The 130,962-nt window shown below is 42.4% G+C and overlaps 6 protein-coding genes and 2 long non-coding RNA genes across 9 annotated transcripts; 7 read left to right on the forward strand and 1 right to left on the reverse strand.

Moving 5' to 3' along the window:
- Positions 1–3,345: 3,345 nt before the first annotated feature.
- LOC142374493 (microfibril-associated glycoprotein 4-like) lies at positions 3,346–14,682 on the forward strand. Its single transcript, XM_075458216.1, has 6 exons — positions 3,346–3,351; positions 3,466–3,630; positions 6,775–6,813; positions 13,440–13,536; positions 13,641–13,808; positions 14,429–14,682. The coding sequence occupies exons 1-6, from the start codon at positions 3,346–3,348 to the stop codon at positions 14,680–14,682; spliced, it is 729 nt and encodes a 242-aa protein (XP_075314331.1).
- An 8,650-nt stretch (positions 14,683–23,332) lies between these two features.
- Positions 23,333–27,978, forward strand: LOC142374495 (microfibril-associated glycoprotein 4-like). The gene is made up of 6 exons (XM_075458217.1): positions 23,333–23,338; positions 23,453–23,617; positions 25,362–25,400; positions 26,791–26,887; positions 26,992–27,159; positions 27,725–27,978. Exons 1-6 carry the CDS (start codon positions 23,333–23,335, stop codon positions 27,976–27,978), a joined length of 729 nt encoding a protein of 242 aa, XP_075314332.1.
- A 4,919-nt stretch (positions 27,979–32,897) lies between these two features.
- On the forward strand, positions 32,898–38,844 carry LOC142374496 (microfibril-associated glycoprotein 4-like). Its single transcript, XM_075458218.1, has 7 exons — positions 32,898–32,903; positions 33,018–33,182; positions 33,368–33,406; positions 33,493–33,589; positions 34,157–34,324; positions 36,021–36,023; positions 38,591–38,844. The coding sequence occupies exons 1-7, from the start codon at positions 32,898–32,900 to the stop codon at positions 38,842–38,844; spliced, it is 732 nt and encodes a 243-aa protein (XP_075314333.1).
- Positions 38,845–41,560: 2,716 nt separating this feature from the next.
- LOC142373749 (multiple inositol polyphosphate phosphatase 1-like) lies at positions 41,561–50,698 on the forward strand. Of its 2 annotated transcripts, none has more exons than XM_075457123.1 (7): positions 41,561–42,080; positions 43,102–43,293; positions 44,446–44,634; positions 45,501–45,598; positions 48,857–48,987; positions 49,066–49,199; positions 50,365–50,698. In XM_075457123.1, exons 1-7 carry the CDS (start codon positions 41,675–41,677, stop codon positions 50,616–50,618), a joined length of 1,404 nt encoding a protein of 467 aa, XP_075313238.1. In that variant the 5' UTR covers positions 41,561–41,674; the 3' UTR covers positions 50,619–50,698. The 2 variants fall into 2 exon arrangements, with proteins under 2 accessions (XP_075313238.1, XP_075313237.1); XM_075457122.1 differs by having other exon boundaries at positions 41,564–42,080; positions 44,434–44,634.
- A 5,400-nt stretch (positions 50,699–56,098) lies between these two features.
- LOC142374497 (uncharacterized) lies at positions 56,099–97,077 on the forward strand. Its single transcript, XM_075458219.1, has 4 exons — positions 56,099–56,195; positions 56,613–56,660; positions 56,928–57,002; positions 92,802–97,077. Exons 1-4 carry the CDS (start codon positions 56,099–56,101, stop codon positions 94,709–94,711), a joined length of 2,130 nt encoding a protein of 709 aa, XP_075314334.1. The 3' UTR covers positions 94,712–97,077.
- Positions 62,386–81,182, reverse strand: LOC142373589 (uncharacterized). Its single transcript, XM_075456910.1, has 3 exons — positions 80,755–81,182; positions 77,731–77,953; positions 62,386–64,592 (listed from the first exon to the last, which is right to left on the reverse strand). The coding sequence occupies exons 2-3, from the start codon at positions 77,843–77,845 to the stop codon at positions 63,043–63,045; spliced, it is 1,665 nt and encodes a 554-aa protein (XP_075313025.1). The 5' UTR covers positions 77,846–77,953; positions 80,755–81,182; the 3' UTR covers positions 62,386–63,042.
- A 6,817-nt stretch (positions 97,078–103,894) lies between the features above and the next one.
- Positions 103,895–105,243, forward strand: LOC142373605 (uncharacterized). Its single transcript, XR_012768532.1, has 4 exons — positions 103,895–104,077; positions 104,327–104,586; positions 104,894–105,010; positions 105,106–105,243. It is a non-coding gene; the product is annotated as an uncharacterized LOC142373605 (long non-coding RNA).
- A 1,541-nt stretch (positions 105,244–106,784) lies between these two features.
- On the forward strand, positions 106,785–111,364 carry LOC142373604 (uncharacterized). The gene is made up of 2 exons (XR_012768531.1): positions 106,785–106,845; positions 108,912–111,364. It is a non-coding gene; the product is annotated as an uncharacterized LOC142373604 (long non-coding RNA).
- Positions 111,365–130,962: the final 19,598 nt, after the last annotated feature.

Consider the following 130,962-nt stretch of genomic DNA (forward strand, 5'->3'; position numbering starts at 1 on the left):
TTCTGAGCAGCTTTAAAGTGAATATCTGCAGATGTTTCCATGGTAACAGCTGCAGAGATTCACTGAAACATGTTCCAACATGAACATAAACCCAGAATCTGAGGCAGAACCAGAGTTAGTTCAGCTCTGAGCAGCTTTAAAGTGAATATCTGCAGATGTTTCCATGGTAACAGCTGCAGAGATTCACTGAAACATGTTCCAACATGAACATAAACCCAGAATCTGAGGCAGAACCAGAGTTAGTTCAGTTCTGAGCAGCTTTAAAGTGAATATCTGCAGATGTTTCCATGGTAACAGCTGCAGAGATTCACTGAAACATGTTCCAACATGAACATAAACCCAGAATCTGAGGCAGAACCAGAGTTAGTTCAGTTCTGAGCAGCTTTAAAGTGAATATCTGCAGATGTTTCCATGGTAACAGCTGCAGAGATTCACTGAAACATGTTCCAACATGAACATAAACCCATAATCTGAGGCAGAACCAGAGTCAGTTCAGTTCTGAGCAGCTTTAAAGTGAATATCTGCTCTGAGCTCCTTTCTCCTCCAGCACAGCCTGAACCCTCTCAGACGAGCTTTCTGTCCTTTCTTTAAGGAGTCTTCAGGAATAGTTCTCCAGGCTTCTTGAAGGACATCCCAAAGCTCTTCTTTGGACGTCGGCTGCAGTATTCACGATTTAACAAAGGGGGCCGTTATATCCTCACATAGCGTCGGGTTGGTTTGGATAGCGAATGCTTTTTCACAGAACTGTGTGTGAGCTACAGGGAAACTTTGCTGTGAGAAGACAATTCAACTTGGCAGTGTTTACAGATGACTTTGGTTCTGTCGACTCCGCCGTCTGGAAGAACTTTAAAATGAAAATGGCCGAGTAAAAGTTCCGTACCCTTCTCCATGTTTGGTGGATCCGCCGACACCGATAAAATATTTATCGGTGCTAAATAATTAACGAGTTAACTCGCTCAGCCCTACACAAAACACAAAGAGAAAGCATCTGCTAAACTTCACACAGGTGAGGTCAGATGAGACCAAAGCTGAAACTAATGACCATCCAAAAAGGAGTGAATCCACAGAGAAGCATGGCGGTGGCAGCATGATGCTGTGGGGATGTTTCAGGATGAAGCCGATTGTTTCCTTCTTCAGAGTGGCAGCCATGTCGTGTTTCTGATGGAAAACCCTCGGAACAATCTATTCTAATTCCAGCTGATTCCTAGTTGCCAGAGACATTCAGAACATTTGGAAATGTTATCGTTTGGATTCTCTGAAGGTTCCCTGAAGGCCACAAAGCTTAAAGGTTGTTGTTGCCGGGCAGGTTCACTGGATCAGAGGCAATCAGTAATAAAGTTGTAATCAGTTTGGTTCCTGATGGTTCACTGATGGTATCTCTCATCTAGTTTCTGGTTCATCAGTTAATTATTTACCGTTATTATAATCCTTGAATGGGAGTTCTGAGGAAATCTGGTTCAAAGAGTGAATTTTATGATCTGAAAATCCAGACAACATCTGTTTGTCTGGTGAGCCAACACGACACCGCCGGTCCATGTTTTCATTAAAGAAAACCAGAGAGAGGGCTCTTATCACACCCAGTTTATGATCTCTGTACTGACGGCCTGAGTTTAAGATCCTTTTATAACATAAGAAAAAGTGTCCGTTGTCCTACTCATGAGTCCAGGACCCTCAGGACCCCTGGAGATGTGTCTTTAATTGTTCCTTTTTAATAATCTCTTCATCGTTTCAGCTCCACTGTTCCACTCTGTAGCTTAGCTTGTTGGCTCCCCTCTTTGTTCATCCTTTCTTTCGTTTGTCAGGTGTCCTGCTCGGCTCATGTCCACATCTGTCCACATCTGTCCACATCCAGGTGTGTGTTGCTATTACGTTCACCCTGTAAAGCTCTGTGTGCTGCACATAATGTTAGGAAGTTTAGCCCTAATAAAGCTTGAATATGAATCACAGCGTTAAGGATCAGGCAGATCATCAGTAAAAATAAATACGTGTACCTTATTGTTAAGTTTTACCACAAAATGAATTGATTCCACTTTAAAGTGTGTCTGGATCATGAATTGAAACGTTGGTGTCGGGTGGTCACGTCTGACCTGTTTGCAGTGGTTTATTACTGCTGAACCTTGGTCGCACTGTGGGGTTGTTTTCTTTATTTATCAGTTTATAACACACTGTAAGGAATAATTAATTTGGTTATCTTTACAGAAACCTAAAGGACACATCGATAAGAGTTCTCTCTTTTTATTTGTACATCGATGCTGTGAAAACATAATGAAATGAACTTTGAATTATTTGCATCTCTGTTATCGTCACTAATCCCTGAATAAGAATAACTTCACCGCCAGGACTCACTGTTTACAGCTACAGTTGGGTTCTGCTCCTTATTCAAGGGTAATTCTCCTTGGATATCTGGCGGTGAATGAATGGGATCAGAGGCGTGTCATACCCCGGTATGATAGGTGGCGCTGTACCCATTCCAGCTGTTGCTAATAGAGCCACTTCCTGTTGACCTCTTCACCACCAACAACAACAACAAACTCAGGCATTGGAGAAAGATGGAGAACGCAGAGCCAGATGAAGCTACGTCCCTCTACATTTGCTCTGTGATGAGCTGCTTGTTGCACAAACTCGATGCCCAACGGAGCATTCTCCATCGCGTTGTTTGTTTCTTTCTGACGGCGACAACAACAGGAATATCGTCTCCTTTGACTTCCGGGTCACGACCCCGGGAAAACATCTGGAGCATGCGCAGAACGCAAAGTCTGATTCACCACGAGCTTCAGCGTCTACAAGCAGGTTTAGAGTGACTTTCAGCCCAGTTATCTCGGGGTCTGAATCCCATCCGATCCAGTTCTTGATTTGATTTGATTTGATACAGAGGCTACAGTCCTCGCTGCAGGTGGCCCCGGTCGAGTCCCGCATCGGACGACCCTGTGCTGCGTGTTGTTCCCCCTCTCTCTGCCCCCTGCTTCCTGTCTCTCTCCAACTGTCCTATCCATTGAAGGCACAAAAAGCCCCCCCCCCCCCCAAAAAAAAATAAGCTTAATAATAAGTTTCTTCCCTTTTCAACTTTTCATGTTTAGGCAACTAAAATATTATTTGAAATCATTCTTAAAACAATCTTTTCAACTTTCTTTTGTTTGAGGAAATAATGATTTCCTTAAATTCTTTAATAATTGATTTATTAAAATACTGAAACTAAAGACATAAAAACTAAAGACAAAGTTAATTTACTTGCTGTGCAACAGATCCGCCCTCACTGGAGGCTCAGGGAATCATTAACCTTTGGGATATAAGTACAGCTCAGAGACGTCAGACTGCATATCAGATCACTTCAGCACAGCTCTGACCATGAAGGTGAGTTGATGACTTTAAACATGTGACTGTGAATATTCATCAGTAGTTTTGTATGGTAACAGGTTGAGTCAGCTTCTTCCAGGTGAATTTCTCTGCTTTCCTTCACATTTCCAGCTTAAAGTGCTCAAAGTGCTGTCGGTCCTCCTCCTGGTTCCACTGCTGACCAGCTGTGCGCCTCTCGTCCTCCCTCTGGACTGCAACGACATCTATAACAGCGATACCAGCCGACCCAGCGGAGTGTACACCATCTATCCCATCGGAGCCACGTCTGCTGTCCAGGTACCCTGACCCTTACTTCCTGTGATACCAGTCCACTGCTCAGTGTCTAACCCTAACCCTAACCCTCTAACCCTTTAACCCTAACCCACCCTAACCCTAACCCTCTAACCCTTTAACCCTAACCCACCCTAACCCTAACCCTCTAACCCTTTAACCCTAACCCACCCTAACCCTAACCCTCTAACCCTAATAGTGGGAATACTGGTTATTGTTGCCTGAAGTCCAGGTTTGTCACGGCTGGATAAAGGAAATAAGTTAGAACAATAAAACTAACGCTAACTCAGACCAGCAATAATGTGAATAAAACATAACTCTGTTTAATCATGGGGGGAAATCACATTGTTTAAAGGGGATAGAGAATCAAAATCGTCTTTTTCACGTTTTTGGTGTTAGTTCTGAGTCTCCCCGCTGTGGGGAGTACACACGAAGTGCCAGCAAGTGTCAGAACCTCTGTTTCAAGTACTCCCCTTTTTTGTGAAAAAGTGATGTCACTTTTTCAGTAATTACCCCCCCCCCCCCACACACACACACCCAAATCCACAGCCACCCCGTTTCAGACACGCCCCTTCGGCCAGAAACAGGAACAGGTGAGCCTTCCAAGGGTGTGAAAGCGGACTACGATTGTTACATATTCTTCCCCTGGAAAGCAATGTTCGCGATCAATGGCTTTCATTCATTTTTAACAGCATCCCCAGTACATACAACCACCGACTTTTCCTTTGCTCTGCGCATTTCACGGAGTACAGTTTCACAAAGCTTGCATGATTCCGAGCAGGCTTCAGTCGGAATTTAACGCTCAGTGAGGGTCAGTGCCGACAGGGACAGACAGACTGCAGCGAGTTGTGCGCTCCGCAGAGAAGGTGATGGGCTGCAGCCTCCCATCTATCCATGACCTGCACGTCTCCAGGACTATGGGGCGAGCAGGTCGGATCACAGCTGACCCTTCTCACCCTGCACATGGACTATTTGCACCACTCCCCTCGGGCAGGAGGCTTCGGTCCATTCGGACCAGAACCTCCCGTCAAAAAAACAGTTTTTTCCCCTTGCAGTTGGAGTTATGAACACTTCATAATCACCTCATAACCTGCCCCAGTCACTTTACCATCATTAAAATTGCACTAATGAAGCTGCACTGTTGTTGCTCTGTACATTGGATACTGTGTATTGTTGTACACACCTTGTACATTTTATATTCATATATTTTTATTCTTTATTTTTAGGGACCGAGCAGTGAAACTGCAAGGACCCTGTTGTATCTGTAAGGTTTATTATTATTATTATTATTATTATTATTCTTTGCAAAAGGTGCTCGAAAACTCTTTTTAATAACTTTATATTTTTGGGAGTCGCTCATTGACTCTGTAGCGCCCTCTACGATGCTTAAAAATGGTCCCCTTAATAGGATTAGTTTCGCGTGGGACGACGAAATTCGGTACACTCATTCATCATGCCAGACGCACAAAAAAGTCTAGGGTCGCCATGGTCCCACGTCCACAGGAAGGCGGCCATTTTGGATGGAAGTTGACCGATTCCACGCCTTGCATATGATCGAACTTGTTCCTACAGATTTAATGCTACAGACTTCAAACTTGGCCAGGTTACTCTTAAGACATGGGGGGGGGGGGGGGGGGTCATGGAGAAACTTTTTCAAAACTTAAAGGGCGTGGCCGTGGTGACGCCTCAAAGTTTGATGATTCGCCATCACTCGCCACAAAAAATTAAGTCGCTTATAACTCCCACATACACAATCCAATCTGTCCCATACTTCATACGTTGATTGCTGGACCCAGCCTGAACGCGCACATATAACATAGTGACATCCACCTACAGCGCCACCTGCTGGTGGTTGGAAATGTCTTTTTTTTTCCACAACTCGCATTTTATCGAACTCCTCTTACAGATTTAATGTTAACAGCTCCAAACTTGAACATATTACTCTTAGGCTAGGGGGGAAGAAAACTCTTGAGAAACTTTTCCAAACTCTGAACAATGTGGGCGTGGCCAGGCGGTGAAAATCGTGTGATGGCGTTTGTGATTTGAAAGCCTTATCATCATTGCAAGATCATGAAACTTGGCACACACGTCTACCCTAACAACCTCGTACGTATGTAAAGGGTATCGTGTGTGGGCGGATAAAATGGCTCAGTGGCGCCCCCTAGAAACTTTCAAAAGCCCCTACGCATTGGGGTTATTATGTGCTCGTACGTACGCAGAGGGTATCGTGCGTGTGGGTAGAGCTGCAGCTCCAGCGTCCAGCGCATGCCCCAACGTACGCACATCCCAACTTACGCACACCTCGGTCCCGCTCACAGCTGCTTGCAGCTTTCTAGTTTATTATTATATCCTATGTTACATGTTTGCACCTTACGCCGCAGCAAATTCCTAGTTAGTGAACACTGTTCACTAACAATGGCAATAAAACTCATTCTGATTCTGATGAGCTTTCTTTCCAGTCAGTGTATTACGCCATAGCTCTGTTTTCAGTGAGAGCAAGGGCAGCCAATCAAGCAACGGCAACCGAATAGCGCCAACACCTCCCTGCATTTCATAATGAGGTTGCCAGATAAGCTCTGAAACGACGCCAATAAGGGCAAACGACGCATTCTAAACCCAGCATAGTAACAGCTGTTTCAGAGAGCCTTTTAGGGGGGTTCTGATTTTTTTTGGGGCTACATATCACATCACAGAACAAGGATTAATGCCCCATTCAACCATTCTCTATCACCTTTAACTACTAAACACATGAATCAAAGGTTTTTATTTCATGTTCTCACAATTCTAATCGTATAACAAAGATAAAAGATGAAAAGAATGAACTGAAACTCTGCCTCCGTCTGTTTGTGTTTGACTCTCTGAGCCCAACTCTGATCTCTAATGTTGTTTTCTACTGATGACACTTTGTAAAGCTGTAAAAACTGCTCTTTTCTTATAAAGTCTCTGTCAACCTATCTTTGCTATAATCAGAGACATTTCACACACATGATGGAACTGGCTCATGGATGATGGGGTCGGTAGGGGCCCAACAGGAGGTTAATCAGGCTCGAGATGCATCTGTTCGCTGCGTCTGATAAAACAGAAACAAGCAGTAGAGTTACAGGTTTAACTAACTTTTACTAACGTGTGTGTGTGTGTGTGTTTGTACAGGTTTACTGTGACATGGACTCACTGGAAGGAGGGTGGACGGTGAGTGTTTAAATGTGTCAGTTTTAAGTTTGTTTTCAGTGACTGTTTATGTTTCTGCATTTAGCAGACGCTTTTATCCAAAGCGACTTACAGATGAGGACATAATATCACAGCTCACATCACAGCTAACATCAAAGCTAACATCACAGCTAACATCACATATAACATCACAGCTAACATCACAGCTAACATCAAAGCTAACATCACAACTAACATCAAAGCTAACATCACAGCTAACATCACAGCGCATATAAAACCAAACATCACACCTAACATCAAAGCTAACATCACAGCTAATATCACAGCTAACATCAAAGCTAACATCACAGCGAAAATCAAAGCTAACATCACACTTAATATCACAGCTAACATCACAGCTAACATCAAAGATAACATCACAGATAACATCACACCTAACATCACAGCTAACATAACAGCTAACATCAAAGCTAACATAAAAGCTAACATCAAAGCTAACATCACAGCTAACATCACAACTAACATCAAAGCTAACGTCACAGCTAACATAAAAGCTAACATCACAGCTAACATCAAAGCTAACATCAAAGCTAACATCACAGCTAACATCACACCTAACATCAAAGCTAACATCACAGCTAACATCAAAGCCAACATCACAGCTAACATCAAAGCTAACATCACAGCTAACATCACAGCTAACATCAAAGCTAACATCACAGCTAACATCCCAGCTAATATCACAGCTAACATCAAAGCTAACATCACAGCTAACATCAAAGCTAACATCACAGCTAACATCCCAGCTAATATCACAGCTAACATCAAAGCTGACATCACAGCTAACATCACAGCTAAAATCCCAGCTAACATCACAGCTAACATCAAAGCTAACATCATAGCTAACATCACAACTAACATCAAAGCTAACGTCACAGCTAACATAAAAGCTAACATCACAGCTAACATCAAAGCTAACATCACAGCTAACATCACAGCTAACATCAAAGCTAACATCCCAGCTAACATCACAACTAACATCAAAGCTAACATCCCAGCTAACATCACAACTAACATCAAAGCTAACATCCCAGCTAACATCACAACTAACATCCCAGCTAACATCACACCTAACATCAAAGCTAACATCACAGCTAACATCAAAGCCAACATCACAGCTAACATCAAAGCCAACATCACAGCTAAGCAACAGCCTACTTAGCAGTCAAAGTATAGCAAAAAGCAGCCTGGTACACAAAAAAAATGTTACTTACTTATTCTGGATGAATCAAGGAGTTCACAGTCCCTCCAAAAGTTAAAACACACACTGTTTTAAACACACACTGCACCAAGGCTGGATTTATCATGTTATGGTGCTGACGTTCACATTTTCCTCTTAAGGTCATGCTAAATAAATGCAGTGTTTAGTGTTGCAGCCAGTTGGTTCTATTGCAGAGAAACTACTCCAAATGTCTACAGGTAATCACTTTACCTGATGTTTGGTTTAAAGTTCTAACTTTAAACCAGTTCGGGCCCGTTATTACCACCATGTGTTTATCAGACTGTTATTTACATGGTATTTCCTCATTATTACCTCTTAATTTCCATGTGGTTAATGTTTTGTGAATGTTTTGTGATAGCTTGAATTCTTTGAGGACTTCATTAATGAAAAACAAAGTCATTCATCAGAGCACAGCTCCATCAGCTTTGCATGGTGGAGCTGTGTCATGGGCAATTAGTTTTCAGTTTCCACCTGAAACATTCAGTCAGGTTGAGATCTGAACTGTTTGCTGGCCATGCCAATGAGTTGATATGTCTTCCCTTAAGAAAGGTTTAAATGCTCTGAGGCAAGATTCATCCTCCTGAAAAATGAGCTCAGCATCACCAAACCTCCTTCTGACTGATGGAAGGAGAACAGAGCCCAGCTGAGAACCTCCTGCAGAGGTAATGGCTGCCATCTCCCCTGGTCCTTTACCTGCCATCTCCCCATGTCCTTTACCTGTCATCTCCTCTGGTCCTTTACCTGCCATCTCCCCTGGTCCTTTACCTGCCATCTCCCCAGGTCCTTTACCTGCTATCTCCCCATGTCCTTTACCTGCCATCTCCCCTGGTCCTTTAGCTGTCATCTCCTCTGGTCCTTTACCTGCCATCTCCCCTGGTCCTTTACCTGCCATCTGCCCTGGTCCTTTACCTGCCATCTCCCCAGGTCCTTTACCTGCCATCTCCCCTGGTCCTTTACCTGTCATCTCCTCTGGTCCTTTACCTGCCATCTCCCCAGGTCCTTTACCTGCTATCTCCCCATGTCCTTTACCTGCCATCTCCCCTGGTCCTTTACCTGTCATCTCCTCTGGTCCTTTACCTGCCATCTCCCCTGGTCCTTTACCTGCCATCTCCCCAGGTCCTTTACCTGCTATCTCCCCATGTCCTTTACCTGCCATCTCCCCTGGTCCTTTACCTGTCATCTCCTCTGGTCCTTTACCTGCCATCTCCCCTGGTCCTTTACCTGCCATCTGCCCTGGTCCTTTACCTGCCATCTCCCCTGGTCCTTTACCTGCCATCTCCCCAGGTCCTTTACCTGCTATCTCCCCATGTCCTTTACCTGCCATCTCCCCTGGTCCTTTACCTGTCATCTCCTCTGGTCCTTTACCTGCCATCTCCCCTGGTCCTTTACCTGCCATCTGCCCTGGTCCTTTACCTGCCATCTCCCCATGTCCTTTACCTGTCATCTCCTCTGGTCCTTTACCTGCCATCTCCTCTGGTCCTATACCTGCCATCTCCCCTGGTCCTTTACCTGCCATCTCCCTGGTCCTTTACCTGCTATCTCCCCATGTCCTTTACCTGCCATCTCCTCTGGTCCTTTACCTGCCATCTCCCCTGGTCCTTTACCTGCCATCTGCCCTGGTCCTTTACCTGCCACCTCCTCTGGTCCTTTACCTGCCATCTCCTCTGGTCCTTTACCTGCCATCTCCTCTGGCCCTTTACCTGCCATCTCCCCTGGTCCTTTACCTGCCATCTGCCCAGGTCCTTTACCTGCCATCTCCTCTGGTCCTTTACCTGTCATCTCCTCTGGTCCTTTACCTGCCATCTCCTCTGGTCCTTTACCTGCCATCTCCCCTGGTCCTTTACCTGCCATCTGCTCTGGTCCTTTGCCTGCCATCTCCCCTGGTCCTTAACCAGCCATCTCCTCTGGTCCTTTACCTGCCATCTGCCCTGGTCATTTACATGCCATCTCCCCATGTCCTTTACCTGCCATCTCCTCTGGTCCTTTACCTGTCATCTCCTCTGGTCCTTTACCTGCCATCTCCCCTGGTCCTTTACCTGCCATCTCCCTGGTCCTTTACCTGCTATCTCCCCATGTCCTTTACCTGCCATCTCCCCTGGTCCTTTACCTGCCATCTGCCCTGGTCCTTTACCTGCCATCTCCTCTGGTCCTTTACCTGCCATCTCCCCAAGTCCTTTACCTGTCATCTCCCTTGGTCCTTTACCTGCCATCTCCTCTGGTCCTTTACCTGCCATCTCCTCTGGTCCTTTACCTGCCATCTCCCCATGTCCTTTACCTGTCATCGCCTCTGGTCCTTTACCTGCCATCTGCCCTGGTCCTTTACCTGCCATCTCCTCTGGTCCTTTACCTACCATCTCCCCTGGTCCTTTATCTGCCATCTGCCCTGGTCCTTTACCTGCCATCTCCTCTGGTCCTTTACCTGCCATCTGCCCTGGTCCTTTACCTGCCATCTCCTCTGGTCCTTTACCTGCCATCAGCCCCACATCATCACTGATTGTGGACATGTGCTGGTTTCCTTCAGCCTTCACCCTATTGCCCCTTTTCCACCGAACATTTTTGTACCAACACAGCTCTACACGGTCCCACTCTACCCTGATTGGGAGCTTTTCCACCGCGGGTTGAAGGTGGGACGCGTTACAATTTTTAGCCCCGACTAGTACCTGCTTCAGAGGTGGGTCTAGTAGGTACTTGTCGGTGCTAAAACGTCACGTGATCAGTGCTGTCCACTGATTGGTCAGGTGAAATTACGTCATACACGCAACGAAGCTCGGGGAGCTTTAAATAATCACCCGCCGTATGAAAACACACCTGCGAGAGCAACAGAGAGTAAACAGAATTGCGAAGATTGAAGACCAGAGAAGGAAAGCCAACCCATGAGCGAGGTGCAGACCTTTCTGTGTGTGGTGGCTGAGGACGTTATACAGAAGGAACTGGACGGAGCAACACGAAATGAGAAGGTGTTCCAGGATATAACCAAGCTGATGGCTAGCCATGCTATCACCGGAATTCTCAGCAGTGCCGAGACAAGCTGAAGAGTGATTACCGGCAGGTAAAGGACCACAACAGCCGGAGTGGGTCAAACCGAAAGACATGGAAGTGGTTTGACCAAATGGACGGCACCGCCCGGCGAACAGCGTGGATTCGGCAACGTCTTTGTTGGAGGCGATGGAAAATGGTAAGTGTTGTTCTTATCCCCTTGGTTCAACGCTTATATCTTAACAAATGCATGTTCAGTCTTTAACTTGTGTAAAACGTTACACAGGTGTCTCATGTAAGTTGTTCTGAGTGAGCTAGCAAACAACGCTTTTTTTGTAGGCTAGCACAGTGTCTCACCTATGCGGTTACGTGTATGCGTTTTGTGTGTTCACACTTTATTTTTTTTCCCTCAAGACTCGGTTTGTTCAACCGATGAGTGTTCGGTTGCTGAGGTCAGCGAAGATCCTCCAATCCCGCAGGCTTCAGAACCGACACTGGCATCACAATCTGCAGCTGAGGCAACAGCTGCTATCTGCATTCCACCGGCACCAACACAGACGCCTGTATCTGAGACAACTCCTGCTGTTTACTTTTGTACTGTCTTTTTTAATAAAGAGCTTGGTTTAACTAAACAATATGAACTGTCAACTGCATTACACATTACACTCCATCGTTGTGTTAACTTTTGACTAACCGCGGCGTGACACTTTGTAGTCACCTGAAACCGACGTCACGTTAGAGGTGAACGGGCCGACTCTTCCAGGTCACAGTTTGGGTGGAAAAGGAAATGTTACTGGTGCCGTGTCGTGTGGTGTAGTGTTGGGCTATATCGAACCGAGTAGAGTAGGGCTAGCTTGGCGGTGGAAAAGGGGCATATGTTTCATTGGACCAAACTACAGTTCCAGCATCGTCTCCTTGGTGATTCATCTCTGAGTCTCACTTCCATCCAACCATCCACGGTCCATGGCTGCTTCTCTTCAGCTGCTGTGAGCTGCTCTTCTTCTCTTCAGGTGTTTCTGATGCTTTACTGTGGATGGAAATCTCATCTCCTTCAGCTGGTTCCTTACAGTTCTCTCACAAACATCGCACCTGGATCATTTTATCACCACTAAAACTCTTTCAGTGTTTACAGCATATGTGTCAAACTCAAGGCCCGTGGGCCAAATGTAGCCCGCCACGTCATTTTATGTGGCCCATGAGAGCTTAAAAGGTCTGATTGAAGTCAAATATGTGCAGTGACCAAAAACTACATTTCCCACAATGCATGCCGATTATGTTACGCGCAAAGTGACAGCATCCCGCCACTGGACTGCAATGTTTCCGAATCGATGCGATTTTCCCGACAAGTGGAATTGAGAAATACAAATGATGATCCCAAAATGTCCAGGAAGAGAATAATTTTTCTTTTTCAAGAAAGATCGGAAGGCGAATACATGTTTGTGCTTCAAGGAGAAAAAACGATATGTCTTTTGTGTTATGAGGCGGTGGCGGTTGTCAAAGAGTACGATCTACGTCCGCATTCTGAGACCAAACACGGAGCTGAGTTTGCCAACATTAGAACTCAAGAAAAACGACAAACTGCCCCAAGAATTAAAAAGGCAAACTGCGATCGAATGTGTTTGCGAAAGCCACAACCAAAAACAATGCGGCAGTAAAAGCTAGCTTTGTTTGATATTTCAAGTTTGGAACAAAGTAAATGTCATAACTTGTGTTTGATGTTATTTTTCTTTATTCACTTGGATAGTTTGATCGTTGATTGATGGAGTGATGTGGATTTCATAACCTGACAAATGAAACATATTTATGATAAAATAACAGAGCAACCAGCAAACGTATTTTTTTTTACATCTATGCAAATATATATGTAATATTTGTAACTTGAATAAGTCATAAATTAAGAGTTATTTAACATTAAGGAGTAGTTACATTTATAAGTTACATCTGGCCCTTTGAGGGCAACGATTATGATGATGTGGCCCTCGGTGAAAATGAGTTTGACACCTGGATCATTTTATCACCACTAAAATTCTTTCAGAGTTTACAGTAAACGGTTGAATATTCCTCAACTTTTAAGAGATTCTGTGCAACATCCTGATGTGAGTCTCTCAGCTGAGTAGAGATTGAAACATAAATGTCACAATTAAGGAAAAAATATTATATCTTCATAATCAATGTAATTCATTCATATAAGTATTTAATGGATCTGGGCCCAGATTCCTGCACAACTGAGACCTGCAGCGGTTCAGAGTTGTAACACAACCAGCTGATTCCTGAATGCGACAACCCTCGTTGTGGAAACATGAGCTGTCAGATATCTGCCGTGTTCAGCTGGTTAACCACCTTCAACCCCCACCCCCCCACCCCACCCCCCCCCCCCCCACCCCCCCAGGTGTTGCAGAGGAGGATGGACGGCTCGGTGAACTTCTACAGGCCCTGGGATCAGTACAAGACGGGCTTTGGGAACGCTGTTGGGGAGTACTGGCTCGGTGAGACACGACTCCAGTTCATAAAGAACCAACATCAAACTCTGACGTGACTTCAGGATGAGGAAGCAGAGAGCTCTGAGACATCAGTTTCTGTATGTTTTCAGGTCTGGAGAGTCTCTTCCACCTCACTCTGAGGAAAAAGTACGAGCTGCTGGTGGACATGGAGGACTTCGAGGGAAACAAGGTGTTTGCTCGTTACTCCTCGTTTTCCATCGGCCCAGAGTCCTATGGATACAGACTGCATGTGTCTGGATTCACTGATGGAGGAGCAGGTGGGTAAAAGATCAGAAACATGCAGGACCTGAGCCAGACAACCCCCAGAAAGGTAAAGGAAGAGAAAAAGGGCAGAAAAAAAACTATGCGGTGACACAAAGTTGGTAATCTGCAGTTTAAAATGAAGAAAAATGAGAGAGGAGATGGTAGAGGGGAGGAGCTGTCTTTCTTTAGTTCATTCGTTGCTTTTCAACTTGAAACTGAAAATAAAAGAAGCACCACATTCTCAAATCGATATCTACTGCATCAGTTTAGCAATGGAACTTTATGCCATGCTGTCTGATAATGTTACCTCATGGAAGCATGTATAAAGTGAAGAGAATGGGTCTAAGCACAGAACCCTGAGGAACTCCATGACTTACTCTGGTGTGTGAGGAAGATTCTTCATTTACAAGAACAAACTGAAATCTATCAGATAAATAGGACTTAAACCAGCCTAATGCAGCTCCTTTAATCCCAATAACATGTTCAAGTCTCTGTAACAGAATGCTGAACAGGATTAAGAATTAAGAACAGTGTGCTGGGTTTTCCTCAGTCTGTGCTTCAGAGAATGTGAGGGGATAGTTTCACTAGTTTGTCCAACTCAAACATTCCCTTCTTATATTTCCTGTTTCTGCAGGAGATGGTCTGCTTCGTCACAACGGAATGAAATTCTCCACCTTCGACAAAGACCAGGACATCTGGTCTGGAAACTGTGCCAAGTCATACCTGGGGGGATGGTGGTATGACCACTGTCACTCTGCAAACCCCAACGGAGTTTACCGCTGGGGGGCTGATGGTACCCTCTATGCTGTTGGAGTGGAGTGGAAACTCTGGAAGGAGCATGACTATTCCCTGAAGGCCATCAGCATGAAGATCCGTCCTGTTCAGTAAAACAAACTCACAGAGGAAGCTCACAGGTTGTCTTCTCGTGTATCAAACATATTGGAGGGATTAAAATATGAATCAGTGTCAGATTATGACTGTGAGTGTGAACAGCTGCTGGCTGTATTTATGCCTCACCTCTGGGTTGAGTTATCGGTCCTCCAGCAGTCCTGAAAGTGATCATGAGGGCAGAAACACACACTTTCCTTTCTCTATAACTCTGTTATTTCAGTGAAGGAAGAAAAGTCCTATTTATCTTGTCTGAAAACAAAAAGGCTTCTAGATAACATCCAAATGAAATGGATAATGTGGGTAAACTGCACCTCAACGTGATACCAACTTTTTTATGATAATGATAAATGTATGTTCCAAACACTCAACATTGTGTTTAATTCTTAACAATAAACTTTGAATTTTCTCTTGTCTGAAGTGCATTTCTTTCATCTTTGAGCTGGTTTCCACAGAGCGTGGCGGTGGTTCACGGTCAGCAGCAGGCTCTGACCTCAGTGTGGACGTTCTCTCTGTATCTGAGTGGCTTCCATCTTTAAACGTGACAAACAGACACTTTTAAAAGTCAAACCTGAGCTTTTAGACAGCAGCCAATAAATGAAAGGTATTCTTCTCCCACTTTCCTCATATCAGAGGCGTCTTCGGTCCACACAGTCCACCTTCGTCTGCAGACAGCAAACAAACTGTGTGTTTACCCTGATGCTTGCCTGACAGGATGATCTGGGATCTGGATCGAGTAGATCAGACCGGCAGCAGCAACACGGAGAAACGATGTCAGAGGAAGTTTCCAACATCTGACCCAGAACTGAGAGCAAACAGAGGCCGACCCAGTGGTGGTACAGATCAGAAGTGTTATGGAGATTCTTCTGAACACTGTGAACTTCAGGAGGGACGCTGGGCCCAGAACAAATATACTTAAGCATGGACAGAATTTATCTGAAACATCTGGACACACAGCTGACGTTCAGATGTTCAGAAACATGAAAGTTAAAAGTTCATGTCAGTCATTCAGATCAAAGTTTGAAGTCTGAAAATCACGGTTCGAATGTTTATTCAAATCTAGCCTAGCTAGTGACTGCTGTGAATAGGGCAGCTGACAACAAGGGAAAGACCATGTGACAGATTGGAAAGACAGCTGACAGGGTAGCGGTAGCGAGGCCTAGCAGCTTTGTTACAACCAGCATAAGCTACAAGTAGATTAAAGACAATACCCCTAGAGCAGTGACGGACTGGGGTAAAAAAAACGGCCCTGGTATTTTGCACCCACAAGCGGCCCCGTAGACCAGTATTTGCCAACACCAATCGTCCACTTGTTTTTGATGTCCACTTCGCTCCTGCACCCTGTGTTTATATGCAAAAGTGAAGTCCCTTCTTTAGATCGCTGTCCACTCGAGAGAGACCCAGCTAATACTTCATAACAAGACAGTTATGGTAGTCCAACTTCTATGCTAACCAGTCCAGAGCTAAATACAAAGCAACATGGAAATACTGTAAAATTGTCAGCAAGACAAGCCGTCAAATCGAGAACCCATTACCAAGTCATGAAGTTAGGAATAGGAATAAGAACAACTACAACAGCCCTGCCATAGATTACCAGGCAGTTACCACAAGCTAACCAGGTTTACACATCGTGAAAAGTGTGCCTTGTATTACTCTTAAGGTTAGCCAGACTAGCCACAGACTAGCCACAGACTAGCCACAGACTAGCCACAGACTAGCCACAGACTAGCCACAGACTAGCTTATGACAGTAGGCTACACACTGATTTAGAAAAGTGAGTGACAATACAGACAGACCCTACGTGAAGGAGATGAGATGAAATATAAAAAAAATAGTGCCACGGCGGACACAATGATTAGTGGAAATCCTTCGGGCCCTACCTTGTCTTGTTCGTAGCGTCTGTGCAACACATCTTGTTAATATCCATATTTGTGTAGTTGCTATCCCATTGTGAACGTATTTCTTGGCGATTGCAGAGACAAAACTTCGTCATATTCTTTTTTCAAGTAAGCCAAGAAGGCATACTCCATCCGCGACATCTACCGTCCCCGTTTATCTCTTACTTTGACCAACAAGCTACAGAATGTTGAATCTTCTACGTTCTATTTTTTTTTGGCGGGAGCCGGGTAAATGAAATTCCCACAAGGCAGTGCTTTACTCAAGTTGTCTCACACACATACAAAATATAGATAGATATACATTTCTTTAATTTTAAACATTTTTACATCGTACGAAGATATATTCAGATAAAATAAAATAATGTAATGTAAATGAACCATAATAAAACACATCATCAAGGTCCCACCGTCAGTGTGTAATGTACAGCGATTTCAGTGGTATGAAAAGCGAAAAGGTGCCATTGAAAGGTCAGTAAGAAGGAACTTTTTAGGATGACGAGGGAGCGTGATGACCGACCGTGACTGCGGGGCCGCGATGAGCATTGTCAGGGCCGTGGCCCCTCGGGCATGTGCCCGAATGCCGGACTGCTCAGTCCGTGCCTGCCCTAGAGTCAGCGAGAGCAGGGGCGGAAGATGACTCCCAGGCAGACTACATGGCAACTGACACTGGAACGAACATGACTATGAGGTGGATACGTGACTCAGTGAAGGATAGGGGCACGGACCTATTCTCTAGGGCTAGAACTGACCAGAATAGACCAGAAAGAGTCTAAATAAAAGTGGTAGGCTAGAGGGAAGTAAGCTCCAGGTTTGTCCTTGTGGCTGGCAGAAAGTAACATCAGTTAGAGGCCTTAAAATGCATCAGGGAGGAAAGAGATGTGTGGTAAAGGAAGGGCAGTGTGGCCGAATCGATCACTACTTTTTAAGAAGTCAATCGAGTAAGTCGGATGAAGTCCAGCGGCAGGTAGAAAACCACAGTCCGAAGGATATCAATAACACAGCTACAGAAGTGGATGCAGCTGATACTGAGGTGAATAGGCCAGTTATAGAGAGAAATATGGAGCAGAAAGCGAGAGTTAAGTGGCCTAGGGCAAATGGTAACAAAGAATGGGAGGCAGTCAATAAAGATTTGTCGATAATATTGGGTAGGTTAGGAGGAAATGCAAGTGATAGGCTAGAAAAGATGGGAGATATAATTTACTCCTGTGGTGTAGAAAGATTTGGGGTGCAAGATAGAAAGAGGGTTGAAAGAGTACATTTAGGTAAGTCTAGACAGCAAAAAGAGATGGAGAAATTGGTTAAGGAAAGAAGAAATTTAAGAAAGCAGTGGAAAAGAGCTACAGAAGAAGAGAGAGAGGGAATTAATGTTTTGCAGGAATAATTGAGAAGCAATTCTCAGAAGGGCTGAAAATCTTAGGAAAAAGAGAAAGTAGAAAGAATATGTAAGGACTGCATTTTACAGAGACCCGTTCAAGTTTGTTAAAGGATTGTTTAACCAGGAAAAGGCAGGGCAGCTTAGGGTGTGGCCCATGTGAGCATTTCGAAAACAGGCGGCCATTTTGGGTGTGTTGGCCTGTATGGCCTTGTCTTTGCTGGCATTTTTAGTGATTGTAGGACTGTTTACGTGAGTTTGTCTGCTGAATCTGCTAGTGTGTCTTGTCCTGCCTCCACCTCTGGCACCCTCTATACTTTCATTACCCCCTACCCAAACCAGGGTTTGAATCCCATTCCTATTTATCTTTACCTCTTCTATTTCTACCCCTACCCGAACCAGGGTCTGAATCCCATTCCTACTTATCTTTACCTCTTCTATTTCCACCCCTTCCCGAACCAAAAAGATGGTTGTTGTGGTGTGAGGAGCAGTGTTGGCTGGCATTAGGGGGGACTCGCCAGTGATCACTCTCTAGCCTCCTGGAGGTGTCGTGGGCCCAACTAGACGAAACACTGACGAAAGGAGGTTCCCACCTGATGACCCCAATGATATGTTGGTCAGCACTGCTCACTGATCTATATTATAGGGAATTATTCACTGAGTCTGGTCCATTTTTTTCTTTCGCACAAGTTTCTTGTGTTTACCTTGAACGAAACAGCTTTGTTCATCATCTTCTACAAATGTCTGCATAGAAAAACCTGGTGTCATTTTCTCATCTCTTTCCTGCTGAATCCGTCTGCCGCCTTCAGTTTTCCTTAAAGCGCGACCTCGTTGTTTTTCAGTTGCAAGTATTTATATATTCACAGAATCAGCAGAAACACGTGTCACCAAAGCAGCAAAGGATCCCCGAACAGTAGATTCCTGGACTTTGCATCCCAGCTGAGTGTATGTGGCCAAAAACACGCTTCATCTGGTTCTTCCACGTGACAAACATCCTGTTATTTACCCGACCAGAGAGTAGCGCTCCTTAGGGGGCAGCAGGAAGTCAGCATTACATTTACTATGTTATTTTATTAGTTTTAGAACTTTGAAGCCTTGGTGAAAATTTTTCCTTTTGAGACGTTTTGTCATGAAAGTCCCACTTTGCCACATCATGGAGTCAAATACCAAATCTTTAGCCAATCTTTTGTCTCAGTTAGGCCTCTAAGCTATTGAGAATGAGGAGTCACGTGACTCCGGTCGGCCGGTCGGCCATGTTGGCAGAAGAATCTATTGGTTGCCAGGGGCAACGCCATTAACTTAACGGATATCCTCCCGCATTTGTCATTTCGGCAGGGCAGAGGCGAATACAAAAGAAAGAAAGAAAGCAAAGCAATGGAGAGAGATAAGGCGAAAGAAAAGGGACCTTGCAGGGACAAACTTATTACAAGCGCAAAGCAGCGGTATTTGGAGAAACTGTCCAGCATCCAAAATATTGATCCTTACGAGCTCCCTGCAGCAGAATGGCACAGAGACCTGGACCAGTTACCTCCGTGCACATATATGGACATAGTCAATTATCTTGTCTTTGGTGTAAGTTACTACACTATGCAGGAGTTTAAAAGTCACAAATCTTTGGAATCGCACGAGACTTTCTGCTCTGGCTGGGTGCAGGACTTGGCCATCTACAAGCCTCCAGGTGGCTCTGCCTGGTGATGATAACAGCGCTGTACTGGCAAAGGTAAGGTTCTTGTCATGCGTTTTAGTGTGTTGTAATTACATTGCATTGAGACACTTCTTGACCAAAATGACAACGTAATTAACTGCGACTTGTTTTGTAAACACTAGATTAACGAGATGTTCAATGTACACAAACGTTTCCAATGTTTTGATGTATGCTAAAGCTTATGTTTAGGTATTTAGTTGTCATTTGATTTTAGCCCAACGACACATACTGTAGCAGGTTATTGTGTTGGGGGCTGCAAAGTGAACAAACCAGTTCTGGGTTGGCTAGGGTACTTATGTGTGATTGCAAGGCTTACATTCCTGGTTAGATTTAAGCCATTAACATTTTGAATGCAAGGTGTACATGTCCTGGTTAGATTACAGCCATTATCAATGTGTCTAAAGTGTAGACTGTAACTTGAAATAAATGCTTTTTACTGTTTAGTTTATTTCACTTTATTTATTTTACAGGTCCTGCATTCACGGAGACTCTGAGCCTCCACTTACCAGTCCAGTGGTATCACTTCAGTTGTGTGGGGCTTGTGGACAGACCCTCCGCTGACACGCCATGGTTTTGCTCTTCTTGTGCTGAATAGTGTTTCTTTGTTCTTTTGCACTAGTAACAGTATTATTTTATTATTGTTTGTTGTCAATGTTTACATGCTGGAAATGTTTATACTTTTTAATTCTGAATGCACACATGTTCTTTTGCACTGTTAACTTTTCCTAGAGGTATATTGCATTCTGCACCTTGCGCCCTTATTCTTTTTTCCTCTTCTGTTAATAAACATTGTTAAGCCATATCAAGTTGTTTCAAGCATTTATTTCAAACAAATTAAAAGGTAAATGAACAAGGCACTCAAACGTTTATTTCAAACAAATTAAAAAGTAATGAACAATGAGGAATGAACTCAAACAACACTTTTGCACATGTTCGTTAAGGCACAGCAAACAGTGACGATCTTATCTAAAGGCATTAGGTTTTCACCCTCACATTTGGGCAGCATGTGCACAGGTACAGTTGAATGTAAAAAGCTGAATTTGTCCAGTCAGCGTGGTTCTCCAACATCTCATATGATGGCTTACCTACAACAGAATAAATAGTTTATGAAAAAAATCTATGCAATCAATGGCAAACCCATCACAGAACACATGCAAAATAAAGATACAGACTGAGAGGGTCACGCTGCTCATGGTATGACAAAAGGGCTGAAGGGGTACACATTAACACATTAGCCACATTAGGGGGTAGTTAACATTAATTTTCGAAGAGGCAACAGTTTGCAAATTGAGCATTTTCGAAGAGGCAACAGTTCGCTAGTTAGCTCGCTAGGCAGCAACGTGAGGTGCACTTCAGGGTTTGCAACAACATAAAGTAACTTCGTAGCTTTAAGAGACAACAACATAAAGAGATTTTTAGATAACGTACCCGAGTGAAAATGTAGAGAACACACTCTCATCGACGGAGGGGTGCAATCGAAAGTAAGGTCCAGCCAGCCAGGCAACCCGGCGTCTTCTCGTCAGGTCAGACGCCTGCTCTCCCTGATGCTGCATCCATTTAGGAAACCGAAAAAAATGTATTTTGTTGTTCCTATGTTTCCCAAACGTATTATGTGAGGTACTGGAACAGTTCTTCACACAGCAGTGATTTCCAGGCATGTTCTTGCAATTCCGCACTGTTTAAACTTACTGATTTAAAAACACACGCGTACAATGTAAACAAACAGAGAGAATGGCGTTTTCTCGCTAGCATTCTGCCAACATGGCGGATAGGGGCGGGGCTCTGTACTATGACCACAACTCCTCATTCTCAATAGGACTAAAACCTCATTTAGCTGGTTTTGGGTTTAAGCCTTTTCACAGATTCTTACTGCAACCTGCTGCCTCCTTTTACATCTTCACTTCCTCCCTTGTTGAAATATCAGTTCTGATTTTCTGTGATTCTGCCATCATATTGCTGCGGAAGCCTTGGTATGTATTATGAAATGTTGATAAATGTGCATGTCACAGCCTCTGAACATGTATGAAAGGCCAATAAGTGGAAACTAATACATGTTATTTTGAGCAGGAAGCCAGCGAGTCATCAGCCTTTGGGAAAATAAGTTCACTCAGTGTTGTTCAGGGAGAAAGTCAGACTGGTCAGGAATAACCCTCAATCATATATGAAACCCATTTATAACCCATTTATAACTGTTCGGTTGATGTTTGATCTCATCTCCAAACATTTCTGTAATTCTGTACATCAGTAAAGTTTGAACTGTCAGTAGTTTTAATGTTTTGGCTGATTTTTTAAATGTTTGTTGGCAGTCTGCGTTGTTTTTCTACTGTCACACGGTGAGGTCAAGTTTTGTCATTTCCGGTTTTATTTAGAAGAGTAACTCTCCTCTTGTTTCAGGTCTCTTGCCCTTCCTCATGTGTCACCCGTTGGAGCGTCTGCCCTGATTCCTGATTGTGTCCACCTGTGTCCCGTTGCCCTCATGTGTCTTATAGTCTGCGTCTCCCTTTGTCTTGTGCCGGAGTGTTTCGTTGTGTCGATCACCCGAGCCTGCCACAGTCAAAGTAAACCTTGCCTTGCTCGTACGTTTACAAAGCCACGATTCTTTGCCTCCTTGTAAGTGATTTTTTTGTTTGGAAATTTTGTAATCTAGTCTTCAGTTTTCACTGCCATTTTTGATAGCCTCCTTTAGGAGTGACTTTTCATTATAGATAACATTTCAAAGATTTTATTGTTTTTAGGAGTGAATTTAGTTGTTTTTGTTTCTGGTACGAAGTTGTCTTTCCTCCTTAGGGAGTGATTTTTGGTTTATAGTTCTTAGTTAATTGCCCTCCTCTTAGCAGAGTGAGTTTCTGTTGTTTTCTCCTCTTTTATTTATTAAGTTTTATAGAATTTCATTTTCATAGCTGATTATTTCGTCACGTCGTATTGGTGGTTGGAATTATCTAATAAAATCTGCCTAATTGGATTCTCTGCATCTGAGTCCTCTTTCAAGCCCGGGTCTGACATCTACGGAAAGTTAACTAATTGGATTTTTTATTCATGGGCTCGATCTTTATACGATCTTTATTTGACCTCCTCTGCAGGTTTGTTCTGGTTTGTTGAAGATTTATTTTGGATTCCCATGATGCTTTGCACGGGGGTGGGACACTTTCCAAACTTAGAAGTGGGTAAAATGTGATAACCAGGACATTTTTCTGCAGCCTTGGTGGATGTACTCTGTCATTGGTTCAGGCTGATGTGCAGTTCTGAGACCTTCAACATCTGCATTCACAATGAGGAAATAACTTAGCATCTAATCCTGAAATGGCTGACGACCCGTCTATGGAAAACCCCCCCATACTCTGACCGACTGATCCGTGAGTGTTTGAACGCACACAGTCTGTGCTGCTGTCTGGTTGTGATGCAATGTGGGTTTACCCAGCACGGTGACACCAGCTGTAACCAATAACATCAGCCCACAGTGATACTTTCACCCACTGATCTCTGAAGTACTGGTATCTTATTGCTCAATCTGAGATTTTACACCATTTCCGGAGACAAAGATGTTATTTCCAGCTGGAGGTCAGTTTGTCATGATCCACCCTCACTGGAGGCTCAGGGAATCATTAACCTTTGGGATATAAGTACAGCTCAGAGACGTCAGACTGTATATCAGATCACTTCAGCACAGCTCTGACCATGAAGGTGAGTTGATGACTTTAAACATGTGACTGTGAATATTCATCAGTAGTTTTGTATGGTAACAGGTTGAGTCAGCTTCTTCCAGGTGAATTTCTCTGCTTTCCTTCACATTTCCAGCTTAAAGTGCTCAAAGTGCTGTCGGTCCTCCTCCTGGTTCCACTGCTGACCAGCTGCACAGATGTCGTCCTCCCTCTGGACTGCAGCGACATCTATAACAGCGATACCAGCCGACCCAGCGGAGTGTACACCATCTATCCCATCGGAGCCACGTCTGCTGTCCAGGTACCCTGACCCTTACTTCCTGTGATACCAGTCCACTGCTCAGTGTCTAACCCTAACCCTAACAGTGGGAATACTGGTTATTGGTGCCTGAAGTCCAGGTTTGTCACGGCTGGATAAAGGAAATAAGTTAGAACAATAAAACTAACGCTAACTCAGACCAGCAATAATGAGAATAAAACATAACCCTGTTTACTCGTGGGGGGAAATCACATTGTTTAACTACTAAACACATGAATCAAAGTTTTTTATTTCATGTTCTCACAATTCTAATCGTATAACAAAGATGAAAGATGAAAAGAATGAACTGAAACTCTGCCTCCGTCTGTTTGTCTTTGACTCTCTGAGCCCAGCTCTGATCTCTAATGTTGTTTTCTACTGATGACACTTTGTAAAGCTGTAAAAACTGCTCTTTTCTTATAAAGTCTCTGTCAACCTATCTTTGATATAATCAGAGACATTTCCAGGGCTCTCAAGTCTCACGCAATGAGCGTGAAACACACGCATTTCAACAAGTTCACACGCCACACATGCCATTTCTCACGCTAAGAAATGATCAACTTCGTCGCACAGAAATTCTAATGGCCGATACTATAAACGAGTCAATGGCAGGTTACTGTGCGCTGTACAGCTCAGAACTATAGCTCTGGTACAGCTGTCTTGATTTAGCAACCCATCGGCAAATCACAAAATAGAATTTCTCAGCCAATCAGAAAACAGAATTTCTTGTTGCCGGGTGAGGTCTGAAATAGCTTTCAGCTGCAAGCACGCCTGCAGAAGTTGTAGACGAGCTGGAGGTGGAAGAGAACCGTCAGGATCATCAGCAGGTCATATCTTCATTTATTTGAATCTTTTATTAGTTATTACTATAGTTTTCCTACTCTTTGTAAAAGACCAATACCTGCCGATTAAAGTGTTCGTTGGAGTAGTAGGCCTAAATATTCAGCACACACCCTTTGACATGAGCAACTTAATGAAAAATGAAAAATATGTAGGAGTGTAATTAGGCTTTCGTGGTTAATTCTTTTCAAAGGTGACTGGTATGAGCAGATTCCCAATAAGGCTATCTACAATTGCCAAACTGGTATTAGTTCTGCCGCACTGAAATGCTGATGCAGAGAGGGTTTTTTCCATGGTGGGGCTCAATAAAACCAAGACCAGGAACACTTTGTTTCTGAATGGAACTCTGTCATCCATCATGACTGTGAAAATGGCTGACATTGAGCCTCAGTGCTTTAAATGGGAGCCCCCAATATCAGTCATCAAGCATCAAAATCTGCCACAAACACTTACAACAACACTCATAAAAAAAATTTGTTTGTTAAGACTTTGCATACCTAAAACAATTTATTTTAAAATATAGCAGAATTTAGTGTAAAAGTGAAGATTTGTGATTTTGGTATAAATAAAACAATTTCTTTGTTCTTTAGGTAGCTAGTTTATGGCGACGGGATACTGCAAGGGACCCCCCCCCCCAAAAAAAAATGAAAGAAACCCCCCCCCCCCCGCACACACGGCCCGGCCCCTGCCCCGCCCGAATCTCACTCCAAGCAAACTTGAAAACTTGAGAGCCCTGCATTTCACACACATGATGGAACTGGCTCATGGATGATGGGGTCGGTATGGGCCCAACAGGAGGTTAATCAGGCTCCAGATGCATCTGTTCGCTGCGTCTGATAAAACAGAAACAAACAGTAGAGTTACAGGTTTAACTAACTTTTACTAACGTGTGTGTGTGTTTGTACAGGTTTACTGTGACATGGACTCACTGGAAGGAAGGTGGACGGTGAGTGTTTAAATGTGTCAGTTTTAGGTTCTGTAACTTCAGTTCGGGCCCGTTATTACCACTATGTGTTTATCAGGCTGTTATTTACATGGTATTTCCTCGTTATTACCTCTTAATTTCCATGTGGTTAATGTTTTGTGATGGCTTGAATTCTTTGAGGGCTTCATTAATGAAATTTACCTGCCATCTCCCCTGGTCCTTTACCTGCCATCTCCCCTGGTCCTTTACCTGCCATCTCCCCTGGTCCTTTACCTGCCATCTCCCCTGGTCCTTTACCTGCCATCTCCCCTGGTCCTTTACCTGCCATCTCCTCTGGTCATTTACCTGCCATCTCCTCTGGTCCTTTACCTGCCATCTCCCCCTGTCCTTTACCTGCCATCTCCTTGGTCCTTTACCTGCCACCTCCCTTGGTCCTTTACCTGCCACCTCCCCTGGTCCGTTACCTGCCATCTCCTTGGTCCTTTACCTGCCATCTCCCCTGGTCCTTTACCTGCCACCTCCCCTGGTCCGTTACCTGCCATCTCCTTGGTCCTTTACCTGCCATCTCCCCTGGTCCTTTACCTGCCACCTCCCCTGGTCCGTTACCTGCCACCTCCCCTGGTCCGTTACCTGCCATCTCCTTGGTCCTTTACCTGCCATCTCCCCTGGTCCTTTACCTGCCACCTCCCCTGGTCCGTTACCTGCCATCTCCCCATGTCCTTTACCTGCCATCTCCCCATGTCCTTTACCTGCCATCTCCTCTGGTCCTCTACCTGCCATCTCCCCCGGTTCTCTACCTGCCATCAGCCCCACATCGTCACTGATGGTGGACATGTGCTGGTTTCCTTCAGCCGGTCATCTTTCTATGTTTCATTGCACCAAACTACAGTTCCAGCATCGTCTCCTTGGCGATTCATCTCTGAGTCTCACTTCCATCCAACCATCCACGGTCCATGGCTGCTTCTCTTCAGCTGCTGTGAGCTGCTCTTCTTCTCTTCAGGTGTTTCTGATGCTTTACTGTGGCTTCTCTGGATGGAAATCCCATCTCCTTCAGCTGGTTCCTTACAGTTCTCTCACAAACATCGCACCTGGATCATTTCATCACTACTAAAACTCTTTCAGTGTTTACAGTAAACGGTTGAATATTCCTCAACTTTTAAGAGATTCTGTGCAACATCCTGATGTGAGTCTCTCAGCTGAGTAGAGATTGAAACGTAAATGTCACAATTAAGGAAAAAATATGATATCATAATCAATGTAATTAATTCATATTAGTATTTAATGAATCTGGGCCCAGATTCCTGCACAACTGAGACCTGCAGCGGTTCAGAGTCGTAACACAACCAGCTGATTTCTGAATGCGACAAACCTCGTTGTGGAAACGTGAGCTGTCAGATATCTGCCCCCTCAGGTGTTCCAGAGGAGGATGGATGCCTCGGTGAACTTCTACAGGCCCTGGGATCAGTACAAGACGGGCTTTGGGAACGCTGTTGGGGAGTACTGGCTCGGTGAGACACGACTCCAGTTCATAAAGAACCAACATCACACTCTGACGTGACTTCAGGATGAGGAAGCAGAGAGCTCTGAGACATCAGTTTCTGTATGTTTTCAGGTCTGGAGAGTCTCTTCCACCTCACTCAGAGGAAAAAGTACGAGCTGCTGGTGGACATGGAGGACTTCGAGGGAAACAAGGTGTTTGCTCGTTACTCCTCGTTTTCCATCGACTCAGAATCTGACGGATACAGACTGCAGGTGTCTGGATTCACTGATGGAGGAGCAGGTGGGTAACAGATCAGAAACATGCAGGACCTGAGCCAGACAACCCCCAGAAAGGTAAAGGAAGAGAAAAGGGGCAGAAAAAAAACTATGCGGTGACACAAAGTTGGTAATCTGCAGTTTAAAATGAAGAAAAATGAGAGAGGAGATGTTAGAGGGGAGGAGCTGTCTTACTTAAGTTACTTTAATCAATATCTACTGCATCAGCATAGCAATGGAACTTTATGCCATGCTGTCTGATAATGTTACCTAATAAAAGCATGTATAAAGTGAAGAGAATGGGTCTAAGCACAGAACCCTGAGGAACTCCATGACTTACTCTGGTGTGTGAGGAAGATTCTTCATTTACAAGAACAAACTGAAATCTATCAGATAAATAGGACTTAAACCAAACTAATGCAGCTCCTTTAATCCCAATAACATGTTCAAGTCTCTGTAACAGAATGCTGAACAGAATTAAGAACAGTGTGCTGGGTTTTCCTCAGTCTGTGCTTCAGAGAATGTGAGGGGATAGTTTCACTAGTTTGTCCAACTCAAACATTCCCTTCTTATATTTCCTGTTTCTACAGGAGATGGTCTGCTTCGTCACAACGGAATGAAATTCTCCACCTTCGACAAAGACCAGGACATCTGGTCTGGAAACTGTGCCAAGTCATTCCTGGGGGGATGGTGGTATGACCAGTGTCACTCTGCAAACCCCAACGGAGTTTACCGCTGGGGGGCTGATGGTACCCTCTATGCTGTTGGAGTGGAGTGGAAACTCTGGAAGGAGCATGACTATTCCCTGAAGGCCATCAGCATGAAGATCCGTGCTGTTCAGTAAAACAAACTCACAGAGGAAGCTCACAGGTTGTCTTCTCGTGTATCAAACATATTGGAGGGATTAAAATATGAATCAGTGTCAGATTATGACTGTGAGTGTGAACAGCTGCTGGCTGTATTCACCTCTGGGTTGAGTTATCGATCCTCCAGCAGTCCTGAAAGTGATCATGAGGGCAGAAACACACACTTTCCTCTCTCTATAACTCTGTTATGTCAGTGAAGGAAGAAAAGTCCTATTTATCTTGTCTGAAAACAAAAAGGCTTCCAGATAACATCCAAATGAAATGGATAATGTGGGTAAACTGCACCTCAACGTGATACCAACCATACTTTTTTATGGTAATGATAAATGTATGTTCCAAACACTCAACATTGTGTTTAATTAACAATAAACTAAGTTGCAATACACACAATAATTTATTACAAACAATAAATTAAGTTAACAATAAACTTTGAATTTTCTCTTGTCTGAAGTGCATTTCTTTCATCTTTGAGCTGGTTTCCACAGAGCATGGCGGTGGTTCACGGTCAGCAGCAGGCTCTGACCTCAGTGTGGACGTTCTCTCTGTATCTGAGTGGCTTCAGTTCACTCTGTATCTGAGTGGCTTCAGTTCGCTCTGTATCTGAGTGGTTTCAGTCTTTAAACGTGACAAACAGACACTTTTAAAAGTCAAACCTGAGCTTTTAGACAGCAGCCAATAAATGAAAGGTATTCTTCTCCCACTTTCCTCATATCAGAGGCGTCTTCGGTCCACACAGTCCACCTTCGTCTGCAGACAGCAAACAAACTGTGTGTTTACCCTGATGCTTGCCTGACAGGATGATCTGTGATCTGGAGCCAGTAGATCAGACCGGCAGCAGCAACACGGAGAAACGATGTCAGAGGAAGTTCCCAGAACTGAGAGCAAACAGAGGCCAACCCAGTGGTGGTACAGATCAGAAGTGTTGTGGAGATTCTTCTGAACACTGTGAACTTCTGGAGGGACGCTGGGCCCACGACCTCGTTGTTTTTCAGTTGCAAGTATTTATATTTTCACAGAATCAGCAGAAACACGTGTCACCAAAGCAGCAAAGAATCCCGAACAGTAGATTCCTGGGCCCTCATTTATCATTAGTGCGTAGAATCCCTTCTAAATCCTGTCGTATGAGTGAAATTTAGAATGTGCCCAAGTACAAAAAAATCGGCATTCATCAAACGTTCTTAGACAGGTCGTACGCACACTGGTAGGTAATCTGCAATGATAAATACCACACTCCCAGTTCACCTTGCGCGGGCACGAGCAGACTAATTTGCATCATGGAACGCCCCCAAGTAACCATATATGGCACCAACATTCCCTTTAAAAGCCACCGGAACTTGCTTGCTTGCGCTTGACTCAGAGCACGGATCTCGAAAACACATGAGAAGCAATACAGAATCATACGCGGCGGACAGCACAGCTTTATGCCAATTACGCACACAGGCTCCACACCTCCACACACGCATCGCGTCTGCAATCATAACTCATTAGGGAAAATCACATTTTGCCAATATTTTAGAGACCCCCCAACATTTCCCAAATCATGTTTTCGGGGGTCTCGTGTCAGTTTCAGGGGGTCTCGGATCCCCCGAGTCCCCCCGTAGTTCGAACACTGAATATAACCAATGTTGCAAACATGCTGCGCGACACTCACCAATAAGCCATCTTCAACAGCTCCTTCTTGTAAACGAAGGCCGACGGAGCTGTTCTGCAAAATAAAGGAATCGTGCGTCCCCCCTGGCCATCGGGCAACGACATTGAGAAGCAGCATATCACTGTCGCATATAAGCTGTACATTAATGGAGTGCTTCCCCTTCCTATTCACGAGGTTGTATTCGTGCTGTGATGGTGCTTTTAGTGCGACGTGAGTGCAGTCTATTGCTCCTATGACGTTGGGGAACTGCGCGATACCATAAAACCCTCGCTTAATGCTGCCTGGCGTCCCCATAAGGGAATCGAATGCAAGTCGGGGCCAAAGAAATAATCGCATCCAACACTGTGGGCAGAATTCGGCTCATGGACGGCTGAGAAATGCCGCATCGATCTCCTACCTCGCGCTGAAACGTACCTGTAGCCAAAAAGCCCAGAGTGGACAGCACCTGTATATGCACAGGTATGGCTTGCGTGCGCTTAGTTTCTCGCTCGAGAAATGGCCCCAATTCACGGCAGAGGTCGAGCAATATATGTTTTGGAAATCTGAACCTGCTTAGAAGCCACTCACTACTTTCTGCCAATAAATCTGCACGCTCCCTAAACACCCGCTCCCTCCGTAGCGCACGGTTTTCCAGATCCTCAAGCAATGCAAGATGGGCCATGTTGCGTTCTGAATGGCATGTCCTACGTGTGCCTTTTATACCCATATCAATTAAACTAGGCTGATTATTGTCAGGTCTTCTGGTGAAACAATTATTGTTACACTCTGAATGAAATGCAATGAATGCCAGGTAGGTCTAATGCACCGTGCTTTGGAATTGCATAGGCTATGCGGACCCAAATTCCGTCAGACATACTGTAATGCAACAATTGAATGAACATTGTAATATTCCCCTGTGCAGCGATCAACACCATTTGCAGTTTCGTAATTCTACCACTAGGCAATGTGCGTAAGCATGGTCAAAGCTGTGCGTAGATTTAGGCACATTTCTAAGTTCAAGTACATGTTCATAGATCCCACACTTTGCTCAGGAATCATCGCACGCACGCTTTACGCACAGATCTGTTCCTAAGAACGCTTGATAAATGAGGGCCCTGGACTTTGCATCCCAGCTGAGTGTATGTGGCCAAAAACACGCTTCATCTGGTTCTTCCACGTGACAAACATCCTGTTATTTACCCGACCAGAGAGCAGCGCTCCTTAGGGGGCAGCAGGAAGTCAGCATTACATTTACTATGTTATTTTATTAGTTTTAGAACTTTGAAGCTTTGGTGAAAATTTTTCATTTTGAGACGTTTTGTCATGAAAGTCCCACTTTGCCACAACATGGAGTCAAATACCAAATCTTTAGCCAATCTTTTGTCTCAGTTAGGCCTCTAAGCTATGGGACTAAAACCTCATGTAGCTGGTTTTGGGTTTAAGCCTTTTCACAGATTCTTACTGCAACTTGCTGCCTCCTTTTACATCTTCACTTCCTCCCTTGTTGAAATATCAGTTCTGATTTTCTGTGATTCTGCCATCATATTGCTGCGGAAGCCTTGGTATGTATTATGAAATGTTGATAAATGTGCATGTCACAGCCTCTGAACATGTATGAAAGGCCAATAAGTGGAAACTAATACATGTTATTTTGAGCAGGAAGCCAGCGAGTCATCAACCTTTGGGAAAATAAGTTCACTCAGTGTTGTTCAGGGAGAAAGTCAGACTGGTCAGGAATAACCCTCAATCATATATGAAACCCATTTATAACCCATTTATAACCGTTCGGTTGATGTTTGATCTCATCTCCAAACATTTCTGTAATTCTGTACATCAGTAAAGTTTGAACTGTCAGTAGTTTTAATGTTTTGGCTGATTTTTTAAATGTTTGTTGGCAGTCTGCGTTGTTTTTCTACTGTCACACGGTGAGGTCAAGTTTTGTCATTTCCGGTTTTATTTAGAAGAGTAACTCTCCTCTTGTTTCAGGTCTCTTGCCCTTCCTCATGTGTCACCCGTTGGAGCGTCTGCCCTGATTCCTGATTGTGTCCACCTGTGTCCCGTTGCCCTCATGTGTCTTATAGTCTGCGTCTCCCTTTGTCTTGTGCCGGAGTGTTTCGTTCTGTCGTTCACCCGAGCCTGCCACAGTCAAAGTAAACCTTGCCTTGCTCGTACGTTTACAAAGCCACGATTCTTTGCCTCCTTGTGAGTGATTTTTTTGTTTGGAAATTTTGTAATCTAGTCTTCAGTTTTCACAGCCATTTTTGATAGCCTCCTTTAGGAGTGACTTTTCATTATAGATAACATTTCAAAGATTTTATTGTTTTTAGGAGTGAATTTAGTTGTTTTTGTTTCTGGTACGAAGTTGTCTTTCCTCCTTAGGGAGTGATTTTTGGTTTATAGTTCTTAGTTAATTGCCCTCCTCTTAGCAGAGTGAGCTTCTGTTGTTTTCTCCTCTTTTATTTATTAAGTTTTATAGAATTTCATTTTCATAGCTGATTATTTCGTCACGTCGTATTGGTGGTTGGAATTATCTAATAAAATCTGCCTAATTGGATTCTCTGCATCTGAGTCCTCTTTCAAGCCCGGGTCTGACATCTACGGAAAGTTAACTAATTGGATTTTTTATTCATGGGCTCGATCTTTATACGATCTTTATTTGACCTCCTCTGCAGGTTTGTTCTGGTTTGTTGAAGATTTATTTTGGATTCCCATGATGCTTTGCACGGGGGTGGGACACTTTCCAAACTTAGAAGTGGGTAAAATGTGATAACCAGGACATTTTTCTGCAGCCTTGGTGGATGTACTCTGTCATTGGTTCAGGCTGATCTGCAGTTCTGAGACCTTCAACATCTGCATTCACAATGAGGAAATAACTTAGCATCTAATCCTGAAATGGCTGACGACCCGTCTATGGAAAACCCCCCCATACTCTGACCGACTGATCCGTGAGTGTTTGAACGCACACAGTCTGTGCTGCTGTCTGGTTGTGATGCAATGTGGGTTTACCCAGCACGGTGACACCAGCTGTAACCAATAACATCAGCCCACAGTGATACTTTCACCCACTGATCTCTGAAGTACTGGTATCTTATTGCTCAATCTGAGATTTTACACCATTTCCGGAGACAAAGATGTTATTTCCAGCTGGAGGTCAGTTTGTCATGATCCGCCCTCACTGGAGGCTCAGGGAATCATTAACCTTTGGGATATAAGTACAGCTCAGAGACGTCAGACTGTATATCAGATCACTTCAGCACAGCTCTGACCATGAAGGTGAGTTGATGACTTTAAACATGTGACTGTGAATATTCATCAGTAGTTTTGTATGATAACAGGTTTAGTCAGCTTCTTCCAGGTGAATTTCTCTGCTTTCCTTCACATTTCCAGCTTAAAGTGCTCAAAGTGCTGTCGGTCCTCCTCCTGGTTCCACTGCTGACCAGCTGTGCGCCTCTCGTCCTCCCTCTGGACTGCAGCGACATCTATGACAGCGATACCAGCCGACCCAGCGGAGTGTACACCATCTATCCCATCGGAGCCACGTCTGCTGTCCAGGTACCCTGACCCTTACTTCCTGTGATACCAGTCCACTGCTCAGTGTCTAACACTAACCCTGACCCTTATTTCCTGTGATACCAGTCCACTGCTCAGTGTCTAACACTAACCCTGACCCTTACTTCCTGTGATACCAGTCCACTGCTCAGTGTCTAACCCTAACAGTGGAAATTCTGTGTGTGCAGGTGTTCTGTGATGTTGACACATTAGAAGGACAGTGGACGGTGAGCATTTGAACTTGTTAACAAAACATGAGCTGTCAGATTTCTGCCGTGTTCAGCTGGTTAACCACCTTCACGCCCCCCCTCAGGTGTTCCAGAGGAGGATGGACGGCTCGGTGAACTTCTACAGGCCCTGGGATCAGTACAAGACGGGCTTTGGGAACGCTGCTGGGGAGTACTGGCTCGGTGAGACATGACTCCAGTTCATAAAGAACCAACATCACACTCTTATGGATCATGGACATTGATCTACCCAAAGCTTTCCATACAGAGGATCGTGATCGGATCACTGAAGCTTCTCAGTGTTGGGCTCTCAGGCCGTACTGCTTTAAAAACTACCTGCCAGGCAGATCTGAAAAGGAAAAGTTTCCATTTCTGAGCTTCTTTATGTGACTGAAGGTGTTCCACAAGGTTTGGTCCTGGGACCACTGCTAATCATTTCTAACACCAATACTCAAGATCAAAATGTTTGAATGCAGATTTACATATTTTCATTGATTCTTTCTGACTTCTCATTTCATCACTTGAGATATTTACCTTTTGATTTCATGACGGATTCATATTTAATCTGATGCTAACTTTGTACAATCATTTTGTATTTGTCAAATCTCTGAAATGTGTTGGAGCTGTGCTGACCAGGAGACCAGCAGGAGACTCCTTTCAGTTCATCTTTTCACATAAAGATAATAATGATGATGCTGGCAGGATGAGGAAGCAGAGAGCTCTGAGACATCAGTTTCTGTATGTTTTCAGGTCTGGAGATTCTCTTCCACCTCACTCAGAGGAAAAAGTACGAGCTGCTGGTGGACATGGAGGACTTCGAGGGAAACAAGGTGTTTGCTCGTTACTCCTCGTTTTCCATCGACTCAGAATCTGACGGATACAGACTGCAGGTGTCTGGATTCACTGATGGAGGAGCAGGTGGGTAACAGATCAACAAGAAGGCCCACAGCCAGAGATGCCTCCATATGGTGGAGAGAGAGAAAAAAAAATAGAAATGAATTAAGGGAGACAGAGTAGAAGCTCAGACACATCGACAGGACAGAAAAAGACTAAACACAAATCAGGTTCTACAGATACTCCTAAAGCTGCTGTACTTGATAATACATCCCTGATAATAGTGGGAAGGATTCCATGAATTTTCTCTCTGATAGAAACAATTTAATTGGATAAAAAGGGCGTTTTATACCTGTGTGTCAGCCCCTTAATGCAGCAACGTTTCACCAGCTGCCACCGTTTATTAGCATACCGGGTCAGTTACCCTGCCTTCAGTCTGCAGTTACCCTGCCTTCAGTTTGCAGTTACCCTGCCTTCAGTCTGCAGTTACCCTGCCTTCAGTCCGCAGTTACCCTGCCTTCAGTCTGCAGTTACCCTGCCTTCAGTCTGCAGTTACCCTGCCTTCAGTCCGCAGTTACCCTGCCTTCAGTTTGCAGTTACCCGGCCTTCAGTCTGCAGTTACCCTGCCTTCAGTTTGCAGTTACCCGGCCTTCAGTCTGCAGTTACCCTGCCTTCAGTTTGCAGTTACCTTTGCAGTTACCCTGCCTTCAGTCCGCAGTTACCCTGCCTTCAGTCCGCAGTTACCCTGCCTTCAGTCTGCAGTTACCCTGCCTTCAGTCTGCAGTTACCTTTGCAGTTACCCTGCCTTCAGTCTGCAGTTACCCTGCCTTCAGTCTGCAGTTACCTTTGCAGTTACCCTGCCTTCAGTCCGCAGTTACCCTGCCTTCAGTCTGCAGTTACCCTGCCTTCAGTCTGCAGTTACCTTTGCAGTTACCCTGCCTTCAGTCTGCAGTTACCCTGCCTTCAGTCTGCAGTTACCTTTGCAGTTACCCTGCCTTCAGTCCGCAGTTACCCTGCCTTCAGTCCGCAGTTACCCTGCCTTCAGTCCGCAGTTACCCTGCCTTCAGTCTGCAGTTACCCTGCCTTCAGTTTGCAGTTACCCTGCCTTCAGTTTGCAGTTACCCTGCCTTCAGTTTGCAGTTACCCTGCCTTCAGTCTGCAGTTACCCTGCCTTCAGTCTGCAGTTACCCTGCCTTCAGTCTGCAGTTACCTTTGCAGTTACCCTGCCTTCAGTCCGCAGTTACCCTGCCTTCAGTCCGCAGTTACCCTGCCTTCAGTCCGCAGTTACCCTGCCTTCAGTCCGCAGTTACCCTGCCTTCAGTTTGCAGTTACCCTGCCTTCAGTCCGCAGTTACCCTGCCTTCAGTCTGCAGTTACCCTGCCTTCAGTCCGCAGTTACCCTGCCTTCAGTTTGCAGTTACCCTGCCTTCAGTTTGCAGTTACCCTGCCTTCAGTTTGCAGTTACCCTGCCTTCACTCCACAGTTACCCTGCCTTCAGTTTGCAGTTACCCTGCCTTCAGTTTGCAGTTACCCTGCCTTCACTCCACAGTTACCCTGATACCCTGACTCATACGTCTCATTGAAGGCTCTAAAAAGAATGAATGGGAAAATGTTTCTGTTGCCATATCTGAAACACTGAAATCAAAGGCGCCAGGGAGAGCTGGAGTGTTTGACCTGTGAACTGCAGAAGTGATCAGGCAGTAAATGAGACGTATGTCAGGAAATACTTCACTCTCCAAGCTGTGGAGCACTCTAACACACCGTGTACTTAAAACTTTGAGGAGGTGAACATCAGTTCCAGCGTAGGTGTGGGGGGTGTTGTATTAATGTTCTGCCACAGATTCACCTCATCCGGAAAACATGGCTCAGCAGAGCTGGGACTCTTAGGCCATAAATATGCTTACTTTTCACGACAGATACATGTGGTTACCACGGTTACCTCTCATATGTTTGGGACATCAGTGCATGTCCTCAGAAATGACTGCTACGCCTTCACACGGTGACCAGTAGGGGGCGGTGCAGAGATGGGACTCGAGTCGCTGTTTTGATGACTTGTGACTTGACTTGACAAAAAATAAAAGACTTGAGACTCGACTCTGACTTGGAAGTTAAAGACTCGGCACTTGACTTGAGACACGATGACTTGAGTGTTAAGCATTGAGCATAACTTCTAACTTTGTTCGTCATTTGAAGATCCATTCTGACCAGTAAGTGCTTGTCAAATTAGCTAATATTATCCTGTTAGCCTAGTCGGTAGTTAGCTAACGTTAGCTTAATATGATACGGGGTGGACAGGTTGGACACATTGGCCAATGATGTTTACTGACAGTTACTTATATCTTGTCTTTTCACTTTATTAAGATCAGATTCTGCAGGTAAAATTGCAATAAGGTGACTTGACTTGACTTGCCCAAGAAAAAATGACTTGAGACTTGAAAGCTAAGACTTGAGACTTACTTACATGTGTGACTTGGTCCCATCTCTGGGGCAGTGTAAGGCCAACTTTGACTGGATGGAAGATCAAAGGATCGGCAACGGTAAAAATGTTGGGAAGTTTTGAAGACAAGCTTGGAGAAAAGTGTGCAATTACCCTTTGCCACCGCAGCGACTAACGCCCTGGTCAACATAGCTAGTGGGTGATAAGACTGATTTTGAAAACATCCGTGCATGAAGGAAAACGGAGTGAGGATGACGATGATGTCTGAGTCATCTGATGTGCCCCCCGATGGCGTAGTTGGTAACAATAGTAGGTAACAATTACCCCCACAACGTAGCAAGTAGTTCAGGTGCAAAATAATGCATTTATTTTTATTTTTTTTAATTGTATTTTTATTTAGAATGGACATGAGAATACATCTGCATGACTTCACTAGTCAAGTTAAACACATATGTCATTCCAGTTCTTCTTGTTTTAAATCCAGAACACCATTCATCAGGGCACATGAGTCCATGGAGCGTACAGTCTCAAATCGCGGGTCAGACTTTCATTTTCCCTGCAGAACCCATTCTCCTATGAAACCATAGAGACCTGCACAGGAGTAGCATCGGTGGAAACACAGTTAACCGTTTAAAGCCCGTGTCGATAAATTGCCCAAGATAAGTAGAGCCAGAGGAGGCTCACAAGTTCACTTATAGAGAATTCTGATATAACTTAATGGAAGGAAGAACAGTTACAAAACTATGTACAAAAAACATGGGGGAGGGGTTCCCTGCTGCTGCTGTCTTAGAGATAAACATCGATAATCAGTCACAGTAAAACGAGTAAATTACAAAGCAGTATTACCAGTGATATCAAATGAAGTCTGCTCTCGTGGGGGCTATGAATGAAATCCAGTTGTTCCAGATTTGATCAAATTTGTGCTTTTGAGTCTTATTTGGTAGGTCAATTTTTCCATCCTAAATATCTCCAGAGTAATTCCAAACCAGTCATCTAAGGTAGGCTGAGTCGGGCTTAACCATCTTCTTGTGATTGTTTTGCTTACTTGCCACCAAGAGTATTCGTAGCAGCTTTATCTCTCTCCTACATTTCAAAAAAGGAACGTGACCCAGGTATAGGGCATCAAAACTCAGGGGTATTTGAATGTTAAAGACTGTGCTTAAAGAAGACTTTTACCTTGGGACAATCCCAGAATATGTGGTAGTGGTTGGCAGCAGTCGAGCCACACGGCCTCCAACATGGCATAGATACACCTTTTATATCTCTCCTGATACGGTGTCTTGAAATATCTAATAATATTCTTCCAGCAATGCTCTCTCCAATCCATGGAGCTGGATGTTGTCCACTGGAAGGAGCATTTATTAAAGTTGTGAAAGTTACTGGAAAAAATGCCCCTCCAAAAATAAGTAAAAAAACAACAAATACAAGACGTTTTTGCTTGAAATAAGCAAAAAAATCTGCCAATGGAACTAGTGAAAATCGGCTTGTCAAGATTTCTTGAAATAAAATGTGATATTTAGGGGTTTTGAGTTAAAAGTGATGTTGAAATTAGCTTAAAAACCTCTTCAAATGAAAAAAAAAGCTGTGAAATATGACTCAAAACCAGATGTTTTCAAGACTTTTTCACTTAAGAAGATATTCCAGATGTATTATATTAAAACAAGTCCCTATATCTGGCTGAAATGGTACTTGTTAGGCAGTTGTGTCTTATATCAAGTGTAATGAGATACTCAATGAGACAAATATACTTGGTAAGATTTAGATTTTTTCCAGTGTAGTTACTGATACTGAAAACCTTGGACAGGACTCAGTTTCAGAGGATCAGAATGTGGCAGTAAGGTGTCGTTAAATAAATGTTTAGATAACTATGAATAGTTTTATCAATGTCCTGATCATTCTGTTCACTTTCTGCAGGAGACTCTCTGAGTGGTCACAGTGGACAGAAATTCTCCACTTTGGACAAAGACCAGGACATCTGGGAGACAAACTGTGCCCGGTCATTTCTGGGGGCATTCTGGTATGGGAAGTGTCACTCTGCAAACCCCAACGGGATTTATCGTTGGGGCGCTGATGGTACCCTCTATGCTGTCGGAGTGAGTTGGTCCAGCTGGAAGGGCTATGGCTACTCCCTGAAGACCATCAGCATGAAGATCCGTCCGGTGCAGTAAATCTGCAGAACAAACCAACAGAAGAACATCACATCTCTATCTTTTTAAGATATTCAGATTGAACATTTACATTTTGAATGACCAATGCTGTTTTTTTTATCAGTTATTCCAACTAGAAATGTGGTTATTTACCCAAATAACACACCCCGGGTAACCAAGGAACTAAGGCTACGTGCCCACGACAACGGTAACGACAGATAAACGCAGAACATTTCGACAGATGTGCCTATCTTGCACACGGCGACGGCGTTTTCAAAACGGAGAAAACGCAAACGCCCTCCAGAGTGGAGATCTTGAAAACGATCCAACCTCTCGTCGCCGTAGGAACAGTTCAAAAGGCAGAAGTGCGTTTTTTGCACACGTTAAGTGGGTAGTTCTCCATGAACGACTCCCATATCTCACTATATTTATTTTGGACACTCTCCCAATCCACATTATCCACTGCCTGCCTGGCTTTGTAGTTCAGTGTCGTGTTCAGGAGCAACTGGACCTCATCTGTCCAAACAAAGTTTGAAGGCGTACTGTTGTTGCCGCCGCGCTTAGCCATTTTATTCCAACTGACGCGGAGGAAGTAGCCACAAAACAAGCATTTCTCATATTTATTAATATATAACTCATATACCAAAGGTATTGTTGCTACTGCCACCTACGTCCGGGGCGTGCATACTACATAGGCAAACTGCGAGTTTTATGAGTTTTATACGTTTTCCCTGTTCCCATGGATAGACAGATATCCACCCCAAGACGCTCGTGAGAACGCAGATAAATTGTGGAGGAAAAAAACAGACTTCTGCGTTTATGCTTCAGAGCGTTGTCGTGGGCACGTAGCCTAAGACCAAAAGAAGCTGTTATCTTCTTCTTCCACAGGCCTCTGTGAACGACAAAGCGTTTTAAATAGCAATGTCAGGGTTTGTCCCGCTAAAGTTTGTTCATTTAGCTGAACTGTGATCCAAAGGGCAGAAGAAGCACATGTCAAACTGAGCATGTTCTTTCTAAGAACCGTGTGGTTATGACCTCTGACTGGTGTGACGTGCGCCAACATGGAGAACAAATCCCTGTGCAAGCTTATTTATTCCTGCTGTCAGACATCTGAATTTTCTATCTATATTATCCTGTTTAAGTTAGTGGAGCGTTATTGTTGTCAATGTTGGGTTTTTAATGTTTGTTCTATTTTTCTTTATTTCTATATGGATGGATTAGATTGTACACATTAAAGGCCTTTTGGAGTCTGAATCTGAACAGAATTCACATGTTGAATGTGGGTTCCATCAGCTGCTGTTTTTTAAGTCGAACCAATTGGTTTCAACGGGTTTGTTGGAGTTCTGATTCTCTGTTGTATGCTGACAATAAATGGGAAGCAAACATGAGACTTTATCACATTTACACCATCAGGACTCCCTGTATTCACACTTCTTTGTGTTTTCCTTAAACACACAGCAGACAGTTTACAGTCTGATCTCTAAAGGTGTTTAAACCTCTTTAGTCTTCAATCCCCCGTGCTGAGGAGAGAGTGGAAAGAAAAAAACTTCCTCTTTCCTCTCCCATTTGCCCCATAAGTCCTGAACTGTGCTGACTCAGCAGAATCCCATCCACTGAAGGTATCACTCCCAACCTAAAACAACATCATCGGCCACATCGATGTTAAAGGGATAGTTCGCCTCTTATGACATCCCATATCAGCAGCATCATTTATGAACATCTTCTTACCCCCTGCTGCGTCCTGTGAGCAGAGTTCCAGCCTCGTTTTGGTGTTGATGAAGGTAGTCCGGCTAGTTGGCTGGGGTTTAAAAAATTTGTGGATAAATCAGCTGAACAAGCCTCTCAGATGCAAGCAGTACATGTTAACATTTGATTATCTCAACTCAACTCAACTTTATTTATATAGCCTGTGGCTGAAACAAAGTGCTGTACAACACAAAATACAAGGCATAAAACACGAGAACAATGCAAAAACAACAATAAACAACAACAATATTAAAATAATAAAAACAATAACAGAAACAGAGTCTCATGCTGAGTTAAAAGCCAGGGAATAAAAATGGGTTTTAAGACGAGTTTTAAAAATGGGCAGTGAAGGGGCTTGTCTGATATAAAATGGGAGGTCGTTCCACAATTTTGGACCGGCAGCGGAAAAGGCTCCGTCTCCTCTGAGGGTCAGAGGGGAAGACATTTGGATGAAATACGGTACTGTGAAACACAAGGTAGTTACACTTAGTGAGGATGTAATAAGTAGGGCAAGATACAGAGACGAGGTGGTGATAACCTGGCTAAGATTAAGTCCCGATCATTTAAATAAGACAAAGTATGTGACAGAGAGCATCAGTCTGGACTTTGTGAATATTGTTGTCAACAGCTGAACATCATGAGCTGCGGATGATTGGAGGAAAGATACGATTAGATTAACGGGGTGAGGGGAGCTGGCAGAGACGTACAGGACATTTAAAAATCATTTTAATAAAGTTATCAAGAGATAGCAATAATGTCTCCAGGGTGCCAACTTCCGTAAATGTTTAAAGAAGAAGAAGAAGTTTGGCTCGCAGCTCAGGGCTTTTATTTTGACATGAATCCATTAAACAATATGAAGTTAAACGTTTCTACAAACCACTTTTATTCTCACTGACTGCTTGCGTGATCAATATTTATCGATCCACTTATTTTGTTGTGATTTCTGCAAAAAAAAAAAAAAAAAAAAAAAGGATTTTAAAACTCCGGGAGCGGTTTTGTTCGGCCACCGAAAGAGGTCAGCGGTCACGTGATTAACCCGGAAGATCAACAAAGCCGCAAAGAGCGGCTGTTGTGAGGCTCGGTTCGGTGCGATCCTCCCGCAGACATGTTCCCGTTCCTCTGGCCCGCTCACGGGCTGCTGCTGGCGGCTCTCAGCCTGGCTCCCACCCGCCTCTCCTGCTCCTCTCTGGCGGTCCCGGACATCCCGCACATCGCCGCGTACTTCGGGACCAAGACCCGGTACGAGGAGGTGAACCCGCACCTGCTGCGGGACTTCTTATCCGTGAACATGTCCGTGCTCAGACCTCCGTCCACCGAGCGCTGCTCCCCGGTCCACCTGACCGCTGTCATCAGGCACGGCAGCCGATACCCGACCGTCAAAAACATCCGCAGGATCCAGAGGCTGAGCGAGCTGGTCCGGACAGAAAGCTCCGGGAGCTCCGGGGGCTCTGCCGCCTGGCTGCGGGACGTCCGGAGCCGCTGGGAGCCGTGGTACACCGAGGACATGGACGGTGAGAGTCCCGGCGAGGTCCCCGGTCACCTGCCGAGATTCAAATTCTCCTGAAAGCTGAATTGAATCTGTTTAGAAATGTCTAAAGATGTATTAATTTAATCTGGCGGAATGTTCTTTGAAATATTCATTTTAGCCTTTTTAATGCTGCTGAAAACATTTAAACATTCCAAATGGATTTTATTAAATCCGCTGAAACGTTTTATTATGTTTAAACTTCTCAAATATAAGTTAAAGGGATAGTTCGCCTCTTCTGACATGAGGCTGTATGACATCCCATATCAGCAACATCATTTCTGAACATCTTCTTACCCCCTGCTGCGTCCTGTGAGCAGAGTTCCAGCCTCGTTTTGGTGTTGATGAAGGTAGTCCGGCTAGTTGGCTGGGGTTTAAAAAATAAAGCGTTTTGCTTCTCAGAACAATATGTGTTCAGAAGAGTAATACATTTGCATCACAAAATCGTTCTCCAGGAAAAAGTCAGACCTCACATCGCTTGGCCCTATTTTCTCTCCCTTCGTATCACTGCCTGCTGCGTAGACCGAAGTGCAGACCGAGCAGCAAACACCGTAACAGGCGCGTCTGTTGACTTTTTCCTGGAGAACGATTTTGTGATGCAAATGTATTACTCAGTTGAACGCATGTTGTTTTGAGAAGCAAAACGCTTTATTTTTTAAACCCCAGCCAACTAGCAGGACTACCTTCATCAACACCAAAACGAGGCTGGAACTCTGCTCACAGGACGCAGCAGGGGGTAAGAAGATGTTCATAACTGATGTTACTGATATGGGATGTCACACAGCTTCATGTCAGAAGAGGCGAACTGTCCCTTTAACATCATTTCTGGAGAAACGTTCTCCTCAGAAGTTTTTCTGATAAACGAAGGGCCTGCTGCCTCAGGAAGCTCTTCTTCTCATCTCCGGTGCTTTTTCTGGCTCCATAAAAACGTGAGATAAAGTTTCCTGCTGAGTATTCCGGTGAAGATGCTGTGAGCTCACACCTGTCCTCCTCCTCCTCCTCCTCAGGTCGGCTGGTGATGAAGGGCAGGGATGACCTCCGTCAGCTGGCTCGCCGTCTGGCCGCCTTGTTCCCGTCTCTGCTGTCGGAGGAGAACGTGAGCGAGAGGAGGGTCAGCTTCCGGACCAGCTCCAAGCATCGCTGTGTGAGCAGCGTGGAGGCCTTCCAGGAGGGTCTGCAGCAGCACTGGGGTCACCACGGTGAGTGTGAAAGGCATCCTGGGAAATGTAGTGGATATGAGGTGTATTTGGGGCCATTAAAGGCTTGAAGGTGAGCAGTAGGGAATTAAAATCAATCGAACAGGGAGGCAGGCACATGGGTTCAGCAGTTTGTTCCAGAAGCTGCAGAACTTTGTCAGCAGCTGGAAGAAGAATCATTACGGGGTTCGTCTTCAGTCGGAAAAACAAGACTGAACGAGATGTTTGCCCTGAGCACCAAAACTGAAATATTACTGCCCCATTCCTGCAGCCTGATATGATCCCATAGAGATCAGAACCAACAGGACTGATGGATCCAGATGTTAGGGAACATTACGGCAAAGGGGCAGCATGTCGCCGGAGAACAGAAGGAGGCCGAAGACGGAGCCCTGAGCGACGCCGGGAGTCGGCTGAGCTGTTGAGAGATGAGGGTAATAAACTCAGCCTGGAGTCCAAATGATGCAGGAGGACGAAAGAAGTAAATCTGAGCATCCTGCACCCAGCAGGAGGTCAAAGGTCACCTCAACAAGAGAGTCTGTTCATAATGGAGTGCTCTGCAGCCAGACTGGAAGCTGTTAAAGAGACTGTAAACACCAGCTGTGCACAGGTGATGTTAAGTTCTGTTACACGCAGTCTGGAGATCGGTCTTAGAGATAAACGGTCCAGATGAGAGTTTCTTAGCAGCGGATGAACAACGGCACATTTAAAACTGTGGAAAAGATCAGATTCAAAGGATGACGGTGAGCAGCCAGTTGGGAGCAATACGATAGAATTACCACGAGGAATGGGTAGTAATCAATAATCGAGTTAATTAGGAACTTTTCAGGCAGTTCAGCATCATAATGTTGATGAGATGATCTGTTAATAACAGTTTTATTGACCTTAAACAGTATTTTAGGAATATGGGAAGCTGCTCCTTACCTGCTTTCTGTTGAATGAACGTGTGGTTGTCCATGGCAGCGTGTTACTTTGCTCTCAGCTGACGTTCATATTTACTACAGAGAGAGCTGTGGTCCAAGGGAAGCTGATTGTCTTTAGTGTTGGAATAAAACTGGACAGTTTGAGTGTTGAATGTAGAAGCATCTCTGGTCTAAGCGGAGGTTTAGTCTGATTTAAGGATTCTACATGAACCTCTGTCTGCAGAGGGCCCTCCAGAGTACAGCCATGTGGAGGACGACCAGCTGATGCGCTTCTTTGAGCATTGCCGTGGTTACGTGGAGGGCGTGGAAAACAATCGCACGGCGCTGCTGGAGGTGGAGAAGTTCAAACACGGGGAGGAGATGGAAGCAGTGAGGAGGAGGATGGCTGAGAGCCTCGGCCTTCCTCTTCAGCGCCTCACACCAGGTCAGAAGCACAAACGCTGCAAAATGTCCGCCAACGCTCCCCTGAATCTGAAACGCTCCCCTGAATCTGAAACCTTCCCCTGAATCTGAAACCTTCCCCTGAATCTGAAACCTTCCCCTGAATATGAAACGTTCCCCTGAATATGAAACGTTCCCCTGAATCTGAAACGTTCCCCTGAATCTGAAACGTTCCCCCTGAATAACAAACGTTCCCCTGAATATGAAACGTTCCCCTGAATCTGAAACGTTCCCCTGAATATGAAACGTTCCCCCTGAATCTGAAACGTTCCCCTGAATATTAAACGCTCCCCTGAATCTGAAACGTTCCCCTGAATCTGAAATGTTCCCCTGAATCTGAAACGTTCCCCTGAATATGAAACGTTCCCCTGAATCTGAAACGTTCCCCTGAATATGAAACGTTCCCCTGAATATGAAACGTTCCCCTGAATATGAAACGTTCCCCCGAATCTGAAACGTTCCCCTGAATCTGAAACGTTCCCCTGAATCTGAAACGTTCCCCTGAATCTGAAACGTTCCCCCCGAATATGAAACGTTCCCCCCGAATATTAAACGTTCCCCTGAATCTGAAACGTTCCCCCCGAATATGAAACGTTCCCCTGAATATTAAACGTTCCCCTGAATCTGAAACGTTCCCCTGAATCTGAAACGTTCCCCCTGAATATTAAACGTTCCCCTGAATCTGAAACGTTCCTCCGAATCTGAAACGTTCCGGTGAATATGAAACGTTCCCCTGAATCTGAAACGTTCCCCTGAATCTGAAACGTAATATCCGTGTCCTGTATGTCGTTGTTGAAGCTGAATAAGTCGGTCTGTTGCTGAACTTTTGTCCCTCTTTGGCTCCCTTAGAGTTGGTGGAAGCTGCCTTCTTTCTGTGTTCCTACGAGCTGTCCATCAAATCCATCCACTCCCCGTGGTGCTTCCTGTTTGACGAGAGCGATGCCAAGGTTAAAGGAGACTTATTCTGATCTTTTTTAACAATTCTGCACAGTTTTCTGAGGTCTTATTGAAATATGAGACAGGCTGGTTCATTTATTAGTTATATAAGAATTACATCAGTTTAAGGGTTAGTTTCTGTCCGTTGGCTGAGGACACGCCATCATACTGCTGTGCAGAGTTATGCTGCGTTTACCTGCGTTAGCTACGTTTACCTGCTTTAGCTGCGTTTACCTACATCTACGTTTACCTGCTTTAGCTGCGTTTACCTACGTTAGCTGCGTTTACCTGCGTTAGCTGCGTTAGCTGCTGCGTTTAGCTGTGTTTACCTGCGTTAGCTGCGTTTACCTGCTTTAGCTGCGTTTACCTGCATTAGCTGTGTTTACCTGCGTTAGCTGCGTTTACCTGCGTTAGCTGCTGCGTTTACCTGTGTTAGCTGCGTTAGCTGCTGCGTTTAGCTGTGTTTACCTGCTTTAGCTGCGTTTACCTGCGTTTTCTGCGTTACCTGCGTTAGCTGCGTTAGCTGCATTTACCTGCGTTAGCTACGTTTACCTGCGTTAGCTGCGTTTACCTGGGTTACCTGCGTTAGCTGCTGCGTTTACCTGCGTTAGCTGTGTTTACCAACGTTAGCTGCGTTTACCTGTGTTAGCTGCGTTTACCTACGTTAGCTGTGTTTACCTGCGTTAGCTGTGTTTACCTGCGTTAGCTGCGTTTACCTACATTAGCTATGTTTCCCTGCGTTTACCTGCGTTAGCTGCGTTTACCTACGTTAGCTGTGTTTACCTGTGTTAGCTGTGTTTACCTGCGTTAGCTGCGTTTACCTACGTTAGCTGTGTTTACTTGCGTTTACCTGCGTTAGCTGCGTTACCTGCGTTAGCTGCGTTACCTGCGTTAGCTACGTTTACCTGCGTTAGCCGTGTTTACCTGCGTTAGCCGTGTTTACCTGCGTTAGCTGTGTTTACCTGCGTTAGCTGCGTTTACCTACGTTAGCTGTGTTTACCTGTGTTAGCCGTGTTTACCTACGTTAGCTGTGTTTACCTGCGTTAGCTGTGTTTACCTGTGTTAGCCGTGTTTACCTACGTTAGCTGTGTTTACCTGCGTTAGCTGTGTTTACCTACGTTAACTGTGTTTACCTGCGTTAGCCGTGTTTACCTACGTTAGCTACGTTTACATGCGTTAGCCGTGTTTACCTACGTTAGCTGTGTTTACCTGCGTTTGCTGTGTTTACCTGCGTTAGCTGTGTTTACCTGTGTTAGCCGTGTTTACCTACGTTAGCTGTGTTTACCTGCGTTTACCTACGTTAGCTGTGTTTACCTGCGTTAGCCGTGTTTACCTACGTTAGCCGTGTTTACCTGCGTTAGCCGTGTTTACCTGCGTTAGCTGTGTTTACCTACGTTAGCTGTGTTTACCTACGTTAGCTGCTATCAACAGCTGGACACCTGCTGTTTGATTTAATGCAGAAACTCAGACATGAAAAAGCTATTCCTGCAGTCAGACCAACAACCCTCCAGCTCTACATACAGATACAGATAGTTCCTCTATTGATCCCAGAGAGAAACAGTTTAGCATGTATCTGTAAGCTAGCAGCAGATGCTAGTAAACAATGCTTTCTCATCAACAGTGATGTTCACAGCGTAACTCGTAGTAATGCATGTGTACCGTTAATTACTGCGTTTAAACATTTTGGATATATTAACCTCATGAAACACCTACATCTTTATCAGAAACATGCTGATAATGTAACGTTAGCACACCGAGAGTGAGGAGAGGACCGGTGTTGTGTTGGAAACCATCTTATCCACACAGCTGCAGGTTGATGAGTTACAGAACGGAATCGTTCAGCTAGAAAGCTTCAGCTAACAATTCAATTCCATTCAAAAATACTTTATTTATAGCGGTCCGTTTTGCATCCAAACTGAAGAAGCCTTTGACTGAAGAGACTCTGTTTTCTGATAACAGTCTCATGGAGAGGATGTTCAGGGTTGTCCATAATTCTCTTGATTTTATGCAAAATCCTTCTTTGCATTATTGTCTCCAGAGGTTCCACAGTCGTCCTCAGAACAGAACCAGCCTTCTTTATCAGGTTGTTGAGTCTTTTTAGGTCCCTGGTTCTGATGCTGCTGCCCCAACAGATGACGCAAGAGGAAATGACGCTCTCAACAACAGACTTGTAGAATATCTGCAACATCTTCTTGCAAACCTTGAAGGACCTTAGCTTCCTCAAGAAGTACAGTCTGCTCTGTCCTTTCTTGTAGATGGCTTCACTGTTGTGTCTCCAGTCCAGTCTGTTGTCCACATGAACACCAAGGTATTTATATTCCTCGACCACCTCCACTTCTTCTCCCATGATGGAAACAGGGTTTGATCTGACCCTGTTTCTCCTGAAAGTGATGTGGGAACAATAATGTTCACCTTTCAGAAAGGAACAGCAATAACTCCTCAGAAGCTGGTGTATGTCACCTTCATTAGCCAAGCTGTTAGCGTTAGCTGCTGCTAAAGGAGAAAATAAATCAATAAATAAAACATGAGGAGTTATTTCTCAGATGCTTCCATTTCCCTGCTCTGAAGTTCAGGCTCTGAGAGTTGGAACTGATCCCTCTTTGTGGCTCAGCTTCTTCAGGCCAGCGTTGAACTGGACCGAGTTGTTAAAACAGTGGGATGAAAAGTGGCTGCTGCACATCCACAGTCTTTAGCTAGCTCTGCTGGAACATTAGCCTCAGATGGAGTTTATCCACTGGGCTCTGATATCCTCTGAGGCTGCTGCTGGATGGAAGATGCATGCTCCTCAGTGCAGCTGACAGCAGAACATTTCCATCAGAAGCTGGCTTCATCCGGCCAGCAGGGTGGATGTGAGTGGGCGGGGCTTAGCAGAGGAGGCGGGGCCAACTTAAGGACGGACATACTTTAGAAATGAAAAGCAGAACAGCTCGTTATATGAGGAACTTTCAGCCAAAGGAGAGCTAAATAAATACCAGAGTTGTGTTGTCCTGATATACGCTCCCAGGAACAGGAAAGAGGGGTTTTACTGAATATGTCAGTACATTTCCAGCCTCTCGCCCAATGACAGCTGGGATAGGCTCCAGCGGTATTTCACATTATTTCCTGCTTTCTTTCGTTTGAGAAGCTGAAAATGAACCAAAGCAAAGGTATCAGATGTGCTCCTTTCAGACTCACCTGCAGAGACGTGGCTTTTTTCCACCGTTTCAAGTGAAACTCGTTGAATGAAATCGGAGCAGAAACGATGAGCCGGCTGCTTCTTCTGTCTGCAGGTGTTGGAGTACAAATCGGACCTGAAGCAGTTCTGGAAGCGCTCTCACGGTCATGTGATCAGCAGCCTGTCCAGCTGTCCCCTCTTCCATCACATCTTCAGGACGCTGGACAAAGCCGGGCGTCCTCGCAGGTCGGTGACGTCACGTGAGACTTCTGACCAATCAGCAGCAGGTACTGATTGATTGATCATTGATGGTGTTGCTCTCAGGTCCACTGAGGCGTCTCCTGAACCGGCCTCCGTCCTGGTGGGACATGCTGAGACGCTCCTTCCCCTCCTCTCCCTGCTGGGACTCTACAAGGACCAGACTCCGCCCACTGCCAGCAACTACCATTCACAGCACGGTATGAAGCCCCGCCCCCACCCAACAGTCAGGGATGAGCGTTTGACCACGAATGATAAATCGAGATCTAATTTTAAGTACAGTGCCTTGCTCAAGGGCACCTCGGCCGTGACTTCAATTATCCCTGAATTCAGAGATCTTCATATTCCAAATGTTCCAGTAAACTGAGAAATTAAATTAAACGCCGTATAAGAGATACGTTAGCTCACGCAGCTAACTGGAAGCGTTTGGCCGTTAGCTCACGTAGCTAACAGGAAGTGTTTGGCCGTTAGCTCATGCAGCTAACAGGAAGCGTTTGGACGTTAGCTCATGCAGCTAACAGGAAGCGTTTGGACGTTAGCTCACGCAGCTAACAGGAAGCGTTTGGCTGTTAGCTCACGCAGCTAACAGGAAGCATTTGGCCATCAGCTCACGCAGCTTACAGGAAGCGTTTGGACGTTAGCTCACGCAGCTAACAGGAAGCGTTTGGACGTTAGCTCACGCAGCTAACAGGAAGTGTTTGGCCGTTAGCTCACGCAGCTAACATGAAGCGTTTGGCCATTAGCTCAAGCGGCTACCAGGAAGTGTTCAGAGGGTGAGAATTTCCCAGTGACGGGTCGACCAGGAAGGGGAAAAGGTGATGTCATCAGTGATGTCACTACATGCAAATTAGGTGATTAAAGTCACTTCCTTACAACCATCTGGTTGTTAAAATGTTTCTTAAAGGGTTAATAAATATTTGCAGAAACAGAAAAACATTAATAAAATGAGGAACATTTCTGAAAATAACATTTTAATCTTAATTATAAAAAAATTAATTAATTAGATTCTGGAAAAAAAAAAATTTGGAAAATTATTATGAACCGTAAAATATTTAATTATGTTCATTTGAAAAATATTTCTGTACATATATTGATGAATTATAGAAAAAAAAGGTAAAAATGTTCATATTATAATAAAAAATGCTGGAAAACCATTTTTAAAACTTTTAGAAAACAATCCCAGTAAAAAACTGATTTATTAAATGTTTTTATTCATGTTTATTTAACACAAGTTTGTATTTATTTTCAGGCTAATTATTGTTTAAAAGATCTGAAGGTTTGGGGCTGGAAGGAAGCCGCCGCCGTTTCTGCCCTCGTCACAATGACCTCATAATGGTGATGTCACCACGCTCTCTCTCTCCACAGGTAGAAGTTTCCGGAGCGGTCGCATCGTGCCGTACGCCGCCAACCTGCTGTTCGTGCTGTACGACTGCCAGCGCGGCCCGCGGCTCCAGATGCTCCTCAACGAGGCGCCGCTGCGCTTCCCGGGTCTGCCCACGGAGGACACGCCGCTGTACCGGGACGTCCGGGCGGCGTACCGCCACCTGCTGGACGGCTGCGACTTCCAAAGAGAGTGTGAAGGGCGGGCCGGGGGCCGGGGGCCCAACACCGAGCTCTGACCCGCTGATACCAGAATGTTCTCTACGGCCTTAAAGGGACAGTTCGCCTCTTTTGACATGAAGCTGTGTAACATCCCATATCAGCAACATCATTTATGAACATCTTCTTACCCCCTGCTGCGTCCTGTGAGCAGAGTTCCAGCCTCGTTTTGGTGTTGATGAAGGTAGTCCGGCTAGTTGGCTGGGGTTTAAAAAATAAAGCGTCTTGCTTCTCAAAACAATATGCGTTCAAAAGAGTAATACATTTGCATAACAAAATCGTTCTCCAGGACAAAGTCAGACCTCACAATCGCTTGGCCCTATTTTCTCTCCCTTCGTATCACTACGGGCTGTGTGAACTGTGCAGACCGAGCAGCAAACACCGTAACAGGTGCAGCTATCGCTAGGTGGCTGTACGCATTGATATCAAGGAAGGCAAAAATAGCGCCAAGCGATTGTGAGGTCTGACTTTTTCCTGGAGAACGATTTTGTGATGCAAATGTATTACTCTGTTGAACGCATATTGTTTTGAGAAGCAAAACGCTTTATTTTTTAAACCCCAGCCAACTAGCAGGACTACCTTCATCAACACCAAAACAAGGCTGGAACTCTGCTCACAGGACGCAGCAGGGGGTAAGAAGATGTTCAGAAATGATGTTGCTGATATGGGATGTCATACAGCTTCATGTCAGAAGAGGCGAACTGTCCCTTTAACCCACCTGCTGACCTGGAGCCAGCTGTCGTCTGACCAAGCCCCGCCCCCACACAGCGAGCACCAATCACAGTCAGCCTCCTCTTCTGCCATAAATCAGACGGAACCTTCCGGATCAACATTCAGAGCCGTTTTCAGAACCATGTGGCGTCAGCTTTGACACCCGGGCTTGTTCCTTTCCTGCTTCCCTCATCGAGCTGAATGAGCGCCGCCGCCGCCGCATCCTGTCATTGATCAAACAGCAGGGCTCTGATCGGGCTCTGATCGGATTTGTGGATCTTTGCTGCAACCTTAATCTCAGAAATCATGAATCAAACCTTCAAACTGTTTAAAAAAGTCAATAAAACCTTGGGAAGATCCCTCAGAAACAAAATGGCGGAAAATATTAAAATATTATTAAACCTTTGAAAATGATTAAAAAAACAAACTTTGATTTTTACTTCCTGAATTTTTTACGATAAATTTCTACGGTGGAAACGTGTTTTTGTAGCTGCCCACGCCAGTCAAGTCATGTGGACCTGAGTGCGAACAGGGAGGTTCTTTTTGGCGAACTGACCCTTTAAACCCGCTCTGAGCGAAGCTTTAAGTTTAATTTATTGACTGATTTTCTGCTGATCCGGTTCTTTTCTGTCGCGGTGTTGTAAAAACTTTGGGTGAAATATTTCCTTATGTTTGTAGAACCGAGCTGGTGCCAAATGTAAAGAGAAAGCTTTAATAAAATGTGTTTGCTGTTTATTCTGAGAACTTTTCTGTGGATCGGATCTGTGGAAATGAGCTGCGTGTCCTGAATGGACCCCCCAGGGCCAGTCGGGTCGGGCCCCAGCCTGACCGGGCCCCAGCCGGGCTCCAGCCGCCTGCGGCCTTGAGTTGGATCCAGCCTAATAAATGGATGCTGAACCCTGTTTACTCTGACAGACAGAAGGTTCCATATACAGAGCAGCTGATTCAATCTTCTGCTTTTTATTAGTTTGGTTTCGAATGTATGCATGTATGTGCATTTATCTGAAATGATTAATAAGAATGTCAACAATTCTCGAACTCTGTTTGCTATGGTTGAAAAACTCACAAATCCTCCTAAACAGTCAAACCAACACCTCCTCTCCACTGAGAAATGCAACGAATTTTACCAACTTTTTTAGCCAAAAAATCAAAACGATTAGACAAAACATTCACGCAACACAGACAAACAAGAAAACTAATCTGTGTCTAAAACCTAGAAATAACTCTGACGTTATGTCACAATTTAATATTGTTGATTTAAAAATCCTAGAGGAAACCGTTTGACAGCTGAAATCAACCACTTGCACTCTGAACATATCTCAGAGATTAGAATCATGTTGCTTTTGTTTCCAGAAGAGTAGAAGAAGAGAACCTCATCAGTTACTGAGGTTAAAAGCTTGTCTCGGAAACATGAAGGCCTGGATAATCTATAATTTTCTACTTTTGAATACAGGCTAAATAGGGGATATTCTCTTTGGTGCTAAAAAAAAATTAGGCTGGATGTCATCTTGGCTTCCAGTTGTACTGTGAGGAAACTTGGAGTAAATTTGATCAGGACTTGTCTTCCAGTTCTCATAAAGTATCAAACAGGTCTCTGGAGTGGCTTTTCTTTCATTTTCCTTGCTGAGATCTGCCAGAACAACTAACAGACTAACAGAACAACCTTTGGCTGTAACTTCCTCTAGGCTAATTAAAGAAAAATGATTATCAAATTCACAGACAATCACTTTTACTAAAACCAATCCATCCCAGGAGTGCAATTAGTTCAACTCAGTAAAGCTGTTCAGTAATGGAATGGAAAATTCATTCTTATTTGCATTGTATTGCTTGTTACTGTGTATAACATAACACATCCTGTTTTTCTCTTTCCTCCAGAGAACATCCTGTGCTTGTTATATGATAAAGCTGCACTTTAAGGATAGAAATGAAGCCGGTGCTTGCAGCTGTGTAACGTTGACTGTAGCCGTGGAGGAAACGTAGACTAGATAAGAACAACTACACCAAAGGAGCGATGACGCGACAATGTGCATTATAACTGAATTGTTTTTGTCTCAGTGGTCAGAGCTCTGTACCTTGTACTGTGTTAATATATTATATTATTAAAAGCTTCTCATCTTCTCAGAAAACAGCTGACTCTGTGCGTTACTAAAGTTTGCACCACAGTAACTACACAGATAAATCATCCCTTTTATTTTCCATTTCCTCTCCCAGCCTCTGTTTATGAACATGCGCCAGTGAGTGGTCGGTGGGAGGTTGCCCTCTTAAACACGTGAAGCGTACAGTCAGTAGTTGTGTTTAGTTAGATACTGAGGGAGCTGTGTGGGTGATGCAACCATCGAAACAAGCTGGGTTCATGGTGATTGAAAAGGTTATCCTGTTGCTGAGGTTTATTTCAGTGTTGGTGGACAGACTTTTCTTTTGCCAGTGGCTTCAGCAACCAAGTTGGGATGTTGAATTACATGAAGCTTGACAACAATTACACTGTAGGCTGTGTATTTGTATTCTGTATTCTGTAATTAATGAGCTATTGTTTCAGCTCATTAATTACAGAATACATTCAGTACTTGTCATAATTCTTAATCACAGTATTAATAATAGTTTACAAGAACTTACACACTGGTCCAGACTCAGCAGACAAGTTGTAGATAACTTTTCATGAAAAAATACATTTTAAGATTGTGTGAACTATTTCATGATATTTCCAATAACTGTGACCACTGGCCTGGCGTAACTGAGATCCAGTCTGTTGCTGTGGAGGGAGTGTTTCTCATCTGATACTTAACAGATGATCGAAAGAGCGTCAAGGACAGTGTTGCACACACACACAGGGATGCACACAGTCAGACATAAACACATTCCTAGTGGGGAGGCCCACCAGATACAGATAAACTATATTCTGGCTGTGTGCCTGTTGACGGGGAGTTCAGGGTTACCAAATATGGGAAGGTTTTACCCGACTTAACGGGAGGAGCACCCACAGCGAGGGAGGGATTGCACGGACTGGGGCTCTGAAGATCTCTCCAGAATTTGATACATCAATCTGTTATTCTGATACGGACCCGGCTGGATATAAAATATTCCTGTGTTCGACTAAGTCTGAGTCAGCGGAGTTCTCCCTGCGCCATCTGCACATCGGCTGTTTGAAGGCGACCATCCCTCACACACCACGAACGTCACGAACGAGAGGTTTCTGCTCTGCGATTCGGCTTTCGCCTCACCTTCCAGTGGGGGCTGTGGTCTCTGAGGCCGGGTAATAAACGCGGTGAGTTTTTCCCCCCTGCTCATGAGAACAGAGGCCGTGTGAGGCTGTGCTGGAGGGTTTGGTGGGTTCTGTTTTGCATGCTAAAATGTCCTGTTCGGACGGTTCCCTGCCATATGAGTCGGGGGCTCTGTCTAAATTTGTGTTGGATTAAAGGAGAAGTTCATTTTATTTTAAACCTGGACCTTATCTCTGGGATAATATGCGTTCATCTAATCACCGATAACAGTTTGGTGAAAGTCGGGTGGCTTTTAGGAAGCTTTCTACGCGTCTAGTGGGATGACGTCATCGACCCGCGCCGCTGCAGCTCATCTTATTTACTCCGTGTGTAACAGTCGGCTAACTTCACACGGAGTTTGCCTCTGCTAGTTTTGTGTAACGGCAGGATATTTATCAGATTTTGACAACGTGGACTACAACTTTGAGTACGATGGACGTCCTTACCGGAGTGAATGAGCTGTGCTGCAGCGGCGAGTGGCGATGACGTCATCCCACTAGACGCATGTGTAGAAAGCTTCTTATAATCGATGGCTGTGTTCGAAACCGCATACTACATACTCATCGATCAGACAGTATCCAGAGCGTTTACCCACAATGCATTTCGCTCCTGCCCGAGCCGAAATCATCCGGCCTGAAGCTGATTTCTCTTAAGCTCTAAACTCTGTAAACTTTAGCAACATTTGAAACATTTTCAGGTGAGAAAGTAGTCGTTTAGATCCCCAACGTGTTGAAAACCTGACAAAATACCGGCTGTTTACAATTTTGTTCCCACGAATTCGGCGCTACTAAAGCTAGCCGCAGTGAGCAACGCACTTCAGGTTATTTTCACAAAATAAAATACCCGTTGCCTTTTATCAAAGGGAAAGCCATTACCATACAATTGGTGCTTTTGTTTTGAAAACAGGAAGTGAACCTACCCTCGTTGTAGCTAGCTTGAAACTGCCGTTTTGACAGGAAATGACGATCGGCGACGTCACGTTACGTTGCATCTTGGGTAGTTTGAGTATGAGTAGTAACCTCATGATGCATACCCAACATTTCAGAGAATCTAGTATGCATCCGGGAACTTCTGCTTACTCAAACTCGCTTACTAACTCAAAAATTTAGTAGGAGTAGTAGGAGAAGTATGCGGTTTGGAACACCTGCTGTGGGTGTGTTGCCGCATTGCATTATGGGTGCTCTCTGTTCCCTGTTTATGTGCTGTATTTAGTGCTGTGGTAGAGTTTGTATGTGTTTACTTAAATGTTCTGTACGCAGTGATAGTGTAGTACAAGGTTTTTGTTTGTGTTGCATTTTAAGAAAATGTGCACCATAACTGAAAGTGGTGAGATGGAGCGTTAGGCCCACTTGTTCGAATGCATGTGAAGTATGGTTGTAATTCACTGTTGTTCCTGTGAGTGGCCTGATAAAATAAAAGTACTTGCTGCACAAGAAAGTCTGGTCTCAGACTTATCCTGTCTGCACCGATAACCTTTGTTACAATAGGTTATGTTCAGATTCTTTGGTGACGTCCTATTGAGCGATCCAACAATGGTCATTTGTGATGTCTGTGTCAAAGCGAGCAACAAAGAGAAGTTGGAGGGCAGAGCGACTGATTCAGCAGTGTTTCTGAGAGCTGCCCAGCATGGTAGCTGCCACTGCCGGCCAGTTGTGTGGTTTCAGATCTAAGAATCGAATCCCCTCCAGAGTGGAATGATTCGACATCAGGCACATTGGGAACAGTGGCCCTGACAGCTCAGGCTCAGCCCTCCACTTATTGTCACTGCCACTATTTTAGCCCCTCCTAAGAAAAGATTATCTTCCCCAAAAGCCTTGGTAACTGTGGAGATCAGCCACATTATGAAAAAACACTTTCAGCCTGCTTATTTTAAACAAATTAGAGTTGGAGCTCTGACTACTGACATTCGAGTAACCTGTGGACAGAGCGCTGAAGTGGCCACAACTGCTGCCTCCATCACTTGAAGACGTAACAGTATGTATAACAGAGGTATGTGACTGTGTCATGTAGCTCTGATTTTCTTTATGTTTCTGTTTGTTTCTCAAGCTGTCAGAGAGATCCCACAGCATCGACTGCTTCTAGTGGAACAAACAGGTGAGTCATCACAGTGAAATAATTATTCTACAGACACAGAAATTAACTTGAAAAGTTGTTTTAATGGATAATTGACTGAATGGTGGACATTTGTGTAATTTTGTACCGTTTCAGACAGCTCTGCTCGAAACAGCAGAAGATACAGCGTGTACGTCCTAAAAATCTGAAAAATTTATAATCTATTATAAAGAAGGATGGTGAAGAGGAGAATCTCAGGTGGAGCAGGGATGCCTCGACAGAGGAGCGTCCAACCAGAGGACCCCTGAGGACTCAGTTTGGTGCCCCCCGTACCTGCAGCATCCACATCAGAACTGGAGCAGACACAAGACAGCAAAGATCTCAGTAAGTGGGGAAATGAACCTGCAACTAAACATCACAGCGCATGTGCAAGGTTTTCACTGCAGAGAGGTCGTCAGTATTAAATTTGCTTACAAAAACAACACTTTTGCCACATTATTAGTGATACTTCAATAGATAAACACATTTGACGCAAAAGGCAACAGGTCCAGGAGGGTAACTCCGATATTCCTCTTCCCACTAATTAACTTAATATGCACATCATTGGAGTGTGAGAGGAATTTATTTGAAGTCTGAAAGAGTAAGCCAGGGCGGTCAGTGGCGTAGTGGTTTAAGCAGCCGCCCCATGCACAGAGGCTACAGTCCTCACTGCAGCTGGCCCCAGCTCGACTCCCACACCGAGCAGCCCTGTGCTGCATGTCTCTCTGCCTCCTGGTTCCTGTCACTCTCAAACTGTCCTAACATTAAAGGCATGAAAAGCCCAAAAAAAAAAAGAGTAAGCCCTTCACAGTCTTGGCTTTTCACTCAGAAGTTTGAGTCACTATTTTCCTACAGATGCACAGCTCTCTGTTGGTTTGGCAGAGGTTGTGTAGTAAAAGCTTAATGTCTATGAGGATTACTAAAACATAGCAATAATTTCAAATCACTGTTGCACGTTTTCACATAAACTCCACCAATTGAGAAACCTTCCATAGGATTGTCTGGGGGTGACGACTTGTTTATCTTTAAATGTACCCTATGGAATGATCAATAATTTACACATTTCTTAAATTAAATTGCTAATTTGTTCTATTACTGGCTGCAGTCTCAGTCTTACTGAGGGGGGTGTTTAAACCTAAACAGTGGCTTAGAGATGGTTACAAAAACCTACTGTGCTGTAATTTGAACTGTACATGTTGAAATAACTTTCACGTTCTTGTTACTTGAGCTACCTCGTATCGTAAGTGCAGCTACAAATACTACTACGCGTAGTATCCCCACAAGGTCCTTCTTAAAACCACATCCTGTAAATATGGCAGCATCTTTCGGACTGAGTGATCAGGTGCGTCCCCTTATGGAATCCTCCGGTAACAAGTGTACTACACAGGAAGTAGTTACTTTGACAACAGACACAGCTGCTTATGTGAATGCGAGGTGAAATAGAAACTGTATTTTCAGCCTAACAATTAGCAAGACAGTCAACATGGTTCAACCTCAGTATTCATGAACCCTTAGAGAAGTCTGTGCCCATTTAGGTGTTGCACATTTTATTGACTTTTTAGCAATTGAATCACACACAGAAATAATTGGTGATGTATCACTGTTATATATTCCTATCAGACTCCAAGTTACACGTTAGCCCGATTTTTTTTCATTGGAAGAACAAGGAAAAAAAGGATAAATCTTCAGTTCACATTTCATGTAAAGTAAGGACCCGCTGGACTCGAGTAAGAGCTCTCGCGGTATCTCCGTTCTCCGTTGTTTTTAGGCGTGTATGTAATGTAACAGACCTATCTGACAAGGCAGAGAAGCCTCATCTGTCCCTGTTATTCAGTCCAGTTCTAACCAGTAATGCTATTTCAAAGTCTTGGACCATTCAGGGACATACATTGTGTACTATGAGCAGAGTGGGCAAGTAAAAAATAGGAACATAGGTTTATTAGAAAAATATGATCAGAAAAGAAAAAGAAATACAAACCGTCCGTCTTCTTTTCACTGTGAACAACAGATTAATGAGATGATCAGTATCACTGCCACGTTATTAAAGCACCAGTCCATGTGATCTACTTGTGTATTTTATCAAATGAATGTGCTGCAGATGTAACTCTGTTGTTCTAAATGGTTTTCTTCTCGACTTTCGGCGTTGTAGAGTAGTAACCTTTACGGAGCAGCGACAACTCTGTGACGGAGAAAATTACTACTACTGGCGCATCGACTAGCGCCACTAGTGATGTTACTTCCAACACCGAAGCTTCGAAGCACGCTTCAAACTCGACAGGGTAGTTATAGTGAAGCAGTGGGCCGGAGCTTGCTTCATGTGACGTCACTGATGACGTTTGAACCACTTCACTGCTTCATTCAGACCGAGTCAGCTGACTGCTTTGAACATTTGGCGCGATTGAGTGTATTCAAGATGGCTGAAGCCCCGGTTCATGTCCCCGTTCTACACGTATTATATGTTACAAACAGCTCTCGTTTTTTGATATCCGTAGTTTCAGATTATTCTGTCAGGGAGCAACAGTCGAGGAAGCGTTTTAAAGTGTGGGAATATTTCGACTCAAACAGTTCCTTGCCACTCCAGCCTCCTCTGTTCCCTGTGACAGAGTATTTTCCAAAGCTGGAGAAATTGTCTAAAAAAAACAAAAAAAACGTTTGAGCCCTTCTACTGTGCAAAAACTACTTTTCTTGAATAAAAACACCTGAACTAACACAAGCACCCTCTTTATTACACCAAGCACACTCTCAAAGAAAATACCAAGCAATTCTTCTTCGTTCTTAATTGTTCAGTTATTTATTAATGATTTATTTATTAATTATCAAGGCCTAACGTGTTTCAGAGGGAACAGGTTTTAGTTTGTTTAGGCACTTTCACATAAAATGTTCATAGTTAATTAAATTGTGTTGTGCAATATTTGCTCATGCGGATACGCAAGGTACATCAACATACATTGTTCATAAAGAATCCTCAATAAATATGTTAAAAATAAATATATGTGACTTGGTCATTTTATAAGTAGCTCGCATGCTGAAAAAGTGTGAGCACCCCTGACTTAGAATATTGCTTTAGGACTTTTAAGTGTATTGTGTTGCCCTTTCTTTCTTTGTTTGTTATTAAATAGTGTGCTTCAATGGACACACTTGGGAATTATTGTTACCTTTCAGGATGCAATAATAATAATAATAATAATAATAATAGATCGGTTTTATATAGTGCTAATACTCAACGCCGCTGCCAGTGAATACCAGTGAATGAAACAACAGCAAATTCCTAACGACATAATTTATTTACAAATAATTGCACAAAGTATTTTACATGACACAACCGTCAGCTTGTTTTCGAGTTGGTCCATCCGGTCTCTCGTTGTCAGCACGCGCAGTTACAAAAATCAACACGTGCACGACAACGCGCTGGCTGTCTTTTCAAGGCAAGCGCCAGGCCTGAAACGTCATATTGATGTCATGGGCCGCCAGCGCCGTGAGCGACACTTCAACTATAAATTCAGCTTTATAAGTGGATACGGCGCCGCCTCTCAGCCAGCACGCCAATTTTCCCCAGTGGCTACTCGTGGTATTGTGACAGAAAAAATCCCCTGTGGCCCAAAAAGCATTTTTCCTATAGACCGCAATAGTAAAAGAGATGCCTGTAAAACTGTTCCCAGGACGCCTCCAGCTGTAACCGCTGATATTTACTAATCTTTGTATTCTATATTTTTAAGTCATGGACTTTTTATCCGTCCCAGAAAAGTCTCTTTTCCCAGCGTGACGTCACAGCTGTGTACGTGCACTGTGATGTGTATGTACGTGCACGTCCTCATCGCCCCGGGGCATGATGGGAGGCCCCAAAGCATCATGGGAGGTGACTCTACTACGCATTCTCTATGGGCAGCATAACGCAGAAGTAAACCCGGAAGTCAGGAACTATTTCGGCGTATACGCCAAGCGAGCAACTCCATTGAAATAAACGGCGGCCATTTTGCGGCCCGGTATCCAGATAATATAATACATCCATGGTGTACGTATATCGGGCCAGTGTTGGTCAAGTTACTTGGAAATAGTAGTTACTGATTACTTCTCCAAGAAAGTAATCCAGTTACTTTACTTATTTTCAAAAGTAATTAGTTACATTACTTACTTACTTTTCAAAAACATGATGCACGACCTAAGTACGCTATAAAGCAATAGACCTTTCAGCCTAATTCTATTCTTTCTGCATATTCCATCATATAGAATTGAATCAAATGAAAAAGTCTCTCTTTCAAAACACCTGTCGCTTTTAGGTCTATTTTGCGGGAGAGGGGCCATCAGCGGTTTGACCGGTGGAAATGGATGTGGTAGTTTTCTCAGACAATACAGTCGTTGCTGCCCCTTTGAATGGAAGTTGAAATTTAAATTATTATCCAGAATAGGCCCAAGATATTTGGAATTTCTGACGATGTCTACTATCTGACCTTTGATTACTGTTTTTTGATTGGTGTTATGTTTTTTTTTTTCTGAAATCAAAGCACTTGTCCTTAGTTTTCTGTACATTTAACTGGAGAAAAGCATTGTCGCACCAGACTTCAAATTCATTGACCACAGGACCATAGGCATATTTGTCATCATGTAAAAGACTGACTATTACCGAATCGTCAGCAAATTTGAAAATGAATCTATTCTCTTCCTGACTGCAGCAATCGTTGGTGTAGAAAATATAGAGAAGAGGGGAGAGGACGCAGCCTTGGGGAGACCCAGTGGATAATGTCATCTCTTCCGACATGCATCCATTCACCCTCCATCTCTGTGTTCTGGATGTTAAAAAGTTATAGAATCCAGCCCACGGTATTACAATCTAAATGAAAAATGTTAAGAAGCATATCAATCAGAATGTGGGGCTGGATTGTGTTAAAAGCAGATGAGAAATCCGCAAATATCAGCTTAGTATGGTTTTTGTTACCTTCAAGATGTTTAAAAACCCAGTTTAATAAGGTGGCAGTAGCATCCTCAACTCCACGACCGGCCCTGTAGGCAAACTGTAAAGGGTCAAGTAGGTGTCCAGTCTTAATAAATAGAACTTTCTTTATCCATTTTTCAGAAGATTTCATGACAAGGGAAGTCAGTGCCACAGGTCTAAAATCATTAAAAGCTTTAGGGTGGCTGGTCTTAGCCACAGGTATCACTATGGACTGCTTCCAGCACCTTGGCACCTTCTGTTGGTTAAATGACAGCTGAAAGATATGATAAAAAAAATGGGAGCCAACTGTTCCGCACAGGAGGAGAGCAGCTGACCACTTATATTATCAGGACCCGGGCTTTTTCCAACTTTAGAATATTAAAAATATTTGGCCACAGATACAACATCAAAAGGAGTATGACCAGAACAGAAAAGTTTGTTTTTCAGATTTAAAATGTCATTGCTAAGATCAAGGCAGTCAAACCTGGGGTAAAACTTATTGAACTCATGTGCCAATTGGTTATCAGAATTAAAACCAGGAAGAGCCACCTTTTTGTTGCACTTGATCTCTGAGCCAACAATTGTTTTTAAACCGTTCCAAACAGGGCCCAATCTGTTGTTGGCAAGTTCTATTTCCAGCTTCTCCTTGTAATATAATTTTGCCTTTTTTTATTTCATTCTTAATCTCCCTTTTAAGCAGGTTCACCTCTATAAAAAGGTCACCATCTCGGAATGCCTTCCTCTTTTTGTTTAACAGGTTTTTCAAAGATTTTGACAACAAGGGTTTGCTATTTTGGAAATATTTTTACTGACTTTTTTTGGAATCACACAGTCTTCACAAAAAGCCACATAGCTACTAACAACGTCAGTCAGCTCATCAATATCACTGCATGAATCCTTGAACATGTCCCAGTCAGTTTTATCAAACCGGCTCACCAAATCCATCAATGAACATTTCCACATTTGAGACCATCCGAAAGCCAAGTTTCAGTAAACGCCAGTAAACATGCATTTCTGAATTCATGTTGAAATCGAACTTGGGCTTGGAGTTCATCAAGTTTATTACGGAGAGACTGTGCGTCAGCAAGGATGATGGACAGTAGTGGAATGTGAGAGAGCGACTGTCTCCGCAGGCGTTGGAGTAACCCGCCACGTCTGCCCTGCTTCCTAGTTTTTCGTAGCGGAGCATTAAAGTCTTTCTGATCGCCTTCCCTATAATCAGTAAAGGAATCCAGGCTTGGAAAGATTAGATCCAGAGGAGGAACTGACGGGGTCGCTCCACTGCAGAAGAAACTCTCTGATACATTGAGTCCAAGTTGGAGACCAGAGGGAAGGCAGAGAAAAGCCACAGTAGGAGAAAACACGCTTTAGACTCCATTGCTCATTAAGATATACACCTTCCAGTCAGATTTTTTAGTCCAGGACCATATCCACCTTTCGGCTAAATTTTTTTCATCAAACATTACAGCTAAATGGCTTCTCTCCTGTGTGAACAGTCATGTGTTTTGAAAGAAATCCTCTGTCACGAAATCTTTTCCCACAAACATCACAGCTAAATGGCCTCTCTCCTGAGTGAACAGTCATGTGTCTTGAAAGATTCCCTCGGTCACAAAATCTTTTCCCACAAACATCACAGCTAAATGGCTTCTCTCCTGTGTGGACTCTCATGTGACTTGAAAGAGTTCCTCCGTCACGAAATTTTTTCCCACAAACATCACAACAAACTGCCTTCTCGCCTGTGTGAACAGTCATGTGTTTTGAAAGATGTCCTCGCTCACGAAATCCTTTCCCACAAACATCACAGCTAAATGGCTTCTCTCCTGTGTGGACTCTCATGTGTCTTGAAAGAGTTCCTCGCAGACTAAATCTTTTCCCACAAACATCACAGCTAAAGGGCTTCTCTCCTGTGTGAACAGTCATGTGTTGTGAAAGATTTCCTCGCTCACGAAATCTTATCCCACAAACATCACAGCTAAATGGCTTCTCTCCTGAGTGAACAGTCATGTGTTTTAAAAAATTTCCTCGTAAACGAAATTTTTTCCCACAAACATCACAACTAAATGGCTTCTCTCCAGTGTGAACAGTCATGTGCCTTGAAAGTTTTCCTCGCTCACGAAATCTTTTCCTACAAACATCACAGCTAAATCGCTTCTCTCCTGTGTGAACAGTCATGTGTTTTGAAAGATTTCCTCGCTGACGAAATATTTTCCCACAAACATCACAGCCAAAGGGTGTCTCCCCTGTGTGGACTCTCATGTGTTTTAAAAGAGTTCCTTGCCTACAAAAGGTTTTATCACAAACAGTGCAACAAAACTCTCCTGTGTGGACTCTTGTCTTATTAACAAACTTTTTACCACTGTCAGAGGAGCTGAAGGATATTTTGGCAGCGTCAGAAACGACATCATGTTTTACACTTGACTCAAGTACCATCATCTGTCCCGAATGTTTGTAACTGTCCTCTGTTTCAGGTCCAGATTTCTGCCAATAATCATCATCACTGACTTCAGTCTCAGAAGAGTCTGACGTCTTGTCATCAATATTTGGTTGTAAATGACCGTGTGGATCTGGGTTTCTGGCTGGTTTTGGTCCTTCATATTCCTCTTCATCAGTTTCTGTTTTCATCTGTTCAGCTGAGCTGGTTGGAGTCTTTATTTTATGAAACTGTGAGGGCTGAGGTTTCTCTTCATCTTCACTCTTTACAGTGACATCAGTGAGCGAGAGCCTGGTGATATCAGTCTCTTCCTGCCCATGAAGCTGCTCTTCCTCCTGATTGATCCAGGGGTCCTCCTTAATTTGGACGAGTGCTGGGTCCTGCTGGTCCACACCGGAGCTCCAGGGGTCCTCCTCTTCCTCCTTAATTTGGACAAGTGCTGGGTCCTGCTGGTCCACATTGGAGCTCCAGGGGTCCTCCTCTTCCTCCTTAATTTGGACGAGTGCTGGGTCCTGCTGGTCCACACTGGAGCTCCAGGGAGCCTCTTCTTTAATCACCAACAGCTGCTTAACATCTGCAGGAAACACAAATATACATTATATTACAACACACAACTTAGTTTAAAAGCATTTATCCTGCTCCTCAACAGCTTGAGTGTTATTCAAAATGTTGCTGGTCCGTTTCAACAAAAACAAGCAAAAAATGAGAAATTAAATATACAAAATTAATACAACTGAGACAACATGAGTGATTTATGCTGTATGTTGTCACAGCTGTATGTTGTGGAACAGCTGTGGTTCAGCAGGTAGAAAGTCTGTCCTCCAACTTGGAGACTGGCAGGATTGATCTTTCAGTGTCCTCGCGCAAGACCTCGAACAGACTGGACTGGAGACACAACAGTGAAGCCATCTACAAGAAAGGACAGAGCAGACTGTACTTCTTGAGGAAGCTAAGGTCCTTCAAGGTTTGCAACAAGATGTTGCAGATCTTCTACGTCTGTTGTTGAGAGCGTCATTTCCTCTTGCGTCATCTGTTGGGGCAGCAGCATCAGAACCAGGGACCTAAAAAGACTCAACAACCTGATAAGGAAGGCTGGTTCTGTTCTGGGGACGGCTGTGGAACCTCTGGAGACAATAATGCAAAGAAGGATTTTGCATAAAATCAAGAGAATTATGGACAACCCTGAACATCCTCTCCATGAGAAAACAGAGTCTCTTCAGTCAAAGGCTTCTTCAGTTTGGATGCAAAACGGACCGCTACAGGAAATCTTTCCTGCCCACAGCCATCAGCATCTATAATAACTCCTTGATTTAATTGAGTTACATCAACATTTAAATTCCCTCTGGGATAAATAAAGTATTTTTTAATTGAATTGAATTTGATCAGTTATTGATTGCAGAGAAAATGTGCTGTATGTAAAGAGTGCATGATTAAAGTTGTGAAAAATAAAGTGGAGCCTCTTCGAATTCTAAGGTTTAACATGTGATGAAAAGAAAAGGGGAACAAACAGCATTGCTGTCAGCTGAGGTGGTCCATCTGGTTAGGATGCCTCCTGGTCACCTCCTTTTGGAGGTTCTTAAGGCACGTCCAACTGGTAGGAGGCCCCGGGGCAGAACCAGAACTGGAAGGGTTATACATTTCATCTGGCCTGGTGACACCTCAGGATCCCCCAGGAGGAGCTGGAGAGTGTCGCTGCGCAGAGGAATATCCGAGTTTCCCTCTTGGACCTGTTGCCTTCTGCGTCAAATGTGTTTGTCTATTGAAGTATCACTAATCACCATGGATGACTCCGTGGTGACGTCAACTCGGACTGGCGAGGAATCTGGGTGTGACCCTGGACGACCAACTGTCATTCTTGCCAAACATCGCATCAGTGACTCGTTCCTGCCGATTCCTCCTCTACAACATCCGGAGGATTCGCCCCTTCCTCACCGACAAGGCAGCACAGGTGCTCATCCAGGCTCTGGGCATCTCCCGCCTGGACTACTGCTGGAGTAACTCGCTCCTTGCTGGCGCCCCGGCTTCTGCCATGGAGCTCATTCAGAAAGCTGCTGCTCGGGGGGGCGCTCGTGTGCTGCAATGGAGTAGACGTGTTTTTCCTTAACTCCGTGCCGCTACCTCCATTTTCTTAAACTACTGCACCTGAACATTATCTTTTTTGCTGCCCTGTCGCCGTCCTGCATCGTAATCGGTTGCACTTTGATTTTACGCTATGCCTAAGAAGGACGAGGGCAAAAAGATGACATCCCAGGCGAGCCCGTCTGCTGCTAACACCGATGCTATATTAGCCGCTATTGCTAGCCATGGCGTTGAGCTCGTCAAGATTTGCGCGCTTGTGGATGACCTGAAGAAGTCGATGGAGGGGCGCCTTGACTCAATCGAAGCATGCCTATCCACTCTTCAAAAAGAACACCGCGAAGCTGAGTACCACCTGGACGACATGGATGAGGCTCTCTTCGCCACCGATAGCCGCATCGCAGTGCTGGAGGCCACATGCAGGGATTTATCAACGGCTAACGGGCTCCTCAAAGCTAAAGTGAATGACTTGGAGGGCCACTCTCGTAGGCTTAACGTCAGGATAGTGGGCATTAAAGAGCGAGAAGAAAACGGTCGTCCAACTGAGTTTGTCTCGTGGCTGATACCTGAGCTTCTCCAAGCCCGTCAAAATCGATTGGGCCCACCGCAGAACTGAGGCCGAAGCATCTCGCTAACGAATGACCGTGGATCATCATTGCAAGAATCCATAATGACAGCGACCTGCTCAGTATCCTCCGACTCAGCCGCCAACAAGCCCCGCTACAGTACCAAGGTGAGAGGGTCTCCATATTCCCCGACTACACAGCTGAGGTATCATCCCTGCGCCAGGCCTTCGGCGCCATGAGGAAGAGGCTTATGGATGCAGGCGCTAAGTGCTCCCTTCGTTTTCCAGCCAAACTCCAAGTTGTCCACAACAACTCAGCTGACGCTGAACGGTTTGCCATCTCACTAGTTGATAAAACATGACTGATAAAGCTTCCCATATAGATGTATATACTCTGCATTTAATGCAGTTTCACAACTGATGCTGTGGTTAAGCATTTCGTCATTCTTAATGTCTAAGTGTATCGGCATTGAAAATATGAAATATGTCACTGGGTTCTTTTTTCCCCTATTTTACATGGTGTAGATACCCCACCGCGATTTTTATTTTTTTAATCCATTACTTAAAATGTTTAGCCCAACCTTGTTTACCCCAGTACGATTTTGATCCATTTTTCTTTTCTATGATTGATCTACCTATGTTTCACTCCCTCAAACATTTCAAGTATGGGCTTAAGCGACTGTTTGTTATAACTATGCTCCTATAGGTGCACCTTTCTGTTATTAATCTACATTTTGGAGGTGCTCACTGTGCTCTTAGTATAGGCAAGTTTATTTCTGTGCGGTTTAGTCGTCTCTGTTACCCGGCAGCCTTCGCAATGGACAGAGGGTTCTGCCACTTAGTTCTTGTTGTGGCTTTTGGCATGTTCTGGGGTTTTTTGTGTGTATCAAACTGCCAGTTTATTGTCATGTCAGCCTTTATTTTCTGTCCTTCTGTTTCCTAAATGCAGGATAGTCACCTCACCAGGCAGGGTCCTATTACTTTTACTTCCTGGAATTGTAGAAGTCTTGGCAAGGCACTTAAGAGGGGGAAAGTACTCTCGCATTTAAAATCCTTGTCATCTGACATAATTCTTTTGCAGGAGACCCATATTCAACCTACAGAGCAGAGACGTTTGAGATCTTTATGGGTGTCACAAGTATACCAATCCGCTTTCTCATCTAAGGCGAGAGGGGTTGCCATCCTTATCCGCAAAACTATCCCGTTTGTATTCAATTCCATAACAACGGACCCAGATGGGAGATATGTCCTTGTTACTGGTGCAATCAATTCTTTTCCGTTAGCTCTTTTAAACATTTATGCCCCTAATTTTGACTGCCCTGATTTTTTCAGTAAGATTTTCAATCTTTGTGCAAATACAATACTCATAATATAATCATTGGGGGCGACTTTAATTGCCATTTTGACCCTCATTTGGATAGGTCTTCCAAAAAAACTGCCCCAACGTTGAAATCTGTGCCAGTCCTCAATGATTTGGTGAAATCGCTCGATTTAGTTGATATTTGGAGGCTTCAGCACCCCCTTGAGAGACAATACTCTTTCTTTTCTCCTGTACATGGTACTTTTACCTGAATTGACTACTTCTTAGTAGACTCTAAACTAATCTCGCACACACTCAGTTCAACATACCATAGTATTTTAGTGTCGGATCATGCTCCTCTTTCAATTCCAATTAATTTTAACCTCCACACACCTTCATACAACTGGAAATTTAATCCCTCTCTAAACTCAGATAAAGCATTGAATGACTTTGACTAATGATAACGGGGCAGTCTCTGACTCAGTATTATGGGAGTCATTTAAGGTAGTTCTACGGGGTCATATCATCTCATATCAATCCTCCATTAAAAAGGTCCTAGCTGAGGCATCTTGCAGCTATTGAGGCTGACTTGGCAGCATTGGAGGACACTTACCGCAATACAAATGATGAAGACACCCTCAGGTTGGAAATTATATACGCAAACTTAAGCAAAAGCACTTTGAGCTAGGAGATAAGCCTGACAAATTACTTGCTAGGCAGTTAAAAGGCATACAGGCAGACAGGGCAATACACAAAATTTCCTCTGCCACTGGACAATTGATAACTGATCCCAAACTTATTAATGACAGATTTTTAGATTTTTTCAGTTAGCTGTATACCTCCAAATCTAACCCCACTGACTCTGACCTTGATAATTTTTTCAACTCTTTGAACATTCCAACTCTTAATGAAGCCGCTAAGCTTGAATTGGATTCTGACCTCACACTAGAGGAAATAAAAACGGCCATTCGCTCCTTTCCCAATGGTAAAGCTTGTGGCCCTGATGGCTTTGGAATAGAATTTTATAAAAAACACATTGATATAATTGCCCCTCTTCTTCTTCGAATGATAAATTGCTCTGTGAAAGATGGAATCCTTCCCAGTAGCGTGTATGATGCTCATATTTGCCTTCTCCTTAAAAAAGACAGGGACAGCACTAATGTCGGGTCTTACCGCCCTTTAAGTCTCCCAAACAGTGACCAATAGATTGTTGCAAAAGTTTTGACTAGCCGATTTAATGAACATGTTGGCACATTAATCCACCCCGATCAGACAGGCTTTATACCAGATAGGTTCGCCTTCTCCAATACCCGTCGGCTGCTAAATGTTATGTATTCCACCAATCTATCGAACTCTGCTGCTATTTCATTTCGGTGTCTCACCGTGACGTCAAAATGACGTTTCAGGCCTGGCGCTTCCCTTGAACAGACGGCGCAGCGCGTTGTCGTGCACCAGTCGATTTTTGTAACTTGGCGGCGCCACTAACGAAAAACCGGATGGACCGATGTGAGACCAGGCTCAGTGAGGAGGTGCGTTTGTACAGACAGCTGTACGAAACTGCAGTGAAACAGCACAGGGAGCACGTAAACTCCCGAAACTCGTGCACAGAGATGGGCAGAACTTTGGGGAAAGAGGGAGAGTTCTGTAAGAATGTGTGGTAGCAGCTACGGGACAGATACGTGAAGGCAAAGAAGAGGGCAGAGACTCTGTTGATGCCGGGGGCTTCAGACCTTCACCTCTATTAACTGAATTAAAAAACTTAAAATGATCCGAAAACTGCAGCAGTATCATTAATTACAGTATTCTTGCTCTTGACAGCGGCATTGTTTTCTTCTCCACTTTCGTGGTTGTAGAGTAGAGGTAACCGTCACGTAGCAGCGCCACCTCTGTGACGGAGAAAATTGCAACTACTGGCGCAACGACTTGCGCCACTATACATGGCGGGCACGAAATCGTGACGTCATCAACACCGCTCGCGCTAGCAGACGCGGCAACCATGCTAGAGCCTTAAGGCTCACCTACACAAACCCACAACCGAGGGAGGTCTCAGCCTCCCTGTCTTCCGCCATTACTATTGGGCCTGTAATGACAGAGCATTGGTTTGTTGGAGTCACCCCGGTGCTGCTGCCGAGCAGAGAGATTCCCTCTGCCCCAGTTGGCCTGTAACAGAGACTCGGGCAGCTTCAGTGCACGCAGGTGCCTCCCTAGCGGCCATCCTATTCTCAAAACTAAATCTCCCTTTTAGATGTTTCAAGGATGATTTTGTAATGCGTAATACATTGAAGATTCTGAAACAGATAAAGGGTGTGTTAAATCTCCCCGGACTGTCTACCTACGCCCCTATTTGTCAGAACCCTTGTTTTAAACCAGGCACAATGGATGCTGCTTTTTTACAGTGGTCCAACAAAGGCTTGACTGCCATCATTCATCTTTACATTAACGACCACTTTGCGTCTTTTGCACAGTTGCAGGCAAAATTCGGTCTCCCTTCCAGCCATTTTTTCTGATACTTGCAAGTCAGAAATTTTGTTAGGCAGTCGATCCCTCACTTTGAAACTTTGCCTGAGCAACACATCTTTTATGACCTAATGTCCAAACCTCCCACCTCCAAACGCTTTATCTCTCAATTTGTTTACCTTTTTAGTTTGGCAGCCCCTTCCCTCCATATTAAAGAAGCCTGGGTATGTTGAGATTTCTGATGCGCTCTGGGCCCAGGGATTGAATTGGGCCAACCAATTCACCTTTCTCATTTTTAACAGCTGGTATAGCATAACTGGCCTCCTTTTGATGTAATTGTCTGGCCAGTAGCTTCCCTAAATAGTGCATACTCAGCTTTTTTGTTGTATAGTTCATTTATTTGAAATTTCAAATCACATACCTTTTTCAACCATGGGTCAGAGTGTTTCTCAGACAGTGATTTCTCCAATTCTTTAAGCTGGGATTCAAGATCTTTTAACTGTTGTATTCGCTCTCTTTTTTCGTGCTTGAATAGGCAATAACTTTCCCTCTTATAAAGGCCTTAGAGGCCTCCCAAACAGTCACAAACTTCTCTGTTGACCCAGTGTTTACCAGAAAGAAATGATCAAGTTAATTTTCTAATAAACTATTAAATTCTGGATCTTGTAATAACGATACATTTAGCCTCCACCTATTTTTCCTTACACCATCTGACTTCATTACTATATCTAGCTGCACTGCAGCATGATCAGTCAGTGCTATGGGTCCTATTGTACAGTCTGAGATGCTCTCTACCAGATCCTTTCCAATCAGAAAATAATCTATCCAAGAGTGAGATCTGTGATTATGGGAATAAAATGTATATTGTCTCTGTCTCGGGTTGACCAGCCTCCATATATCAACAGGGTATCCCCAGGTTTGACCACATGAAATTTAAGACCTTTTTTAGACTTTTTAAGACCACAAAAAATGAAAATTAAGACTGGGGTCGCGACCCTGGGGGGTTCGATCCCCTCTAGGACACAAAACACCACGTACACAAATCAGTTTAAAATATGTTATTTCACAGGTCATGCAGAGCAGTCACTGTACATATTGTGGATAGGTCAAGTAATTGAAAACACAGGTAAAAAAACACATATGCTTAAAGTGTACTTTTGACTACTGTACTTAGTACAAAGTACAATATTTTCGGCGATTTAAAATGCGCTTCATTGCATTATTAGTGCGCTTGAGCACTACTAAAGCGGTACTTCAGCACACTTGCAGCACACTGAGTCTGCTAAATTGGCACCACTTTTGGACAGCTTTAAGTGCACTACTAGCCTATTTTAGAAATTATGATCCAGACACAATTTAATAAGACACAATTTAATAATGTAATCCAAGGTGTTCTACAGGTATTATGGGTGGAACACAATCACAGGGTATTTGGTTCAAGCTTAGTACCCATGCACAGTACACTCAACATACATAGACTAGTCAGAGAACTCAGTAGATTCAGACATTTCATTTACATCATGTAACAATCTCTTACCTTCAACTTGGTAGATTCAGACATTTCATTAAAAAATAGATAAGAATAGGAGAAGAGGGCATGTAAAAACAACTAATCAAATTACACCTTCAAGTTTCCGAGCTCCTCTTTTTTGGCAACAATTTCTTCATCTATAGTATTCAATTCAGTTTGTTTTTCTCTGTGACTCCTTCTGAAAGCATTTGACTTCACGATCAGTTCGGCCATTTTGCTTCCTTGTTTTCCTTCGGCCTGCTCTGCCAATTTATCGGCATCCTTGGCCAGGTTGTCTGAGATTACCTGGGTGGACAACCTCCTCTTCTTCAGGACCTGCAATTGCTCCTCAATAACCTTACGTTTCGCCCCTTGAGCTTCGGATGCCTTTTTCTGTTTTTCCGCGTCGAGATGAATTCGGTACCTGCTCCTTGCAGAAACGACCGAGGACAGAAGTCCCTGCGTCAAGGGGACCTGCAGGACACCTCCATGTCGTGCCACATAATCGCACACTATTCTATGTGCCACAACAGTGTCTTCCAGAATGTTGGAAGTTTCCACCTCTTTGTTCACCGAGAATCCTCGTTCCACGGTGGCCTGCCCATGAGAGAGGAGGAGAAGCTTCTGAATGAATGCCCACAGCTGAGGATAGGAACAGCTGAGGTGAGAATGTAGGAAAACATCCAGTCGCTTCTCTAAGTGGTTGTAGGTAAGGAACTCCTCCCTGTCCCTGATATCCAATGTCAGCTGGGAAAACTGCTGGATGATTAAGTCACCTGAGAAATGAAAAAATGCACAATACACAAGAAAGGGTTAAATATAACCGCCCTGCGTGGCAGCAAGGTACCTTAATTTCCCTTTGCGGATTAATAAAGTTTACTCTTCTCCCTATTCTAATTCATTTTAAGAAAGTATTTTTAAATGATGAAAGGAGATAATGTACCAGCAGCAATTCCTCCATCCACCTGCTTGTCCTGGATAAACTGCCTGACGAGGCCCTTCATCTGCCTTTGACACACTTCAGGAGAGGTGTACATTTTGGCTGGATCAAGGCAACTCATCTGCCTCACTGTCGGGTACTTCAATGGGCTTTTTTCCTGCAGCTTCTTCACTATCTTGATTAAGCCCTCCATGCACTCCTTTCTGAACTGAAGAATGGAAAGTTCTCCAGCGGCCTGTTTCTTAAGTCCCTAACAGAAAATGAGAAGTAACTAAGTAAAAGTAACTCTCATCTCCCCCAATTAACCCTGTGAACCAATTGAGAACACCAAAGAAAGGAATGTTTTTGGTTCTTGTGACTACAAAGTTACATTTCCATGACTATAGCGCTGCTCAGTTTTCATAGAATATAATAGAATGGTAGAATGTTTAGTTTTGTAGCCATTTTTGAAAGGGTATGTAAACATATGAGCAGCACTGTAACTGAAACACAGTATATCTGGATTGTGGATAAACATTGACCCATAAGTACCTTAATGGCATTCTCCGCTCCTATGCCGATATCAATGGCCCTCATAGGCAAACTAGCCTCCTTTGTGGTGACATCCAGATGGACTAGTTGTGCAGGAGTGGCATCTCTGAGGCTGTCCATTTTCAGGAATCTCCTCAGCAGGCTCTGCAAATAAGTAAAAGCATGACAAAAAAAGCTTAGTTGATGTACTACTATGTCTACAACAAAGACATTTAAACAGTTTCACATTTAAACATGCATAAAAAATTCTGAATCACCTTTAGAAGTTCTGCCAAGTCGTGTGCAATGAAAGGCAGGACCGGCGCATCTGTCTGGTACTTTATGAGGAATGGGGTGACATTGCGACAAATGGCAGTGAAGAACTCCAGCTTGGCTGTGATGAGGGGATCTTTTGTTGCAACCGCGATGGTGTCATATGATGACGTGGCTGGATTAGGCACTTCCTTTTTCTGAACAGCTGTAACATATCTCACAACGCTGGGCCATATTTGCAAGGCTCTTTCAGCGACTGGCAGGTTTTCAACCCATCTGTGCCCACAGAAGGGTAGGGCGAAAGTTGTTGTTCCCGTCACAGCCTCAAAATCCTCCCTTCGCGCCGGAACATTTAGGAAGAGGGTGCTTATGGCTCTCAATATCTTCTCCATTTGCCAGGAGGTGAAGCCTGCCCTGACCGCGTTGTGAAGGGTATGGAGGCCACAAGTCCCGACCACTGCCAGCTGTTTCCCATCATACAGATCACCATGCTCTTGCTGAAGCATTTCAAAGAATCGCCAGTTGACATTTGGCCCATCCATGGATATGGACACCATCCTTCGCATATTGAGAGTGGTGACACATTCCTGGAGATGATTGAGTTGAGATTATTAAATCATTATACAAATAACACAATGTACTTACACAACAGCAGGTTTAAACTACTTTCAAAGCAACTGATTTAGACAAGCAGCTGATTCAGACCCTAAGGTTTTCAAAAGGTTGACAAATGAACACCATGTTGTGTTGTAAGTAAGCAGAATGAAAAAGAATGAAATGTGCTCAATATTATTTCAGGACTAAAGACGTAATACCACAGAATACCACTAGATGTCAATAAATCGTCAGTAAATACATAGCTGCTCGAACAGCATTGCGTCAAATGACTGAACTGTGCTCCACTTAAAATACAGCTAAGGTAGTAGTAATACCACTCCCGGACTAAAATGCTAATTGTGTTATAGCTTTGAAGCCTGTGAATTAAACAAAGCGTTTTCACGGACTATAGAGTTTATACCGCCAAAACAACGCTTAAATATCCTCAACGTCAACATGCGTTTTGTCCTGAATAAATACCGCTAACGAGAGAAGTTGTCCTCCTGTGATTCACCGATTCATACGAGTTTTACAAAGCTGCCGTCAACATTCACTACTGACCTCTCATGTCACAGAAATAAGCCATTAAGCACGCTGTAGCATACCAAAACATACACGGTAGCACACCAAAATACATCGCCATTTTCTTTGTAACATAAAGCACTGTTGTCATCTTAGCCTAGTACTAGTTACATTACAACACCCACAAAATGAAACAAGATCAAAACTAATAACACGAACGTGTCAGTTAGTATAATAACTACGGCAACACACTTATAGTTTGCTAAAGCTCAATTAAAAAAAAAAACTTACTTTGAAATGTTTGAGGAGGTCCACAGCCTTGGCATGACCCATAAACTCAGATCCGAAGTATCTGGAAGCTACACGCTCGCCACTCCAATACCGAAGGTGGATGTCCATTTGCTTGCTTTTAGTCGTTTTGTTTCGTCGAACATCACGACGAATCCGCGGGGTGCAGCATTGACGTCCTCAACCAGCTCTTTGGTGATGAAGGAGGCAAGGCCGAACTTGGTGATATATGCGGTTTTGTTCTTGCCCGAGCTGAATGTAGCAGCAATTTCTGAATCGCTAAACATAGCTTTGAACAGTGTTCCAATGCCTTCGTTAGAGTTGTAAGAGTGGTGGTCTGTAATTGTCTTTAACACCCAGAGCACCTCTGCCCGAAGTGACTGGGCGCCACCAAACCCTACTGACGGTGCCCTTGGCTTTGCCGCCGGCCACGGTTGTTGCTGGCCATCTGTGGAAGAAGTTGCCGCGATAACTTGACGCTGTTCACCCCTGCAGAACATCGTGATGCTCGGTTGACGTTCTTGAGCTAGCTTGGCGTGTTTTGCGCTCCTCATGTGAGAGTCCAGGGCAAGGTGACCTAATGTTGTAAGTTTGATTTTTTTACGACAAAACTTACATCTCGCCTCCACGTCAGTCTCCGGGGCCGCGAGCAACCAGCTGCTGTATTTTGGATCACTGATCCATTGCGGGTTGAATTTACACTTTCCCATTTTAGAAACAACTGCCGGGCGGGTTGGCTCACGCGCACTGTCACTGTACTCACGAACTGTCAGGCTAGCCGAAACCTGTGTGCGCATGCTCCATATACACGTTCGCGCTCTGTTATTCATGTTTGACGTTCGTAGGGGCTGTGGTTCGTTCACGTTTTCTGCGTTGCTCGTAATTCGCTACAGATCGGTTGAGGGGGAAAAATAGACCAGAGAAATTTAAGACCTCTGTATGAAATTTTAGACCCGTGACACACATTTAAGACCTTTTTAAGGCCTAAAATCGGTGGAATTTTTTTAAAGACTTTTTTAAGACTTTTAAGACCCCGCGGCTACCCTGATCAATCAATCCCAGGTCGTTTATCAGGAGTTTAATTGCCATCCTGTCTTTCGGTATAATATTAGAAGAGGTGGTTTTATCCAGGGTCCCATCGAGAACTTAAATTAAAATCCCCAGATAAAATAGTGTGTCCATCAGGTATGCCCCCTATTAACTTATTTATTTCATGAAAAAAGGTTGGATCCTCGATATTCGGTGCATAAATGTTACATAAATTAACTTTTTCCCCATCAATTTTAGCTTTCACAAATACCATTCTTCCTTGTTCATCCTTTTGCTCTTTTATAATGAGAAAATGTAACTATTTGTGAACCAGAATAGCCACACCATGCTTTTTACTTGTATATGAACTGTGATATATTTGACCGACCCAGTCTCTCTTCAATTTGGCGGCCTCTGAATCAGTCAAGTGGGTCTCTTGTAAAAAGGCTATATGGGTTTGTTGGGACTTAAGGTATGATAAACATTTTTTCCTTTTCACTGGATTTTGTAACCCGTTCACATTCCAGGATATTATCCTTATGCAATTAGCCATAATTTAACAAATACCTTACGTGGACCATAGTCAAATGATAACTCGCATAGAGGGAGGTGAAAAATGAAAACAATAATGAAAGAGGAGGTGCCGCCCCGCTGCCTGTCAAAACCCCGGTTAACCACAACATACAAAAAACCTTGTATAAAACCCCTTCGGAACATAGAACACCAAACAACCCATCAACCGCCCCCTTTTCTCTCTCACTTTTGAGAGACCCACCGCAAACACGGTCCAGCCCCTTTCTTATCGAGTGTATGAAACAACATTTTTTCCCCTACAGCGACTGTAGGCTATTCATACCATAAAGCCTTTATCATTCTCAACTGGTTAGCTTATGAAAGGGCATGTTGTTCACGCTAGTAATGTTGACTTAAGCATAACTTGCAAACGCTATTTAATATTCTATCAGTTGTTGTAATGTCATGGCATATATGTCGTTTTGTTAATAATTATTTCTCGGTGGACATTTAAAAAAAGTGACCTATTGCACACGTTCAGAGGTTGTGAGAGACTTTATTTGGGATTTCATTGTTCACGAGGAAAGCAATAAATTTATTTTTGTTAAAGCATGTTCAGTAGCTATTTAATTTGGCAATTATATTTTGTTAATTATTAATTATTATTATTAATACTTCACTGCAGTTCTCTGACGTACGTTTGTCCACCATAGTGTAATGGCTTATACCATGTAGTGGCATGTTTTGTTTTGTTTAAAATAAAATCGTATTTTAAATGTGTAATTCAGTCATTAATGTGTTCCCTGTTGGACAGAAAAGTAGCTTGTTAAGCAAAAGCCAATATGCTAACAGAAGAGATGTGCTCATACTTGCTCTGTAGTAATTTGCTCAAACAGCAGGAAAGGAGCAAGCTGCTGAAAATTAAACCATAGAGAGACCGAGTTGGACCATTATTCATCTCTTTTCCAGATTCTTTTTTTAGATTTTTGCCGTGGTATCGGTTCAGTATCGAGGTATTTATGGCAGGTATTGTATCGAAGTCAAAATTTTGGTATGGGAACAACACTACTCTGCAGTGGAAACCTTGCACATGCACTGTGGTGTTTAGTTGCAGGTTCATTTCCCCACTTACTGAGATCTTTGCTGTCTTGTGTCTGCTCCAGTTCTGATGTGGATGCTGCAGGTACGGGGGGCACCAAACTGAGTCCTCTGGGGTCCTCTGGTTGGAGGCTCCTCCTTCGAGGCATCCCTGCTGCACCTGAGATTCTCCTCTTCACAATCCTTGATTATAACTGATGTTTTTTCAGATTTTAGGATGTACACGTTGGATCTTCTGCGGTTTCTAGCACAGCTGTCTGAAACGGTAAATACACAAAAGTCCACCATTCAGCCAATTATCCATTAAAACAACTATCTAAATTAATTTATGTGTCTTCTGCAGTGATATTCAGATGTTAATCTCTGTAAAGAATAACCACAGTTATACATATGATCACACACATGGAGACACAACAGTGAACATCAACTCTGAAAGAATAATACATCAATGAGAAACTTTATGTTTGTTAAACACTATCTGAACATAAACTAAGCCTAGTCTTTCTATCAATGGATTTTTCAAAAATATCTTTTCTTTCTTGATGAGTCTGGAAAATTTACAGGTGACAATGTCAGATTCTTCAGGCTCAAGAACACATTTCTTCATACAGGTTATGTTTGTGGGTAAGACATAAATACATGTAAAATAAAAATAAATAAATAAATCACCACTCTGCTCATACTACACAATGTCCCTGAATGGTCCAAGACTTTAAGATAGCATTACTGGTTAGAACTGGACTAAATAAAGGCTCTAGCATGGTTGCAGCGTCTGCTAGCGCGAGCGGTGTTGATGACGTCACGATTTCGTGTCGGCCATATATAGTGGCGCAAGTCGTTGCGCCAGTAGTTGCAATTTTCTCCGTCACAGAGGTGGCGCTGCTACCTGAAGGTTAGCGCTACTCTACAACCACGAAAGTCGAGAAGAAAACAATGAAGAGCAGGAACAATGATACTGCTGCAGTATCTGGATCATTTTTTTTTTATTTCAGTTAAAAGAGGTGATGGTCTGAAGCCCCCGGCATCAACAGAGTCTCTGCCCTCTTCTTTGCCTTCACGTATCTGTCCCGTAGCTTCTTCCACACATTCTTACAGAACTCTCCCTCTTTCCCCAAAGTTCTGCCCATCTCTGTGCACCAGTTTTGGGAGTTTACGTGCTCCCTGTGCTGTTTCACTGCAGTTTCGTACAGTTGCCTGTACAAACGCACCTCCTCACTGAGCCTGGTCTCACATTGGTCCATCCGGTTTGACGTTCTTGGCGCAGCCAAGTTACAAAAATCGACTGGTGCACGACAACGCGCTGCGCCGTCTTTTCAAGGCAAAGCGTCGTCATCGTCTTGCTGCCCCCTCCTCGTTCTGTGATTGCTTCCCTAATGTAACCGGTGGTGTTTATCTGCACCCTGCGTTGTGATTATTTTTGACCGATTACAACACGGCCACAAGGCCCGAAGTTTTCATCGGAGGCGATCTCCGTTTATTTTTTGTAAACTGGAAACATGTACGGCACACACATAAATTATAACGTTTTAAACATATTTTGGGTAATTATATAAAAAAGAAATATACTTCAACATGTCGACAGTGTTATACACACTGCATAACTGTCTCTGTTACACTAACTCAGGCAAAAATAAGGGCGGTGGTTTCCAGGCTGCCTTTGCAGTGTGAATGAAATCGCGCGCAAAGCAGCATGGGAATTCCCCGGCTAACTTTTCGGCATAACACCTGCAGCGAAGCAGCGGTAGTGATGTGGCGGCTGAAGCGAGGCCTCGGAGCATGTGTCGAGCAAAAAGGGGCGAGCCAGATGAAGCGTTGGTTCGAGGCTTGTATCGTTTCCATAAAAATCACGTGACTGATGACAAACGAGGCCTCGGATTCAGTGTACACGTCACTGATTCATTTTGAGCGTCACTATCGCATAAAAAGGGTTTGAACCTTGCGGCACTTGTATCAGAGTTAGTGGTTAAGTTCAGTTATTATATCAGTCATATCAGTCATATCATCTATTATTATTATTATACTGCATTAGAATATATCGTAATTAGGTTAGAATAGTGTTAGAATAGTTATATAGGATATGAACCCTCGTTTTTCGCGGGGGTTACGTTCCAAAAAGAACCCGTGATAGGCGAAATCCGTGAAGTAGTAACCTTTATTTTTTTTTACAAATAACTACTGTAGGCCTACTGTAAAATAATAATTTGAATCAATACGAACTGAAGGCTTCAAATTGCGGAGATCAGCACCGCGACCCGAGTCATTGGATTAGAACGGGAGAAAATGAAAAATGATTATGAAAAAAGAATAAAAAGTAGGCTACAGTAGGACAAATAGTGACTCGCGTGTATTTCATTGCTCTTCTGATTGAGCCGCTGCATCCTGACTCAGCGTTTTTTTTTCCTTCTAAAGCCCGCGGTGCAGGTGTGTTTTTTCGAGAGAAGAACATAGTTATCAGTAGTTGTTGTCGCTCTTTTTTCTTCTGGGCATATTAAACCGCAACGTTATTGACACACATTTTTTAAAATAAAAACCAATAACTTATATTTGTCTTGTTGCCCATACTGCTCTGTTGCAGTTTATTCCTGACTCCCGGTCCCATAAGCACTTTCATACTCCCAGTTCCATAAGCACTGTAGTCAGTGTACATCATTGATATATTTCATTTGAGTGATCAACACCATAGCACTCAATAATACTTCCATATATGCAGTTTTCACACATTTATTTTCATTGAGACACAGTGACAACAATTGTTTATTTTATATTGCAGGATGCTCTAACTCAGGGTTAATTTAGTCTGTCATCTATTCCTTTTGCACAGCAGGTGTCACTAGAGAGAACGTTGCGATGAGGCTTCGGGTAATGAACCTTTTGGCGAACCTTTGGGCTGGAAAGCCTCATTGGTTCACAAAGCCTCATTTTGCCATCACTAAGCAGCGGTAACAAAGCAGCCGTGGCTGAATAGCCGTGATCCCTCTGGGCTCTCCTTACTTAGCTTTAGAAAGGGGCTTAGCACCTGGCTACAAACAGTTAGCAACGAAGGCTCACCATGACTCACCTGTGCTCTGGTCGGCGGTGGTACACGGCCGATATATCACTGGGACCAAGACGAAAGCGCCGGATCTACAAATGAGTTATGTTTGAGTTAGATTAAACGCTGACGAATGAACACAAACAGCAAGCTGTACTCCGAGGTGAGAGGCGGGCACAACGAGCCGGAAGCGGAAGCGCCGAAGAGACAGGAAGCGAGAGATCAGGGGGAGGGACGCGGCCTACTTTTTCCTCTCTGCCTGAATGATGATGAGCTAACACCGAAGCGGAGGCTGATATCGTAGATATTATATAATAATATTATGTCTATGGTCTTCCCCGCTACGCCGACTCTCTTCACCCTTCTCCCTCTTTGGACAGGACGCACATTAACCGGACTTGGAACCGGAGTTCATGGACACTAAAGCTAAGTAAGGAGAGCCCAGAGTGATCACGGCTATTCAGCCACGGCTGTTACCGATGCTTCGCTGCAGGTGTTATGCCGAGAAATGCATCCCCTGATGGTCCCCTGCTTTAAAGAGAGAATGGAATGATATAACTACATTATCATTTGTTTACCTGATTGAATTAACAGATGCAAATTTCAATAAATTCAAAAATTGTCTTTAAAATTAAAATAATCAAATTTTCTAGTTTTAGGTTCATTTTTAGATTATTTCATCTGGGCTTTACTGAGTAAAGATTGATATTCATAGAAAATGTCTCCAGCCGTCTTACTATAAAAGTGTTAGTCACGGCCCTTACTTTGCAATATTTGCACAATAATATAATAATAGGTGAAAGAGATGCTATAAAATGTGCAATTGTCGGATTATCATAAGTGTACATGTATTATTAATCCAAATGAAAAAATGAGGAAAAAAAGATGAATGAAAAACCATTGTCAGCTCAATATTCTCACTGTAACTTTATTGGATAAATGTAATAATCCACCCCTGAATTACCCCGCGAATGAGGATGCTTTTCTCGGTATAACACCGGTCTGTTGCTGCTTTGGGGGCTTGATTCGGGGTCCTGTCGGCCGTCTCTGGTCGACTCGCTTTCTGCTGCTGACCCTGTTTCCTATTACTTCTGCGTGTGTGTGAGATCCCCGTTCAAGATTTTCTTTGTGTGCATGTCACGTTTTTCCTGTGTGAGTGGGGTGCTCATCTTCCTGTTTGGATACACTTTTCCTTGTCTACCCCTCCTCCAGCCGGTAAGCCTCATCCTGTACCCCCTTTTTCAGTTGGGCTCACTTATCTTTTTATTTTTTCTGCCAAACCTCGTGCTTATTTTAAACAATAACATTTTGTATGTGATCATTGAACTTTGTCTCCTGCCCTCCCTGAGTGTCCTTTTGTAAGAGCTGATAATCGACTTTTAGTACGGGTCCTTTGGCCCTAACCCAGGGTGGCGTTGTTGGCAGTGGTGTAGTCCAGGGTGTACGGCGTATACCTACTTATTTGTCAGTCAGCATTGCGTATACCCACTTCTAAATCCCCCCTGATGCGGCTAGTCGCTGCCAGTGCCTTCACTGATTACACCGGTTAATTTTAGGCACGAGGACTGGTGAGATAATCAGAGGCAGTGGGGCGGGAGATGCGCTGGCCACCTCTGGAACACGATTGGACAACTCAGGTGCCACTCCAGTTGATTGACAGGCATGTCTCTTAGAAAGATGCGCGATGAGAATGAGAAACACAACGTCTTTGAAATGAGTGGCAGGCGTAGAGAGTGTGGTGTTAAAGCTACTGTCGGAGTGAACCTACTTTCGTGGAATACATCATTTTGAGTTGAGTTTTAATGTAATTTCCAAATGAGTCATTGTATTTAAAGACTGCACATTTAGAGAAGATATTTTGCTGCCAATTGTTACACTGTGTGAGTTAGTGGTGCAACGGATCATCATTGATCCGTGATCCGTTCGGATCAATTATTTCGGTTCGGCACACACATGATCCGCGGATTGATTTATGGGAAAAAAAATAAATAAATTGTGTGCATGTTCAGTCCTCACACAGCCGTTACCATTCCTGCTAGTTCCAGGGACAGAGCTGCTTTCCACGCTCTGGGTAAAAGTCTGCAACAGTTCCCTCTTCAATAAGCAAACAGTCCTATGGCTCGTTTGTGATTTATTGTCCTCAGCGTACAACATGTAGAACAGTGGGCATGAGAACTAAAAGTAGGCTAGACTTCGGTGACTACTGTAACGATAACTTCTGCCTCTAGTGCTACGTCTGTTTCCATATACTCACGCTGCCACACAAACCTGTCGCCTAGGTTACCACACAGACATAACACGTAGCTGACATAGCGATAGCTAACATAAAGAAAACCCCTAACCTGCAACACAGCGTGGTCATGGCGAGCAGAGGAACAGAAGAGCCCCACGTCATTTAAATCCCCTGTTTGGGAACATTTTGGCTTCCCTCTCAAATTTAATGATGAAGGAAAGAGGTTGGTGGATAAAACCGTGACTGTGTGTAGGCACTGTGGCACAAGAAAGCCACACAACAGTGGAAACACATCAAGCATGGCAACGCATTTGCAGCGATATCACCCCGGTGTTTCACTGACAGGAGTGAAACCGAAAGCGGCTCAACCTGCTTCAACCGTTCATCACCGCGGTGTTTAAGCAGCCCCTTCCTTCACAATCCGACCGGGCTAAAGCGATCAAAAAAGTTGTTTTTCTTTGATTATGTTGAAAAGAAGATGCTAATTGTGCACTTTGAGTTGATTTTATATATTTCAATTTAACAATTTAAAAGTGTTAATAAACAAAAAGACAAAACATTTTTAGCCTATTTGTCTTGTCTAATTATTTATTTATTGTTTTTTTTTGCTGATCCGAAAAATGATCCGATCTGTTGCACCCCTAGTGTGAGTAGGCTAAAGTTATGAAAGGCTCACGTCATGTTAGCATGAAGCTATGTAGCACTATGAAGTGGTACCTTGAGTTACGAGTGTCCAGACATAAGAGTTTTTTTTTTTTTTTTTTGGTTTATGAGCCGTTATGCTGTCAATTTCTTTTCTTTTTGCTTTGATTTGCAAGCAGAAATTTAAGTAACTTGTTATGAAGCTTCAGGAACACCGCCGCTAGTTGGCTTGGTGAGTGAATCCGGCCAGCACCCCGCCTCCTACTCGTTCACATGGAAGCATCTTGTGTTTTGGGCTCGCATTTGTGCAGTTGTTTAGCCAAACTTTCAGAAACGCCCTGAAAAAATGCAACTGGTCGTGCGGCTGCGCTATATAATGACACAGAAACAAAAACATTCTGAAAGGCAGGATTAACCAAACCTCCTTGGACAGGTTTTTATTAAAACGCGCTGCAGATGAAAGTGAGGAAAGCGTGGCGAATAAGCCAAACGACAGTGGAGATGATTAAACCTCGGAGGAGATTTGCAACTTTTTGCCAGCATCCTCTGCAGAGTCCAAGCGTCTGATCTCCAAGATAAATACGCTTTATAAAACCAGTATATTTCTTTACATTTTCTTTTATCATATGCTGCTGTTAGTGTTATTAATGTTTGACCTCAGCCCGAACTGCGGGTTAGTGACAGACTTCCTGTGTTGTGGTCAGAGAGTTCCAGTGTTAGTTCAGCCCTGTGTTTTGATCGCTCGCCTGTAGACTGAAGTCTGTCTGCGCTGGAGTTAGAGCGTTCAGCTGTGAATGTAACTCGCCTGTTGCTGCCGTCCTCCAATAAAGTGAGTCAAAGCGAGATATAATAGTGTGAGTGGGTATGTGAGATAGAGAGATATGCATCGTTTTAGTTGTTTTTCTGTAGACATCAATAGTGACTGGCCAGACCTGTGGACTGCCAAATAAAAAGAAGAATTTAAATCCAAATTATGTTGAATGATTTAAAATAACATTCATCCAAAACAAAATGATATTCAATATTTTCAGTGATATTTATATTCTGTATATCTAACAAAGTATGCTGGAATAGTGTTCAGCTATTGAAAAGTAAATAGTTTGTTTCAATGTTACGACAGTGCACTTTTGAGTTTATCTGATTGGTATATAAGTTTGGAAAGGAATTATTTTTGGTGAAATATGAACAAGGATGCATTGTCAACTTCAGATTTTAAGTATTTTATTTTAATAAATGCTGAAAAATGACCTGAAACACCATGTTTGCCTCATGTTGAATATATTTTACATTCATGCAGGCTGCTTGTGTGATCAGTAAAACTTACAAACTGCACCTGATCAAGTCACGATAGTTATGTAATAGTGAGTAAATACTACTGACAGATTTTTGTGTAAACTAAATAGAATAGTTTTATATGTCACTGTATCTAAAACGGTGCATTTTTGGACTTCTTAAAAAAAGGGGCAAAATTGAGAGTATACCTACTTCTCCAGGGACTGCGACACAACTGGTTGTTGGTGAAAAGAAAAAGATCTTCTGATATATAACCTAATAATAACCCTCGTGTCGCCACATACGGAAATGATTCACCTTTATCTTCTTGGGCCGCGCCATCCCCGTACAGAAGTTGGACTTACCGAATGTAATTGAACAGTTACTCGTGACATGAACAGGCCAACCACTGTCCACGTTATGTTCTTGGGATGTGTTGAACAACGTGTGTGTGTTATTTTTAAACGTGTATGTAATGTAACATCTGACAAGCAGAGAAGCTTCATCTGTCCCAGTTCTAACCAGTAATGCGATCTTAAAGTCTTGGACCATTTAGGGACATACATTGTGTAGTATGAGCAGAGTGGTGATTTTTATTTATTTATTTATTTATTATTATTATTTCCATGTATCAATGTCTTACCCACGAACATAAGCTGTATGAAGAAATGTGTTCCTGAGCCTGAAGAATCCGACATTGTCACCTGTAAATTTTCCAGACTCATCAAAAAAGAAAAGATATTTTTGAAAAATCCATTGATAGAAAAACTAGGTTTAGTTTATGTTCAGATAGTGTTTAACAAACATAAAGTTGCTGATTGATGTATTTTTCTTTCAGAGTTGATGTTCACTGTTGTGTCTCCATGTGTGTGATGTATCATATGTATAACTGTGGTTATTCTTTACAGAGATTAACATCTGAATATCACTGCAGAAGACACAGAAATTAATTTAGATAGTTGTTTTAATGGATAATTGGCTGAATGGTGAACATTTGTGTATTTACCGTTTCAGACAGCTGTGCTAGAAGATCCAACGTGCACATCCTAAAATCTGAAAAAACATCAGTTATAATCGAGGATTGTGAAGAGGAGAATCTCAGGTGCAGCAGGGATGCCTCGAAGGAGGAGCCTCCAACCAGAGGACCCCAGAGGACTCAGCTTGGTGCCCCCCGTACCTGCAGCATCCACATCAGAACTGGAGCAGACACAAGACAGCAAATATCTCAGTAAGTGGGGAAATGAACCTGCAACTAAACACCACAGTGCATGTGCAAGGTTTTCACTGCAGAGTAGTGTTGTTCCCATCCCATACCCATACTTCGATACGATACCTGACATAAATACCTCGATACTGAACCGATACCACGGCAACAAAGAGAAGAGGTTTGCTGCCAGTAAACACCTTGAGTCACAGTCTCTAGAAACTAAAGACCAAATCCGGAACCTCGGCGTGCTGATAGACTCAGACCTGACCTTCAACAATCATATCAAATCAGCCTTTTATCAACTTAAGAACATATCCAGAATGAAGGGTTTCATGTCCCAAACAGATCAGGAGAAGCTGATTCATGCTACATGCTAATGCTAACGGTGTCTGACTGGACTCCCCCAAAAGAGTCTCAAACAGCTGCAGCTCATTCAGAACGCTGCAGCCCGAGTTTTAACCAGAAAAAAGAGATCACATCACATCACCCGAGTTCTCAAGTCTTTACATTGGCTCCTGGTCAGATACAGAATAGATTTTAAAGTTCTGATACTCGTCTACAAATCACAGAATGGTTTAGGTCCAGAATACATGAATGACATGATGGCAGAGTATAAACCCAGCAGAGCTCTGACATCTACTGACTGCCTTGCCTCCTGGACGCCTCCCTGGTGAGGTGTTTCGCCCCTGTCCCACTGGGAAGAGACCCCGGGGAAGACCCAGGACACGTTGGAGAGACTATGTCTCTCGGTTGGCCTCTGAACGCCTCGGGGGTTGAAATACCAAATACACTCTCTCTCAACCTCTGAACTTCTGCAATATGTCACTTATTTGAAATGTCCACTTAGAATTTTTACAATTATTAACAAAACGGCATATATGCCATGACATTACCAGAACTGATAGAATATTGAATAGCGTTTGCAAGTTATGCTTAAGTCAACATTACTAGCGTGAACAACATGCCCTTTCATAAGCTAACCAGTTGAGAATGATAAAGGCTCTATGGTATGAATAGCCTACAGTCGCTGTAGGGGAAAAAAATGTTGTTTCGTACACTCGATAAGAAAGGGGCTGTTCGTGTAGGGACTAATGGTGATTTCAGTCACATTCGCTAACCTGTCGGTCTTTCAATTCTTTGTAAAGCAGGGGATGTCTGTCAGCGAGGTGCTTTGCCATGTTAGACGTGTTCCCTCCCTTCGTCTGCACTCCGTAGTAGCATGTCTTAACACACCGGCTTCAGTGCGTCTGTTGGCTTGCCATATACAATCACTAATTAACTTAATATGCACATTATTGGAGTATGAGAGGAAAGAAAAGCCTTACATGTACATGGAGAACATTTAGACTCCACAAAGAGAATCCCTGTGTAAGATTCAAGCAGTTACACCATCTTGTTCCCTTCAACATGACCATCAGAAACTGTCTTTTCATAAGTTTGTAGCCATAGTATGTAGCCATCAGATCTGAAACCTCAAAAAAGATGGCTGCAACAGGTAGTTCAGGTGCAGGTGGCTCAGGAATACTCCTGGCACTATTAATTTATTGTCTGCTTTCAAAGTTTGTAGATACTGGAACAAAATTTGTTGATTCAGGACTGTATTCTAATCAATGTTTCTCCCAGGAACGGAGTAAACTCGGCCAACCAAATCACAAACATTTTGGGTATGGCAGTTTTACGCTACTGTCCACTTTCGTATATCCAGGTTGGCATGTAGCGATAACCTTTAAACGTCACGGTATGAAAACGTTCAAAACCGCATCTAAATGCCAAAGCTTCGAAGCAGTTATAATTACCATCTGCCTTCTGATGTCTGGGGATATACATCAGTGCCCCGGTCCATCTCCCATCATCTCACATCTCACATCTTTTACAAGAATCAAATTTGGATTTCCTAGCAATGTCTGAAACATGGTTAAATGTAAACTCGCCGCATGCGGCTATAAATGTGGCTGGTTTTAACATTTTTAGGAATGATCGTAAACATGGAAAAGGTGGGGGGGTTATGTGTTACGTAAAGGACACAATTAGATGTAATGTAATCAAAGAGTCATGGCATGTGAACTAGAATGTCTGGGTTTAAATATTGTACTCTCTTCAGAAATTTCATTAACCCTAATTGTAATCTACCGTCCGCCTTCATCAAATGTCAGTTTCTATGAACAAGTTAGAGAAATGTTGCAACAGTGTGACTTCAATAGAGAGGTGATTGTTTTGGGAGATATGAATGTGAATTGGGAAGATGAGTCTGCAAGAAAACAACTGAAACAAGTAACTGACAGTTTTAATTTAACACAAGTAATTAGCGGAGCAACCAGAATTACCAATTCCTCTAGTACACAGATTGATCTAATTTTTAGCAATAAACCTGAAAGGATAATTAAATCTTATAACTTTATAACTGGACTCTCCGATCATAATCTGATACTAATGGCTAGACAAGTAAATGGAAAGAAAGGCTCTGTTTCTGCACAGAGCATGGATTATATGAAGATACCAAAGAATAAAAAGGAAGATTTTAAAAATGATGTGCAGAATATAAAATGGGATGAATTAATGAAATCAGATAATCTGGACTTTACTAGCCAGTATTTTGTGGATAAACTGCATAAACGTATTAAAGAATTTTCAAAAATATCTAGAAATAAAAATAAAAGTGTTTCCCTTCCGTGGATAAATGAAAGTATACTTCAAATGATGAAAGAACAAGATCAGATCCTAAAAGCATCATTGAAGTCTAAATTGACAACTGACAGACTTAAATTTACATCAATAAGGAATAAGGTGACAAAAGAACTTAGAAAAGCCAAGGCAAATTACTTCCTTGAGATGATAGTAAATAATAAGGGAAACTCTAAAATGACATGGCAGCAAATAAAGAAACTATCTGGACAAAACAATGCTAGAAAACAGATCGAACTGAGAATTAATGACACACTAACAAATGAGGCAATGGATGTAGCTGAAGCATTAACCCTCTATGGTACGACGTTGCCATTTGGCAACAAACCCATTTTAAGCCTTCTACTCATAGACAATACATATCCAGTTATGATGCAATGCATTAAAAGAGAGGTGGGGTTCTAAGTAAACCAATAGCAGTGTTTAAATCTGTCACATGACTTTCTGGAGGCTATTTTGAACCCCTTTTCTGCAGACATCTTCACAGGCAGGAGCATCCACAATTGACTCCTCAAAAACAGCTAAAAAAAGTGTTTTAATGACATTTTTCAACTGGTAAAAAAATATATATTCAATAAAAGGTGAGTTAAGTTCATTATTCTGTAGTTTATTGCACTGTACTTGATCATTAAATAATAAAAAAATGTTAAAATGTGTATGTTGCCATATGGCAACACCGTACCATTATGTATTGCTAGCCTGGCATGTTGATAACATTTTGTATTTAGTTATAGGCCTATATTGTTCAAAAGCATCAATCAACCATCAATTTGACAGATACACATTTGACTGTTGTAGTGAAGTCAATAGAAATTTCATTGGTGTACACTGATCTTCTATAGTCTACTATAATAATGCACTTTGTGAATCCTTTCTGCATTGCATATTATGATATTTGACACATCTTTCTTCCATTTACATAATGAATGCAACAATATTTTATGGTTTCTCACGGGAGAAAGCAAAACTAGCCCTCCCAGTAGATGGTAGTGAAGATGAATTAGGATTAAAGCTGCAGTCTGCAACTCTTTTTCAAGCATAATGCCTGGAACTGTCCGGGGATTCTGAAAGTAGTACATTAAATACCCCAATACAAAAAAAAAAAATAGTTCTCTAGGTCCCCTATATGTCCCGCTAGGTCCCTCCAAAGCCAGCAGGTTTGTTTACAAAATTGCAGACCGGACCGGTAAAAGGTAACCAATCAGGTTACGAGCTGGGCTCTGCTGCCTGTCAATCACCGATTGTGCACGCGCGATACAAGGTAGGCTCGTCCCCACGCTTATTTATCTAGACTATTGAACTTCATTACGGGCTAGTCTACTTACTGTGTCTTCCATGATCGCAAATGACAGGTGAGTTGATGAATGAGGAGTCGTGTAAGCGCATCTGGCGTGCACGTAGACGTGCACGAGTTCTCATGTGTTTTGATGGGGCGGGACAGGAAGTTGAATAACTTTTTATTTTTCGGTTAAAAAATAAGCATTTCTTGTATTTTGCGACTACGGAGGTCACCGTTTTCAACTTCAAGCGTTCTGATAGATCATGTAAACTCTTAAAATGCCAAAAAGTAGGACTTTACGTATGACAACAACAAATCCTGCAGACTGCAGCTTTAAGTGTGCAAGTGGCAACATCGTTTTACGACTTGCGAGCATAATCCCAGACAACCAGTCCCACAAGCTGTTTTTTGATATCTGGTTCAGCAGTGTAGATCTCCAAGTCGCTATTGCACACAGTGATATAGCACAAAAATTTGAATTAAACTATGACAAATGTCTTTTTAAATGGTTTTTACTTTCAAATGAGATGCATTCTTAACTATTCAGGCTACTGGGTATTGTTGAGACTATAACATGAGTTTTTAAATAAGTGTTATTACAATTTTAAACAAAACTCTCTTGTTTTCATTACTTTCCACTATCGTACCATGTTGCCGTATGGCAACAAACCCTAAAAACTACTAAAAAAATAATATTTTTTAAAAATGTCTCTTGATTAAGTTTACTTGGTCTATTTTAAGACAAAAAAACACCCAAAACATTTTTTTACTAACTGGGATCATAATGCGTACCATAGAGGGTTAAATCATTATTTTGTAGATTCGGTAGCTACCATTGCCAACAGTTTTTCCTTGCACCAGCAATATGATATCAAGGAACTAATACCAGGACCCATTTTTAATTTTGAAAGAGTCTCTGAAGCGCAAGTATTAAAAGTGATTGATTCACTCAAACCTAAACCTTCAAAAGATGTTTATGAAATGGACTCTGCTATGATCAGGGAGTGTGCAGGTTCATTGATTAAACCAATCACGCATATTGTAAATATTTCTCTGACTCAGGGTCGAGGGAGCTTCCCACAATATTGGAAGCCTGCAGTTGTTTTTCCTATCTTTAAGAATGATGACCCGCAGTTAGTTTCAAATTATAGACCAATAAGTATTCTCCCTGTTATGTCCAAAGTCATAGAAAAGTTAGCGGCGGACAAACTAATTCTTCATCTAAATTCTAGCCAACTCCTACATCCGATGTAACATGGGTACGCTAAAAGCTCAATTTTGGGTCCAATTCTTTTCAGTCTTTATATAAATGACCTTCCATCTGTGTGCCAAGGCAGTGAGATCCTTATGTATGCAGATGATACTGTCATTTTTATTAAAGGTAAAAATCATTCTGAGGTTGCAGTACAGCTGACAAAAGTTATGATTAATGTTTCAAATTGGTTGAATAATTGTTATTTACAACTTAACACTTCTAAAACTGTAGCCATGTTCTTTGCTAAAACAAAAAAATCCTACACAGAGCCTGATGTTTTCATTTCAGTGCAGATAATTCAAATTGTAAATTAATATAAATATTTAGGCATTATTTTGGACAGTAACCTGACTTTCATGCAACATGTTAAAAAGGTGAGTAGGATCACAAACTTTACACTTAAAAATTTTAGGCATCTTAAAAATTATGTCAGAGGCTGCAAAAATGTACATGTTCTCTCTTATAATGTCACATATTAATTACTGTCTACCAACATGGGCCACTGCAAACTCCACAACATTAAAGCCGATAATATCTTTATATAAACAAGCTGTCAAGATTTTAGATAAAGAACCAAGAGCTTTTCATCACTGTCCAATACTTAACAAATATAGGCTTCTAAGTTGGAACAATCTTGTTATGTTTAAAAATTGTTGTCTTGTGTATATAAAATCCGACACAGTTTAGCTCCACCACCACTCTGCAGCCTACTGCAATTTAGATCATCTGTAACCACTGTTACTAGAGGGGCTGCTCGAGGTGATTGTGTAGTGCCTTACAAGAAATCAACTTTCGGTCAGTCAGTTTTCACTTATAAAGCAGCTGGTCAGTGCAATACAATCCCACAAAACTTAAGAGAGTCCAGTTCTTATAGTTCATTCAAATTCAAATTAAAGAAATGGCTGATAGACAACCAAGTCTGTCAGCATTAGTGTATGAGATTAGTGTGTGTGTGTGTGTGTGTGTGTGTGTGTGTGTGTGTGTGTGTTGGGTTTGGGTGGGTTGTAGACAGATGTGTAACACGTCTGTTTTTTTTTTTATATGTATTGTAATTGTTTTCTTTTTGTTTTGCTTGCTTTTTTGCTGTAATTTATTCTTTTAATTAATAGGTAATTTTGCCATGCTCCTTCTGGCATGGGGACTACCAATGGAAACTAGCCTTTTGGCTATAATTGGGTGCATTTGCATTTTCTTTGTAAAATGTCAATTAGTGTACACTGTCCCTCTATAACAAATAAAGTAAATTAAAAAATTTAATTTTTTTTAAAAAAAAGTTTGATATTTAGCAGCCGTCATATCATTCCTCTGCAGCACTTCACACAATTTCACTCGCTTCTGGTGCACCTTGTGGAATAAAATAAATAAATCACTCATGTTGTCTCAGTTGTTTTGTTGAAAAGGACCAGCAACATCTTGAATAATACTCAAGCTGTTGAGGAGCAGGATAAATGCATTTAAACTAAGTTGTGTGTTGTAATATAATGTATATTTGTGTTTCCTGCAGATGTTAACCAGCTGTTGGTGATTAAAGAAGAGGCTCCCTGGAGCTCCAGTGTGGACCAGCAGGACCCAGCACTCGTCCAAATTAAGGAGGAAGAGGAGGACCCCTGGAGCTCCAATGTGGACCAGCAGGACCCAGCACTCGTCCAAATTAAGGAGGACCCCTGGATCAATCAGGAGGAAGAGCAGCTTCATGGGCAGGAAGAGACTGATATCACCAGGCTCTCGCTCACTGATGTTACTGTAAAGAGTGAAGATGAAGAGAAACCTCAGCCCTCACAGTTTCATAAAATAAAGACTCCAACCAGCTCAGCTGAACAGATGAAAACAGAAACTGATGAAGAGGAATATGAAGGACCAGAACCAGCCAGAAACCCAGATCCACACGGTCATTTACAACCAAATATTGATGACAAGACGTCAGACTCTTCTGAGACTGAAGTCAGTGATGATGATTATTGGCAGAAATCTGGACCTAAAACAGAGGACAGTTACAAACATTCGGGACAGATGATGGTACTTGAGTCAAGTGTAAAACATGATGTCGTTTCTGGCGCTGCCAAAATATCCTTCAGCTCCTCTGACAGTGGTAAAAAGTTTGTTAATAAGACAAGAGTGCACACAGGAGAGTTTTGTTGCACTGTTTGTGGGAAAACCTTTGGTAGAAAAGGAACTCTTTTAAAACACATGTCTGTTCACACAGGAGAGAAGCCGTTTAGCTGTGATGTTTGTGGGAAAAGATTTTGTGAGCGAGGAAAACTTACAGAACACATGATTGTTCACACAGGAGAGAAGCCATTTGGCTGTGATGTGTGTGGGAAAAGATTTAGTCTGCGAGAAACTCTTTCAAGACACATGACTGTTCACACAGGAGAGAAGCCGTTTAGCTGTGATGTGTGTGGGAAAAGATTTAGTCTGCGAGGTACTCTTTCAAGACACATGAAAGTTCACACAGGAGAGAAGCCATTTTGCTGTGATGTTTGTGGAAGAAGATTTCGTGAGCGAAGACATCGTTCAAGACACATGACTGTTCACACAGGAGAGAAGCCATTTTGCTGTGATGTTTGTGGGGAAACATTTTGTGAGCGAGGAAAACTTTCAGAACACATGACTGTTCACACAGGAGAGAAGCGATTTAGCTGTGATGTTTGTGGGAAAAGATTTCGTGAGCAAGGAAAACTTTCAGAACACATGACTGTTCACACAGGAGAGAAGCGATTTAGCTGTGATGTTTGTGGGAAAAGATTTCGTGAGCGAGGAAAACTTTCAAGACACATGATTATTCACACAGGAGAGAAGGCGTTTAGCTGTGATGTTTGTGGGAGAAGATTTAGTCTACAAGTAACTCTTTCAAGACACAAGACTGTTCACACAGGAGAGAAGCCATTTAGCTGTGATGTTTGTGAGAAAAGATTTCGTCAGCGAGGAACTCTTTCAAGACACATGACTGTTCACACGGGACAGAAGCTATTTAGCTGTGATGTTTGTGGGAAAAGATTTCGTCAGCGAGGACATCTTTCAAGACACATGACTGTTCACACACGAGAGAAGCCATTTAGCTGTGATGTTTGTGGGAAAAGATTTTGTGAGCAAGGAAAACTTTCAGAACACATGACTGTTCACACAGGAGAGAAGCGATTTAGCTGTGATGTTTGTGGGAAAAGATTTGGTGAGCGAGTAATTCTTTCAAGACACATGATTATTCACACAGGAGAGAAGGCGTTTAGCTGTGATGTTTGTGGGAGAAGATTTTTTCAGCGAGGAAATCTTTCACAACACAGGACTGTTCACACAGGAGAGAAGCCATTTAGCTGTGATGTTTGTGGGAAAAGATTTCGTCAGCGAGGAACTCTTTCAAGACACATGACTGTTCACACACGAGAGAAGCCATTTAGCTATGAGGTCTGTAGGTAAACATTTAATCAAAAAGCGTTTTTTCAGTAACACATGAGGGTCCACACTGGGAAAAAAACAGTTCAGTTCCTCCTCTGGATCTGATCTTTCCAAGCCTGGATTCCTTTACTGATCATAGGGAAGGTGATCAGAAAGACTTTAATGCTCCGCTACGAAAACCTAGGAAGCGGGGCAGACGTGGCGGGTTACTCCAATGCCTGCGGAGACAGTCGCTCTCTCACATTCCACTACGGTCCATCATCCTTGCTGACGCACGGTCTCTCCGTAATAAACTTGATGAACTCCAAGCCCAAGTTCGATTTCAACATGAATTCAGAAATGCATGTTTACTGGCGTTTACTGAAACTTGGCTTTCGGATGGTCTCAAATGTGGAAATGTTCATTGATGGATTTGGTGAGCCGGTTTGATAAAACTGACTGGGACATGTTCAAGGATTCATGCAGGGATATTGATGAGCTGACTGACGTTGTTAGTAGCTATGTGGCTTTTTGTGAAGACTGTGTGATTCCAAAAAAAGTCAGTAAAAATATTTCCTAATAGTGTCAAAATCTTTGAAAAACCTGTTAAAATGTTTTATCATTTCACCATGAGTGGTAAACACTTACCACACTTACTCTAGCACTAGTTATGCACTTAGCTGTTTGGTTTTGGAAGAAAATGCACTTATGATTTCTTGTGACCTGAAGTTCTTTTGCCTACCGATGTTGAACAGACTTATTGTAAGTTGCTTTGGAAAAAAGCATCTGCAAAATGACCGTAATGTAATGTAATGTAAACAAAAAGAGGAAGGCATTCTGAGATGGTGACCTTTTCATAGAGGTGAACCTGCTTAAAAGGGAGATTAAGAATGAAATAAAAAAGGAAAATTATATTACAAGGAGAAGCTGGAAAGAGTACTTGCCAACAACAGATTGGGCCCTGTTTGGAACGGTTTAAAAACAATTGTTGGTTCAGAGATCAAGTGCAACCAAAAGTGGCTCTTCCTGGTTTTAATTCTGATAACCAATTGGCACATGAGTTCAACAAGTTTTCCCTCAGGTTTGACTGCCTTGATTTTAGCAATGACATTTGTAGAATATATTTTTGATGCTGGCGTACACAGTCTGGCCTGAGTCTTCTGTTAGAAAAACTGCAGCTACTCCAGACGTTTCTTTAACCCTTATTTATTAATTCCACAAAGATTGGAAAAAGATACAGCGTTTGTGTTCTTTGTGTTAGTTGTGGTTTCCTAAATACGGAAGTAAATAAACAATAATAAAGGAATATGTCACTGACTTGAGTAGACAATTAAACAAGCACACAGCACTACATGCAGAATGCAGTGAATAATGACTATAGTGACGATAATAAGTGTAACCCCCTAGGTTATATATAACCTTTTTTCTTACTCACCTTATACATTTTTCTAAATACAATGAATTGTAGGTCTTTCTTTCTTAAACTCTAATAATTACTTTTCTACTTAATGTTGTTAGTGTATTATACTTACCTTTGATGCTTTGCACCTTGACAAAGTCTTAAACGTTACAACATACACGTGTATTTTTGTTGACTTTAAAATGTGCAGTAAATGTTGTGTTTGCTATTACCTACTATTTACTACCGCCAGTAAATGCATCAGTTTCCCCTGTTTCTACCTTACTGGTCAGTTGAGGGCAATATCAAGTTTGAGCAATTTGATTGGCTGTGATGGCTGGGGGGTGGGAACGGTAAAGGAGGTGTATGCGCCAGCTATACGAAATGCGTCGGTCGGCAGGTGGCGGTTCCTGAAGAAGCTGGACTTTATGCCGTTGTGGATTATCTGATGTTTTGCCAACTAGCGGGAGCTACGAACGTTTCGGACATGTTGCCTGGATTTTGGAGCTACAGAACAGGACCACGCACCCACGCACGTGACCCAGAGTGGACTGTTGGACCGGAGTTGGAGCAGTTTTGTTGCCGTTTGTTTAAGACTGGTAATCCCTGGTGGGGTGAGTAACTCGTTCCACCTGGTTGTGCTGAGAGCCACCATCATTGGGACTGCTATTCTGCGGACGTATGCTAAATAAGAGCTATCAGGCCTGCAACGATTTATAAAACTACGGGACTGCTTTATTCCTGTAAGAGACTGAATATGTGAAGTTCGATTAATTTAATTTGTCGGTTCTTTTTTGTTTTTGGTAACTTCTTTTAGTTTAAAGTTGTCTTTTTGTTTTGATTTGGGATGTATCTGTTCTAGCACTGGTTGTGTTTATTACCCAATTAACAGGTGTGAAACCTTGTGCTATTGTTTATTAATAATAATATTACTGGGATGAGAGTGAACTGTTACATGTTAAGGTGCATTGCCCATGGTTTATTCTACTGACCAGTACGGATTATTAAACTGACATGTTATTTCATATTACCATTTTTCCTTTTTTATTTTAGTATAAGGTTAAAGCTACACTTCACTTTGCTTTCCGTTGTACGGTAAGCGAGCCTGTTGTAACACAGGTAAAAATTTGTAGTATATATAATTTTACTCTATTATATTTTTCAACCGAGTGATTCATCCTGTCTACACAATCTTTGTTTTCCCCCGTGCTCTGCGTACCGGTCACGTGACCGTAGTCAGCCAATTAGCTGGCTATATTACCGTCAGTCAGGAAGTGCCGGGAAATACGAGAGAAGCCTTGATTTGTTTGCTGCAGGTACGGCTATTAACTTGTTTTACTTTGTTCTTCGCCTTTATTGAGCACTGATCTCTTATACTATGCATTACCTAATCGTAGGAGCCGAGCTACCATGTCCCAAAGTGCTGTATAGGAGTGTTGGTTTAACAAAACGCGTGGAATTGGTAAGCTTTGCATTTGTTTGCATCTTAGTTTAGCATTAGCCGCTCCCTGTGTTTTAATGGGTCCGGTTAGCATTGTTAACACTTATGCCAACTTTCTACACTTGTTTTTGCACTTATTATGATCTAAACTTAATCCCGATCATGTTGATTTGGACAATACATCGATTTAATACTGTTTAACTATTTCTAGGTACATTGTGGCATTTTTAGCCTTAACATTGTGTCATATTGACTGTTTCCAAGCATTAGCACTTTAGATGCTCTCTGCTATCAAACTTTTAAATGTATTGAATGTGTATTAGCACTATGCACTTTCTAATTTAATGTAAATTATTTTATTAAGCATTTAGTCAATGTCTTAATTTAATGCAGAATCTTATGTGCAATAGTAATTTATACAAATTATTTATTACATTATGACTTGCATATTGACTAACTTTATTTTGTGTACACATGGATTGATTATGATAGATTACAAGTTATTTATTAATGTAATTTATATATAGAGACAATTTGTATTGAGTGGTCCTGTTTCTATTATACAGACCAGGTCCCTGATGGCGAGCTAAAAGAAACCTGAACTAGCCTCTGAGCTCAACCGACTTGCACCTACCTCCATGGGCTGGTAGGAGGCTCTTGCAGCAAACTTGTCCCCTCTCGCACCTTACACTCCGTTCTACAGCCCCAACACACAAACACGCACTTCCCTCACGAACCCTTCCCTTGGATTTTGGGGCTCGTATGAACTGTTTAGCTCATTCAGAGCTGTGCAAAGGATGGACTTTTTGGCATGTGGTTTCACGCCACAGCCACATGTTGTTGAACATTTACATCATTATTTCTTTTGCAATTATACGTTGGATCTTGTTTTGTCTAGTGAACTGATTGTCTATCCAGAATGGCCATTTCATTCATTTATGCAATTATTCTAAATGTTTAATGTTGTTTTGTCTTGTGTTGTCTCAATACATGGTACCTTTTTATTTGCAACCCATCTCCAGTCTCCGTCTCCTCTCTCCTAGAGTAGAATCTAACCTTCTGATACTAGCCTGTGTATACATATCAGCCATACGTTATTAATACAATACATATTTTACTAACGTATATGCTACACTAGTCTTGTTAATGGGATCAGTTGCGCACTCTATGCACAAGATACACTGTTACCTGTTAAAACACTCATTACTAGTGAGAGCAGAGTTGTGTAGAGTGTAGGTCAGAGAATCTGGGCGTTGTTCATAGGGGAAACGTGAGCAACGGGTTACATAAGGTAATAATAAGTAATACTATGGAACGGCCACACAGGGGCGCTTCAGACCGCATCATTACAACAGAAACTAAAATGACGCAGATATTGTCAGATATAAAAACCATCCACGATCGTAAACACTCAATCACAGCAGTATTATATGTTTGAAACACATATGTAAATTAAGTGAACATATAAATCGGTCTGTGGAAATGTATATCTAACATAAAAACTCTGTGAGTGAGAATAATCTTTACAACATGGCGGCCTGTTCATAACTACGGCGCACACATTACAAACGGCATAATAATGGTAAACAGTGGACACAAACTTACTTTGTACTCACGCACAACCTATATATATATATATATAAATGACAGGTGCGGCCCGGTTCTGTTTACACCGTTATGAACAGCGGGAACAACAGGTAACACTGCTGCAGTCGGGTTATATTGTCCATGTGTTACTTCGGTGACTACTCGGGTCTTTCATGTTACGACATTGGTAAATGTGACGGTGACGTCACATGCACGTCAGAGCAGGGAAGTTTGCCCAAGATTTTAAATCTGAAAAAACTAACATTTCTGTTCTGGTCATACTCCTTTTGATGTTGTCTCTGTGGCCAAATCTTTTTAATATTCTAAAGTTGGAAAAAGCCCGGGTCCTGATAATATAAGTGGTCAGCTGCTCTCCTCCTGTGCGGAACAGTTAGCTCCTAATTAGCTTTTTTATCATATCTTTCGGCTGTCATTTAACCAACAGAAGGTGCCAAGGTGCTGGAAGCAGTCCATAGTGATACCTGTGGCTAAGACCAGCCACCCTAAAGCTTTTAATGATTTAGACCTGTGGCACTGACTTCCCTTGTCATGAAATCTTCTGAAAAATGGATGAAGAAAGTTCTATTTATTAAGACTGGACACCTACTTGACCCTTTACAGTTTGCCTACAGGGCCGGTCGTGGAGTTGAGGATGCTACTGCCACCTTATTAAACTGGGTTTTTAAACATCTTGAAGGTAACAAAAACCATGCTAAGCTGATATTTGCGGATTTCTCATCTGCTTTTAACACAATCCAGCCCCACATTCTGATCGATATGCTTCTTAACATTTTTCATTTAGATTGTAATACCGTGGGCTGGATTCTTGACTTTTTAACATCCAGAACACAGAGATGGAGGGTGAATGGATGCATGTCGGAAGAGATGACATTATCCACTGGGTCTCCCCAAGGCTGCGTCCTCTCCCCTCTTCTCTATATTTTCTACACCAACGATTGCCGCAGTCGGCATGACAATAGATTAATTTTAAAATTTGCTGACGATTCAGTAAATCAGTCTTTTACATGATGACAAATATGCCTATGGTCCTGTGGTCAATGAATTTGAAGTCTGGTGCGACAATGCTTTTCTCCAGTTAAATGTACAGAAAACTAAGGACAAGTGCATTGATCTCAGAAAAAAGCCCCATAACACCAATCAAAAAAGTAAAGTAACTGGATTACTTTCTTGGAGAAGTAATCAGTAACTAACTACTATTTCCAAGAAACTTGACCAACACTGGCCCGATATACGTACACCATGGATGTATTATTATCTGGATACCGGGCCGCAAGACGGTGTAGCGTTGACACGTTACATTAATATTTACCTCGAAAATAGCAGGGGCACCACCTACCTACAATCTTGATTTACGTTACAGTCAGGTAGGAAACTGTTACAATCTTAGATCCTGGTATATTAAATTATTAATTAATTAATACTCAATCCCATTAATTCATTAATAATCAATTAATAATCAATCTCATTCTGATTCGTATGTTCTGTTTGAAGTGACAACCGACTTAACAACACCGTCCGTGACGCTCTTAAATGGATTAATACAAACATTTATTCAACATTGCACAGGTATACAGGTGTATAAACAATTGATAAGAGACAGAATATAGGTATTTTGCAATAGTTATAAGGAAACACGGTTGAAAGGGAGAGATAACTTAGCTAAACGGGAGGACTAGTGACCTGGGGTTAAAACGTTAATACAGTCTGGGCCTTCACACTGAGCTTCTATGGCTAATCACTTCGGCCGGTAATTTCCTACGGATCTCTGCACAACCATCACCTCCAGAGGAAGGATTCAGTACTCCGAGTTCAGCAGAGTTCCACTGCTCCAAAGATATCAGACTTTATGCGTCTTACTTTGCCGTAGAGTCGTGGTTCTTTACAAGGTGAGCGTCAGTCCTTGGAGGTCACGTTCCCTTGGTTACCAGCGGCTGGGCGTCGTTGTGTTGGCTGTTCTTCTTGGGCCGGGCGGCGTGATTTAGCCAACACTCGCGTGTATTGGACCAGACTTTATAAAAAAAGGAAGTCTAAAAAGTTGGGGATTAATAGTTACGGAGTAAAATAGAGAGAGGACAAAGAGTTGCGTGAGGGATAACAGAGAAAAATGATGAGAGAGTTTGATGAGAGGCTGAGAGGGCGGAGAGAGAGCGATTTCATGCGCGCCTCTCTTTTTAAGCTGGAGATCACATGTCGGCTTTCGTCCAATCAGTGTTCAGCTGACCCCCAACCCAAAAAGCTAAAAGGGGGGGTTACTGAGAAGAAAAGGGGGAACTTCTCTCTTTCAAACGCATTTACCTACGTTACACTGATTTATACAACATAATGTTCCTAACAGACAATAATGTTGCATACGAGCAGGCATAAACACACATATGAACATGGAACAGTTATCAGCATACAATACTTCATATTATCATGATAGACATAGTATGACAACTTTTGGTTACTGTTAATTAGAATGATCTGCAGCTGTTTGGGTAATACCTGTGGAATTAAACACTATTAGGTTATGCATTGCACATAATGAGAACATTAAACATCCGTAGTTGAAATTGTCCATGGTTGTTTAGGCTGACATAGTGAAAAGTGTCCGTTATCTATGTCCTTTGGGGGGGCGCTGTGGCTCCACGAAAGGGATTCTCTTTAAATCCAATATTCATAACTTGGTAAGTACTTAAGGTAAAAGAATGGCGAATGTTTCAAAATGATCTGTAGATTTGTCCAGTAATGATTTTCACACTTTCAGTCTACGGAAAGTGAGGTTTATAGTGGAATTTTCACTCTCTGAAAATAGGGAAGTGTGGCATTCCTTTGGTTGGTCCAGCAGGAGAGTTGAGCTTACATCTGCTTCCCTTATCAGGAGGTGTCCTACATAATTTATTATTCGTAGCTGGTCTGGGGGAGAGAAGACTCGGAAACAAAGGACCCCATTTGGTTGGTCTCACATCTGGCTCCGTTATCTTCTTTAGGTAATCCGTTGAAAGGGGTCATAAACAGTGAAATGTTTTCGATGTCAAGACATTTGAAAAAGGGGGAAGGTTAATGTAAACATCTCCGTTCTCTGTCTTTCCTGAGAGCACGCTACAACGGCCACCGTTTATTTCAATGGAGTTGCTCGCCTGACACATACGCCTTAAAAGTTTCTGACTTCCGGGTTTACTTCCGCGTCATGCGGCCCATAGAGCATGCGCAGTAGAGTCAACCCCCATGATGCTTTGGGGCCTCCCATCATGTCTGTGATGGGAGGCCTTCTGTGATGTGCACCCCTAGAAACTTGGTGCTGCTGACGACCTCCACAGCTGAGTCGTTGATGAGGAGTGGTGAATGGCTGGGTCTGGATCTCCTGAAGTCAACGATGATCTCCTTGGTCTTGTTGACGTTCAGGATCAGGTTGTTCCCTCTGCACCAGTCCACCAGATGACGCACCTCCTCCCTGTAGGCCACCTCGTTGTTGTCCCGGATGAGGCCCACTACTGTAGTGTCGTCCGCGTACTTCAGGATGTGATTGGATCTGAAGCGTGGACGACAGTCGTGGGTCATCAGGATGAACAGCAGGGGGCTCAGGACGCAGCCCTGGGGGGTTCCAGTGTTCAGGGTGATGACACTGGAGGTGTTGTTCCCCACTCTGATAGACTGGTGAGGAAGTCCAGCAGCCAGTTGCAAAGGGGGGTGTTTAGTCCCAAGGGGCCCAATTTGCATACCAGGTCCTGGGGGATTATCGCGTTGAATGCTGAGCTGAAGTCCAGAAACAGCATCCGCACATGGGTGTTCTTTTCCTCCAGGTGCTCCAGGCTCAGGTGTAGAGCAGTGGAGACTGCATCCTCAGCGCAGCGCTTGGGCTGGTATGCAAACTGGAACGGGTCGAGTGATGGGGGGGAGTGTGGAAATGATGTGGTCCTTAACTATCCTTTCAAAAGCACTTCATGATGGAAGATGTAAGGCACGTGACTGTAGACGTTTTTTACAGGTACCTTACAGGTACTGTGATTCTGCGCACATGTTTTGCGAACTGTAACGTCGCTGATGTCAGTGTAGAACTGTAAAAGTCATTTTGTTTCATAATATTGTCTCATAGGTCCTACATGTGCCGAAGGTGAGAGGGACAGTCAAACCGAGGAACACGATCACGCCGTTGCCTCCGTCAAACTCCAGAAAATGGGCCGTTACTTTGTGTCCATGGGAGTGCTGTGCATTACGCTGTGCATCCCATGGCAGGGATGACTGCCATGGCTAAAGCCTTGGAGAGGGTAACCCTCAACCTGTGTCTGACACTGTCTCCAAATATAAGGGGACGCAAAGATAAAAGGAAGATTTAGGATTAATAACTTTGACCGAAATGCTTTTCACACTGATCACAAACAGCATTTCCTCCTCAATCTGAGTACATTTCATCTTAAAGAGCCAAAGCAGCCTCGGCGCACAAGTGACATCCACAGAGCTCTTAACATGTCTTTCAACACCATGAATTGGCTGACAAAACTTTCAGTGACTTCCAACATTTCCAGCTGTACGTGCAACTTTCCCGATGCTCCAGATGTTTGGGACAGCTGGTGTTTAAAGCTCTCGGCGTGCACGTTGCTTTGGTGTGTGCTCCACAGTTTGGACTTTAACTTGATGAAAGATGAAAAGTTGTTTGGACTGTTTTCCTCCCACCTGTCGGCGATCATCACAATCTTTTTGTGTCTGCTTTTATGTCGTGGTTCCACTGGTTTGTTGTGGTCATTCAGCCTTTCTGTGTCCTGCAGGTTCAGGTGTCCTGGTCCATGTACGTTCCAGTGTGCTCTGACTGGACTGGTGTTTGTTGTGACTCAGAAGACAGAGCTGCTGTACAGGACTGTCCAGTGGCCCAACAGTCTCCTAGAGTCAGCTGGCAAAACCCCCGCAGGGCTGCTGTTCAACAACACGTGTTCTGAGGGTGCAGTCCGTCAGCTCCACCTCCCACACTGTGAAACAAAAAATGGTGAGTACTGTCCTATCCTCAATGCTTCATAAAGTTGCAAAGATTTGTTTAAAAGTTTGTCATTCATTCACTAAAGTGCCAGAAAACATGGCATTGTAAAGGAGTTGAAGCATAGCATTAAATCCACATGAGACCAATAAATGATTAGAAAACAGAAAAGAAAAATTTTGTAGGCAAAGGATAGAGGTAGGCTTGTTGATAGCACAAAAATAGAAAGGACAGAAGTTTAACAGCTCTGTGTTTTCACAGCCTTGCGCTCCGATGGCCTGTTGACTGTTGCACACATCAGTGATTCTGATGGAATGACCATCCTGAAGCCGCTGAAGGTTACAGACACTCATGTAGTTGTGAACATCCCCCACCTATCCTCCCTTGGCCTCCTCTGGGATGCTCTCTGCAGATTTCTGTGGCCAATAAAAGGCCAAATCCTGCTGTTCCTCAGAACTCCAGTTAGAGAGCCTCGAACACTGGATGTGTTGTTGCTGCAGGGGAACATCCCTCTGTCAGAGGTAAAGCTGAAAGATGTGTATTACACCTGACCAAACCGGAATGCCTCTGCTCAGTCACTCTTTCATTATGTTGTCAGCTCTGAACTGAAATCCTGTTTATAGCTCCAAACTGTTAGATGGTTTGATTCTCATTGCTAATTCTTTTTTATACATTGTTAATATCAGAGTGCTGCTGTTGTGTATTTTTAATAACTAATTAGTATTATTCATCCCAGGTCTCTGTTCAGTTTCTTAAGCTTTTTTCAGAGAATAAATATTTCTGCCCTCATAATTGCTTCTGTAACATCAAAATGTCCTGCTGCTGAAGGTTGCTGCTCAGCATGTCAATTCTGAGCAAATCCAGATCGCCGCTGACTGTCTTCTCACCCATGGTCAAAGTTACAGTGTCCACTGTGAACCCGAAGCCTTGATAATACAGCCTGAGGTGAGCCAAGTCACAGCACACAACTGTGTTCATGGTAGAGTCACAGTTTAGAAGCAATAATGACAAAATAATGACGTGTTTCTGTTTGTTTTCAGAATGTATATTTCTACACAAAGACGGGACCAAATTACCATCCGACATTTGAGGTTTTCCTGACTGAGATGCCAAAGAAAGTGACTTTGATGGTCCAAGATAAAAACGGGATGGAAGTTTGGAAACGTATTTTTTTTCCAACAGGTAAAAAGCTTCACTCTCATGCTGATGCAGGGATATTTTGAAAGGATTAAATCCCATTTAGTTCCATTTTACAGTCAGAGTCCAATCAATGTGTTTCAGTTTGAAAATGTGTTTATTTGCCCCCTTTCTCCCTGTGAAGCTGCCTGAGACTGTATCACCTCGTTTTTTTAATCACATCACCGCAACTGCAAAGCTGAATGTGAGGAGGTTAAAACCTAACAAAGAGATAAAGATGACCCAATTAAACAGTTCTTTGAACTACTTTTGCCCACAGTTTCTGTGGTTCCTACACAATAAAGGAGATGTGCCTCAAATGTAAGACTGATGGAATCTTATGGAATAAGACTTATGGAAATGTTCCCACAGTCTGAAAACACGTAGTGTCTTTATTTACTGAGGAAATCAGGAGAGCTACCTCCCCCAGAATCTGCTCTGCCTCTTTTACAGATAATAATCTCAAAAGGGCATGCAAGCCTTGTACAACAACTACAGCAAAGCTCACAATAAGATCCTCAATTTTCTCATTGCATCTAGTCATTTAGTAGATGTTTTTTTATACAAGGAAAGATGAACATTTCAGCTTTAGTTCAACAAGAAACCCTGGTGTAATCATTAGGCACTAAATCTGTTTAAAGGATGAAATACAAGCAGAAAGAGTTCTTCGAACTGTGATCTGGATGATCTGTATGGCTTTCAATTGCAGTAATTTATGGAAACAGGAAATTGTTGCGTGAGAGCGGACATCATCAGAATATCCTCCTAGTACTCACCTGAGGAGGGTAAAGAATATCGTTAGCCGCATTCGGACAGAGCCGTTCTAAGAACGGTCCACCTCGAATTTCATTCTGATAACTGTCCTTCCCCAGCGGAACTGTTTCAGTCTGCATTCGCACATGAGTCGGGACTGATGCGGCGCAACCGTCTGCGATAGTGACGTCTTACTTTAGCGCCACATATTATTCAACTACTTCAATAACTTCAAAGTCAGTCAAGGACATGAAGACAAACAACAGGAACCTGATGAAGGACAACTTGTAGCCTTCTGATCCCAGATAAATGTGGAGAAGATTGTCATGATATATCATTACCCACAGAAACATGAACTTTTTCAAAAGCCATCTTTTGAGTGGCTGCACAGAGGGTGCACATTTTTGAGGCTACACTGACAACTCTGGTCAACCCTGGTCTAGGTTTAATGCCAAAGGCTCAGCGCTCTGAAATGGGATTTGGAAGCAGCAGATTTGAAGTTTGATTAACAGTAGGAGCACTGGAACAGCCCAATAAACTACAGGTTAAAAACCATAGTAAAATGAATGATATTTGTTGTATTTTAAGCAAAATCTTCTAGCAGACACATTCTATAGGACTATACCCTAACTACAAACAACTAAACCACACCTGCAATGTGGGATTAGTGGATAATTAAACACAGCAACAGTAAAAGTGCTTTGACACGTGACTTTCATTTCAAGACTTGTGGGATCTTTTTTTAAAGGTTTTTCAATTATTGACCAGTATTTATTCTGTTTTTTGTTTGTTTGTTTTTTACAGATCCTCCACAGAGGGATGCTTCAGTGAGGGTCAGAGTCCCAGCACAGGTGAGGTGGTCTCAGTTAGGACACAGTGTTTATTTTTTTTATTTTTTTGGGGGGGCTTTTTATGCCTTTAATGGACAGGACAGTTCAAGAGAGACAGGAAACAGGGGGCAGAGAGAGGGGGAAAGACATGCAGCAAAGGGCCGTCCGATGCGGGACTCGAACCGGGGCCCGCTGCAGCGACTGTAGCCTGTGTACATTGCTCTATAGTGCTCAACCCACTACGCCACAGACCACCCCAGACCCAGTGTTTTTTAATAGAAGCGAATTTACTAAGCCAGGCAAATAAGTGTCCTGTAGGTAAAGTAAATAAGAGAAGTTTGTGAACCTTAAGAACACTGCCTGAAACTGCCCTGGATGGCAGAAAGTCCAGAGTAAATGGTTTTAAGCATCAAAATGTGGAAAACAGCAGTCCAGAGGCATCAAATGTAGAATTAAAATAGTCAAAATCTTTGAACACACCCAAAATCCCCTTCCCAGCCTCACCATGACTCTTATCCTAACTGTCCCAAGTTGCACAAGCACTTCCCAGTTATTTTCCAAATGTTTGTATTTTGTAAATATATATTTCTATCAATCTTGCAAAAGCACATCTCTATTATATACAGTATTTTATTATTATAGCGCAAGTATATTATTCACGTCTTTAAAAAAAAAAATTGTCAAAAATGTTAAGATGCACATAGAACATTAGTGTTGGACACCTCGTCTTTTATTGTTCCATTCAAATGCAGTGTTGAAGGTTGGCCAACAGATATCGCCGTGTTTAATTGTATGAAATGCTTCAAAACACTGAACCATTTCTACACAACTGCTTCATACTGATTCAGTGGTTCAGACAGCTTTGATTTCCCATCACTAACTTAAAGTACAAAAGACTAAATAAATAAAACAACCAGACAAGAGAAAAAAACTGGGCAGTGAAGAAACCAGGAAGTCAAAGAAGAAATAATCATACTGTTAGACAGGAAGCTAAAGGACAGGAAAAGCATGGATCGTTTTAATTTATGGTTGCTTGACATTTTTATGGCCTCTTTGTGGCCCCTTCAGTACGTCAACGTGACAAGAAACTCGTGCGTATGGCCGTACATGTGCAGGGCTCACATTTCACATTTGTTTTTAATGACAGTGCTGTTACATCCCACACCTGTAGGGGGAGCTGAAGAGCAAAACAGGCTAAATTCTCAGTGTGACTTTAATATTGCTCTATGAACAATGACAGCTGTAGCCCACCTTCCAACCCCGCAGTGGTTGTGTGATTTTTTTTTTAATTTTTTTTTTATTCCTCTTGTAAAGAGGAGATGTCATAGTTTTCTTTCACTTGAAGGTTCCAGCTTGTCTTATGTCTGTCTGGGAACTGATTGGGAGACGTGTACCTTTTGGGTCACCTGTGCATGCATGTGTGATCAGTCTGTGGATAACAGTGATTTTTCTTCAAAGCCACTCCTCAAAACAAGCATCCATGATTTTATCTGCTACGCTCTTATTTGTATGGTGTGGAGACTGATGCATGCACAGTCTGTGGTTGCAAATCTCTGGGGAGCGTGCAGTCAGCTGCAGGGGGGAACTAGTGGACCCTCATAGGGTGCAGGTGATGGAATTTCCATCCCCCAAGTGGATACAGAAACCATGAATTGGTTTTAGACTTTCTTTCTTTAATAAAAAGTAAGGTGTCCCTGTCCTCTCCATCGTACACCCTCTCTGTTCCCCCCAGCGCCTTGTCTTTACAGCAGCCATCACAGCTGCATCTAGCAAAAGTTCCTTTCAAACCTTAAACATTAGGCTGCCTGATTATTTTTATGTGCCATTGAGGACCTGCCAGCTGTTGGGTTTTGGGTTGGTTTACTCTACAAAGTGACATTTCATAAATCACACAGATTGTTTTTATTTTTAAAATTACACAGGAGCAAAAGGATTTCTACCTGAAACATGAACACTTGAACATCAACTGGTGGCATGTGCAGAAAACTCTCAAACAGACTTGTGGCAAGATGTACGCCAGCCATTTAAAACCTTTTCTTTAGACTGACATTAGTCTCTGATTTATTTTTTATTTTTTTTTAAACCAGGAAACTAAGATGAAGAAGAAGGACCTCCTTAAAATCCTGAGCGCTTTGAAACACGCTGACTTTGACAAATTCGTTTGGTATCTACCAGAAGAATCTTGGAACAACATCCCAGCCATCGCAAAGTCAGATCTGTCGAATGTGGAAAGACATGATGTGGTCTCGCTGATGGTGCAACGTTTTGGTTTAACTGGAGCTGTGCAGGTGATGGAGAGCATTTTAGGGGACATGGAGGAAAATAGTCTCGTTGCTGAGTTGAGAAAACTGAGCACCAGAAAAGAGGATCAACCCTGAGAGAGAAGTGGTGACATCAGTTGGAGGTTTTGGAGCGTTGAAGGAGGATAGTGAACTTCCTGCCACTCATCTGTCTCAGACACATTGTCCTGAAAATTCACAAAAAAGTTTGAAAAAAGAAGATTAATTGTCTTGGGCAAACTGTCCACCTTTTTCTACAATGTAGATGTTAAACTTATGGGGATCTTAAGGTGGTATTGGAGCGCGTGTAACGCAAATGTTTGCCTCTCATTAATCCGGCAAATTCAGCCAGTGGAGTAAAATATTTCACAATCAACCAGTAACTGCCCCTTGGAAAGGAGTGGGAGGTGATACCTCGGCAATGACAACTTCCTTTATACGGGACATTTCGTTACATGTAAACTAGGGCCGGCACGGTATATGTATTCGTACCGAGCCGTCACGGTACGGGGGTCACGGTTCGGTACGCGCATTTCCACGCAGAATACACACGGTACGGAAGTTTTCTGAACGCGGAACTGTTATTTTGCAACAGTTTCCTTCAGGACCCATTTAAACACTGCCACATGCAAGCTCTGATTGGTCCGTAGAGATATACGCTTTCGGACAGAGTAGTTATAAGAACGCAGTTATGAGAACTGTCCTACTCGAATTTCGTTCTGATAACTGTCCTTCCCCAGCGGAGCTGTTTCAGTCTGCATTCGCACATGAGTCGGGACTGATGCGCCGCGCGCAGCCGTCCGCGTCAGTGACGTGTTAGCCGTTAGCCGTTTAGCGCCACATTCAACAACAAAACGGAACAAAACAAAACCCGAGAGACGAAAAAACACCACAAAGAAGCTAATGTGGAGAGCAGGGAGGCCACCGTGTTCATGGTCTGCATGATGGTGATATTAATCATGGACAATCACATCAGGCGTCTAATATCGAGGCTGGAAAAGCACACAGAGAGTCAGGATCAAGCGCAGGTGATACTTCTTCGTTTCATGAAGGAAGAAAGGAGAGCAGAGCGCCGCAGACAAAGGAGACAACGTGTAAGTTTAACTTATTAAACACCCGCCGGTTCTGTCTGTGTGGTATGATGAAACATTTCAGCCGTGATAGCATGACATGGGGCGTAGCTACCGACCATCAAACACCTCCGTCAGATGCGTTATATAGAACCATGAAAAGACCCGACCAATTACGTCTCCCAAATGTATTACAACAACCCCTGGATACGAATACATGCAGAGCAAAAAAAATTACCGAAGCAATTGGAATTTACATCGCATCTGCTATGCGCCCATATTCCACTGGAGAAGAAGCAGGATTCAGATATCTATTACATGTGCTCGAACCTCGCAACACGCCTCCTTCGGCACTGTACCGAAAATGTACCGAACCGTAGGGTCCGTACCGAGGTACGTACCGAACCGTGAGTTTTTTGTACCGTTCCACCCCTAATGTAAACCCAGAGTGCATAACAAGGATGAAACCTTAGCAAGCACGCTTTATACAATACATTCATAGATAACCGTACACAAACACACATATATGTACATATCCAGAGTCATTTGCTGAAAACTCTGTTTTTAGGTAGTGAGGTCCTATAACGGAGAAGCTGACCCTCACTGACTATTCATGTTTTTGAGTCCTCAGAGCTCATTTACCTTGCAAGGATCAGCCTTACCTTATCAAAATGTTCCATGAGTTATACAATTGTAGTCGGGTTGCACAGATGTATCGATCTAACCTCGGTGTCGGCCGGTGTTTAGCTTGTTGCCCGTAATCGTCAAAAAGGAAAACATAAGCCAAAGGCTGTTATCCAGTTTTATGTGATGTTGCATTGACTTTGACTAATTCCATAGCAGACAATTTTATTTTTAACACTTTGTTGGGTCAATCACATACTGAAATGTCATTGAGTAGGTAATGATTTAACAGGCTAAAAGGGCTTTTTAATTATTATTCTTATTATTTTCAACATTGGCATCAAAATCCCCTCACAATTTCAACATCAACGTGCATCTGAAATTTGTCGTCGACGTCCAGTTTAAGCAGATAATCTATAGTTTGCTTGTATACTGAGAGTAAGGACTTATTTTTTTTATTTTGCTTGAACTTTTTCAATGATCATTTGCTTATGTTTATTTCTTTGTATATAAACATGTTCAACTTTTTGTACTTGTGGTGGTTTCTGTCATTAAAACTGATATTTATGCAGAATTCATGCAATGAAATGAATATATTCACATATTTTACATATTAAAAGTCATTCTGTTTGTCACCTGTAACACAGCCCATAATGTGCAGGTGAAGAAGGTGAAACTGATAGCCTATATGATACATATTCTCATAACTTACTTTGTAGTTTTACTTCCTGCTTCTGATGAGTGCAGACGTGTCTCTGCTTCCTCCTGCTGCTTACTGCTTTATTCGCTTTTAAATCATTCTACTTCTTTCCACAAGTCTTGGATATAATTTTATTCTTTTATTCTTTTAGTCTTTTTCTTTTAATTGTATATTTGTAAACGGTATTAGCCCTCCTGTTTACAAAGAGAATCGGACAGAACAATGTCTCCTAACCCTGCAGTATCAGTGAGCTGCACACAGTGTGAGCGACTCTCTGTGAAGGTAGCACAGCTCGAGAAGAGGATTGAAACGCTGCAAGACATTCGTAACAGCGAGGAATTTATTGACTCTATTATAGCTCCTGCGCAGGCTGTGGAGCCTTCATGTGCCAAAGGACTAACTCAGATCTTTCTACACGGGATCACAGCTGATGTGGAATCTCACACTGCAGCCCTGGCTGACACACTTCCCTGGATCTGTCCAAATGACACTGGAATATCTGGTGAAGCTTCCAAACCGGACGGTCCGACTGATATCTCCCACTGGAACGGTGTTGGTGCCAAACCAAAGTCATCAACCCCAGCCAGGATCTGGTCTCATGTTGTCCGTCGCAGAGGTAAATCCAGCACCAAACCTAAACCTCCAGCACTCACTCCGCCACCTGAAGTTCTATTGCATAATAGATACGATCCGTTGATTTCAAATGGTGTGTGATGATGAATGTAACCCAAACATGAAGACAAGCAAGAGAAATGGCCCCAAACCTCAACCAAGGTGAGGACTACAGAAGCGATCGACACCTCCACACAAAAAGCAATAGACACCATTCTGATCGGGGATTCTATAACACAGCATGTCAGAATGGCAAAGACGGAAAATATAACTTTTTCTGATACATCAGTCAGAGAAGTCATAGATATTTTGCCGACCATTCTGTCTACTCATCCAGATGGCACGAGGATCATTGTCCACACAGGGTCTTTAGATATTCTGAGAAGGAAGATCTGAGATCCTGAAGAAAGACTTTTCTCTGCTGTTGGAGAGACTGTGTCACTATGGATTCCTGTATTAGTTAGTAAAAGAAGGAATCGAAAACAGTCAGCCTGCTGGGTGAAACTATCTAATCTGTTAACGGTACCACGTACAACTCAGAATACAACAGAGACCAGTGTAAACTCCACAAAGCTAGCCTTACTTAATATTAGATCTCTGTCCAATAAGTCACTGTTAGTTAATGACTTCATAATTTCACACAATTTAGATTTTCTTTTTCTGACAGAAACATGGTTAACAGAGAGCACAAGTGCTACTGTTCTTAATGAAGCAGCCCCCCCAAAACTTTAGTTTTATGGATAAATGCCTAAATGGGAGGAAAGGTGGGGGAGAAGCTGCCTTATTTAAAGATACATTCCAGTGTAAAGAGATCTCATTTGGTGATTTCACTTCTTTTGAATATCTTAGTTTTATTTTAAAGGGTGTTCCTAAAATCCTTTTCTTAATCATTTACAGATCTCCAGGATACTGTGCAAGTTTTATTGATGATTTTTCTGAATTATTGTCTGTTATTTCGACTGATTTTAACCATTTTATCTTGACCGGGGATTTTAACATTCACATGGATAATATGACGGATGGTAATGCCAAAGAATTTTCTTCTGTGCTAGACATGTTTGGTTTGTGGCAGCATGTAACAGAACCTACCCACCTGCGAGGTCACATTCTGGACCTGGTCATTTCTAAAGGTGTTGATATTTCTTCTGTTGTGGTTATTGATTTGGCCTTGTCTGACCATTTTTGTATTTGATTTGATTTACATATTACTCAGAATGTTCAAACAACCAGCTTCTCAGTTAAGAAGAGGTACATTAATGAGAAAACAAGTGCTCAGTTTAGGGAGGCCATAGTTATGTTACCAACAATGAGCGCAGAGTCGGTTGAAGGAATGCTGGATCATTTTAACTTAAACATTTGGAATGTAATGGAAGCTGTTGCACCGATAAGAATCAAGAGCACCTTGATCAAACAGAAAACCCCATGGAGAAACACCACTACGGTCAAAAACCTGAAAAGAGAATGCAGGACAGCTGAACGTAAATGGAGGAAAACAAAGCTTCAGATTCACTATGAGCTGTACAAAGAAAGCCTGCGTAGTTATAACAATGAGCTGTGCAAGGCCAGACAGCTGCATTTATCTGAAATGATTAATAAAAATTAGGGCTGGGACTTTAGCGCGTTAATTTCGATTAATTAACTACACACATATTAGCGCGTTAAAAAAAATAACGCATTTTAATCGCACACTATAATTATTTTTATTTATTTATTTATTTATTTTAAATACAGACGGATGGAAGCGTCGACAAGAGCGTGGTTGTGTGCAGATTATGCAACAAGGAATTCGCGTATCACCGCAGCGTATCAAGCCTCAAATATCACCTCAACGCTAAACATGTAGCAGCTAGCGTGGAAGCTAACGGGGGCCCAACGCAGCTTAACAGCCAAGATTCTATATACTGTGTTTTCATGCATGCTACATTCAGATTTCAAATAGGGATATGTTCTGTGTTTGTTGAAATATTGTTGAAAATGTTAATTTTCTAAAGGATAAAGTATATGCGATTAATTTCGATTAATTAATTTCAAAGCCTGTAGTTAACTCGATTAAAAATTTTAATCGAGTCACAGCCCTAATAAAAATGTCAACAATTCTCCAACTCTATTTGCTATGGTTGAAAAACTCACAAATCCTCCTAAACAGTCAAACCCAGACCTCCTCGCCACAGAGAAATGCAACCAATTTGCCAACTTTTTTAGCCAAAAAATCAAAACGATTAGACAAAACATTAATTAATTTTAATTAATTCACGGAACACAGACAAACAAGAAAACTAATCTGTGTCTAAAACCTAGAAATAACTCTGACGTTGTGTCACAATTTAATATTGTTGATTTAAAAATCCTAGAGGAAACAGTTCGGCATCTGAAATCAACAACTTGTACTCTGGACATAATACCATCAGACTTTTTAAAAACTGTTTTTACCTCAGTAGACAGTGATCTCCGACAAATAGTTAACAGCTCACTGGCATCAGGCATTTTTCCCAAGTCACTAAAGACAGCTGCCATTAAGCCACTCCTAAAGAAGAGAACTCTAGATGCCTCTATGATGAACAACTACAGACCTGTCTCTAACCTCTCTTTTAAATCCAAGATTATTGAGAAAGTTGTATTTAACCAGCTCAATGACTTTTTGAATGAAAATGGAAGTCTTGATAACTTTCAATCAGGCTTCAGACGTCATCACAGCACTGAAACAGCTCTGGTCAAAGTGTTAAACGACATCAGGTTGAATACTGATTCTGCTAATGTTTCAGTCCTGGTTCTGTTGGACCTCAGCGCTGCGTTTGATACTGTAGATCACAGAATCCTGTTGCACAGGCTGGAAAACTGGGTTGGACTTTCTGGAGCGGTCCTTAACTGGTTCAGGTCCTACTTAGAAGGCCGGAGTTATTTTGTTACGATTGGCAGCTATGAATCTGAGCGAGTGGCCATGACTTGTGGAGTCCCCCAGGGGTCAATTCTTGGACCTCTTCTGTTTAACTTGTATATGCTCCCTTTGGGTCAGATATTGCAGAACTTTAACATCAATTATCACAGTTATGCAGATACACAACTTTATGTGTCTCTGTCCCCGGACGACTGCAGCCCAGCAGACGTACTGTGTCAGTGTCTGGAGGAAGTAAGAGAATTTTCTACAATTAAATGAAGACAAAACTGAGATCATTCTGTTTGGCAGCAAAGAGAAGAGGGTCAGCGTTGGTAAATATCTTGAGACTCGGGACCTTACAATCACTGACCAAGTTGGTAACCTCGGAGTGTTGATAGACTCAGATCTGACTTTCAGCAGCCACATCAAAGCTGTCACCAAGGCAGCTTTTTACCATCTCAGAAACATCAACAGAATTAAAGGTTTCCTCTCCCAAAAAGACCAGGAGAAACTCATCCATGCATCCATCTCCAGCAGACTCCATCACTGTAATGCTCTTTTAACTGGACTTCCCAAAAAGAGCATTAAACATCTGCAGCTCATCCAGAACGCTGCTGCTGGAGTTTTAACCCGGACTAAGAGATCTGAACACATCACAGCAGCTTTAAAATCTTTACTCTGGCTTCCAGTCAGTCACAGAATAGATTTTAAAAGCCTGCTGATGGTTTACATCTGTGATCTGTTCAGAGAATATAAAGCCAGCAGAGCTCTTAGATCCAAGGACTCAGGTCAGCTGGTCCAGTCCAGAGTCCAGACTAAACATGGAGAAGCAGCATTTAGCTGTTATGCTGCAAACAAGTGGAACAAACTGCCAGTGGAGATTAAACTTTCACCAAATGGAGACATTTTTAAATCCAGGTTAAAAACATTTCTTTTCTCATGTGTCTATGCATGAAATATCTTTGAACTTATCTGGACTGTTGCTTGTTTTTAAATTCATTTAAATGATTTTATTTGTTTCTCTTCATATTCTTTTATGTATTTTTAATGCTTCTTCCACTCCATGCTGCAATGCTTTTATTTTATGTGAAGCACTTTGAATTGTTTGTACATGAAATGTGCTATACTAATAAATTTGATTTGATTTGATTTACAAAAACCTGATACAGTCCAAGGTAGATCAGCAACTCCTGTATTCTATGATTTAAGATCCTTGTTTCTCTCTTTGTTTGCTTTTTTAAATAGACCCTGGTGGCTATACAACTATACAGATTTGCTCTCACCGTTGGAAATGCAGAAGTGATCAGATACAGCTAGATCTAACAAAAAGATCAACAACAACACGAAGGCTCTTACAATAAGATCTTTTGTGAAACCTCAAGTGTGAGTTGGGCACTTACTAGTTGTTACTAAAAAAGTCAGAACATATGATTGATAGAATCTCAAATACTAAATCAAATTAGATTTACGCAGTGATGGTTCTATGGGTGAGGTTCTCTGAACTGGGATTTAAAATCTGTTGTGAGTTGTGATTTCAAGGAGGAGAAGGATGTCCGACTTTATCTGGAAAGCTCTTCACTCTGCAGGCGGGAGGTAACCTGACTCACTGGCTCCCTCGTGTGGCTCAAAGTTGTAACTGCAGGCAAACGGTTCATTGACTCAAACATCTGCACCAACTGCCCCCTCTATCAGTCGAGGGAATCCTAGTTTTAGATTTAAAAAATGTAATAATTTTTTTATTAGAAAATGTTTAACAAACAATCATTTTTCTGGGTGAAAAAATAAAATTATAACTTAAATACATTTGATCAAATTTCAATCAGAAAACTAAGAGCTTATTGTTTATTCACTTTAAATGTAACACTGTCATTTTCAAATGAGATACTAAGTTAGTATATCTTGTTTTTTTTTATTAAGTGGTTGAAACAGGCTTCTGTTTATAAAAATAATGAAAAAAAACAATAACTTTCTGTGGACTCTCTTCTTCTCTTGGCGTATTTTCTGCGGACTCTACTTTTTTGAAAAAAAAACTTTATTAACAATTATACACATAACAAAACTGTTAAGCCAGGGGGAGAAAATAATATTTAAAAGTATAAATGTACAGAGAGTATAGAAACATCATGCATCGCTGTAAAGAAAAACATATTAATTAAATTCATTTTTTTCCAAAATAAAGTTTGTTTTTAAAGCCTTGGGCATTTCTAGACCATTGATGTTGGTGTTGTATTGTTATAGTTCTTTCAAAAACCACTTTTTTTGCTTTGCTGTTGGTCCATTTCCTTTTTTTGAATATGAAATTTACCAAAAAATAAAACAAGTTGTATAAAAGAATTAAATCCTTTTCCATTTGGTTATTTTCAAAGTAAAGAAAAATGTCCTTTTCATGCAAATGTGCTGAATGTCCAGTTTTCTTTTCAATAAAATTTTGTACATTCAACCAAAACATTTGACAATATAAACGGTGAAAAAATAAATGTGCAATAGATTCATCATACAAGCCACAGAAACCACAAGAGTACTCAATATCAAGTTTAAATCTTTCTAATGTTTTTTTGCTGGATATATTTTGTGTTGAATTTTGAAAGATACTTCCTTGATCTTATTGTTTCGACAGAATTTATTTCTGATCAACCACTTTTTTTTTTCATTCCACATCTCTATAAAGAGATTTCCAAAAAAAAAAATTAGCAGAAGGAATAGTTAAATTTACCAAAAGATTTCTAATGTATTTATTTGTACATTTGTTAGTTGTGACGTCAACATTTCCCAGTAAAATATTGTTGATAGGAGCTAAAAGGAAGCTCCAATACATTCCTCGGGAAAGCATTAAAGATTACATCATATTCTTTTGGAGTAACTGAAATACCAAATTTAGACATAAATTCTTCATAAAGTAACAGTTGACCATCAGTTTTCATGAGTTGTGATCCTAAAATAATACTATTATTGATCCAGTTTTATTGATCTATTTTCATACAGAATACTCCTGTTATTCCAAATGTAATATCGTGTAGGTGCAAAATTATGTTTGTACAACATTTTCCAATTCAGCAGAGCTTGCTTGTGACAATTTGCTAATTTCACAGGTAATTTATCAGGGTTATAGTCACATTTTAGCAGGAAGTTAAGTCCTCCAATTGAATTAAAAATGAATTTAGGGAAACCATTCAAAATATTATCTTCTTCATTAATTAAAAGTATTATTCAATGTTTCAAAACTTAGGACCCCCATGTTGTCTTGTGTTACATAATTCCTCTTTTTTTTTTATATAATGACACTTATTTCTCCATATGAAATTGAATTAAATTTTATCTAGTTTTTTTATATAATCTTGTGTTGTACTGCTACTAGTCTGTTAAGTAAATAGTATTCTTGTTCTACACTCTGGCCTTGTTATTCGTGTGCCGACAGTAAAGGACACTCTTCATCTCAGAACTAAATAATCTCCTTCTGTTTGTTGTCTCTATGGAGCCATGTAGCCTAGCATGCTAACTGCAGCTAGTTAGCAGTTAGCTCTGCTACTGGTCGTGATGGTTATTTTCTCTGTGCTGCTCTAAACTTAAATTCTATCAAAATAAAGACACTGAACCTCCAAACAGAACTAAAGGAGAACAACGCGTGAATCCATGAAACGTTTGACTGCAGTAACACCTTTCTGCCACATGGCGGAGCCACTGAGTCAGGTTGAAGCTTTGATGGAGAAGTTTTCAAACTGTGAGCCTCCAAATAAAGGCAGAAAGCCCTCTCCTCTCCTCCTCTTCACAATTCTGGAAACTTCGTAATCCACTTCCCCGAGAATTTGTGTTTCTAACCAGAAACATAATGACACACCAAATTATTCAACCACAATTGGCCCCGCTGTCAATTCGAGGAATTCTAAAGGATAAACTCTTTTATCAAAAAATGTTTTACCAAAAGTTTATTCCCTGGACAGCAAAATAAAAATATTATATTACATAAATTTGACAAGAACAGTTACTAAATTGAGGTCTATGTACATAAAATTCCCTATACCTCCAAAGGCCAAAGAAACCCACTTCAAAATTCTGAATAATATATACCCCTCCAAAGAGTTACTTCGACTACGCTTTAACATTGAGGATAACAACTGCTCACTCTGTGAAAACAACATTGAGGATACTGAGCATGTATTTTTTTCCTGTGATGCCGTTCAAGGGTTCTGGTTACTTGTAAATGAATGGTTGAAACATAGATTCCCACCTCTCTCAACTCCTTTCTCGAAAGATAATATTTGGCTTAATATTAAAAAACAAAGAAGATGAACTCTGTATCAATGTTGTTTTATGTCTTGCTAAATTTTTATAAACAAAAACAGAATACAGAAATGTCCCCCCAATTTTGTTTCCTTTAAAAATTTATTTAATTTGTACTTAAAATCTTTAAAATTTGTCAATGGATCCAAAGCCCAGAAATTCTATAATGTTATGAGTAATCCCCCAACGAACTAGAAAACTGAATCAGTCCTGTATTCCCCTTGTACTTTGTAATACTTCCTTAATCTATTGATTTATTTTGTTTCTATTTTATTGTTATTACTCATATTTTAGTGAACATTTTATTTGAAATCTTCCATATGTTCGCTCTGAAGCTGTTTTTGTGCACTGACAGTTGAAACTGCCATGTTTACCAGTGTAGGTAAATGTTAAATGGTGCAATAAAGTTATGAATAAAAAAAGTTTCCTTCACCTTCGAAAACAGCACGGAAACTTCTGCTCGCATGCTAACTGCTGCTAGTTAGCTAATAACACTTCCTGTTTCCACCTGCTGAAAAGCCCCGTGTTTATTAACTTTCTGTGAGCAGGTTGAGGGATTATTGTGATCATTTCATCTTCAAAAACAGCCCGTAAACAGGACATTAACTTCTGCTAGCATGCTAACTGCAGCTAGTTAGCAGTTAGCTCTGCTACTGGTCGTGATGGTTATTTTCTCTGTGCTGCTGTAAACTTAAATTCTATCAAAATAAAGACACTGAACCTCCAAACAGAACTAAAGGAGAACAACGCAACTTTTGCTGACTTTATTTCGGTTCCCTTTTTTACGAGTCAGCCAGATGTTTTATGTGAACATGAAACTTTGGCTGCAGTAACACCTTTCTGCCACATGGCGGAGCCACTGAGTCAGGTTAGAGCTTTGATGGAGAAGTTATCAAACCGTGAGCCTCCAAATAGAGGCAGAAAGCCCTCTCCTCTCCTCTCCTCCTCTTCCTCATCATCAGAGTCACAGCTGAACACAAACACACAAAACACGGATTTTAGATTCACTTCAACCTCTGAGCTCCATCCTGAAGAAACCTCCAGAAATCTGCCAGGAAAATCAGAAAACAATGTGACAGTATTTAATCCAGAGAAGTGAACTGAGTATCCATGATATTCCCGAGCTGCTTTTAACTGAATAAATGTGCCTAAAGTGTCTTTTTCATTTCCTTTTACTGATAACCTCTTATCTTCTTCACTTGAACTGATTCCCGTGCTTCTTCAAGAAGCAACAGAACTTTACACTGTATTCTAGTTCAATACAACAGCGCCATAATATGCCTTTGGATACTTTGATCAGTTCATTGTTTTTGGGAAATCTCTTTATAGAGATGTGGAATGGAAAAAATGTGGTTGATCAGGAATAAATTCTGTCTAAACAATAAGATCAAGGAAGTGTCTTTCAAAATTAAACACAAAATATATCCATCAAAAATTGTTTTATTTTTAGGTAAATTTCATATCCACAAAAAGGAAATGGACTGACAGAAAACCTTTTTTTTCTACTTTTTTTTTAAACAACTATATTTAAACAGCACCGACATCAATGGTGTAGAAATTCCCAAGACTGTAAAAACTTATTGAATTAATATGTTTTTCTTTACAGCGATGCAATTTTTATACATGATGCTTCTATACTCTTTGTACATTTATACTTTTAGATTTTTTTCTTCCCCCGGCTAAAAAAGAGAAAGTTTGTGCTCTTCCTGTCGATGCAAATAAATAATCAGTTAATGTGGAGAATGTGAAATATATATATATATTGCTTTAATTTGAAACTGCATTGATTTAATTTAATTAAATTAATTAAATTTTATTTGTTATTTCAATTGGAATGTATTGCATTCATTTCTGTGTTAATTAGTTTTTTCCTGTATTTATTTCTGCATAATGTTCCCTTGTATTATACTGATCTATTTATAATGGGCTGTTATTGGGACAATAACTACGGGGAGAAATGGGAAATAACTGAAGTAAATACATCTATGAATGAAATCTGTTTGAAAAATGATAAAAATAATGCATGACGAGGTCAAAATAAGATAAATAAATAAATCATTTTAAAGGGATAAGGATCAATATGATGTAAAGGAGAAACAAACTGAAAACTGAGGGACTTTAACACACTTAAATGAATGCAGTTGACAATTAAAACAGAAAATTCCAGCGCGCTCACACACCCACGCACACATACACGTACACGCGGCCCAAGTGATTTCCAGATGCTCGGCAGGAGAAAGTAAACTAAAGTGTTCAGGCTCCATTTTGGGTGAACAGCAGCAGGGTGAAACCTGAAGTCAGCATCAGGGTGAGTGAACAACATTCTTCTTCTATTCCTCCAGAGTCTGAGTGCGTTTACAGGCTGAACTCGGTTCGGTTCATCTTCAACACAAACTGCTTTTATTGAACTGTGGAGTCTCTGTGAGGAAGTTACTTCCGTCTCGGTGAGACTTTGAACAGAGGACACTCCTTAATGTTACATGTCCGCTCAGATAACTGAACATTTATCTCCATACAAACACACTTTTTATCTTTAATGGCAGGTTGAAATCTCCTCATCTCTCGTGTTTCCTCCCACACAGATAAACATGTGGTATTCAACACTTTAAACATTAATAGTTTTTGTTGAAACTGCGCGCACCCCGCTGGAGCGCGCGCGCTGCGCTGTGACCAGGCCTAACACGCGCTGCTTCTCTTATTTAGATCTTGTTTTCCTCCATGTTTGGTAAATGTAAAGTTCAGACATCCCAAGTTCCAAAAACTCATTTCAGGGAGCTGCTTATCGGTTGAGGTATAATCCAGCAGCACCTCCAGGTGTAGGTGTTCCTTTGCTTCTGCTGTCACTACATTTAGGCCGTAAGGTGAACCTGGAAAACTCCTTCAGAACACCAGGCTTGTTCCACGCTCTCCGTACCAAACACGCTTCAGCTCATAAAAACATTGAGTTATGTTGAGGTTTTAAAAAAAGTTTCGCCGCTCAGAACACAGTACTTTTTTAGTTCGCAACGTTTAAAGGAAGAACTAGTGCCTGGCAAGGCGTATGTACATATTCGGCAGGCGTAATAACAGTTTGGCTCGCGAGAGGTGCCACGGTTGAGACGTCATCAGAATGGACGAATCGGATAGCTGGTATGTCAGCTGAGCTGGTAAACAGAAACAGCACCGCAGCAGCAGCGCGATCATCCAGCAGTACCGAAGAAGACGAAATTTCGACCGAAAGATTTGTTACATGCACATATCTTCTGTTAAGCGTGAGGAAACACAGAATTTCACCTGCACAAGGTGGAATGGAAGGAATCAGAAGGAACAAATAAAGAAGCACTTGCTGAGTTCTTATACGATGCGTGGCCACATGCTGATCTTACAGCAGTGAGAAGAAAGCTCAGCTTGTACATAGCACATCAACACCAATGTGACTGTGTGACTGTACTGGAAGGTGTGCAGTCTGTTCATGCTGTGGAAGACCTGCAGTGTGACCATGAAGAATGTGACACTGGTGTTTTTGCATGCACAACATGCTGCACAGGAACATAAGACTGTCATTATTAAGAGCCCTGACACTGATGTAGCAGTCATTGCTGTGAGTCTGCAGAAAGATTTGCCATGCAGCTTGTACTTTTTCACAGGGACGGGCAGCAGAACACGCATAATGGACATCACCAAGGTGTCATCAGCTCTCGGAGCCAGTGTGTGTTCAGGCTTGATTGGGATCCATACATTCACTGGGTGTGTCATCACAAGGCAAAAAGAAGACATTTGCTGTGGCATGCGAGAAAGATGTCTACCTGAAGGCTTTCAGAAATCTGGGGCCTGAATTTAACTTGGACCACTCTACATTTGCATTATATGTATACCATTTGTACGATCAGCCAACTGCAGAAAACATCAATGAGGCTAGGTACAAAGCTTTCTGTATGGCATCATCAGCCTTGCCAGAATTATCTATCCCCCCAACAAGTGATGCCCTCCACCAGCACTGCAAAAGGGCAAATGATCAGGCTAAAATAATGAGGTCATGTGTAAAGCAAAAGATTGGCGCTCCATCTCCCGCTGGACACGGTTGGCATCTGGAAGATGGAAATCTTGAAGTGACATGGATGACAAGAAATCCAGCACTGATAGTGAGGAATAGTGTTTGTGTGTGCGTGCTTTTTTTATTTTTTACCTCTATTCTATTCCATTTGTATCATTCCTTTTATTATGGTTATGTATATATGTATATAAGTTTATGCCGGTTGATGTGTATGCCCTACTTGTTTTGATTTTGTTATGTGTTGCATAGTTATTAGTGAATAAATCAGTAAATGAATACCTGAATGGTCCTTATCATTGATAATTAGAATTATTTCCATTCATTAATAAAAAAAATGACAACATGAAAAGGTAACCTTATCATCCACTTGCACAATAGTTGTTTGTACTATAAATAAAGCACTGTTTGGAATTAATTTAGCCCAGTAGTTTGTACATATCCTCTGAACATTCAGGTTCCAGGGCCAAATTCATTATGGCTGTTGCTTTGGTGGAGGAGCAGGCAGAATGTTTAGCTATGTCTGAATCTGGAAACATCTTCCTGAACATCTTGCCAGTGTGCCTACAGACATTGAATGGCACATTGTGTTCGACAACAAATGATGTGAAATACACCTCTGCTGCAGTGACCTTCTCAGTGAGACTTTGCTTTTCTGCAGAAAATAACTGAGCTATATGGGAGCAGCCTTCCCTGCGCTTAGCCTCCCTAATATGGTGCGGTCCCTAAAGAATAAAACAGATAATTAGGCCTATCATTTCTACATATTTTCTTTAATTAATTTACGCTTAATTTATTTTGCCTATTTATCAACATAGTGAATTGAAGATTTTTTAAAAGGCTTAGACAGGCTGGATATAGATAGTTAGATACTGTAGCTGGCTAGTTAGATATAAGCCTACACAACTTAGTAACTAAATGTGTATTGATACTTTAAATAAGTCTTTGATACGTTTTGCTTCATTTTATAACAGCATTTAACCTACAGAAATAAAATGCAGATGATGGCGCGTTCAACTACCTCCACATGTCTTTTACAGTCATTAAGTCATTAATTCTGAAAATATTATGCATAGTTTTCGCTAGAAATGCTAACGAAATGCATACAAATGCAGATGCTTTCTTAAAATGTTTTTCACAGAAAAAAGGTAGACAGTCGGCCATTTTCCTTTTTTAGCTGAGGGAAACTTGATAGTCACGTGACCTGGTTGCGAAGCAATTTAAATGAATAGGCCAAATAAAACGTGGTATTGTCACAATTTTGGGGGCCAAATTGTGACAATAGCACGTTTTCCCTTGTGGAGCAACGCAGCTATTACACGTTTTTCTGTGAGACTGGGTTGGGAACAGAAGGAAAAGCAGGAGGTTAAGAACTTGTTTCTGTTTGGCTGTGAGACTTAAACAGTCGTGTTGGTCTTCATTCTTTTCTTCTCTCAGAATGGCTGAAGCCCAGAAGACGAGAGTTTGTGGGGAGGAAGAGGAGGACAGAGCAGAGTCTGCAGCATCCAGCGGTCTGTCTACCAACAGGGACCCATCCAAACCTCCAGAACTCAGTGATGGACCATCAGACACAAAGTAAGAGAGCTGCTGATGAAGGGGGTCAGCTTATTATCTGGATATATCACCATGGTAACGTATACAGGCAACCCAAACAGGGTATGAAGCAGGTTGAACATATTCGGGGTATATTTTGGTTATTTAGATTAACTACCAATCAGATCAGTCTGAGCAGCGTCAGGATGCAGGTCATCAACTCCGTTATTCTGAGACATGCTTCATGGTTCAGACTCCTGATCAGGTGGCAACAGTCAACAAAACACACAGAGGTGGAGGTCAGAGGCTGTAACACTCACTGCTGCAGACTGAATAAATGCTGTTTTAATCTGTCTGAGTTTGGTGGCCCAGGCTAAAAGTGTGTTAAAATGTTTTTAAAAACGGATTCTTCTGAGCTACATGCACAGCAACAATCTCCTGCAGGTACAGAACATGATGTTAAACAGGAAGTAACAAACATGTTTTTAACCGTCATTTAAAAAGGAAATCCTTTCTCTCTTTTAAAATGTCCTGACCAAGATAGGCAGCAGCTCAGGGTTCTATGAAGCAGGATCAATATATTCAGTTTATCTGTCTAAGTGATCTGGTTAACTAACCCAAACCATGAATATCTGACCAATGTCACACCGCGGTGAGGTCAAGTGGGTTTTTGTCTCGTCATTTCCTGTTTTATTTTGAAAGGTTAACTCTCCTCTCGTGCTCCGTCTGATTGTCGTGTGAATGATTCCACCTGTTCCCTGTTATCCCTGTGTGCATAGGAGTCTGCGTCTCCCCCGTCTTGTGCCAGTGTGTCGTATCTGTCCGATTGATGTGCATCACTCTCGCCTTTGTTCCAAGCCTGACCACAGCCACGTTTTCAAGTATTGCCTTTTGGTATTATTCCTCTTCAACAGAGGTTTTTTGTTTTTTGATAATGTTTGATAAATTAGTCCTGTTAAAGTAACAGTGTAAGTTTATTTTTATAGCATTCTTGTTTTTCCTCCCAGTTGGAGTGATTTCTGTTTTGTAAATTTTCATAGTGTAGTTCCTCCGTTTTTTAGGAGGTGATTTGTTTTTTTCCTCCGTAGCAGGAGTGACTTTTAGTGAAAGATAAAGTTTGATAGACCCTTTTGTTTGTTCATCCGCATAATGGAGTGATTTTGATTTCCTTGATAAATTTTCATAGATATACTTCTCTAATTTTGGAGAAGTGTATAACTATATATATATATATATATATATTAGGGGTGGGCGAAAAAATCGATTCATGTACATATCGCAATTTTTTATGGGATGATTTTAAAGATCGATTTTTCTCCCCTGAATCGATTTTTTTTTTTTTTTTTTTTTTTTTTTTTTTTTTTTTTTTTAAATTTTCTTTTTAAATTTTGTTTTACCCTTGTCCTGTCCAGCATTATGGCAGCAGAATTGTGATCTGAATACCGTTTATGCTAAACCCATTTGCTATGCCAAGGGAAGCTTTATCGATTATATTACATCATATCCGTGTCCAGATAAACTTCATCAATTCATTACATTAAGTTATGTTAAAACTAGCCCACATTTGTGCTGTGTGGACATTTCAATTCATTTTGTAACTGTAAACTTTAAAAAATGCCTCTTTTTGTCTCAGTTGGAATAAATGTCAGCTGCTGGACTGACTGACACAGACTGATGTGCATCGTTTATGGGAACGACATTCATTCTAGAAGTGTATGATTCAACTTGTTTGTTTTTTTAAGGAGGAAGAAAATTGCAATTATTGATTATATCGAATTGTGACCAAAGCATATCGTTCCACTCCTAATATATTTATATATATATATAATTATATAGCCTGTTTTGTTTCTATCTCTGGAGAGTCTTAATTAATTAAAAGTTTTGACACAAATATGAAAAGTTTTAGTGGCCTCTAGAACGTACAATCTAGGAAAAACAGTATCCAATCATTGTGAACGGACCGTTCACAATGATTGGATACTGATGCCGTCTATCAAACTGCAATCTGCTCCTCCCTCCTCCTCCTTCCCCCTGTGTGCGTACCCTGCTCCGTGAACGAATTATGCGTCCAGAAGCTTGGCAGGAAGCTAGAGCAGGCTTGGCAAGCACATAGCATTATTAAACGTATAGTTATCATATACTAAATACTAAATACGGTAACGATCGATGCTTGCTGTCAGAACAGCGCTCGTGCACCTTCGTGCTCGTGCGCGTTCATGTACTCTAGAGGCGTGCCTTCGGGGGGAAAGTGAAGAAAAGGGTTGGGACTTTTTACCTGTGTATTTTCAAAAATGCAGCTTCGCTGGACTCAAAATCCAGGATCTCCTACCCTACCTTTAATAACATCTGCTCCTACAATAAAAGCTTTGGATATAACATCTCCTGCTCCTGCGCCCTCCATTCCCTGGGTGTGACAACCAAGTGGTACTACAATGCTAGTTATCCACTCCATAAGTCAAAATGTTTTCTGACTGTTTTACATGTGCTCCTTCAGGTAAAACAGGTGGAGTTGGCATCAGCTGACATCAGAATCTATGAATCTATCACACTGAAAAGCAGCAGCTGCTGCAGACAAAGCAGGAAGGGAAGAAGACAAAAAGGAAAAAGAATACCAGCAGCTGATCATGTAAAGATATAAATAAATACTTTTAGGGTGTAGAATATTTCCTGGTTTGTGTTTGCAGAGGTCAGCACCACAGACGGAGAGCAGAGTCTCCAGGATCTGACTGTCTGTCTATGAAGAGTGACCGGTCCAAAGGAGGAGATCCAGACTTCAGTGGTGAACCCGGACCCTCGGACAGAAAGTAAGAGACCTGAAACAGAGATTTCAGCATCTTTCATGATCGACTTGTTGCATAAATGAATAGATAAAGAACAAATTAATTCAGGGATAATATCATAAATATATGAATAAAGGATTAAATCAATGAAACGAATAGAAAATTAAATGTCAGGGTAAATAAACAGGTTTTAACACACAGTTAAATGAAGGCAGAAATATCAATTTATTTCACAGTCGGTACACATTAATAACAGAGTAAAAAGATCTGTACCTTTTTATTTAGTAGTATTTATTGGTATGTTCTATGTTCTATGTTATATATATAATGTTATTTTGAATTGAGGCAGCTTCAGTTCTCCATATTAGAGATTATCAGGAGCAGAAACAGTGAAACAGCTGAGTGTATTACAGGAGTGGTAAATGTTGCCTGAAGGGAAATGATGTCACTGCAGCATCAATCATTAGCCAAGATTAGCTGTTCTTATAGATAACATAATAAAACATAAATAATCTGACAAACATGTAGAAAGCTGAAGTGGAGCAGAGAGGAAGGTGTGGTAGAAACCTTCAGAGGTCTCCATCAGTGGGTTGGGCTGTTGCTTCTGTAGCTTAGCAACAACTTAGCTGATGATGTCACACACAGCGTCAGCAGCTAACTCAGGTGAACTCTCTCAGTATACAACATGGACAGAAACTCACAGCCAGCAGTTCAACATCTGGGGTGCAGAGACGCTGCTTCTCAGTGACATGTCCAGGTTTACAGCATCTGTTGTTAACCAGCTGTGTGGTCCTCCTGCTTTCCTGTTAGCGCTCTGTCTGCAGTCTCTGTCTGATATGAGTCACAACATGTTTATTTTAGCAGAGAACACCCTGACCTCAGCCTCAGCAGACAGCATGTGGTGTGGATATGATATGGATTAACTCTCACAGATGAAGAATATCTCCTGATATCTTTATTAGTTCCTGGTCACTGCAGAGAAACTCAGAGGGTCAGAACCCTCCAGAGGTTCCTGGTCTCTGTGGAAGGTTCCTGCAGAGGAAACGTGGCCTCTGATGTCAGTCAGATAGAAAAGCTGTAATGTGATCTAAGAGGACTGTTCTACAGAGGAAAGCTTCTGATTCTCTGCAGCAGTTTGTGTGTTCACAGCTTCTTAAATGGTTTTAATGAGAGAATTTCTCAGAGATTGATGTGATATGAATAACAACATGTTTGTGTTTGCAGAGGTCAGCACCACAGACAGAGAGCAGAGTCTCCAGGATCTGACTGTCTGTCTATGAAGAGTGACCGGTCCATGGATTTTCAGCCAGACTTTAGAAATGAACCTGGACCCTCAGACAGAAAGTAAGAGAAGAGTCAATAACTGACTTATGATTCATCTTAAATAAGCTCCCAGTGAGATTAAATTATCTGTCAATGAAGGTTTATTTAGTGTCTCTCTTTCTGTAGTTCATGATGGGAAATGAATAAGAAAACTCATTCCACATTTAATCATGATGCAACAAGGGAACATCTGCATCCAGAGGCTGTGATGCAGATGTTCAAAGATACTAAGTTCTAAACAAGCTTCTACAGGGTAAACAGACGTTCACATTTTGTTCATACGAGTCATGAGACATTCCCTTCTGCCCCTCTGGGGGCAGACAGCGGTGTGGATTGTGCCGAGGCTGTGGAATATCCTCTGATGCCACCAAGGCTGTGGGACATTCCCCTCTGAGAGCACTGAGAGCAGGCAGGGGCGACCTCCGAGTGCAGCTGTTATTCTCATGCATAGGTGCAAGAGTGGCAGCATGAGCAGTTACACGGAGGTAGAAATGATTATGTGAGCATAAAGGATAAAAAGTGATTCTATCAGTTCTTCTTTGGTCCTCCTTCATGGAGTTCTGCTTGGTTCAACATGCAGCGTCCGTTACAGCCTGAAACCACCTGTCCTGATTGGTCCAGGTGAGTCTGCAGCTGTTTCATGACTCTGAACTTGTGGATAAGTTTACAAACTTCTGAAACAGAGATTTCTTTGAAGATTTCCATATTTTAGGATTTTTCAAACTCGACATTTAAGTCCAAACATGCAAAATGTCCTGATAAAGAGGTTAACCTGCTGCTGTCTCATGTTGCCATGACAACAGATGGGAGAACAGCACTCAGTGTGATGTCAAACCAAGATGGCTGCGCACAATCTGCAGGGTTCCCACGGGTCATGGAATTTCTGGAATATCATGGAATTTCATAAAAGTTTTTCCAGTCATGGAAAGTCATAGCCTGGGAATTCCCATGCTGCTTTGCGCACGATTTCATACACACTGCAAAGGCAGCCTGGAAACCACCGCCCTTATTTTTGCCTGAGTTAGGGAACCAATCACAGAACGGGGGGGCAGCAAGACGATGACGACGTCTATGCGCGACACCGAAGCTTGTAGAGTGTTAATCCAACATGGCAGCGGACACAACGTTACCGTTCGATGCAGCCTTAGAAAGTGTTTTAAGGAGCTTAGAACGCAAGTTTACTTTTATTTTACTTTTTTCTTCTTCTTCCTCATCGAATTTCTTTCGCTCTACATACGTCATTTGGTATAAGTGATACAATTGGCTATGAGTCGCGCGCAAAGCAGCATGGGAAGAACCAGACGCCATTTGATAGACATTCGTAGCGCCCAATAAACGGATCTAGGCATTCGTAAACCACGCCTCAAATACGAGAAAATGCACACCTAGTTCCCAGACCACCATCTCATGGAGATGTGGACGCGTCAGCCAGGCTAGGAAAGTCATGGAATTTGACCATTTTGCATGCACAGTCATGGAATATCATGGAAGTTTCTTAACAGTTGTGTAGAAGCAAAACTTGAGTGTATTTTGTTGCTTACTTTTTTGTTTGGTGTATAACATTGTTTCTCACCGGTTATAACTACAACGCTTCACCAGAGATGGTTTGGTTTCGTGCTGTAATGTGCAATATCTTGGAGCCCACTGAAGTCTGGCAGTGGTGGTTCGGCGTCAGTTGGCAAACATGCCTGGCAAATGCAGGTTCCAAGAAAGTTGGTGTAACGGAGTTAAGGTGTAGTGTGATTCCACATGCCATAAAACTCAACTCGCACACAAAATAAGTCCTATGGTACTTAAATGCAGCACCCCTGGAGATTAGGGTTGTGCACCCCGGGGTGAACAGCAGTCGGACCTTGCTGTCTCCCTGGTAGGTGCACAAGTTATGAGCTTAACTTTTGTTTTATATTAATTACTTTAATTTTATTACTAAGTTGTTGTTTAAGTTGTATTTTATAAAGCTATAGCTCCCAAACGGTTGAGCACGTTCTTTTTCATAAATGTTGACGGTATTTTTGTCTTTTTCTGTTTATAAAA

This window comes from Odontesthes bonariensis, chromosome 23, assembly GCF_027942865.1.
Source record: "Odontesthes bonariensis isolate fOdoBon6 chromosome 23, fOdoBon6.hap1, whole genome shotgun sequence".
Taxonomy (NCBI): Eukaryota; Metazoa; Chordata; class Actinopteri; order Atheriniformes; family Atherinopsidae; genus Odontesthes; species Odontesthes bonariensis.

Coding starts and splice junctions, on each gene's coding strand:
- LOC142374493 (XM_075458216.1), top strand. Junction 3,631..6,774: donor GAGCCACGTCTGCTGTCCAG/GTACCCTGACCC, acceptor GTGTTTGTACAG/GTTTACTGTGACATGGACTC. Junction 6,814..13,439: donor CACTGGAAGGAGGGTGGACG/GTGAGTGTTTAA, acceptor CCACCCCCCCAG/GTGTTGCAGAGGAGGATGGA.
- LOC142374495 (XM_075458217.1), top strand. Junction 23,618..25,361: donor GAGCCACGTCTGCTGTCCAG/GTACCCTGACCC, acceptor GTGTTTGTACAG/GTTTACTGTGACATGGACTC. Junction 25,401..26,790: donor CACTGGAAGGAAGGTGGACG/GTGAGTGTTTAA, acceptor CTGCCCCCTCAG/GTGTTCCAGAGGAGGATGGA.
- LOC142374496 (XM_075458218.1), top strand. Junction 33,183..33,367: donor GAGCCACGTCTGCTGTCCAG/GTACCCTGACCC, acceptor CTGTGTGTGCAG/GTGTTCTGTGATGTTGACAC. Junction 33,407..33,492: donor CATTAGAAGGACAGTGGACG/GTGAGCATTTGA, acceptor GCCCCCCCTCAG/GTGTTCCAGAGGAGGATGGA.
- LOC142373749 (XM_075457122.1), top strand. CDS start 41,675: ATGTTCCCGTTCCTCTGGCCCGCTCACGGGCTGCTGCTGGCGGCTCTC. Junction 44,635..45,500: donor TCTTCAGCGCCTCACACCAG/GTCAGAAGCACA, acceptor TGGCTCCCTTAG/AGTTGGTGGAAGCTGCCTTC. Junction 48,988..49,065: donor AAAGCCGGGCGTCCTCGCAG/GTCGGTGACGTC, acceptor TGTTGCTCTCAG/GTCCACTGAGGCGTCTCCTG.
- LOC142374497 (XM_075458219.1), top strand. CDS start 56,099: ATGGTCATTTGTGATGTCTGTGTCAAAGCGAGCAACAAAGAGAAGTTG. Junction 56,661..56,927: donor GCTTCTAGTGGAACAAACAG/GTGAGTCATCAC, acceptor AGGACCCCTGAG/GACTCAGTTTGGTGCCCCCC. Junction 57,003..92,801: donor ACAAGACAGCAAAGATCTCA/GTAAGTGGGGAA, acceptor TGTTTCCTGCAG/ATGTTAACCAGCTGTTGGTG.
- LOC142373589 (XM_075456910.1), bottom strand. CDS start 77,845: ATGCCTCGAAGGAGGAGCCTCCAACCAGAGGACCCCAGAGGACTCAGT. Junction 64,593..77,730: donor ACAAGACAGCAAAGATCTCA/GTAAGTGGGGAA, acceptor TGTTTCCTGCAG/ATGTTAAGCAGCTGTTGGTG.